This window comes from Triturus cristatus, chromosome 6, assembly GCF_964204655.1.
Source record: "Triturus cristatus chromosome 6, aTriCri1.1, whole genome shotgun sequence".
Lineage (NCBI taxonomy): Eukaryota > Metazoa > Chordata > Amphibia > Caudata > Salamandridae > Triturus > Triturus cristatus.
This window is the reverse complement of record NC_140589.1, coordinates 1190910050-1191031945: the sequence shown is the minus strand read 5'-3', so window position 1 is coordinate 1191031945 and position 121896 is coordinate 1190910050. Positions and strand designations below refer to the sequence as shown.

The 121896-nt window shown below is 43.4% G+C and overlaps 1 long non-coding RNA gene across 1 annotated transcript; it reads right to left on the bottom strand.

The window, feature by feature from the left end:
- Nucleotides 1-10465: 10465 nt before the first annotated feature.
- LOC146821162 (uncharacterized) lies at nt 10466-107210 on the bottom strand. Its single transcript, XR_014962668.1, has 3 exons — nt 107024-107210; nt 105320-105528; nt 10466-10633 (listed from the first exon to the last, which is right to left on the bottom strand). It is a non-coding gene; the product is annotated as an uncharacterized LOC146821162 (long non-coding RNA).
- Nucleotides 107211-121896: the final 14686 nt, after the last annotated feature.

The window sequence follows — 121896 nt, the reverse complement described above, 5'->3', positions numbered from 1 at the left end:
GTGAAGATGCGACATATTGTTGTAAATATGTTGCATCCCTGTGCTTTGAAAGTGACTCAATGCAGTGCAGCCAAATGGCTTGCAGCACGCACTGAGTCACTTTCCTTCTAAATCTGCCCCATTGAGTTTTGATACAGTGTAAAAGCGCTCTTTATTATCTAAACACAAACAGGGCTATTGAAAAAAATAACTATACACCTGGGAGTAATTTACACATCCTTTCCAGACAGGAGGACGGCTGGGGTAGGTGTGTGAGAGACCACACCGGACCAAAACCCACAAGAAGGTGTGTACGCTCGTCCCCTAGTCTATGGAGCATCGTTCTCCCCATACCTAGGCTTATATCCAGGAGCGAACCTCACTCTGACATTACAGAGAGCAGGGCCACTTATACCCTGGACGCCCGGATATATATTGTGGGTACTATCCCCTAGTTCATTTTCACAATTCACTTAACCTTTAGTTGGTCCTGAGGAAGCGCTACGGATCCGTTCTGGACCGCCAGGGCGCGAAACATGTCGACCATTTTGACCAATTTTTATGTTATCTGATGGAACATTATTACCGTTAAGGTAACACCTAATCTACGGGTTTTTTAGTGTCTCAAGGGTGCCATTCCCTTTTTGTCTTATTAAAGCTCATTCTACAAGCAACCCTTAGACATTTTTAATTCACCACGTCACATATTGCATCACTTTTTGCCTTTTATTAGGACCCAATTCACACACCCGCATGCACCAAACGGCGTTTTTCTCTTAAAAGATCTCCGGTAAAGTGACCCTACGGGGGACCCGTAGGGCATTGCAGCGCCAGCCCGACGAGGAGCAAAACGCCCAATGATGAAGCATGACATCCTTTGGGGTGTGTGAGGGCAACAAGAGAAATTAAGCTCTGCTTCCCCCTTTCTCGTAATTGGGCCCAATAATAGCCTAGGACACAGGTTTCCAAACTTTTCATGCTGGTGACACACTTTTTTGACATTCCTGCTTTAGTGACACGGTAATGCGAGCGAGCGTAGCGAGTGAGCCGGAATCACCACAGAGGTGTTCGGGGGGGTTTAAAAAATAGTGGGCAAATGGTGCATTTTCAATCAAATTGGAGAAAGCAAGAAGGTTTAATAAAGCAATTGTGAATCTGTTTTTAACAAAGACAGTGACTGGCAAAACAGGGAGTAAGGTTAGGTTTGTGCCTGAAACAAGAATATAATCATGCACACATCGACACATGCCCCAGTGATTTACAGCACAAAAAGGGCACCCCACAGCATATGGAGTGTTGGTTTTGGCAAACGTTTCTTCCTTCTTAAATACTAAAAAGAAACATGTGAATCAAATTAGAATAATTCCCAGTTAAAAAAAACAAGGCAGTACATTAGATCAACTGTCGGTTGGGTTGTGGAGTTTTTGTTTCGCCACGTTATCAAAAGAAAACCTATTTCCTGTATTGGGCCAAATATTAAGTTGCTGGTGAGCTATTATATAATAATCAACTTTAAGCATGTTGGCCTTGTTTGTCATATTCTGTCCTTTTTTTTTTAGGTCCCGTCTAGGCTGCGCAAATGCTGTCTCGAACAGCATGTTTTCAATCTGTGGGCTTCAGCCCGCCCATTGCCTTACCACTTGTTTGCTCCATCGTGCTCTCATATCCGTCGTTCCCGTTAGTCCATAGCATAAAAGCGTCATGCTTCTTCCTGTGTTTGACCCTCCCCCTGAACATGGACCAAGTGCTTGCGTCCTTCCACTACTCCCATTATAGGAGCTACTATTTTCTTTGTCTTTGAGCACTCCACACGAGTGCTGGTGTTTTCACTCACTCCATCTCCTCCCGCCCGCCCCAACCCTGTTGATTCGTTTTCTTTGTAGATCGGCTTTATTATTCACCTCACTCACCGAGCCAGCAAAATGATAAGTGATGTGTACTTACCCCTTTGAGCTCATCCACTTACGCACAGATCAAGAAAATAAATGGCCTTCCTGCTAGTTAGGAGCTTGGGCCTCAGTTTTCTAAATGCACCTGTTTTAACTAGCATATTAATAATTTCCTAAACACCGCTTCATGGTTCGTTGTAAAGGAAATGTACTATGTACCTATCTACTAACTTACACTGCAAAGATCTCTTGCCCTCGCTTTTCAGTATTAGGGCACACAGGTGAACTTCATCATTACTAAAATGAGCAATAGCTGCTACATAGCGTCAAGAGATGCACATGCATCTCTTGGCACTATGTAGTAGACCGGGCACAAGTTGAGGGTAGACTGAGTCTATCCACTCTTTTCACAGGGTGATCGCAGTCTACCCTGCTATGAGATTGGGCCCCACAGAAATATGGTAAACTTGTCTTGGTGCAATTTTTAGACACCGGGACACATTCAACAGTGCCTGCACATTGTTTGCTTTTGTTCCAAGCAGCAATGTACAGACGGGGAAGGGGCTTATCAGATTCCAGCTGGGCCTATAACAAAGGTCGAAGTTAAGGGGCCATCAGGTCTCCTTTTCTTGGAGTATCCAGGCTGGGAGCTATCAGGAGCCTCACATCTAAATGAAATGGAGGAGAAACAAAGGCACATAGCTTATCACATCACATCACACAAGAGGCAGGCATGCTTTTGACTTTGTTCAGTCCTTTTATATAAGAGATATGCATGTGTGTAGGAATGTCAGATTTGTTAGTCTGTCCCAGTATTTACACAAACAATTTAAATGCCACTATTTTGTTTTGTTTCTTTTACAGCGCTATAGTGCTACTAATCCCATTGTAGTGTCAGAGTGCTTTATACATACACATTATACATTGACAATAAATGATGTGTGTAAATCAAGGGAATGTTACATAAGATGGGGAGAGTTACAAGGTGTAGGAGCCACATGTCCTTCTTGGCTCACTGTGCTATATTAGAAGAATTACAATGTATGAACTGCAAGTAACAAAAGGATCTCTGTGTTCAAAGCGCTAACTCACTTGCCCATTTACATACAATAAAAATCTGTCATCTGCGCGTTACATAATGTGCTTTCCAGGAGACCTATTAACCCTCAATGCTACTTTGATCCAAAACTTGGACTAGACAAAACACAAACCTCTCCAGCAAATAGTTATTTTACCATTATTATTATTCCCTGAGCTTTACTGAGCACACAAAGATCTCTGCCACAGGTGCCTTAACCCCATGATATTTTAAAATACAGACTTTGCAACCAGTTGAGTAGAACAGATTTACTGCCGCATTTCTCCTTGTTGCCAGTTTCTTTGTGGCAGGATTTAAAAAAATAAATACATGTTAAGGCCCTGATTTTGCATCGGGGTTGCATAATTTTTTTGCACAACCCCGAAGCAAAATTTAATTTGTTAAATATTGTAATGAGCTCAAATGTACTTACGATAGACCTGCTAAACAAACATATAACTTTCATGTTTGGTTTCTTGTGCTACTGGCAGTGACTAATATTGATTTTTAGTTTTTGTTTTCAGCGGCAGTCATTAAAGCTGTGAGATAATTGAGAGGATTTGTTAAATAATTGATAGTTGCCCCCCTATTGACCTCTTCCTCGGATTCCCTCACTGCCACACTCCACAAGTGCCCCTGATCTCCCCATAGCCCCTCCCCCTTGTGACCTCCTCCTCGGATTCCCTCACTGTCACCCTCCACCAGTGCCCCTCATCTCTCTGTAGCCCCTCCCCCTCATGACCTCCTCCTCAGACTCCCTCTCTACCACCCTCCACCAGTGCTCCTCGTCTCTCCCTAGCTCCCCCCCTCCACCCCATGACCTCTTCCTCGGATTCCCTCACTGCCGCCCTCCAACAGTGCCCCTCATTGCTCCATAGCCCCTCCCACCACCACCTCCTCCTCAGATTCCCTCGCTGCCACCCTCCAACAGTGCCCCTCATCTTTACGTAGCCCCTCTCTCATATGCATTTCATTTGTTGTACAGCGCTACTCATGTCAGTGTAGTGTGTGTCAGTACTTTACACCACGCACACATTATACAGAGACAATGAGTCATACAAGTATGTAAATCAGTCTACAGGGAATGTCACATAAGCCAATGAGGATTACAAGGTGTATGAATCACGTCATACATACTGGTGGGCAATATATTTTAAGAGGGTTTGGTGTGGGGAAACAACTTTAGGATTTAAAGAGTATTACATGGGGGTCAGCTTTACTGATAAAAATGTATATCTGCCCAAACATACTCATTTCAGCAACATTAGAATAATGAAAGACTGAGGAAGTTCTAACTATATCACAAAACAAAAATAAGCGAAGTTCTAACTACACCATTCATGTTTGTATGCAGCTCTTTGGTGACAGTTCATTGGTCACTGTCCTATGTTAGGATTGTAACTTCTGAACTGCAAGTAGCACAAGGATCTCTGTGACAAAGGCAGTAACCCACTGAGCTTCCACATAAAATACAGTTGATCTGCATTTAAAAACTACGGACAGACAAACGATTGCCCTCCAGCAGGATCATTAATCACCAGCGTTATCTGGGCATGTTGTGTTGTCTTATTTTATCCTGCATCGGTCATGAAAATGATAAAAAAATTGTTTAAATGAAGCACGCACAAAGTATGCGTCCTGCTGGTCCTGTGCACATTTTAAATCGAAAAACAAATAGTGACAAATTCTCCTACCTACTTTATTAGTCAAACTGTGTCACAGCCTGGTGTGATAAACTGCTGCAGGGGTCGGGAAAGGTGACAGGAATAAACAAACTTCTTTTCTCCTGCACTGCATAGAAAAGGAAATATCCACGCAGCAGGACAGTCGGCAAAGGTTACCGGTGACAAACAAAGGATTTGTCCCTTTCACCATGTGGAGATGGAGGGGTGAAAAAAAAAAACAAAGCCTCGTTAATGGTCTTGTAAAGACCTGTGAAGTACCCGGGTGCGGCTGCGATAATCTCAAAGCTGTCTGTGTGTGTGGGAAGCTGTCTCAGCCTGGGCGCGCGCACACACAGACAGCTCTTTGAGCTCAATTCCGTTGCGCCCCTGCCTTCAAGCCCTCACTGCGAGGGCCAAGGCTCCTGTTGCGCGACACACCCACGAAGGTCAGGCGACACAGTAATGTGTCGCGACACATACTTTGGAAAGCTCTGGCCTAGGACTTTATCTCCCTAAAACCCTTTTGGGTTTTTCTTTATTCCCTCCTTTTTTTGGAACAGTGTCTCCCCCTTTTGATTAATATAGTAATTTACACATGCCATTTACTGTTATATTTTTGAATGACTTTGCTACTTTTGGTAATTTACAAGTTTGAGTATAAAATTACTCAAGTGTAGACTTGCACATCTCCACCCCCTGAAAAAATGGATGGGGCCAAATTTACAAGTGTAAGTTACTACTACCATAAATAGAAACTAATAAGTTCCGCACAACACATGGTAAACTGCTGATATTGCAACACTGTTCCATAGAACATAATAGAGGTAACAACTTAAAATAAAACCACATAGGAAATGAGGTTGAAGTAAATTACATCAATTAAAACAGTTAAACAAACAAATAAATATATATTAATTTTAAACAAATCTAACTTACTACATATTTATTAATTAAAATATTTTAATGAACTTTTTGAATTTAAAAACAAATGTGCCTTATTTGTATTAAAATATAATTAAAATACTTTAAATAGTATTAATGCATAATCATTTATTTTTACTTTAGGTGAGAATTCAGTTTTTGTAATGTAACTGCATAAAAATATTTTTATTTAATTTAATATGTTTTTAAATTAAAGTTAATTCAAAATGTACTTAGTGGTGCCATAGCATATTTTATGTTTCCTCTACATTTATGTTTTGTTCTTAACTTCCTGAATGATTAGGAAATGTGTGCAACCACCATGTTACTGTGTGAAAATATAGTACAAACAAAATAGATTTCCAATAGGAAAAGGTGCAAGCCTGAATTTTCTCCACTAGATGGATCATGTGGGTAGTTGGAGAGTAGCAGTCAGAACCTATCTGCTACACAAGGACACACCTGTGTGGCTATGTAGCCCACAAAATCCAAATACCCAGCACTTTGGTCTGTAAAGCAACACCACGGCAGTGAGGGCAGAAAGGGAGTCAGCCCAGTACAGAATCGTCACACAGGCAAATAACAGGAGAACTACAGAAAGGCCACCAGGGGCCAGAGAATGACGAAGGAAGCAGGTGAGGAGACAGAGGACACAGTGCAGCCAATCACTTGATGGAAGGACACACCGTTTTGAATGTCTGTAAGTTCCACATATAGGCTCACCAGCGGCAGCTCCTCCGTTAAGGGGGAGAAGCATCGCCCCACTGCTCTCGCAGCAGTAAAAAGATGAAAAATATAATATTAACACACGTTATCATTTTATTTTTCCTCACTTATGTAAGCCAAGTCTAGAGTGGGGCAGGCCGGGCCATCGTGTTCAACAGCTTCAGCAAGCAATAGGAGAAGTGGCACTGTTGCAAGGGCACATGTCGATTTGGCCAACCGTCTTAGGACGCCCAAACTGATAGGCGCACTTAGATATCTCAACCCAAGCTGTGCTGTACAGCCAGGTGGAGAACAGGCACAGGGTTGTAATCCCTTAGTGAACGCCAAACTATGGTGCTCTGACCAATCCCATTGCTGCTCTTATGCTAGGTAATGCCAGCATGAGAGCAGACTCTGGATTGACGTCGGGGAGCCTGCGGACTGCAAAAGTCAAGAAGCAGAGCCACAGAAGAGCACTAAGGCAGAAGATGGCAGGTACGCACTATTTTTAATATTCGTCTCTCCCGCCCTGCCCTGTGCTGCCTTACCACTTTAATGCCACAGCAAACGCCATTGCGAATCCCTATCTTTTTTCAAGAAAACATACTGCCACTTGTTTAGGTTTCTCTAATATGGAACAGCCAAGAGCAGGTGGTTGAAAAATAATTAATGGAAAAGAGCCAGGATTCTTTTTTAACATGGCAATTACTCCTCTGTTTGTTTTTAAAAAAATCATTCTAAAATGACCCAGCCAGCTCTCAAATATATTACAATTTTTTTGTGTGTTTGCTGTTTTAGGTTTATGTTTCAGAAGGGAGAAAATACTGAATTGTACTGCTTTTCATGTTATTTTTAGCAGCGTGGACTTAAAAAACACAGTTCATGCTAGCAAAAACCAAACTGGTGGCAACCATATCCATAGGAGTCCCACATGGTAGAACACAATGGACTTCAGTCACAAAAGTAATCTTACACTTTTGTGTAAGTTTATGATTGTTTGCTATTCAGTATTTTTGAAGTAGTATCGTTATGACTGCGGAGTATCCATACATAAAAAGATAGGTATTTCCTATCTTTTTATGACTCCACAGTCATGAAGATGCTACTAGCAAAATACCTGTGTAAACAGCAAAAAATCATAAACCTGCACAAAAGGGTAAGATTCCCTTTGAAAATCAAGCTCAAATTTCACAAACAACATTTTCTGTATGTATGTGTGTAACTGGCTAACCTATTAAGCTCTAACCTATCCACAAAACAATATATCACTAAACAAGTTGGGAAAATACATAGAGTGCATGGACAATGATTGTAAGGCAAAAGAGTACGAGGAGCAAAGATCGGAGAGTGCGATGTGGAGGGGGCATTATATAAATTAAACTAGGTGGAAGGGGGGGTTTTAATTTCCATCGGTAGGGTAGAAGATTGGATTTGTTTGGCTGAGGCGGTGCCAAATGAGCAGGGAAAGCTCGATGAACTAGGATGAAGTGAAGGCACTTGCTAAAGGGAATAAGGTTTAATGAAAAAGGTAAAGGTGAGAGGTGGGTTTACCAAGTGGAAAGGTAGAGGATGAGTGTAATTTGGCTGCAGTTGTCTCAAGAGTTAAAGGGAGAAGGTGATGGACAATATGGGTTTACAAGGTGGAAGATAGGGGGTGAGTAGTTTTTCTACATTGGTAACTAGGGTGTGGGTAAGGTTGCAGGCAAAGAGTTGTCATCCAATGTGTTTGTTAGACCTGCCATATTTTGTGTCTTTTTGCTTTCTGATCTCCTGGCTTTGACTCCATTTTTCTGGTTTAGTGTCTCTGCGCACATTCTCACTGCTGTTCAGAGTTAAAGTGCAAGTGCTCCTATTGTAAATTGTATTATGGTTTGGTGTTTCCATGAATGGTGTATTTGGTTTACCAGTAAGTCCCTAGTAAAGTGCACTGAGAGTGCCAGAGCCTGTAAATTAAATGCTGTTAGTGGGACAGTAGCACTGATTGTGCCACCCACAGGAACAGCCTCTCAAAGGGTTCTCAGACCTTCCCCTGCAGTGTCTGCGCTCAGTTGTTACTACCATCACAACTTGGCAAGTGCACCTACCTGCCAAGCCCTTACCTTCCCTTTTATAACATGTGAGTCACCCGTAAGGTAGGGCTAAGTTACCCCTATGGGCAGGGTGCAGAGTCATTGAAAGGTAGGACATGTCCTGGTGTGTGTGACATGTCCTGATAGTGAACTACAGAGTATTTTGTTTTTCACTGTTGAAAGGCCATCTGTCCCATGAGATAGAATGGGAAATACTTGGTAACATTTTACAAGTGTATCTTCCCATTGGGACATGATAGAGGAATGGAGTTGAGTATGCCTGAACTCAGAATGTAGAAATGCATCTTTAAGTAACGATGATTTTTATGTTCTGTTTTTGAAAATATCCCTTTTAGAAAGTAGGCATTTCCTTGAATAGTCATCCTGTGTACCTCTGCTGGGTTGTGGTATTGGCTGTCTGGCTTTGGAGTGACAGGGGCTAGAGATGTGCAAGCTGGTCGAGGTGTATCCTGCCTTTCCTGGATGAGTCAGGGCTGGGCTGAATAGACCTGGGCTGCATTTAGAGTAGTGGGAGGAGATTTTCTTTCACCTGAATGGGCCTGGTCTGCCTTGGACAATGCTGTCCCCACCTCCTGCTGAGAAGCTATGCCAGTGAGGACCAAATTGGTTTGGACTGAACACAGACATTCTCTGCACAAAAGAACAAAGAGAAATTCAGAATAAATATTGGGGCCCAGACCCCAGAGCTTTAGAACTCGCTGGAATGATGGAACCTGCCAAGAAGAAGGGCTGGAAGAACTGCCAGGAGGAGTACTGCCCCTCTCTGTGTTGTTTCTTTGTTGAATTGGCCTGCAGTCACAGCCTCTGCCTTGGACTGGATTGATCTTTGCTGAGTATCTCCAAGGGCTTGAAATAGAGCTTGCCTCCTGTTCACGAAGTCTCAGGGACAGCAAAGACTTCACTTACCTCTGGAACCATGGGTTTTAAGTTGCCACAGAGGAAAAAAGCAGCCAACACCGCTGCTGGCTCCGTGTCCTGAAGGCGCTGCAGAGGGCACAGCCGAACTGCGCACCACAACCCTAGTCTCACCAATGACGACTGCCGCCGCCACTGAGCCGCTGCTTGTACCCCGACCTGTGGGCACTGCACTTCGCAGAGCATCGCTTCACTCCTCCGCCCTGGTCTCACAGACGACACTGCCCCCTGACCTCGACACCTGTGACCGCTCAGGAGTCTCACAACGCACCACCATGTCCCACACCGCAGTCTGGGCCGACCAACACCAGCTACCATGAACTGGCCCTGTTGCTTGCACCATGACCTGTCAGCATTGCAATGAGCATCGCCTCACTCCTCACAGCAGCCCTGATCTCATCGATGCTGCTGGATGATCGTCACCAAGCCACTGCCTGCACCACGACTTGAAGGTACCGCACACCGCTACGCTTCACATCGCAACCACGACGGTTGCCATGACCAGCCTGCACTGATGTGGTCGGCCAGAACCAAAGGTACTGTTTACGAGTCGACTGACACTGATGCTGGCCCGCACCGACACAGTCATCTGGAACTGTTGGAGACTGTTGTTTTCGGCACCGCAGTAGCCCCAGACAGCTACCGGCTTCAAGACACTGCTTTTTTAAGGCATACTTGCAAAGTGGCTATTAGATTTTGTCTTGCTCTTCTCTTACATCTTATGAAGCCTCGCACTGCTGCTGATACCTGTCTTGAATAGTGCTATGATTATCTTGAGCACTAGATATGGGTGGAGTGCTGGAGGTGCCTGCCTTGAAGCTGATGATGCATGAGAGAAGGTAATATGGGATAATAGATGGAATTTGGGAAATTCTTTGAAAATTGAGTTAATACTATTTCATTTCCAAATATTTTTTATGAGACCTGCTGATATTTTAAGATGCTATTCAGTGGTGTTAGTTAAGGTTTGTAATGATGCTGAGAAGGGCAGATGAGACAGAATAGCAGACTGAACAGAGATTCTAAAGTCGGCTTCAAACAGTAAGGATTTTAGTACGGCAGTCCAGCTAATGCCCAACCTCCTTTGTTATTTGCCTGATATGAATCCTAAGGCTGAGGTTCGTATCGATGCAAGAGCTTGGCACTGTCAGCAAGATGGAGTGTAAAAACACAAAGTTTTACCTAGGCAAGCAGTTCCTAACCATGCTTGTTGTTGGTAAGGGGCAGGAATTCTATCTTGATGAGGTTCTTCCAGTGTTAGAACAAGGGTATCCAGGGGTGGATAGTCGCAACATAGTTCTTCTGCTGGTCCAGGTTGCTGGCAGATGAAACCTTCATTTAAAATCAGCTACATCTTAGGGAACATTTGATCTTCGTATCCGTTAAAAAAACCTGACAAGAGAAGAAAGTTTTGGGAGATACCACATTTTAGACGACTGGGAGTAGACTAGGAGAAATTAATCTGGTCTGGAAAAACTCATCTGGACATTAGTTGAACTTTTTTAGACTGGAAAAAGTAATAGGATATGTACCAACTTAAACAGACAGTGTACCACTATTCAGCATTTCTTGTGAAATTACTCGATAGCTGTAATATGTAATTACTCATTTATAAGAACAAAAACATTTCAACAGCATTTCTAAAATACAGCCAACAAGAAAATATATCTCAGCACCATTGTCTTCTCTTGTAAATTGAACAAGAGTAAAATACACTGTGTCATATGGACCTAAAAGTATCTATTTTACAAATGTTTCTGTTTTTCAGACAGATACTTGTAATATTGGTTGCTAAACAATTTCATATTGCTCAGAATTATGCCAAACAAATACAAATCCTTCAATATGCAACCAACATTGAATCAGATCAAACCAAGAAATTAGGCAATCCATGTTGATATTTGCAAATTAAAGGTCCTCCCACTTCAATCTGGCTTTTGGCCTGTGCTCACCATTGAAACTGTTCTTATAGTTTTGACAAATCATCAACCACTCTCGAGTCACAATACTTTCTTCTCTACTGAAGCTCTGACACGAGGAACTACCCTATACCTTTTTCAATCCCCCTTTCTATTGATCCTTCCGGTATGGCACTGTCTGAGTTTTGCATTTATCTTTGGAATCAACCATACTTCTTGGGAGAATTCATCCTGTTCCTCTTACCCACTTCAGTTTAGCCTCCCACAGTCAGAGGAGCCCTAGGGCTTCCCTTTATTTCGTCTACGCTGATGACTCCTCTATTTATCCATTTCTGTTCCTTCAGCGCTGAACTGCATGGCAAGATGTGCAAATGCCTATCTTGCAGCGACTCCTGGATTACTTCCTGTTTCCTATTTCTTAAATTTCAGTCATACAAAAGCAGAATTTTTCTACTTTGCTGCCTATTTTCCCACTGCCATTCACCTCTATGTCCATTGCTCATCTATGTGCTCACAAAGCTCTTCCCTATCCACGTGCCATTTTATTGTCCGATTCACGAAAATTTACAGGAATTCATAAACATTCCTAAGATTATGACTGGGAATATGTTCCAGGTGCAGACTACCAGGTGTAAAGCTGGGAAGGTCATATGATCTTTCTAGCAGGGTGCTATATGAGGTTCTCGATAATTGAGCACTCCGCACAAGGGAAATAAGTTCCCATCTGCTAAAGCGCATTTTTCGACGCATGGAAAACATTTTGTTTCATAGATAAAGCCCTTCCTCCAAACCTCAAGCAAAATATGGGATTGATCCATTCTCATTCCCACCCTAGAAGGATATTTATGCCAGACCTGTGCTGCAGTACATTTCTGAACCTTTCCAGGATTGAAATGAGATGAATCAGACACTGGGAATGGCCACAAATGGAAGAGGCAAGGTGGCGTCTGCTGATGCGGACGTGTGAGCGGGCTGCTCCCAGGTGCTCAAACCCCCACATTAGACGGAGACGAAGGGAAACGAGGAAATAACTCACCTGCACGGTATTCTGATGGTCACGTCCGCAGCAATTTCGGCGAGGCTATGCCGCCTGCATCGTTGCTGCTGGTGGAGTTACGCCCAGAGCTGCCGCTGGTCTTCTACGTCGGTGTCTACATGCTACGGCGGCCACAGAGGGCTGGATAGGGTCGCGCTAGCAATGCCTCCCAACGCAGCGAGAGGGATGACTCGCCCTCATGTGGACAATGCCGGTACTGCACCAAAGAATGCTGCGAGCACAGTGAGCGGCTCTAAAACGCCGAACAAGGATCCTGTGGCAAATGAGGAAAACCGACGGAGAATGCAGGTAAGCGCACCATACCGCTACTATTTTCTTTTTTTTTTAAATTCTTTTTATTATTTTCTCAGTAAATAGTGCACATTTAATAGATAATACATGCAATTAAACATTAGTACAACATAAACCTTTTATACTTTTTATACAAAGTATAATCCAACTAAACAAATCAAAACCGAGTAATGATTTAAATACTACCGACTTACCCTATCCCCTCTCTCCACCTCGCTAACGGCTCCCAAATTCTTTTACCCAGAGCCTTCCCTGCTCTACCCTTTTTTGCGTATATAGGTTTTTCCAGATTAAATGTCGCAATGAGATTTGCTAACCATACTTGCATTGATGGAGGAGTTTTGTCTAACCAAGCCCTAGCTATGATTAATCTGAATACTGCCATTGTCATAAAGACAAACTCCTTAACATCATTACTAATTCCATCATGACCTATTCCAAGCAAAATCCAAGAGGGGGAGAGGGATATCTGTATCCCAAGTGCCCTGTCCAAAAAATCCTCTATATCCCCGAGAAGAGTGTGTAGTTGAGGGCAAGTGGCAAACATATGAACTATATCAGCCTCAGATGTGTTGCAACGAGGGCAGTTTATCCCTGCTCTACCCCCCCATTTGGCGATTCTAGCAGGTGTATGATATAGCGAGAATAAGGTTTTATAATGTTGGGATTGTAGAGGAGCAGAACGTAAGATGTTACAACCCAATTCAAGCGACTCCTGAAAATCCTCAGTTTCTCCTCCAAGTTTCTCAGCCCACTTATGACTGTGTTTGTCCAAATCATCTACTTTAGTTTTAGTTAATAATGCATACGCTGACCTAATAGTATGTAGACCACCATTAATTAATGTCTCCATAAAGTCATTAATCTTATATCCTGCTGTGCCGCCACGCTTATCCCCAAGAAAGCTTCTGACCTGTAAGTATTTAAAAAAATCTTTTCTAGATAAGTCATACTTGTTTACAAGAGCATCGAACTGTACCACCCCCTCAGGGTCTCTTAAATCCCCAATTTGTATAATTCCTTTTTGATTCCATGTGGCCATAACTGAGTCTGAAAAAATTTCAGAGGGAAACAGCTTATTATTATATAATCTGACGTATCTATTAAATCGGCCAAGTCCCATCCGCTTCTGAAAAGCCTTCCAGATATGTATGGCCGCGTTAAGAGTCCTAAACTGCTTCCCTCTTAAATGCCCAAGATCAGTATAATATAAGAAGCAGTTTTCTGTCTCCTGACCTAATAGAATTGCATAGACATCTGTAGATGAGGAAGTACATTTCTGAAGATGTCCCCCTCCTCCGATTAAACCCTGCATATATTGAAGAGCAGATGCTAAATAATATAGTCTGAAATCCGGGGCTCCCCATCCGCCTCTGTCTCTCGGTAGAGTCATAAATCTATAAGCCCTACGAATTTTCCCGTGGCCCCATATAAATTTATTAAAGATGCTTTCCAAAATATTAAACCACTTAGCTTCAAAAATTAACGGAATTGCTCTGAATAGGTAGAGAAACTTTGGTAGAATGCTCATTTTTAGTACGTTGGTACAGCCAACTAGCAAGAGATGTAGGTTATTGATTCTCTCTAAGTCTATTTTTACTTTATCAACCAGAGGGATTATATTTAACTCAACGAGAGTGTCCAAATTTGCAGCTATTACTATACCAAGATATATAGCGGAGAGGGCGACGCTACTATTTTCTGCCGGAAAAGCTAAAGATAAAGGGAAAAATTTGCAATCTCCCCAGGGCATGTCTCCTGCATGCAGGCCCCCTACCTCAGTCCCTTCGGGTGGTGGTCCCAATGCCAACTCAGTGGGTGCCAATGATCCTGGCGTAGCTTTAAAAGGGGATACAAAAGATGACGATACAAGTCTAAAATCCTCATTGTAGGACATAGAATCTGGGTACTATTTCTTGACACTATCGGACCAGTCAAACTTATCAAGTGACGACCTTAAGTCTATACTTATGGCCTCAGCCATGACTGGTGCGCAGGATGACGGAGGTAGTGATTGCAGTAGTATACACCTAGAGGACTCTGGTGATACATTTGATGGTAGTCTGCGAACAGTTAGTAAAAGACAAGATTTGAAAGGTGGTGCTAAACAAACGAACGGTGGCAATGGAAGTAATGTTCTACAGTGGGACTATTCTGGCTCAACTGATTTAAGCACTGAGAATGGCCACAGCCCGGGGACTGCTACTAAATTGGCAACTAATGTATCCGAGGACATATCACTAGCTCTGATCTTTCAAACCATGGTCACCCATAGAGAGGAGGCATGAGTAGAGAATCACAGAGTCCAAGGGTCATGTCATATATTACAGAACTCTGTGAGGAGCATAGCTAAGACCTGTACAGAGTTCACAACGAGATTTAATGAAGCAGAAGAATGAATCTCATGTCTTGAAGACGAATTGGTTGCACAGAAGGCTCTGACTGATTCTCTACGGTCTCTAAAAGATGATATGCAATGGAATCAAGCCGACATAGAAAATCGCACTCGAAGGAACAATCTTAGAGTCTTCCAAGTTCCAGAGGGGGTCGAAGGACAGGACCCTCGTAAATTCATCATTGACTTGTTTACGGAAGCCTTTCCTGAGCTGGGTAAATGGGATTGGGTGAGGGAAGTAGAGCGAGCCCATCGCTTCCCATTCGATCTCCGCCCAAGATCTTGACAAACTGTAGACAGACCCAGAGCGATTTTGATATCCTTTAACAGTTTTCTGGCTCAGGAAGATGTGTATTCGTTGGCACGCCCTGATAAAAAAAGGGCAGGGAAAGGGCTTGAGTTCTTTGTTAGGCCTGACTTTTGTCATCTAACTGTGGAAAGGCGCTGGCATTTACGCCAACTTATCGCACCATTTCAGGCCAAAGTGGCTCAAGACTTTCTATTAAACCCAGCTAAACTCAAAGTTCTTGTTAAAGATCAAACACGATTTTTTTCCTCTGAGGTATTGGACAAAGAGTTTTTACAATCTTTATAAAAGATGTTTAACTTGGGTGGCTGTAGTTAGAATTAATGCCAGGGTCAGAATCAAGATATAGATTTGTAACTGTCGGCTTTCTGTTTTTCTTATGGCTGTTTCTCCTTTTTTCTTCTTTCTATTTATTTTTTGTATTATTTCACCCTATGTGAGATTGGGTAATCTAAATAGGATAATTGGCATTGGCAATATATATATGGTTTAAGAATGTTTTGAATTCTAACTTTTTCTCTATATTGTCATGGAGGGTCCATATGGTGAGGGGTGTTTTGTTCTGTGGGGGTGATCATCTGGGTGGCGGGAGTTTGTCATCACAGGGACCATTGGTCCCAAAGCTTTGTGGAATTGTAGGGGTAGGGTATGGGGGGTGGGTGGGGTTGGGGGGGTCAAAGAGGGTGGGTTGTTAAGGTGGGATATAATAAGGAAAATAACCCACAGTATTGGTAAAATTCTCATTTTAATAGATCTAATGATTTTTTGTAGAGCATTGAGCATTGGTTTGTCCCCTTTTTTTTTTTAATGGCTAGATTTGGACTTCGAATATGCTCCCTAAATGCATGTGGCCTAAATAGCTATAAAAAGAGACAAAGGGTAGCTGCTGAACTTCGAGTGACTCAGTCAGATTTGATTTGTTTACAAGAAACTCATTTACCTTGGGGAAAGCTGAAAATCTTATCAGAAATGGGATTCGTGCAATTAGCGGCCTCTCAACAATCTTCAATGAATCGGGGGGTGGCGGTGTTAGCCATACCCGCTATACAAACTTCGGGACAGGTATTAGCTGATAAGTTGGGGTGATTACTTATTGTGGAATGTATGATAGGGGAGATAAAATTCACGCTTTGTACTGGTTATGGCTCCAATCTTGATGAAGCCATGGTTTTGGAACAACTAAATGGGGAACTTGCACTGTGGCCAACCCCCTTGGTGCTATGTGGGGATTTTAATATTAACTTGATTAATAAGGAACTTCAATCGGGTATACAAAATTACAAGGGAAGGAAACTTAGGGTTTTTATGGCGTTATTTCACTTACTGATGGATCACGGTTTGGTCGATGTATGGGATTATCTCTGCATGCACGATCCTGGCTTTACGTTCTATTCTCAACCCCATCAAAAGCTGGTGCGCCTCGATTATTTTTTTTTTGTATCGCCTGTATTATTTACAGAAGCCAAAATCCGAGTTTTTCCAAGAATTACATCCGATCACGCACCAGTAGTTCTGGACATCCCTGCATTAGGTTTTTGTATAAATCCACAAACCTTTACCTTCAATAGGAAGCTCCTTCTTGATGACACTTTTATAGATCACATCAAGAGCTGGATTAAGGGCTTCCTTCAAAATAATCGGCTTTCAACATCAGTTGGGATTCTGTGGGATACTTTTAAAGCTTGCCTTAGAGGGGAGGTCCTGAGTTACGGATTGTACCAGTAAAAGAAAGCTAAACTCGCAATGCATGAATTGTATGCCAAACTTAAGACTGCGGAAGAAAATCTGGCACAGGGGATTTTGAGTAAGAATAATATTGCTGAATTACAAACTAATGTTGCTAGATGTAAGGCTAACATCAATCTATCCTGGAGCAAGGAAATTGCAGCTAAATATTTGGTATACAAAAAAGAATGTTATGAGTATGGAGAGGCGGTAGGACGCTGCCTGGCCAACAGGCTACGCTCCAATGAAGTTGCTCATAGAATAGCCAGCATGAAGAATGTGTCAGGTGATAAGGTGCTTGATCCTCAAGAAATTCTTAGGGTTTTTTTTATAAATTTTATGAAGATTTATATTTGGATAAAGAGTCAGGGCTGCATATTGGTGACTCTGTGATACAACAGTTAGTGGAACAGAGTGGTCGGGAGGAGGAGGCAGAGATATTTGAGAGCCCTATCACCATAGAGGATTTAGAGCTAGCCATAAACGGTATGGTGAACGGTAAGGCAGCGGGCCTTGATAAGCTCCCTCTGGAGGTTTATAGCGCCTTTTTTCAGGATATTAAAATAGATCTACTGGCCGTCTTGCAAGCAGCCCAAATGGTAAATTCACCACAATCCTGGGACGAGGCCAATATTGTTATCTTTAGGATAAAAGATAAGCCATCGGACCAGCCAGGGTCATATCGCCCAATCTCTTGTCAACTGCAATGGGAAGATCTACGCCAAAATCCTGGCGAATAGGCTGGCAAAAGTAATTTCTCCTTTGGTGTCTCCAAAACAGCATGGATTTATCCCCGGCAGGGGGACCGTGAATCATATTAGCAGAATTGTGACGCTCTTCGATATTGCTCAGGTTGAATCTAGGGACCTAGGGCTGATTTTACTTGATGCCGAGAAGGCGTTCGATCGTGTAGTCTGGGACTTCCTCTGGGGGTTTATGCGGCAGATGGGGTTCGGTCAGGGATTCATCCAGGCTATAAGAGTACTACATCGATTACCCACGGCTAGGATTTGCTCTATGGGTCTTGTATCAGACCCTATAAAAATTGCTCTCCCCTGCTGTTTTCCCTATATATTAATCCTTTTTTAAATAATGTTCGAGAGTAGCACCCAGATCAAACCCTTTCGCATTCTGGAAGATAATTTCCGCGTCTTTGCATATGCTGGCGATATTGCCATCATAACATCGGATCCTGTCACGGCTACTCCTTAAGTAGAACGCTTAGCATGTGAGTTCGGCGCAGTCTCAGGTTATAAGATGAATATATCCAAAACCCAGATCCTGTGTACGAAGCATAATAAGGCTAGCGATCCTAGAGTGGTCAAGGAGGTCACGTATCTGGGAATTAAGATCCGAGAAAGCCTGAAAGATTTGGTTGACATCAATTGGGCAAATATCACTACCAAGGTAAAGCAATCATTAGAAAGATGGGAGTGCTTACAACTGTCCTTGGTGGGCAGAGCCAACATCCTCAAGACGAATATACTCCCTAAGGTGTTGTATTTTTTTAGATCAGTACCCCTGGTGGTATCTCGAGGCCAGCAACAACATCTGCATGCACTTTGTGCTAAATTCTTATGGGCTCCAGGGAAACCTTGGAGGGCTATGCATTTTATGACTCTTACCAGAGAGAGTGGTGGGTGGTCGATTCCTGACTTCACACTCTATTATTATACGTGTTTTTTTATCTAATATGCGGATAATGTTGACTGGAGAAGATGTGAGCAACACTGCCGAGGCTCCCTCAATCTACCAGATGGTGTTAGGTGAAAAAGTCAAGAACTGCCTGTTCAAGAAGTTGGATAGGAGCAATTACAAAAGAAAGTTTTGGGGGCAGCTTTTAAGGTTTGGAGTATGGTACGAAAAAACTTACAAATTCAGGGATTAACTTTTTATACTCCTACCACGGCCCTAGGTATATTACCATCAATACTTCACTATCAAGTGGCAATTAGCTGAGGACGCAATGGTATTACCCAAATCGGGGAATTGTACTAGACTGGGGGGCTCTATGCATCCTTTACAGACCTAGCATATACATTTCTTCTCCATAAGAACCAGTTTTTTAAATTCTTACAAAAACATGATTTTCTGAGTAGACAACCCATAGCGATAGTACCTCTTAAATTAGTGGAAGCTATTAGGTGCCAGGAAAGGATAGGGGTTCTTTATATAATCCTTTTAGCTTCAAGGAGGGATGATCTGGATAAACACAATTGTAAGTGGGCACTAAAAGTGGGAGAACCAAGTGTTTCTATGGAGAAGGCGATTGCTATTGCCGGGGAAATCTGACTGTCAGCAAATCTTAAAGCCCAGTTTTATAAAACCAAATTTAATCTCTATCATACTCCTGTCAAGATGATGAAATGGGGGAGGGGGAATGATGGTAAATGCTTCCGATGTGGTATGGACAACGCTGACAGTCTCCACATTTTCTATGCTTGTGCTAAATTGGTGCCACATATAGAACATATTGAGAAGTTTATGACGGAGATTTAGGGGGTGGCTGTTAAAATATCGGCTTCCATGATGTTGCTAGGGATTGGTGAGGATCTCGAGCAGAGGAGACCCATGTATAAATTACGGTATTTGCTCTTTATTGCCACGGTGGTAGCACAACTGTGTTTAGCGTCTTCTTGGCTTCAGCCCGAAGTGCCGTCTTTTGAAATGTGGCGAGCCCGATTTTATAATATATATTATTTGGAGCATAGCCTGTATTCTGTTAAAGGGTCAAGGAAACGCAAATTAGGTATTTATGTATGGGGTGATGATCGATCATATGAATTGCTGAAGGGGAAAGTGAATGTAATTTAATGTAACGATATTTTGGTATAATTGAATGAAATGAATTGCTTTTATGCCTTGTTATCAGATCTGTATGTATTTATTGATGTTTTGATACTGTGGATAATAATAAATAAAAGAATAAAAAATAGGGAATGGCCACAAATGTACGAATGTGTAGGTGCTCCCAAACTCCCAAAGCAAACATTGCCTTGGAATGCCATGTCTCACCCTTTTACTGATTTTAACGGCTGGAGAGATTTCTGCATTCATGGCAGATATCTCCACATCCGTTGATAGGTTTATGCTTCTCAGGGATTCCATGGTAAATTCCTGGAAAGTGTAAGAAGATTACATTTGATTGTCAATAAATGTTTATGGCCAAATTTAACTTTGCGATTAGGCCCCTTAGTTTCATCTTAAACTGAATCTTTATTTTTCTTAGCACTTGTAGAAAATTGGGTTGGGGTGACCCTGCACAGAGGGCCAGGTCCAACAGCACCTTTCATCTGTTTATGCACCTGGTGGTTTCAGAACTACAATTTCGACCAAATGCTTTCTCATCTTACCATCCAACCACCAAACTTCTTGTTCTTACTCGTGCCTTCCATTTCTTGGACTATTTGTGTTTCTCTATTTATTAGTCTTCCTGCTTGCCCTGTAAAGTAATTTTAAGTATGTTTTTATATACATAGCAAAATTATACCTTGTGATTATTTTGCGAGTAGTAAGTAGTTTATCAATGTAACCTCTGAAGCAGCTGATCCTCAACAGTCGTAAGGTGTGTCTCCTGCAAAAGAATGATATGTACCGCCATGCGTTTCAGAAACATATGTATCTTGTGTCGCCAGGCTGCTGACCCGATGTTCCAAGTAAGCAGCTTAAACTAGTGTGGTACGCAGCCAAAGCCAAATAGTATAAACCGTGGCAGAGCCCCCCTTCCTCTTCTCAAGGGGAGAGGATGTAGCATTACAGCTAGAGATGCCGACTTTGGAGCTGGGGAACCAGGTTTGAGCCTCGGCGTCGGCTCAACATTCTGTGATTCTGGGCAAATCACGTAATCTCCCCGTGCCTGCCAAAAATGAATGTGTCCAAGTGTGACGTAACTAGTGCTCATGTAAAGTGCTCAAATAGCTTCGGGTCTAAATCTGCAAAAGTAGTAAAGTGAATGTACCAGCCCTGGAAACCGAACAAAAGATAAACATATTAAAATCCCATACTCCACAGCAGATCAGCAAAGGCTGGCCACACCAACCAAGGCAGGATATAAAATATCCTAGCCTAGCTGATGAGGGCTGTTAGCCCGAAACCGGTCCCAGGATGCTTGTTTCCAGTCCAGGGAAGACAGTTTGGGCTGGACTGTTCCCATGAGGCACAGGGTCAATACTGATTTGCATATAGCTGTGTCTGAACTGGGGTGGCGAAGTGAGCTAAAGAACAATGATGGATTCAACCCAGATCTGTTACTGGGGGTGAGTGTCTGAAAAGTTTCAGCGCTTCGTCCATCATCTCCTTGTGTTTGCTTAGTTCGACCTAAGTAGGCAGGATATGCCCAGACCTGAGTCCCTTGCTCACTTTGCCACTGGATTCAAGCTAGCCTGGCTGATGAGGGCTGTTAGCACCAAAACTGTCCCAGGATGCTTGTTTCCGGTCCAGGGAAGACATGGCTTGGCAGTTTGGCTGGACTGTTCCCAGTAGGTACAGGGTCAAGACTGATTTGCATATATCTGTGTCTGAATTGGGGTGGCAAAGTGAAATAAAGAACGATGATGGATTCAACCCATATCTGTGACTGGGGGTGAGTGTCTGTAAAGTTTCAGTACTCCGTCCATCATCTCCTTGTGTTTTCTTGGATATAAAATATATGCATTGTGAAACCGTTATCCACTCGTGAGTGCCTAGGGTTGTATGTGGGGGGGCATGTAGACATTTCAGGCAGCGAGCATTAACATTCGCCATGACACAATAACGCCACATCTGAACAGCTGCTACCGCACACATGACTGAAATAGAGTGAGCAGTGCAGAGTCAAACCTCATAGTCACCCGTAGACAACAGTCACAAACCATCCATGGTATGACCAGGTCCCTACAGCAAAACAGTGATAATGCAGAGACGCAGGGGGAAAGCAGCATGCAACAGTAAGGGCCCTCTCATAGCCACATAGCGGAGTCACAAAATCCACTTGGGGTATGGGTACCATGCAAGCCGTTCTACTCCTCCCCCTCCTCTGGTGCCACCTGACTAACATGTGGCTTGAAACTCAAAGTAAGTTCACCGCCATCTGTGGAGTGTCTCGGAGCGTGCTTTGTTCACTGATGGAGGTATCATTGAGGAAGGAAACTGCTAGATGACCCAAGGAACTAGGAGATCATCCATGATGACCCCACTGAGGAAATACGGATTGCAGGAATGGTCGAAGAAGCAACCACACATGACTGGATATCCAGGAAGGAAGCCGACTTTCTGATTAAAAAATCACCCAAAACACCATACTTTTATACCCTCCCTAAAATTAATAAGAATCTAGAATACCCTCCCGGGCGCCCCAGCGTGTCTGGGATCGGCTCCATACTTTAGCCACTCTCAAAATTTGCCAACGCTTTCCTCCGGCCCTTGGTCCAAAAAACGGACACCTATCTAAAAGACAGTAAGGCGGTACTACAACTACTAGAGGATCTTGACTTTGACCCAGACCAACATCTCTTACTGGGGCTCAACGTCGAGAGTCTGTATACTAGCTTACCACATGATGAGACCCTCGAGATCATAGAGGAAGTGCTATACGCCACGACATGGGACTACCAGATACCTTGGATCTTTGGCCTTGACAAAAAAAAAAATCTTTACGCAGGGGTACACTATCTACAGAAACACGGAACCAACATGGGGAGCACCTTTGCCCCCAGCCTGGCTGGTTTATATGTACATCATCTAGAAACCACCAATATATTACATCAAGACAGCCAGTTGCATGACCACATCGTTGTCTGGAAACGGTACATCGATGATGTCCTTGTGATATGGAGAGGCGACACCGACTCTATAGGGACCTTCATGATGTGGCTGAATCAGCAAAACTCTTTCCTGAAATTTACCCATTTACTCATACATCTTCCAGGACCAATCTGGTATTTTTAGATCTAAATATCTATCCTGACAATGCCAGATTGAAAACAACGACCCATTTCAAACCTACTGCAAAAAACTGCCTACTACTGTACAATAGTTTCCACCCACGACACCTGTGGGACAATCTTCCATATAGGCAGTTCCTCCACCTACGAAGGAACTGTTCCGAACTCACAGATTTCAAAAGACAAGCCTCTGATCTAGAGAGGAAACTACTGAAACGTAACGACCCGGAACGAATCGTGCGTAAAGGGCTTAAACGAGCAAGCAACAATAATAGAGATGCCCTTTTGGAGAACCACCCTCCAAGGGAACAAGAAACAAGACCTATCTGTGTAACCACTTTCAATAGCCACTCCAACCAAGTGTCAAAAATAATAAACAAACACTGGAGAATACTGAACTGTGGTAGCCTCAACTTCCCCAAACCGATGTTCTCCCACAGAAGAGGTAGACATTTGAAGGACATCCTGGTCCACACAAAACCGCGACCAACACCAGAGAGAGAGACCCTTCTTTTCTAAATCTCGCACCTTTACAGGACCACCACCCCTGTGGCAACTGCAGCACATGCAACCTTACCAAGAAAAGCAGGAACATCACTTTCACGAATGGAGCGGTCTGGGAGCAAAGAAAGCGTACTAATTGTAACAGCAGAAACGTGGTGTATATCATCACGTGTCCATGCAGACTGGAATATATCGGCATGACATCCAGACCGGTGAAAACCCGCATGGGCGAACATAAGAGCAATATGCGCTGTAAAAAATGTGCTACCAAAATGGCGAGCCTCTATCTGACCATGGCCCACACCATGGATGATTTAAGGTGGACCGTAATTTAACAAATCCACAACGAGAGAGACCTACTAGAAAAAGAACGATGACTGTTCCGTTTGGGGACCAACATTACTGGCCTCAACAATGACATACCATGGGCCCAACTGTCTTGAAAACCTGGAATTAAGTCTCTGCGTTTTCCAACACCTAATGTATACAACCTTATTTAAGGGCGAAAGGGGTTTCTAGATCACTTGAGTTACTGGTACTCGTGATACAAAGTAAACATCATCCCATTACGCATCTATGCCCCTTGAGTGGACACACAGTGATCAATCTGTGACTACTACACCTGCTCATGCCTTGAGGTTGACATACATAACGCACCTTATGGTGTAGTTTCAAGCGATAATTTCTTAAAAAGTGCATCAGACCACACTATGGCCTCTTTTGACAAATTAGGGCAACTGTCACCCAACTATGCATTCTAAGCACCCCCTTCCGCCCGCCCTCTGTGGGAATATCCTCCACACCATTGTATGCAAATATATATTTTTTTTCATAGGCTCAATGCCTTATTTATATGTATTAATTTTCATTACCATTTCATCATTTATAAAACGTTTTTAGCGTTTATTTGCAAGACTCTCATGGACCCAAACGGGACCATGCTACCGCAACTTTTCTATTTCCTTCATTGAGCCTCTTGCCACAATACAGCGCTCTAGTTGCGGGCCCTCTACCGGACTTTGACTCACTTCCACTTTGTATCCAGAATCATCTTGGATACAAATCGTAGCGCTCTAGTGCACGCCCCCGGGACGACAACCAGGAACCAATAGAGGTTCAGTTCCGGTTGAATCGGGGCGTTTCTCCTCACAGGTGCAGTCACTCCATACCAATTAGTGGCAACATAAATAGAGCCTCCCAGCAGTCGCCCTTCACACCACGGAGCCACGGGTTGGTGTCATTTGGAGTGAGGCAGTGTCGGCCCGATACGGAAGTATGGCATAGCCGTTAAGAAACCCCTGTGTTGCAGACGTCTGAAATCAGCCAGCAATTACCAAAACCTTCTTTTTCCCACTTTATATTAACAGAATTCAGTGGGTGACACCCTTCCCTACCCGTTGCAGAGGCTCATGGAACATTATCTCCTACATTAGATAGTATGTATTGACCAGTTTATGAGGACATCATTTACATACAAACCTCTAACAATTACTCCAGTCACAAAAATAGTGTGTGATTTCTGTTCCATGTATGTGCGTCTCGTATGTGCTTTTTTCCCCACAAGTCATTGCACTCATAGATCACGATATTAGTAGTACTAAATACACTACAGTCACCTTGTGGCGCTCTTATTTCTTTCACAGGTTTCGCTTGTTTGCGCATGGGAAGGCGCAATTAATTGTATTTTCTCTTTCAGATTAACATTTTAGAGGTACTATTAGGTATCGTATAAAGTGCCTGATATTCCTGCTTTTTTTCAACCTTTTTTTCACTTTTTTATATAGCACACCTTCAAATCTGATATCAACATAGTGAGTACCGAGGGGATCTTTCAGTCCTGATGAAGAAGCCTTTGCTTCGAAACATGTTGACTTTATAGGAGTATCCGCACATTGTACGCAGGACATCTCTGCATCACCCTTTTAACAGGTCTAGCCTCAATGACCTATTAAAGTTTCTTAAGTCCATGAGGCCAGGTCCTTTTTAAATCACTTTTTATATTCACTCCAGACCCTTCCTCTCACTACCCCTACACCACACATAGTACTGTAAGAACAGTGCTCCCTCGTAGTCGCAGGTCGTAGCATGCCCCGTCCCGCAGCAGGACGGGAAGACCCCTATGATGAAGCATGACACCATGGGACCTTTTGGTGTGTGAGGGGTATTTAAGCAAACACTGTGTGCATCCATTCCAGAATGAGAAACACACTTTCCTAACACAGTAAGACCTTAATTTACAAAAAAAAAAAACTTTACGGTGGATCTCTTTGATTGACTTCACTCCCTAAGTATGTTATTTGAATCAACAACAACCAGCCATGCGCTGGCTGTATTGGACAGCAGACCCCATCTTTAGGGTCATTGCCGGGCAGCAATCTGTGCCCCTATCACTCACTGATGCCCCTTCAAAGTGCCATTTGGGTCTGAGGGAGTGGGCAAACAGAGTCGTAGGCACCCACCAGGCATCAACAGGTTTAAGTCGTCATCCAGGATTAAGGCCCCATATTTTTGGTCTCAGGCCTCCAAGTGCCAAACTGCACCTCAAAAACCACCGGATCTAAGCCCACCTCACTTATAGCAGACAAATGGGGTCCCCTAGGGTGGCCCCAGGTAGGGAGCTGCCTAGACAACACCACCAAAGTCACTTTGGGCCTGTCCCACCTTCCATGTCCAGGCCTTCCCCTAGGCCTCAGACCCAGTAACCTTTACGTCTGCCCTCGGGCACCAAACTGCACCCCAAAAAACATCTGGGGAACGCCCTTCTTCAACAGCCAAAATTGCTCCCCTCCCCAAGGTGCCCAGGGCTAGATAGTCCTCAGGAAACACCATCTGTGGGTCCAATGGCCAAGCTCTCTCTCGAGCCTTTCACCCTGTTCCATGCAGGTGATGACACCGAACGTCCTCCCAAAACCCTTTCATCGTAGGTAGTGCCTCGCCAACCTGGTGTGCTAAACCAAACACCTGAGCACAAGTCAGGGAGCCCAGCTTCTCCAGGGGGCTGCGGGTCACTCCCAAACTGCTGTGTTGCATTTAGCAGCGGCAGCCAGGCCCCAAGCATTCAAGGGCCGGGCACTCAGCGCACAGAGCACCCGGCTCAAGCTTCCTCCTGTAGTTGCCGCTCACCACCACAGCCGATCCTCATTGGCACCTGTTAGTACATTCCACTAAATCAGTTCCTAAAAAGATACTTCCAGTAAGAACTCTTGCTGAGGGGTCGACACTTTCCCTTAGAAAGCATTTTTGTGCTCACCGTTGGTTAGGAAACATGCTTCTAAATCAGTAAAATTTCCACTAATAGCTGTTCAAACCTAGAGAAGGGTAGTCCTACAGGCATTTTGTTATGGCATTTGCCCTCTTTTAACTGCATAAATACTGAGTTTAGCTCGCTAAATTGGTGTACTAATCTAAACATAATATTCTAACATGAGTGTTGGGTTTTGAAAAGAACAGGCCCCACCCTATGTTGTCATTTCTTTCCCTACTATCCATAATTTGCAATTAGCTCCTCAATCATTGGCATCTGGAGATCTGAAATGGCTGTAGGAATTTAAAGTGAGTCATAGTAATATGTACATGGGTCATTGCCAGTGGATCTGTTGTTGAGCCAGGGAGCAGGACGTTTGCCCATAGATTTCACTTGATGAATTGCTACGGTAGAACTGAGCTGGCAGCCAGGTTTGTATCAAGAAAATAGCAGCATTCTTCTGAGGGGTATTTGGAAGGGTTTATCATTTGTCAAAGGTTGACAATATACTGTGCATATAACAGCCACTTTTAATTTGTATTCCAAGATGACCGCACAGATGCATAGCATATAGGTTTTCACCTCATAAACTCATTTAGACAATTAAGTTGACCTAAAGGCAGCTATAGGTGTATGCCAAAGATCATGTAATGAGGAAAATAAATACATCTGGATAAGGGGTTTAGGTCATCTTACTTCAGCCACTGCTTTTCTGAAAGTATGATTTACATGTTGGACCTTTCTAAAGGTCACCATATAATGAGTGGGACACACAGTGAGGCCCTTTCATTCACTGCTTTTTTTTGGATCAGCTCACAGGATCTTATCAATTCTTCAATTCATGTGTTGACTCATCTGTCACTCTTTCATCAATTCATGAAAACACAAAATCATCAAACCATCCTTGACCTCACGCACGTCTCTTGACATGCTTTATTCACCCAATCACCCTTCCGTGCACCCGACCTTTCACCCCTTCATTCATCCATTCAATCGCTCATCCACCCATTTATCCACGTTATGACATATTATCACATTTACCTAGACACCAAATTGCACAACCATACATAAAAATAGCTAATCAGTAAACTTTCTTTTCAAAAAGACAAACCAATCCTACTGGCTTTGCAAAATCCATGTCCAATGCATGGTAAATATATGATGTAAGAATGCATCATCCCATCCTCTAACTTGTTCCCTATCTCAATGCTGGCTACATTGAATGTGGTCAATATCTATGGATGCTCACCAAGATGATGTTATCAATCCTGTGGGGTATTCCCTCAGAATATTGATTACAGATTTGTGTAGTGGCAAAATATTGTGGCGAAAATATTGAAGACAAAAAAAGCATGAGGGTAAGTGTATATTGGAAAGCATAGGTTTACTATTTTTAACACCACAGATATGACCCATGCTTGTATGTATATCTACAGGGTATGTATATGTGGAGTTAAGAATAGTAAACCTATACTTATCTGTATGAACTTACCTTCTCTGTATTTTGGCCCTTGATTTTCAAGCCTCAACATTTTGTCCCCAAGATATTGTTGTCCTCAATATTCTGTTATACAACATGGAGTAACAGGCAAATATTTTTTACAGGTAGAGTTACTGGAGCTTATCCGCAAAAGTAAGCTTTCATGTGAGTAAATCTACTTATGTAACTTTACTCTTACACTTTTGAGTAAATTTCCTCCTTTTGACTTTCACCATTTACAAGTTTAAAGTTACCCAAAAGTATAGAGTTTTGTGTCTATTCTCTGAAAAAGGTGCCAAATTTTGACCATGTACAAGTGTAAAATTACTACAGCCACAAAGGAGCAGTTGCGAGTCGAGCACTACAGAGGGCCGTCTATTGATACTGCAACATCCTCCATTAGAAAATAACGAAGACAGGATCTTGAAATAGGACTCCATAGAAATAATGATAAATAAAAATAATATATTGATGAGTTTTAAAAATTATATATATGAAATAAATTGTAAGATAAAAAAAGTATTTATCATGAAAAAATAAATATGATTTATAGTAAAACATTTTATTAACTTTTTTTTAATGCCAAAAGATATGTCAATGTATTTGAAAAATAAATGAATTAAAAAAAATACTAAACATACATTCTTGTAATTTTTAATACATGAAAGTAAATTCAAACGTTTAACTTTAGGTAGGATTTTTTAAATACATCCTTAAAATAGATGTTTTTTTTTAATGTGATATATTCAAATGAATATTTATTTTAAAAATAAGTCCATAGTTTAAAGTTCCTACTGTAACTCTTGATATGGAGACAGAGGTAGCCGTCACTGGGGTAGAGATCTCTGTACGGTAAATGATTGGGAACAGTTTATTACATTTATTTTAAAAGTAGAGACATATTGTAATGTGAAATATTAAAGTTCAACAATCTTAAATACATTTTTAATTCTAGAACAATATATAACACTATAACATTTTAAACCGATAAAAACGGTATTAGCAATATTAAGGAATTAAAGGTCAAATGTAATTCTTTTGAATATGTTAAACTGAATTAAAATTATTTTTTTCCAGTTTAAATTATAAAAACAACTATTCTCAAATAAAAATCATTAAAAGTGATGTAAAAAAAATAAACAAAGTGATTTGATTAGATTATAACAGAAATTAAGGTTACATTAAGTTTTAAATTAAAAAAACAAAATTAAAATATGTTAAGTTAAAAAACAAATGTGAAAAATAATCATTTTAACATTAAATTAATTTATATTTTTAACTAGTTTAAATGATATTATTTAATTGAACATTATTTAAAATAGGGTCCTACTTCCATTATTTTCTATTTCAGGGTGTTGCCATACCAGTGGTTGTCATGGGTGGTGTTAACTTACTTGAGCTCTCAGCTGGAGTACATTTGCAAATGTTTTGGTTGTTTTTTGCTATGGTAACTTTAAAAGTGCAGCTTGCTAACAGGAATCCTCCCATAACCCCAACCATTTTGGAATTACTATTCCCCATTTTACAGCCACTCGCATCTGTCCCTTCCACATTTAATACTAAAATGTGTACTACTGACCATACTATAAAATGCACTTTGCGAAAATGTCCATACACAGCATCCTCTTCAGCAACAGAAGAGACTACATCCAAAACTCAGTGACTGTCTCTATAGGCCATTTCTTGATCTCCTTACCATAAAAGAAAGACACATCATTAGGAAATTAGATTACAGCATAATATTGACCTTGGAAAACATCTTACATGCAAAACATATTTCAGATAATATTATATCACCCGCATTCTCACAACTTGTTAAGATCATGGCAGTATTACACATCTCAGAACTTATTTCTGAATTCACTAACATTAATGTAATACCTGAAATCTCACCATTTAAGATCATAATAGTAATACACATCTGGATCATTTCAACAGTGGCGGCTGGTAAGTGCAGTGGGGCAGTGAGGCGGGTAGGGTGGGGTTGGTGGAAGCCAACATACGACAGGATAGTAAATACATGAATAAATAAAACCCCTTACCTTGTGCTCGCCATATCGCCAAGTCGGCGGTGGGGTGAGCGCAAGGGAAGTGGTTTTATTTATTTACATTTCATTATCCCGTTGTATGTTCCACCCCCTCCCTGTCTCTCCTCCCCACTGCACTTACCTTTGTGAGCCTCAACTGCATTTCAACATTCTGTTGCAGTAGTGAGAGGAAACTTTTCTGCTGTAGACTCCTCACACGTTTTCTGGAAGTGATGGTTGTGAATTTGAAAGATGTGAAAACAATTATAAAAATTAAGTCATATTTCTATCCCTTAGGTGAATTCCAAATGTGATCGGTGCTGCTGATTGTTCCCACGTAGCCTATGTTAAATCTGAAGACCAGGTAACGCAAAGCTATTTCACTCAAGTCTGTGTGGGATTCACAAATCCACACATGGCTCGATCGTGTTCACATCATCTCACTAAAATTTGTTTTTATCCAATTATTTTAAAGAAAAAAGTGCACACAAGTTTTCACTCATAAAAAGGGTTCCAGAACATAATATATTGGGCAAATAAAAGAAAATTAGCTTTAAACAGTGCTTTACGATGTCTGATCACCGATCTTTTCTTTTTTTGAAAACGACCTACAGTTACATATGAGGGGGTTTGTTGTTCAGTATCCATAAAAAGTAAAGTACTAGTTTAGAGTTGACAAAGTTATAGTTCATAAGCACCAGCTCTATAAATCAATGCATAAAAGGTTGGTAATATTTACAGAAAAATGCAAATACAATGTTATTTATTAAGAAAGTTCATCACAAGGGCAGGCAAGTACAGCGGTTGAATCATGTTGCTCTAAGGGAAAACTAATTAAATTCTCCTCCTAAAATGTATTCAAAAGATGAGAGTACGTTGCATCTTTACTTAAGGAGCACAAGGGCAGATTTATGTCCTAAGTGGAGAACCTCCATGTCTTCCCCTGGGCTGCAGCACCGATATAGTCACAAACGGTTTCTGCTATCTGGGCATCTATGTCACAAGGGACGAAGACGTCTTCCATCAGAGGAATCTCCTGCCTCCCCTGCATCACCTCCGGGCTGACGTGCAGCACTGGAAGACACTGCCTCTTACTCTATTAGGTAGAGCTGCCCTTTTTAAAATGATGGCACGTCCCCATTTCCTCTATGCCCTGCAGAATATGCCATATCCTGTCCTGACCCACTACTTTCAGACAGTTGATTCTGAGGTCCGCTCACTGCTATGGCATGGTGGCATGCCCCAAATTGCCCTGACCAAACTTACACAAAGTTGGTACGACGGGGGTATTGCTCTCCCCGCGATTAAAGCATATTACTGGGCCTCAAAATTAGTGGTCCTCAATCACTGGGCCCACCATCCTCTTACGGATCCAGCATACAGGATGGACAGGCTTAATATGACTGCGGGAATTACTTACGGGCATTGTATGGAGGGCCTAGGCACCTACCCAACTCTATTCCGACCTCTACCACAGTTTCGATCTGGCATGCGGCAAATGCCGCACTGGGTTGGAAGGGTAAAATTACGCAGGCTACTCCTTGGCTGGAATCATGCAAATTGGGTATGCTCTCAGGTCAACCAGGGTTTGAAAAGTGGGATCTGATTGGTCTCTCCACGTCGGGGACCTGTGGACGAAAGGTGCGGTGGTTCCATTTGGTGAGTTACAAGCAAAATACCAACTGCATGAGGGGGAAACATTTCGATATTTTCAGGCACGTAGTGCATTATGTAAGGCAATTCCCAAGGGCTCCAATCTGCCCATCTCATATTCTCTGGAGGATAGACTTCTAGACGAATATCTCCCAGATAAGGCCATCTCTCTGACCTACCGTAAAATACTTAATAATTCACCGGAAACTCTTGACAAACTACGCACAAAATGGTGTGATGACGTGGGGGATTTACCTTGTGGAGATTGGAGAGAGGCCCTGGCTTCTCCCCGGGAGGTGTCTATCCGTTCCCGCTTCATGCTCATACAGCTTAAAATACTTCACAGGGCCTACTATACCAGCACAGCACTTTTTAAAATGGGTCTCTTGGATCCCCCGCTCTGTCCCCAAGGCTGTGGTTCCACGGGCACCTTCTTACACCAGTGGTGGGGCTGTCCTGTCCTTCAACGGTATTGGAGTAAGGTTTTGTCCACCATGTCCCGAATATATGTCATACATCTATAGAATCCTCTCCACGACTTTGCCTCTTAAACATTTGGGACGCCACTGACCTCTCTCGCACTGAACAAAAACATGGGCCTCACTGGTCTGTATAATAGCAAAACGTAATATAGCCAGAACATGGAAGGAGGGAGTCGTGCACAGGGACTGGGCGGCTGACATGGACTGGTGCATGCAGGCCGGAAGAGTGGTGCATGAGAGCAATATATGGGGCTCCTGGAACGAAAGCAGAGGTTTTCTGTGCATCCTCTTTGGTGATGGTTCCCCATTTCAATTTCAAAGCTTTATTTATCGACTTATATTGTCATAAAAGCAACATACATAAACATTACCAATAACATGTACAGATACACAATCCAAATTCCAGGTAATACATACGAAGGTCAAACCACAATGAATTATATCCCAGCTATGCTAAAAACAAAACATACATTATAAATTAATTAAAAAGCCAGATAATATTTTAAAAACAATTCCCAAATACATATTAAAAAGGGGGAATAGATAAAGTTCATAGTGTCTAACCAGGCCAGGTAATGGTATAACCAGCCTGTGTGTGTTACAACTTGCAACCTGATTCCTTATAAGGTACACGTTAAATAGGAATCTACTTATACTAAACACTATAGGTTGCAAAGTATTTGACTTAAATGTGCGTTCTGCCTCTTTAAAGAACCTGAACCCCATATTTTTACATAAGGGTTTAATCCATCGGTCCCTTGGTTTTTTATAAGCTGGGCAGAAAAACAGTAGATGGGCGTCATCTTCTTTTGCTTTTTGGGAACAAAGAGTGCACAATCCTCTAGCATCATTGCCCCTCCAGCTACTAGTATTTACAGAAGTCTGCAGGACCCCGTATCTAAATTGTAAATATAATGTTTTTGCTAGGGGGGGTCTTATCTCGTCCATAAATTGTTCGAGTGCAGGAGTATCCTTAATAATCAAAAATCTCTGCGTCAATGAACCTAATAAGGAACTGGAGAATACTTCATCCATAATATATGTCCAAAAAGCAGATTTCAAAAGTTTTTTAGAAGATGATGACATATTCTGGGGTTCTTCCCAAAAATGGGAGAACCCTAGCCTTATAAACCACTGGGAAATATGTTTTAACCATGTAATATTTTTGTACTCATCAATTCTAATTATTTCCATCAGTCCATTCTTATAGTCACTCAGCTCAGGGGTTGTCCATAATCTAACCCAGTAAAGTAATGGCCTTAGTGTGGCTTGATGATCAGTTCTTTTAAGGTTGATATCCATAAACACTGGAATTATCGGGGTTCTTGTTGGTATTTTAAGCAACCTGCGTATGAAGAGATTTTCTTCCTTCTTAAAAGTATTGTTGCAGGAATGGCCCCATACCTCAGCGCCATATAATGCCGCCGATTGAGCCTTTGCTTTAAATAATTCTAGTGCCGGCGTAATCGCTTTAGATTGACTACTGCCGTGCACCTTCAGAATAGGCAATAAATTTTGTTTCAAAGTTAATTTACTTTTTTCCAACTGTCCCTTCCAAAAAGGCATGCTATCCAGCGTAATGCCCAGATAATTAAAGCTCTCCACATACTCCAGTTTTTGATTATTTAAGGCCAGATTCTTTCTAAAAGATTTCTGAGGGTTTATGGACATATATTTTGTTTTGGATGAGTTTATTTCTAACCCCTTCTCCACACGTAATTATTAAAAGTATTTACTAGGTTTTGTGAGATGAGGAGTGTATCATCAGCAAAAAGTAATGCGGTGATCGCCTCATCTCCTAATTTCGGGGAGTCATGTTTGCAATCTCTTAAGTAGGTGGGTATATCGTTAACATATAAAGAAAAGAGTGTGGGCGCCAACACACAGCCTTGACGTACACCCCGACCCACAGGGATAGCTTTTGAAATTTCTCCTCCCTTACCCCATCTAACTCTAGCATTATTCCCTGTGTGTAGTCTAATTAATTCCTTAAGTAACTCACTAGGAACTGCCATATTTTCAAGAGTGGACCACAGTAGTTTGCGGGGTACAAGGTCAAAAGCGGCCCTCAGATCAATAAATGCTACATACAAACTGCCCTTCCTTATATTAATATATTTCCAGCAAATGCACATAAATCTAAATACCTGGTCAACCGTGCTGGTTTTTAACCTAAATCCTGCTTGGTATTTAGACACAATCTGTGCCCCCTCTATCCATATTAAAAGTCTGTTTAAAATGTGTTTGGCAAAAGTTTTTTGTAAAAGATCTATTAAACTTATAGGGCGGTAATTGGCCGGATCATAATGATCCCCTTTCTTAAAAATTGTTACGATTTCAGCCCCTTTCCAGGATTCGGGAATTGATGTTCCGGCCACTATAGAATTACATAAAAAATTAATATAGGGTCCCCAAACTTCTATATCATGCTTTAGCAAATCGCCAGGGATGTTATCAGTACCAGGGGCTTTGCCCATTTTTATAGCCTGTAGCGCCTCAACAGTTTCTTCTAGACTAAAGTGCAAAAGGGTGTTATCAGTTGATATATTAGTCTCCTGGTCCTCCATAGCCATCCCCTCATTAGTATTACAATATAATTTAGAAAAATGATCACACCAAGTTTTTTCATCGAGGTAGATATCCCTGGATGATCTGCCTTTTTTATTTCCTTTAGAGATTAGATTCCAAAATGTGCCCTGATCTTTCCGATTGGCCGCATTTAAAAGGTCATCCCAAAGGGCATCGTCCCATGCTTTTTTTTGCTTGGGCCAATATTTTATTGTATGCTCGTCTACTATTTTGGATTCCCTGGAGATTCTTTGATTTAACAGCCTGGATCAGATCAGTCTTGGCTACACGACAATCCTTGTTATACCATTGGTTTGCTATCTCTAAGTGATTATCTTTCTGGTTCAAATCCTTTTTATAGATTTTGCTTAAATGAGGAGTGAGTGCATCTACTAATTTATAATGTAGATCTAAAACATCCTGGGTGCCTAAAGCAGGCATTTGGCATGCTTCAAATATATCAGCAAAAGTATTATAAATGTTTACCATCGTTTCTTCTTTAGCCAAGATATAGGGCCACTTTATAGCACGCCTATTGTTTGTAACCTGGAATTCTCCAACGGGGCTATTTAGCATGGCTTCCATGCTTGTATTAGATATAAAAGGCTCTGGATGTAACCATAGTTGGAGGGGGAAATGATCACTCTCTATTCTATGGTCTATTTTAAAATCAATTATTAGAAATCATGGGCTCATGGAAACCAATACAAAATCTATGTGTGACCTGTAATTTCCCCTACCAAATGTTGGAGCCGCTGGTCTATCAGACTGAAAGCGGCCATTACACGCCCTTAATTCATGGTTCACTGACGTTTGTAAAATCTGCATAGCTGCTATAGAATTTTTAACTGTGCCAATGGACTCCAAAGGCAGGACATTATTAGCTATGTCCTGATCATCAAATAGAGTGTCCAAGCCCAGTATTGGTTCATATTGGCAGTTAATGTCTCCTCCGACAATTATCTGTTCATTTGGACTTAGAGTATTTAAAAAAGAATTGATAAGTTTCACCACCTTTGATTCTTTATTAAGAGGGTGCGGTCTGTTATATATATTTAGTAAGTATATGATTTCTTTTCCCCTTGTTACTATTTTTAGACCCATTAAATCAGGGGAAGAAATCGACAGTAGGGTAATATCTAACTCCAAGGTAACCCTTACCCATACCACCAAACCCCAGACGCTCTTCCTCTTACTGACGGGATTGCGCCGCAACTGAATGTTCTATATCCCAGTCTATGCGGTGTTTCTATAGCCCAGGTCTCCTGAAGGAGAACAATATCATACTCCTCAATATAGGAGCACCAAGCTTCATCCTGCAGGTTCCTGGTTAGCCCTGCTATGTTCCATGATATTAGTCTAACAGATAGAGGTTCTACTACGCTATCCGCAGGGCTGCTTAAAGCGTTAGTTCCATCAAATGACGGCTTTGCAGTATTTATCCCCACATTCTCAATATACCTAATGCCACATTGCCCAGCCTCACCCAAACTAGCATTGGTAGTTCCTAGGTTAATTTGGGGCTCAGCAATTGTCATAGGATTAGAAGTCGGGATATCATGGGACAATATAGGGGTCTCCATCCTTGTTTGTTCGAACTCTGCATAAGGTTCCACTGTAGTCAAAATCCTGTCCCCAACCTGAATGGCTATCTTAGTCTCAACATCTAGCTTATTGGCTGGCGTTAGTCAGTCATTCTGATCCAAGGTACTTAATGCCAAATACCTATTACTTGTGTTGATCTGAAATGGTAAGCATTGGTTAAGATTTTGGGACATATTTGGGATATTAGTCTGGGGAGCCCTTTACAAAAAGTATGTTATTGTAGTCCACAATATTTAAGTCCATATGCAGAGAAACCCTATAACAGACTGTATATTTAATTGGATAGCGAGTTCAATTCTAATAGGTGGTAAAATCGGTACATTGGCCAAAATGGCCAATATGGAGATTCCTTAGGGAATGCGTTGAAGCCAGAAAGGATATGGGAGGCCAAAAGCTGGTATGGGGACCTGAAACTATTATGCTATTAACTTTGCTCATTTGTAAGGGCATATATGTGATACCTTGGTGGGAATTCATGATTTATCAATGTGTGGTTCTAACAGAATATCTGCAATTGGGGCTCATGGAGATCTTATTTGAGCAGGGTCCAGTTAAGGTGCTGAATTGGCACAGCGTGAATAGGAGTATTTAGTGGCAAATCTCTGCATGCGGCAACAGGGCTCTTGGTGTGGAGGGGCTGTAATTTCTCTAACAGCCCCTTCCAATGCACAAATACAACCTAGCAATGGGCTAAGTTAATTAACAATCATAATCTTCAATTTCTTATTGAATGTGTCCCCGGTATGTACATTTCTCCCCACGCCTAGTATCTCTAAAGTGCTGTCCTTCAAAGGCATAATTCGATTAATAACTGGTATAGCTTCTTGTTTTTTTTTCTTTTTCCTCTTAGCAAGGGGTCCAAATGCTTGAGCTAATGATGTGATTAGGATGTGTCCAGGACTGCTGCCCTGCTGTGTGCATTCTTGTTCAAGGAGGTGCCCCCCCCACCCCCCCAGGGAGACAAATGTCATGTCCTCTGGAGAGTGCAAGTTTGCGTAAATAGGATCAGTGATGTCAATAGATAGTAATCTTTTGGCCAGAGCAATCTCCTTAGATATGACACCAATAGCATTTTCCAAAAAGACATTCAGGGTGCTACTTCTGGGCTCTGTGCTTCTGGGGAGCTCAGTATTTGGTATTCTGCCTAATTTACGCTTGCCCAAATTATCATACAAAAAAAATAAAGGAACTATATTAGAATACTGGAAGATATTGAGGTTTCTGGTTGGTGGAGTATACACCCTGTGCAAGCAGGAGTCACAATCCTAGTCAGGGTAAGTCAGATACACCCCTCAAATTAACCTGTTCTTACCCTCTGCTAATTTGGGACAGAGCAGTTAAGCTTAATTTAAGAGGCAATGTGTAAAGTATTTTTGCAACACTTAAATTACAGTAACACAGTGAAAACAACACAAAAAGACTCCACACCAGTTTAGCAAAACAGAATATTTATCACAGTAAAACAAGACACTAGAGGAAACCATGCCATGGATGCCAGCTTTAACTTGTGTCCCCCCATTACTGAAGGTGGGGAGAGCTACCCCACCCCTTTGGAGTTCTCTTTACTGAAGCGGAAGAACCTGGAGAGACCATCAGCATTGGAGTGATCTGTGCCAGGATGGTGTTCCACCGTAAAGTCCATTCCCTGTAGGGAGATAGTCCACCTCAACAGTTTGGGATTCTCAATCCTCACCTGCATTAACCATCTGAGCGGCCTGTGGTCTGTCTGAGCCTAGAGGTGAGTGTCAAACAGGTATTGCCTTAGCTTCTTCAGCACCCAGACCACAGCAAAAGCTTTGCTTCCAATTACACTTCACCTTTGTTCCCTGAGAAGTGGCCTCCTACTGATGAGGGCTACAGGCTGATCTAGGCCCTCTTCATTTAGTTGTGAGAGCACAGCCCCAATGCCATGCTCTGAGGTGTCATTCTACACAACAATCTCCTTAGGAGATAACGGGGGCCTTGAGCATGGGTGCTGTGCACACAGCTTCTTTCAGGGTGTCAAAAGCTTTCTGGCACACCTCTGTCTAGATCATCTGAAGTTACAGCTTCTTTGAAGTCAGCTCTGTCAAGGGGAAACAATGGTGCCAAGCCCCTTGATGAATGTTCTGTAATATCCAGTGAGACTTAAGAAGGCTCTCACTGTCTGTATCTTGGAGGGTCCCCAAGCCAGAATGGTGTCAATTTTGGGCTGCAAGGGCTGCACCTTGCCGCCTCCAACTTGGTGTCCCAATGAGACAACAGACACCTGTCCTATCAGGCACTCACTGGCCTTGATAGCCATGCCTGTGCTCTGCTGAGCCTGAAGCACTTTCAGGCTTCCTAGGGGTGTTTTAATTTGTTCAGCCGACTAGAGCTGAAGACCACAATGCCGCCTAGTTAGGCAGCAGTGAAGCACTCCACCTAAGCCAGGACCTGATTGACCAGCCTCTGGAATGTGTCACGGGTGTTCTTCAACCCAAAAGGCATGACCCAGAACTGGACGTGCCCTTTTCATGATGAGAACGCTGACCTCTCTTTGACCCCCTTGGTCAAGGCAAGCTGCCAGTACCCAGACATTAAGTCGAACGTGCTGAGGATCATGGCAGCACCAAGCCAATCAATGAGCTCATCAGCTCTGGAGATAGGGTGTGCATCTGTCTGGGTGACAGCATAGAGCCTAGGGTAGTCCACACAGAACCTAAGTTCAGGTGTGACATCTGAGGGGCAGCCTTGGAAACCAACACCACTGAGCTGGACCATGGGCTGTTTGAGGGCTCAATAACCCCTAACACCAGCATCTTGGAGACCTCCTCCTTGATGATACTCCTCACCTTATCAGATAGCCTGTACATTTAGTTCTTTATAGGTGTACTGTCCCCAGTACCAATATCATGGGCACACCATGCAGTGAGTCCTGGAGGAAGGGAGAACAAAAAGGCAAACTACCCCAGCAACTGGCGGCAGTCTCTTTGTTAATCTGGGGCCAGAGTATGGGAGAGGCTGATCCCTCCACTGACCCATCCTTCTCCTTGAGGAGAGGAGGTAGGGAAGAGGTTCACTCTCCTCTTTCAAACCATCATCAGTAACCAGAAGCATTGTAATCTCAGACCTCTTAAAGTGGGGCTTGAGGCAGTTCATGTGCAGTTCTCTCAAAGGGTTTCTAGAAGTCTTGCGGGTCACCAAGTAGGTGGCATCACTCTTCAAAATCTGACTTCACCATAAGTTGTGATTTTAAATTGTGAGGCTAAAGACATTAACCTTTAAATTTCCATCTGCTTCCAATCTGAAGTTACACTCAAATGGTTTTTAGGGCAATCCCAATGTTAATCTATTGGAGGGATAGGCATTGCAGTAGTGAAAACGAATTCCACTACCAGGACATGTAAATCTTAAAATGTAATGTCCTACATTTTAAATACATTGCACCCTGCCCATGGTGCTGTCTAGGGCCTACATTAGGGATGACTTATATGTAATATAAAGGAAGGTTCGGGCTGGCAAGTAGTCTAACTTGTCAGGTCTAAATGGAAGTTTAAAATTGCACACACTGGTTCTGCGAAGGCAGGTCTGAGCCATGTTTAAAGGGCTACTGAGTGGGTGGCACAATCAGTGCTGCATGCCCACTAGTAGCATTTAATTTATAGGCCATGTGAACATGTAGTGCATTTTACTGGAGACTTATAGCTAAATTAAATATGCCAATTGTGGATAAGCCAATGTTAACATATTTTAAGTAGGGGGCAAATTTACTTTAGCACTTGTTAACAGTGGTAAAGTGCCCAGAGTCCTAAAGCCAACAATAACCAATTCAAAAAAACTGTGAGGAGGGAGGCAACATGTTTGGGAGTGACCCTGCAGAAAGGGCCAGGTCCAACAAGGATAATGGTAAATTTCAGGTTTTCTATCTATCAAGTGTAGCTTTGCCAAAATATAGAGACTTTGACAAATTTGCTGGTAACTAAAAGTGTAAAAAAAAGGCTGATAAGCCTAGTAGGCTTTATCAGCCTATCTTTTGGTACCTAAGATTGAAATGATTCAAGTCAACAGATTTATTTAAAACTGTGCTTGACCCTCTTATGTACTTCCACATTCTAACTTATCTGCTGTAAAAGGGCATAAGGTATTTCTCTAGCTATCATATTACTGCAAATGCTAAGCCTGTATTTTCTATTAACCCCTTCGATTCTCATGACGGAGCGGTTCCGTCATGAGCATCGGTTGGGCTGTGCTCATGACAGAACCGCTCCGTCAAGAGCACAGCCCCTGGGGGAAGCGCTGGCGCTACCCCCCTGGGGCATCGATCTTGGCACCACAGAGGGGGATGGCAGCGGAAGAGTTTCCACTGCCACCCCGACCCCCCCCACGCATCCCCATGACGTCAGCATGCACAGCGCGCGCCGGCGTCATCAGGAAGTGCTGGATGCGCTGGAAACAATTTGTTTCCAGCGCGTCCACGGAGGAGGAGGTAGGTTTTGGTCTCCGGTGGGGTGGGGAGGCCAAATCTGGATGCCTTGAGGCATCGGGGGAGAGGAAACAGTGTTTCCTCTCCCCTGATGTCTCAATGCAGGGCATTCCTGGTGCACGATCGCGCACAGCGTCGCGATGGTGCACCAGGAATGCCCCCACTAGACACCAGGGATGTCATTTTCTGAGCAAAGGAAGCGACCCCTTGGGCAAGGTCGTTTCCTATGGGGGAAATTTAAATTCAGACTTTTCTGCCCCCCCTGGGGACAGATCAGCCAATTTTTGGCCGATACTGGACCCAGGGGGGGGGGCAGAAAAGCCCACTAGAGCCAGGGAATTGTTTTGTTTTTCTAAATCGGAAGCGACCCCTTGGGCAAGGGTCGCTTCCAGGGGCCCAAAATATTTAAGTATATTTTTTTTATTTGGCCTTTCTGGCCCGGGGTAGGGGGGGGGGCAGAAAAGCCCACTATAGCCAGGGAATTTGTTTTTTTTTAAATTGGAAGCGACCCCTTGGGCAAGGGTCGCTTCCTGGGGCCATCTTTTAAAAAAAAGTATATTCTGCCCCCCCTGGGGGCAGATCAGTTTGTTTAATTGGCCTTTCTGCCCCCAGGGGGGGCAGAAAACCCGACTAGACACCAGGGAGGGTTTTACATTTTAAATGGAAGTGACACCTTGGGCAAGGGTCGCTTCCTTATGGGCCTAAATAATGTTTAAGACTTTTCTGCCCTCCCCCGGGGACAGATCACCTATAATTTTGGGCATTTCTAGGGGGCAGAAAAGCCCACTAGAGCCAGGGATTTAAAAATAAATTAATTGGTTGCTTCCAGGGGACATATATTTGTTTGTGTATTCTGCCCCCTCCGGGGGCAGATCAGCCCATTTATTTGGCCTTTCTGCCCCCATTTGGGTAGTGACATAGCGTGTTATCATGTGAATTGTTTTCATTTCTTGTGAATTGTAATTGCAATGCTTAATTTCTCCCTTTTTGTTCTAGTTCAAGGCTTTTGCTCTTTAGACTGTTGCAGGTTGCAGTTTCGTTACTGGTGGTTCTGCTGTTTGTGTAGTTCCATGTGTATGGTCAGAGACTTTTTTGTACAATGTAAATGAGTTTCATTTTTCTGCATGAATGTGGTTTTTGCAAATTGTGTAATAATACCAGTATGTTTGGCTTATGTGTTTTGAGTGTCTAAAACGTTTTGCATTTGTGCTTGATGTGTATTTTGTTGTTTTTTGAGTAATTGGTTTTTGTTTTTCTTTCTAGTGGGTTAGCATTGATTTTTGCTGTGTCTTTGCAGAGTAGGTGCTGGTGAGTGTAGTTGTCTCTTGTAAGTGAATCGTATAATTTTTGAGTATATAGATCTTTGTGATAAAGGCACACATTTTTTTACTTACTTATTTTGCACAGTGTTGGTTGTTGACTTGTTTGTGCAGTCTCCTTTCTTAGTAAGGATAATGGCTAGCCGCAGGATTACTGCTCAGCAGGTTGTTGGTATGCTTTTTGATTCTTCCTCTGACCATGGTCCAGAGACTGACTCTGATTCTGAGGCAGAGATGGGAGGGGAAGATTCAGGCAGTGAGTTTTCTCTCCACATGGCATCATCAGTGCGGATGAAGCTACTCTTAGTGAGGATGAAGTGCCTGTGTTAGAGGAGGACATTGATGTGCCGATAGGGCGGCAAGAGGCATCTGGGCTGAAGCCTGGGGCTGCAAGACTTCCCGTTGGTTTTGTGCGGCAAGAGGCATCTGGGCTGCAGCCTGGGGCTGCAAGGATTCCCATCGAAAGTGCTAACCTCTAGGTTGCCCGAGGCATGGTGCAGCCGACATTGCCAGACTTTACTGGTGTTCCAGGGTGTAGAGTGAATACTGAAAACTTTTTGCCGATACATTTTTTTCAGTTGTTTATGGACGATGTGTTTTTGACAGAGATTGTTGAGCAGATTAATTTGTATGCAGAACAGTTTTTGAGGGACAACAGTGCCAGCCTTAAGCCCCACTCTAGAGCTACCCGGTGGACTCCCACATATCTGGAAGAGATGAAGAAGTTCTTGTGTTTAACTTTTTTGATGGACTTGCTAAGGAAGCCATCAATGTCTTCATATTGGTCTACTAGTTCCTTGATGGCAACTGCTATATTTCCGGCAGTCATTAGTCTTGATAGGTATTTGCTTCTGCTTCGGATGATGCATTTTGTCGATAATGGTTTAGCTTGCCACAAGATCACCCTGATTGTGACTATCTTTTTAAGATTCGGCCTGTCATTGATCACTTTGTTGATCGATTTTCTGAGATCTATGCTCCAGGGAAAGAAATTGCAGTGGATGAGTCTTTGGTGTTGTTCAAGGGCCGCTTGGTTTTTAGGCAATACATTCCTAGTAAGAGGGCACGCTATGGAATTAAGCTGTATATGCTGTGTGACAGTAGGACTGGATATGTCTCTAATTTCAGGGTGCAAAACACACAAGATGATGGACGGAATGTTACACACTGGAATGGCATGGTGAGCAAAAAAAACGATGAATTTAGGCCCAGATCTCTGTACTGGGGTGAATGTATGACATTTTTCTGCATTCTGTCCATCAATAGTTCTTTTTGCATTTGTCACCCCGAGTGGGACAGGTATGCTCAGACGTGGGTACCGTGCTCTCCAGGCTGCTGGAATTAAGCTATCCTGGCTGAAGAGGGATGAAACCCTGAAACCGGTCCTAGGATGCTTGTTTCCAGTCCAGGGAGGACCTGGCTTGGCAGTTCGGGCTGGACTGTTCCCATTGGGCACAGGGCCAAGACTGATTTGCATATGGCTGGGTCCAAACTGGAATGTCATGGTGAGCAAGAAAACAATGGATTTAGACCCAGATCTCTGTAATGGGGTGAATGTATAACATTGTTCTGCATTCTGTCCATCAATAGTTCTTTTTGCATCTAATTTCAGGGTGTGCACCGGTAAGGAATCTGGGATTAACCCCCCCTGGTTGTCCGTCCACTTTTTTGGAGTGACTGAGAAAATTGTGTGGGAACTTGGTAGAGGATTTTCTAACAAAGGCCACCATTTATATGTAGATAATTTCTACACTGGTGTGCAGTTGTTCAGGGAATTGGCCAAAGTGGACACTGTCGCTTGTGGCACAATCTGCTCTAACCATAAAGGTTTCCCAAAATAACTTGTTTGTCAAACACTTGTGTGGGGACAGTGCAGGGCGTGGCGAGGAGCTTCTAGCTGTGAAGTTTTCAGACAGGAGAGATGTCTACATGCTGACTACCATCCATGATGAAAGCACTGCACCTGTGACTGTTTGGGGTCGGTTGCTAAAGCTCGCAAACCTGTGTGCATTTTAGACTATAATAGGCACATGGGTGGTGTTGACAGAGTAGATCAGAGGTTGGAACCTTACGCTGCTCTCGTAAGGCTTACATTTGGTACAAGAAGTTGGCTATCCACCTTTTCCACTTGGCAACCTTTGATGCTTTTGTTGTGTTCCAAGATTCTTGTTTTGAGTCAAAGATGACTTTTGCTAAGTTTCAGGAGTCTGTAATAGGCAGCCTTGTTTTAGTGGATCAGGCAAGTGTTCCTAGAGTTGGAGTGGTGGAGGATGTTGCTAGATTGAAAGATCGCCACTTTCCTGATCACATTCCCCCCACACCCTCAAAAGACTTTCCCAGTAGGAGATGTAGAGTCTGTTGGCGAAGAGGTATGCGGAAGGAGACTTGTATGTACTGCCCCGAGTGTCCTAACACTGGGCTGTGTGTGCCTGCTTGTTTTAGAATGTACCACACGCAAAATAATCTTTTGTTCAGTTTCAAGGTTGGCATTTGTGTAGTGTATTTAGTTTCAGTTTTTGTGTTAGTAGATTTGTATCTATTTGCAATATGTTTGTGTTTTCCTATTTATATAAAAAAATCCTAAATGTGATGGCGGTGTGTGTGGAATGGCGCTTGTCTGGCGGTGTGCGTGGTCTGGCGGTGTGCGTGGTCTGGCACTGTGTTTGGATTGTCTCTTGGCTGGCGGTGTGTTTGTACTGGTGCTTGGTTGGTGGTGTGCGTGGTCTGGCGCTTGGCTAACGGTGTGTTTGTACTGGCGCTTGGCTGACGGTGTGTTTGTACTGGCGCTTGGCTGGCGGTGTGCATGGACTGGGGCTTGGCTGGCGGTGTGGTGTGCGTGGACTGGCACATGGCTGATGGTGTGGGGTGTGTGGGCTGGCACTTGGCTGGTGATGTGCATGGACTGGTGCTTGGCTGGCAGTGTGTTTGTACTGGCGCTTGACTGGCAGTGTGTTTGTACTGGCGCTTGGCTGGTGGTGTGCGTGGACTGGCACTTGGCTGGCGGTGTGGTGTGTGTGGACTGGCGCATGGCTGACGGTGTGGTGTGCGTGGACTGGCACTTGGCTGGCGGTGTGCATGGACTGGCGCTTGGCTGGTGGTGTGCATGGACTGGCGCTTGGCTGGTGGTGTTTGTAGTGGCACTTGGCTGGCAGTGTGTTTGTACTGGCAATTGGCTGGCGGTGTGCGTGGACTGGTGCTTGGCTGGCGGTGTGTTTGTACTGGCACTTGGCTGGTGGTGTGTTTGGACTGGTGCTTGGCTGGCACTGTGCGTGGACTGGTGCTTCGCTGGTGGTGTGTGTGGACTTGGGCTTGGCTGGCGGTGTGGTGTGTGTGGACTGGCTCTTGGCTGGCGGTGTGTGTGTGGACTGGCGCATGTCTGACAGTGTGGTGTGCGTGGACTGATGCTTGGCTGGCGGTGTGCGTGGACTGGCGCTTGGCTGGCGGCGTGCTTGTACTGACTTTTGGCTGGCGGTGTGTTTGAACTGGTACTTGGCTGGTGGTGTGCGTGGATTGGCACTTAGCTGGCGGTGTGGTGTGCGTGGACTGGTGCTTGGCTGGTGGTGTGCATGGACTGGCGCTTGGCTGGCGGCAGGCTTGTACTGACTTTTGGCTGGCGGTGTGTTTGAAGTGGTACTTGGCTGGTGGTGTGCGTGGATTGGCACTTGGCTGGCGGTTTGGTGTGCGTGGACTGGCGCTTGGCTGGCGGTGTGTGAGTAGTGACTAGCTGCTGGTCACTACACACACAGATAGCCAAACGCCACTCAACGCAATCCGTGAGCTGGTGTGATTGCTTTGTCAGGAATGTGGGCGTGTGAAAGTGATGGGGCCTTGAATGGCGCTGTCTGCTGGTGTGAGTGTTGTAATGTGCTGTGCCCGTGGCTGGCGTTGTGAATGGTTTTGTATGTGTCACACATATGAACGGTGTATGAATGGCCTGTAAAGAGGTTGGTGCCTTGTCGTGGATTTACAGCTCACAAGCTGTGATGCAATGGTTCAGTTTCTCGTCCTTTCAGTTAACAGTGCATTTAATTTTTGTGAAATCTCTGGTTAATACAACTGTGTATACTGAACCATCACTCACCCTCGTGCCAAATCCAACCAGTATGTATGTGTGCTTGAGGAATTGGTGGTTGTGCATAAAAATGTCTCGTTTCTGTTTTTATCAAGCAGGGAGTACCATGTCCTTTTTGTGAATGTTGTAATGTGTTGGTTTTGTACCTGTTGGTGTAAATGGTCTTGTGTATATCATGTATGAAAGGTGTGTGAATGGCCGGTTGGTGCCTTGAAGTGGCTTTACAGCTCACGAGCTGCGAGTCACTGGTTCAGTTTTTTGTCCATTCAATTATTGACAGTGCATTTCATTTTTGTGAAATCTCTTGGAAAAACAATTTTATATACTGAACCATCACTCTGCCTCGTACCATATCCAACCAGTATGTGTGTGTGCTTGAGGAATAGATGGCTGTGCAGTAATCTTTGTCTGTTTTGTCTCTCTGCCAAGCTGTACATTTCATTTAAGAATAACCTAACAACTGTAGTTTTTGTCAAACTAAACACCCATGGGAGTGCATGGTGATGTCTCTCTTGTGGATCCCAACAAGTTATCTTACCCACAATGTCCTGCAAACCTCAAAATGTGACTGTGACATTTTTCTTGCAATATTGTGCCCAAATTTTCACACGGCGGAAAGTAACAACAAATTTCCAACACCCCAGCATTTCTCCAAGTATCCCAATAGAAATGGTACCTCATTGGTATGGGTGGGCCAAGTACCCGCGTCAGGGAAGGGCCCAAAACCTATTGATGTGAAATCAAAATTACCTATCACAAACCAACCTGGTTTTGCATGGGGGTCCCATGAGTTTTAGGCCCGGGGCTCGGCAGCCATCTAGGGAAACCTATCTAACCCATACATTTCTGAAAACTAGACACCTGGGGGCTTCCAGGGAGGTATGGCTTGCATGGATCCCCCAACGTTTCCTTACCCAGAATCCCCTGCAAACCTCAATTTTAGCTGAAAAAATCACTTTTTTCACACTTTTTTGTGTGGGAAAGTTGTGACATCACCGGGCTCACACAAATTTCCCACCACCCAGCGTTCCCCCAGGTCTCCCGATAAAAATGGTGTCTCACTTGTGTGGGAGGCCCAAGTACCCGTGACAAATGTATAGTTTTGCTAGGTTTACCTAGGTGCCAGCAGAGCTAGGGTTAAAAAACTACAGCTAGGCACTTTGCCAAAAAAGGGTCATTTTTCACTGCGTAATTGAGGTGTGACCACGTTGCGTTTTGTGCCGTTTCCTGTCGCGGGCACTAGGCCGACCCACACAAGTGAGGTATCATTTTTCTCGTAAGACTTTGGGGAATGCGGGGTGGGTGGAAATTTGTGGATCCACACAGATTCCAGAACTTTCCACCACAGAAATGTGGGAAAATGTTTTTTTTTTTACAATTTTGTGGGTTTGCAAGGGATTCTGGGTAACAGAACCTGGTGGGAGGCAGTCAAGTCACCCCATCCTGGATTCCCCTGGGTGTCTAGTTTTAAATAATGTATAGGATTGCTAGGTTTCCCTAGGTGCCGGTAGAGCTAGTGTTAAAAAACTACAGCTAGACACTTCGCAAAAAAAGGGAACATTTTCATTGTGAAAATGTGGTGTGTTCACGTTTGGTTTTGAGCCATTTCCTGTCGTAGGCACTATGTCTACCCACACAAGTGAGGTACCATTTTTATTGGGAGACGTAGAGTAATTCGGATTTGTAAAGCAACTGTTACCTATTGATTTTTGATGCATTTCTGCCTTCCAAATGAAAGACATTGTGTTAAAAAGAAGTCATTTTGAAAAATGTCTGATAATTCTCATGCTAGTATGAGTATTCCCAATTTCGAAAATGTGCAAACATGTACTGTTTCTAAACTCTATAATTTGTTCCCATTTCAGAAATACATAGGTGTCTTTCATACCGATTTTTCCATGTATACATTTTCCCACAATAATTGCTATATACCCGGCACATAATAAAAACCATTGCAAATTGCTGCTCAGTTTTTGACTCTGGGTTCATCGGGTTCTTGGTGAACCCACAAGTCTTATATATCCCCACAACCAGGATGGTCCAGCGGATGTAACGATATATTGCTTCTAAAGAGCTGTCATAATTAGAAGCAATTACAGTTGAAAAGGCTATTTTTTCCAACTAATTTTCAATTTTTCCTATATTTAATTGTTAATTTCTATAAAGAAACCATGACAGATCTACACAAATGAACCCTTGCTGAATTCAGAATTTTGTCTACTTTTCTCAAATGTATAGCTTCCCAGGATCCATTATTGCTTTCATACCCATTTCCACCATTAACTGGAAGGAGGTTGAAAGCACAAAAAATAGCATAAATAGGCTATGTCCCCAAAAAATGCCAAAACTGTGTAAAAAATGTTGGTTTTTTGACAAAAGTCTGTCATTCCCTAAAAGCTGGGAAAAACAGTGATTTCAGCCCCACAAACCCTTTTTTGATAACATTTGCAGGGAAAAACCCAGACGCTTTCATTTGCAGCCCATTTTTCCCATTTCCCCCCACCAAAAAAAAAATGTTGCTGTATTTTGGCTAATTTCTGGGACCCCTCCAGGGGAATCCACAAACCCTGGGTACCTTTAGAATCCCCATCATGTTGGAAGAAAAGGACGCAAATTTAGCGTGGATACCTTATGTGGTCAAAAAGTTACAGGGGCCTAAGCACGCACCACCCCAAATAGCCAAAAAAAGGCGTAGCACAGGGGGGAAAAAGGCCTAGCAGCGAAGGTGTTAAAATCCACACTACATGTAATTTATAAAATATTCTCTGGCCTACCCTTTAATAAACCGGTTACTTGGGTTCTTAAGAAACAGGCTGATGAAATGCCATGCTGTCCAAGCATCAATCAATTCATTACTCATATTTGGAAAAATTGGCACTACACACTAGGACTCAGCTTTGTTGGTTCTGATTTTGTTAACATTTTCCAACTCAGCTGCTCCGTGGAGTTAGTTTGGTAAGTGTTGGTAATACTAGTGTGGAAATAGGACTTGATGACAGGGGCATGTAATTGAAATTACGTTTAGAAGACATTGCATTTTCCCACATCCAATCTGCACTATTGTATCCATCTTAGAGTACAATTGTGAGGAGTTCAGAATTTGTCCAGAAGTGCTTTACAATTTACCACTTAAGTTTGATTCATTTTTAAATTCCCACCACTGATGTTGCTGCCATGAGCCAATGCAGGCACCGTTGCACCATGGTGCAAGGGTGTCTGCGTTTTTGGCAGGATTGTTTTTGTGCAGGAAGGGTCACCTTCCTAAGAGGTGTTTTTCTTTTTCTATGGAATGAGGAAAAAACGAGGAGGAATTCAATATTTCTCCTAGTTTCGCCACCTCAGGGAGGCATAAGGTTTTGATACATTCCCAGATTCATGCCATGTTGTAAATCCATGGGCGTTGTGTAGGAACACCGACTGCAATGCCCATGGAACGCCCCTTTGAAACACAGTAAGGCAAGGCAGCGACACAAAACTGACGTTCGCAGGTGCATATCTGTCGCAAGGGGCTTGTAATATGCCCCAGAGGGGGCATATTTACAGAGACTCGTCATAGGGCAGCACCACAAGTCTTTTTGCTGGCTTGCTCTATTCCGACTTGAAAGGGCAGGAATGCACTGTATTTACAAGATACGTTGCATTCCTGTCCTTTCTGGTGTGCCGGTGCACTATTTCTAGACTAGCGCCAAAGCCGCCACACCGGTACCGTGGTGCAAGGCAGTGGTGGCTAGCACAGATCGGGGGATGGAGGGGGGGGCAGTGGGGAGAGGAGGTGAAGAAATAAAGTATACTTACCTCCTCACAGCGTGTCTCCACCGTTGTCTCTGCATCTCTCCCGGCACAGGAACAGAGCTCCTAGGAAGCACCCAGGCTTCCCTAAGCAAATTACAATGCTGCAATGCAGCGTTGTGATTGGTCTGAACACCTTGATTTAATGCAGGGACTGGGAGCCTAGGCATGTTCGCCACCCAGATTGTACTTCAGCCTGGGTGGAGAACATGCAAAGTGCGAATGACTATTTGGCCGGCCCAAGACGGATGGACGGACATTCATGCACACTTACAGGGTGCCCACTACTTTTCTCCCTGCTCTGAGAGCTGAGCAGCAAAGCCTACCCGCAAAGAAGCCTCAGCAGGAAAAAAAATATATAATAATAACCAATTATTATAATTTTATTTTTCCTTTATTCACACTGCTGAAAAGCAGTGAGGCAACGCTCCTTCACCTTAGCGGAGGAGATACGACTGGTGCAAGTGTGTCTGTGTGGTTGGCAGGAACACCTTCCTGCACCCAAAAAAATCAAAGGGCATTTTCCTCAGTTCATGTGTGCAGCAGAATGCAGCACATGTGGGAAGAGGAAAAAATCTACCCTAGAGCAGGTTATGTCCTGCTCTAGGGAGGCAAAACGTTTTGGTGCTGCCCCAGGTTTACAAGATATTGTAAATCTGGAGCAGTGTCCATGCTAAAGAGAGAGGGTTTTACCCTTATTATCCTTTGTTATTAAGTGCCAAAGTACTATGTTTCAACCATTGTGGGTGTAAACCGAGAATTTTCCTTGTGGGACTCTTGGTGGAATATCCCTTTTCCCCATCCTACCATCAACGGTGAACAGACCCACACGAAATCCAACCATAGTTGTTGTTCTTTCTGCATTTGGATTGCCCTGCTGTGAATCTGCATAGTGACCAGGCATTCACACAGCCAGGCAGGTTCAGCACAGCAAATGCTTTTGAAGGTACCACATATGTAGAGAAGTCCTCCCTGAAATCCAATGGCCCCTCAGAGCTGAATTTCTACATATCACGAAAATCAAACTAGGAAACTCTAGATTAAAAGAGGTTAACAACTACACATATTTTGGCTTCTACTTTATTAAGAACTTTAACTTTCAGGCACACCAGCAATACATGGTCAGAATTAACAATGCCTTAATACAGCTGAGTATGGGCCATATGTCCACCCACCCTATTTAGAGTGGGCAAACGCATGCCCAGTTTTCACTGTGTCACAGCCAGGTAAAACCTTCCGGTGAAACTGATAAAAATGAACCCCATGAAAGAAATCTCCAAAAGCAAGGGGGGGGGCAAAGTTTTTTCTTATTTCAAAAAAATATCCTGCTCCGGGATTTTCTAGTTGGGGGGGAAAAAAAAGTTGAAAGTTTGAAATACAGCTCCGTCATACTGATGAAGCTGTCCATCAAACGTTCAAAGCATTTACATGAACCGCTGTGATGTTGGTTCCTGTAAATGCGAAAGACGTTCACTGTGCCGTCAGACATCTCTGAATTTGTTGTGCAGAGTACCGTCCCATTAAGGGAGTAAAGCACTCCAGTATGGCGACGATATTTACACCAACTTATGAATTGGCTCTTTCATTAAATTGTTTTATTTATTTCAGTATATTTTTTTTCTGTTATACACCTTGTTCACTAACAAAGTCCAAACGGTTACGTAAAAAGAGCAAATAAACAATTATATTGCGATTTGCATTTATTGTTTCAAATATTAGTCAAAGAGTGATGATTTTAAAAACAAAGATGAACATAGTTTCCGACGTAAACATAGTCAATATTATTTTAATGTCTCTTCTGATGTTGCACGTTTTTGAAAATATTTCTTTGGTGTCATGCGGTCTCCTACTTTTACGCTAAGGATAAAATATGCTTGGGTCTCCGTGGCACGGGACAGGTATAGGTATTACAAAAATAAAAAAAAGGTTCTCTGCCCTGAACTCTCGTCTTTGAGGAAAAAGCGTTAAATTATTTCAGCCTCAGTCACCGTAACAGAATAAAGCTTTGCATTTTGCTTTCAAGTCCCACAAGCAAGAAAATAGGTTTAGCAATATTTATGTTTGCCTTCTTGCTTTCTATGCATCGTACCTGAAAGCTTACACTAAACAAACCCTGCCATTATGCAACAGTTTCTCAATAGCTCGAAGATTATTCCCATGGGAGAACAGTGATCACCTGAGAGTTCATTGTGTTTTTATGAATAGTAACCTTACTTTAGTCCCCACAGCTGTGTTACCCAAACCACTTGGGAGTTCTGAGAGTGAAACCACTGACTCTCGTACACAGCTGGCTCAGTGTGCCAACAGGATTTTGTGTTAAGCCACTGTGCTGGCCTAGGGTTTCTCATTTTGAATGGAATTTTCCATTGCAGCTTTGCTGTTTTGGGCAGGTTCTCAGTACACAAAGTCCGTTTATTTCAGCGGGGACTTGCAGAGCGGATAAGTTAAATGCCAAATGTGTATATACTGTGTCAGCCACAGCCTGTTCCAAAAGGTCTAGGAATTATTTTAAGACATTACAACAAATCCATTTAAATGTGTTCTTAATTTTCCACACAATTATTAAAATGTATTTTAAAATCAATCAAAATAAACACAACATTTGTAACAAAGTAACATGAAATAAAATATGATCTTAAGAAAAAACAACTATTGATATTTTAAAGTGACAAATGGGGTAATCAATAACTATTTTTTATAACTTTCGATTTTCCGTTTGGTATCTAGATAGGGCATCATGCCGTGTTAAATTTGAACATTTGTTATGTATATACCAAGACGAATTCCGTTGAGCTTTTTCAGGATGATGGAAGCATGGAGGCTGCAACGCATCACACACACAAACCCTAAGAGTGCAAACTAAATTGGTATTTTGAATATCTAGAATTGATGGCCTTTTCTGGATGCCAAGTAGGAACATTCAAGGGCTCATTTACGAGTCCTGAGCGCCGCAGGAACGTCACATTTTGTTACGTTCTGGTGGCGCACAGGGCGTAGCCATATCTGCAGGGACATGTAAAGCCACTCTGCGTGACTTATCATGGCCTTCTAGATATGGAGGAGCACACTTACAAGGGGGTTGCGCCACCCGAACGTCCCTTTTTACGATGTTCCGGTGGCCCACTGCCCTGCACTGTATTTACTAAGTGGAGTTAAGCTACTTTGCATGGCTTAACGCCACTTTGTAAATATGGTACCCTTTCACACAGTTTTCTGCGCGAAGGAGGTCTGCAATGGGTGTTGCTGTAGGCGTTCCATCGCAACACCCATTGCTTTTCAAAGCTGCCCCAGATTTACAAGGATCTGTTCATCGGAGTCAGCGCCTAAAACTAACGGCATGCAAAAGCAGGCATTAACGTTGGCGCAGCGAGGAGAAATACTTTTATTTCTCTGTGTTTTTGCTTTTCTAGGTGTGCTGCATCCTGCAGCACAGATAAAATGAGCAAACGCCTTTAATGATTGTTTATATGCAGGAAGGTGTCCCTTACTGCACATACGCAATCAATAATGGGATTGTGTTACTTCTATTTTTGCTGCAGAATGCAGCACACATAGAAGTAGCACATCGCCATTATTGATTGTTTATGTGCAGGAAGGGGCACCTTCCTGCACATAAACAATTATTCCCTGCAATGCAGGCACCCGTGTACTATGTCACAAGGATGTCTTGCTTTGCTGCTAGGGAAAAAAAAACAGAGTATAACCCATAAACCTAGTTGAGATCTGGGTGAGTAGATATGCAATTATGTGACAATATCTCAACCAGATTCATTCAAAGTGACTATGTTTGTATTTACAAGACATTACAATAGGAGAACAAAGTGGAGAGACTCCAAGTTAGTTGCTGAATGTGCTCTTAGGCATCATATATTGAAAGTATACAAAACAGTTATAACAGCACTGTTGAGCATGTATGCAATGGCAACCCAAGAGAAGTGCACATTGTGCTCGTAATAAAAACGTGACGGCGCAAGTGACAATGTGAATAAAAACACAGCGCAAGGGCGCAAGGTGAAGGATAAGGTATAATATGTACAAAATTATTGGTTCACAACATGATTAATTCAAAAAGATAGGCAATGATTTCCAGCGATTTCGAGAACCAAAGTTAAGTGTGCGCCGAAGAATTCTTGCTGATGTGGGAGGGTCAACGGCGTTTCGATCCTTTTAAGTTAGGATCATCATCAGGGCCGGGTGGCCAAGTTGATGAGTGCTGTGTATACAAAGGTAAGTATCAGAGCGGTGGGGGATGGTGGAATCTAAGAACGGAAGGTAGGTGTAGGAGTCTGCCTACCTGTGGCACAAAGAAATCAGAGCGCGCGGGAAGGAGGGCCGATTTAGGAAGCCGGGGAGGCGTCTAGAGACGTCAGCTGTGCAACGCTGATCGTGCGGGTTAAATCTGTAATAAGACATAGGGCGCGATAAGGGTACGAGTAATCAGGGGAGGAGGGGGGAAGAAGATGAGGGCGTGGAAAGGAACTCACCATCAGGTGGAGGAGAAGTGTAAGAGGATATAGAAATTTTGGTGGCAAGGTCGGAGTCACGATCCGCTGCTTAGGATCTTGGAGGAATCCTGTTGGGAGAGGAGAAGGGAACGGTTAAAAAAATGCAACGAACCAGAGTTTGAAATCAAGGGATTCGCAGGAGGAAGCGAGCAGGGCTTACCTCGAAGGGTGGTAGTAGGGTGAATGAATCGATCCAAGGTAGACGAGTATCGCCAGGGACCCAACGAAGTGTGGGGGATAAAGCTGGTGTCTCGGGGGTGATCATGTGACGCTACGTTAAAAAGGGGAAATGCTGCAGAGTACGTGGAGCATGGTGACGTGGGGAGCGCTGAAAGGTCCCTGGAGGGGGGGGAGGAGCGTTGCGAGGGACGTGTGTCTGGGGAAACTGCTGGAACAAGGAAAGGGAAAAGAGACTAGAAAGACAGGATACAGAGTCAGCCGCCAAAGCGGTCGAAGGAAACGAAAGAGAGAAGAATTAAACATCGGGTAACTCAAAAAATGCCAGGATTACAATATGCCATTCAGGTGGTACGAACAGTGTAATACACACATGGAGGCGGTATTTGAAACAGTATAAAGACGTTATACATTGAATGGAAAATAAGTATCACGGCATATTATGAATAAAACCCGATATAATAAAATTGTACACATGACAGATGTGTCAGGGATAGAGGGAGGGGGTGGCCGGGGGAGGGATAACGGAGTCATACAGAGGGAGAAAAGGGGGGAGGCGAAGCTGATAAGAACGGTAGAGTAGTCAAAAAATAACACCTAGACCAATCCTATGTCAAAGGCATTCTCGAAGTTACACAGGGGGGAGAAAGTTGGATACATATGTACATGTGGCATTAAAACAATAGACGCATATAATACAATACAAAAGGTGCAATTGTGTATCATGACAGCTGTAATGAGAGAAACAAAGTAACTGGAATTTGTTATAGAGTCATGGCATAGAAATGGGGTGGCGAAGGAGGGCGTGGGAAAAAGTTTAGGTATGCAGTTGGATGGTACTGTTCCATTCATCAAGAGTGTTCAGGCCTTGATTAACAGAATTGCAGCGTGTAATCCATTTACACTCACTTCTGTTGAGCAGGGATTGTAGGTTGCCGCCTCTGAGTGGAAGTAGAGGTTGATCAATCACTTGCCACTTTATGTCGAGTTCAGTGTGGTTTTTCTCGAGGTAGTGTGCAACCAAGGGGGCTGTCAGAATTTTGCAATGCATCCTGCTTTTATGTTGGATGATTCCTTGTTTGATCATTTGTGTTGTCTGTCCGATGTATATGAGGTCGCATGGGCATTGGATTGCATATATCACATTCTGGGAGCGGCAATTGGTAAATGTCTTCAAAGAGTATGATTTGTTGTTGTATCTGAATTCCTTTGTATTTGAGGTCAGTGTACACACACTACATGTTTTGCATTTGTGGTGGCGAATCACAGGTGGTAAGCCCCAAGTGGCAGTAATGGTGTTGAGTTTCAACGGCATTGTAGGCCAGGTGATGGCATGGACCAGATGGTTGGATAAGTTATTGCCTCTTTGAAAAGAAAAGAGGGATAACTCTTGGAAGGATTTATTGGTTCTTAATATGGAGCCGTTTTGTGAGACGATCTTCTTCACCTGGTTACTGCAGGGGCTGAATTTGGTTACAAGTGTAATCCTAGGGTTAGTCCTCTTGGGTTGTGGTGTGAGTAAAATGTCACGGTGGCAGTACCAAGCTCTTTTGCGTGCACGTGAAATCAATCTTGGCGGATACCCGCTGGAGATAAGTTTTTCACGTAGGACATCTGATTCTTTGAAGTAGTCCTTGCACCACTTGCAGTTTCTGCGGATACGCAGAAATTGGCCGTATGGTAGACCATCCTTCATTCCACGGGGGTGGTAACTGGAATAATGTAATATGGTATTTCGTTCTGTGGGGTTTCTATAAAGCATAGTGCCAATCTTTCCATCTTCGGCGTGGATGGTGAGATCCAGAAAGGGTAAGTCATTGGTTCTGCACTCCGAAGTGAATGTGAGATGAGTTTAAGAATTATTTAACCAGAGGACAAAGGATGTTAAAGATTCAGGGGTACCTTTCCATAAAAGCATGACATCGTCGATGTAGCGTCGCCAAAGGGAAATTTGGGTCCAGAAGGGATTTGCGGGGTCACTATGAGGCTTTTCTCCAGTTTATGGATGACCAAGATCGCAAAATTTGGGGCAAAGCAAGCGCCCATGGAAACGCCTTTGATTTGTAGGTAGAAGCTGTCCTGGTAGAGAAAGTAGTTATTTTCCAGTGCAATACGTAGCAGATCCATAATGAAGTCCGTAGGGATTAAAGTGGGTCTAGGTCTGTCGTCAAGAAGTTCTTTTATGGTCAGTAACCCCTCGTCATGAGGTATGACAGAATGCAGAACAATGTCATACATTCACCCCAGTACAGAGATCTGGTCCAAACTGGGGTGGCATGATGAGCAAAAGAATGATGGATTTAACCCAGATCTCTTGACTGGGGGTGAATGTTTTGATTTGTTCTGCATTCCGTCCATTAAGAGTTCTTTTTGCATTTGTCACCCCGAGTGGGATGGGTATGCTCAGACGTGAGTCCCGTGCTCTCCATGCCACTGGACTCAAGCTATCCTGGCTGAAGAGGGGTGAAACCCCGAAACCGGTCCTAGGATGCTTGTTTCCAGTCCATGGAGGACCTGGCTTGGCAGTTCGGGCTGGACTGTTCCCATGAGGCACAGGGTCAAGACTGATTTGCAGATGGCCAGGTCCAAACTGGGGTGGCATGGTGAGCAAAAGAATGATGAATTTAACCCAGATCTCTTGACTGGGGGTGAATGTTTTGATTTGTTCTGCATTCCGTCCATTAATAGTTCTTTTTGCCTTCCTGCAGAACAACAATCATCCCTACAACACAGACACCCTTGCACCACGGCACAAGGGTGTCTGCATTGGCACTCAGGGGCAAATTGTGCTTCGGCGCAGGCAGAAAGTACAGGAATGCAGCATATCCGATAGATACAGCACAATCCAGCCCATTTATTTTGCTGTATGGCAGCGCAGCAGGAAGGCTTGCGGCACTGCCCTATGGCAAAATATTGTAAATGAGGCCCTCATTTTCCAGAGTTACGGGGAGAGGTTCAGAGTCTGTAGCTCAGCCTGTAAACGCTATGCATCTAACTCAAAAAATGAACAGCTGACTTTACTGATCTACACAAAATGGACATAGTAAGATATATCTATGTAATCACAAAATGCAGAGGGGAGAGCAGGGATCACAGACTCGCTCTGATTGCCTGGAACAATTTGTCTCTAAAGAACACCCATGTCTAGTATGTATATAGATCTCCAAATGCTGCTAATGCTTTACCTGATGTGAAATTGACAATTTATGAATTTTATTCTAACATGGGAAAAGGAAACATATCTGTCAGCACCCGCAGACTTTATAGAAATCTTAGGGGCAGATTTATCAACACTTTTCACTGCCATATTTACTTTCTAGTAGATAGTCAACCTTAAAGTCGCACAAACAGCTCTTTGTGCTACTCTGTGCTTATTAAGTCAACAGGCATTCAATGGATTGTACATGGGTGTTCCCACACAATGGTTTTAGATGCAAAGCCCTAGCTACTAAAATTGCTAGAGAGGGTTTTGCAGGAAAAAATAAAACCCCCTTAAGGCAGGTGCTAAGTAGGAGAAATGTTTCATTTTCTCCGAAATTTCTACACATTGCATGTGTGCTGCACTGCACAACACACATCTAATCTCTGAAAAGTTTTTGAATTTGTCACAGCATAGTATTTTGTCAGGGCATAGTATTTTGTACTGAAAGGGTACCCTTTCAGTGCAAAACCTATGCCATACTGCACACACATAACTTTACACTATCAAGGGAAAAGCTTAACATTACTGTACATGGACCCAGATATTTCGATGGTACAATTAGCCAACTGGCTACCAGGAAGTCATCTCTGCTATTAACTTTTACATGCGCCCGGACCAAAAAGAGAAACGTGAACTCACTGGAAAAATGATCACTGTTATTACTGACCTGAGAAATCTCTATCTCCAACTGCAATTTTGATATCGGGGGAAATTAACATGAATTTTATCCTTAAGCCTGAACCTGATGAGCAGTGGTTGATGCGGGATTTAATATGAAATATACCCACTCAAAGGAAGTGGGATTTAAAGCGACAGGGCGAAACTGGGGAACAATTTATAACAGAAGACAAACAGATAGGGCTGTGGGTCCTAAAAGGTAGGATCCTAGGAGGCGCCCATCCCGAGCATCAACATATTTTACTACTAAGGGGTCGATTACGATGTCGTTTGGAAACCATTCCGACTGAATTGGTTTCAAAATCGTTTCCAACCGAGTCAGGTTCTGCTAGTCCAACCGACCGAATACAACGCTTCCCAAAATCGTTCTGTCGGACTCGCATTGACTTCAATGATTCCATGTTTTGATAGAGAGGAGAAATGTCACAAATTGTACAGATGGACATGTGCAAAAAGGCTAACACGTGTTTCACCACCTGTGGCAAGTGAGCCAGGGGATTTCTCAAGGATGCAAGAAACAATAGGGAGAGGCCAACATTTCTGAGGTTTAACCATTCTATAACACAGGAACCATCCGGTGAGACGACATCTATACCTTAACGTGCACTAACTAAAACTTACTGTCAATAGTGATTTTTTAGTGATAGTGCTGTGGTACATGCAAGGGTCATTAGTCATCTCCTGAGAGGAAGTGTAGATGAATGAAAAGTATTTGTCAAAATGCAGATATTGAGTGCTGGCAAGAAAAAATTGTTATGGTCCATTTTGTATCAATAAATACAAAAAAATCCTAGGGTCTAAGCATATACCAATAGTGTATATAAATCAATAATACTCCTTATAAAAAGAATGTATAAAGATAAACATAACAATTTATGAGATCATCCAAGGGCAGATCCCTTTTTAGGACGTAATCCCTCACTCACCAAAGGTGACATGCTTCATCATAGGGATTCTCCTCCCAAAGGAAATACCTAGTTCCTTTGAGGGCTACAACCCCCTCACTGTGAGGGAGGAGCTCAGGGATGTTTTATTGGAGTGTAAAGGGTATCCTAAACCCACCTATGATGAGCCAAAAGTATGAGTGAGGTCGCAGCGCAAAATAATAGATAATGTGAATTAGAAGTGAGTGAAATCTAAAACTGGCTAGTGGGCATAGAACAGCAATTTTAATGTGGATATGCCTACTATCAGGATTAAAAACGCAGTGCACCAGCGGTATGGATATGAACCGCTAGGGTGTGATGATTCTTGGTCAACATGTTTCAGCCTATAAGATCCATAATCGGATCAGGCTTTCATCAGGACCTTTAACAATAGATGCTGCTGCTGAGATACAGTGAATTCAAACAAGAAAGGATATGAGACCAAGATAAAAACTTTGGTCTGTCAATGACCAGGTGTCATGGTACCTGCAGAAAAAGAAACGTAATGTTTGTCAAATGGTGAAAAAAAAAGCACTATGATTCTAAAGAGTCAAAATTGGATGATCCATATTGAATAAAACACCTTACCCGCTATTGCTGGGTACAAAACCTCACCTATACCTGGCAACCGTTCAGGAAGGGAGCACCGCTCTACAAAAAACAAAAATTGTAGAGTGTAAGTGTCAATAAATACACCAAAAGATTACCTCTATGTCTACCAGTCAAAGTAGCCTTATATATGGACATGAGGCAAACCAGTTCGGTCACAAGGATTCAAAATAGTCCGACAGAAAGCTTCAAAAAACAGAGGGAGGGATAACAAACCGCTCAACAAAATCATTACATAAAAGAGAGAATAAATTAAGAGGGGTTATGTTCTAAAAGGTTTGGCAGAGCCCTGCAAAACCTAACCCTCTCTTGTATTTACATCAAGGAGTCGTGCGTGAAACAATGACTAAATATTAGAGCAGGCACATGGTGCTCCCTGTGACACATTAACAGGGCCAACTGTTCTGAGTATTATGACATTTAAGTCCGTGGATGATGCAACAAATAAGGAGAATAAAGTGGCATTAGTAGAGAGAAACTGAGGGACAGAGAACTATTCCTTACAAGGGAAACTCAACCTTGCCATCATGACCAACATAAACCATATTCCAAATACGTAACCATGAGTCAATATGTAAGCATGTCTCCCGTTTCATAACAACAAACAGTATGAATTGACACTCGCATCGATCATAGAATGAGCAAAAAGAAACAAGATATCAGAAGGGTGCTGTTTGACAAGAGAACGACATCTAGCCAAAAGTTTAAACCCACAGCAACACGTAACAAAACTCACCTATCCGTCGGTACTACTTAGCAGGGAGAGCCTGCTGCCGGAGGTGAGCGAGGTTGTGGGTGTGGTCTTTTTATACCCATCAACCCTTGGTGTCAATTCGAATCATGTGGTGCTCATAAGCTATAATGTACTGATAAACGCGCATGCTCCATCCTGAGTATACTATCCAGTAGCAAAGCGCATGCCTAATGTTGAATCCCTATCTTATGTGCATGCGTATAATGAAATAGTACTCTTTAAGCAGTACCGCAGCAAAATGATGACGTTCATCATAGCCTATTTACAAGAAATATCAAATGTTTAATTCTAGTATCGCATCAAGTTGCATGTTGAAGTTTATGAAACATACTCGTTTGATCCAACACAATCGTGACGGAAACATGTCAAGATTGTAGCGCATGCGCCTAACACGATTGACATGAGGTTCATAACAAAAGGGAAATCCTGCGGAGGTTTGATGACGATTTCTTCCAATTAGATAAAATACTTTTTTAAATATAATTGGAGAAAGTGCAAACGGTGTTTACACTGGTAAGTCGATTCAAAGGTTCTTTGGCGCAATTTGGTTCAAGTAGGGCAGCTCTATTATTGTTGGCTGCACATTTTAATGACTGTTTCACAAGTTTCTTAGGAAAGTTTCTTTTTATCAACTGATTGGCTAGTTCTTTCGCATGCTCTTGATAATTCGTCATCGTTGTACAGTTCCTCTTAATACGTAAGAATTGTCCAAAGGGCAAATTCTGGCGTAGAGCTTTAGGATGGAAACTATCGAACAGTAAAAGTGAGTTCTTAGCCATTGGTTTTCTGTAGAGTTCAGTACTTAATCCTCCGTCTGCCGGGGAAATAAGGATGTCAAGAAATGGTAAGCATACCTTGCTGAACTCATATGTAAATCTCAAGAATGCGTTCTGGTTATTGAGCCAGATCTTAAACTCATTTATGGAAGAAGCTGGGCCTTTCCATACCACCAAAACATCGTCGATATAACGTTCCCAACAACGTATATGATGCCTGTATGGGTTAAGAGTGCTGAAAATATGTTCTTGTTCAAAGCTATGTACATACAGGTTCGCAAAACTGGGGGCAAAAACACTGCCCATTGAAGTTCCGGACACTTGTAAGAACAATTGTTCTTCAAATTTGAAAACATTTTCTTTCATTGCAATCCGGGCGCAATTGATAATAAACGAGACTGGAGTAATAGAATCAGGAACTTTCTCCAACAGCAGAGTCTCAATTTTGGGCAAAGTCTCGTCCTGGGGAATGCATGTGTATACCATTTTGTATCAAGCCTTATCCAATAGAAAGGAAAAGAGGCAGGGAAAAGTACTCAGGTCTCTAGTGAGATAGGGCATAATAGGGCTAGTGTGTGTTAATATGTTAGGTCAAAATTCTTCTTATTAGTTAGTTAGTTAAGTCTTTATTTCGATCATGCTGATCATAAAAGACACAATAAATATGTAATATCACAAAAAAATACACACATTGTCACCAATACTTAACAATAAACAGTTCGTAAAAATGGTGGCAATACATGATAAAAACAGACAACCTAATATTTGATTAAAAGTTTAAACAATTTTAAAAGTTTATAACCAATACTATCCTTTAGCAGTGATTTGTGTTGGTTACCTTTCATTTCGTCTACGTTCTAAGACCATTTAGAACTTAATCACACTGTGTGCTAGAGACCCAATACAAGCAGTGAATTATAAGGTATAACAATGCGACAAGTACAGAACAGATATAAAAAATGATCGCTGTCGCCTACTGACTGCTTGCTTGCGATCTTAAGTCGAATTCTCCATACCCAACCTAAAAATTTTACTAAGGCAATCACAATGATCTCCTGAGTGCTTGTTTTCAATATTCGGAATGCGGTAGCAGTTGACCTGGTGCCCAAGTTGGAGCAAATTGGTTTTAGCGATTTGCTCTGTGGAGAGCTGTTTGCTGGGCATACAAATATAATGAGAGGTAATGTTTCATCCAGGTTTTGACAAAATGAACATTTACTATCTGGGGTATTATGCCAGTTTTTGGTGAGATGTTTGATCGGTAATGTGCCTATCCGGAACTGGAAGAAGTATTTTCTGTCGGTGGACATCGTTATGAAGTCCCAGAAGTATTCATACATTGGTTCCGACTTGTGCCCCAGGAAGATACTGGTCAGTGATGAGGTGTTAATGGAACAAAAATTGCCAGCTTTGATCATAGACCAGTATGTCTCTTTAAAAGCTTTTTTGGTGGGAAACAAATTGTTTGCCGGATCTTCCCACAAGTGGCTCATACCCATGTTTACTAATGAGCTTTTCACCCTCTGCAACCAACTAACCTTATGAGAGGCATCGGCATCTCTAGCATCTTTGAGCGCTTGGGCATAATGAACTAGCTGCGGGGTAGACCATAGTCTTCTCCAGTAGGCTAGTGGTCTAAATCTTGCAACCTCTACCAGTGTGTTGCACCCTAGATCAAAATATAAGGGTGTGAGTGGAGTGCTTTGGGGAAGACCAGTTAAACCTCTCGCAAATCTAATTTGAGCAAGGGCTAGTGGGGACAGGTTCTCGAGACCCCAGAGTTCCGTGCCATAGAGAATAGAAGCCATAACCTTGGCATTATATATCTTAAGTACAGGGCCAACCGGCTTAATCTGGGAGAGCCTGTGTTCTTTCAGAAGTGCTCATGCCAGCTGGGAGTGCTTAAGTGCCATAAGATGTATCTGGGTTTTCCAGTCTAGTTTACGGCCTAGTGTTATTCCAAGGTAAGTAAATATATCCGCTTTTTCCAATGGCTCCTTGTTCATAACAACTCTAGCTTTGATTACTTTGTTTGTGCAGAACCATAAATTTAGTTTTGTCCACATTTACCACTAACTCGTGTGCTTTGCAAAATGCCTCGAAGCGACGTAATGCTCGCTGTAATCCTACTTTGGTTTTTGATAGAATTAGGGTATCATCAGCAAACATAAGTATTGGGACCTTTATGCCTGCAACAGAAGGAGCATCGGTAGAGTTCGATAAAAATAGTGAACCACCCCATTTATAAACAATGAAAATAGGGTGGGAGTCAGAATGCAGCCTTGGCATACCCCTTTCCAGATTGGAAACCTGGGAGTGATGTTTTCCTGTGATCCCCAGCAGACCTGTGTATAGTTAGATTCGTGCAATTTAAATACAAGCTGTAAGAGCTCCAAAGGTAGCCCTAGATCTTTCAGAACAGCCCATAGCTTATTTCTCGGGACCGTGTCGAATGCAGCCTTGAGATCTACAAAGGCAGCATAGATAGTGCCACACACTAGTAATACGACTCACCAGTAGATTGCAATAAAATAAAAGACTTGGTCAATTGTACTTACGAGGGCCCTGAAACCTGCCTGAAATGGGGATAGTATGTTATTCTCTGTAATCCAAATCTGGATTCGATTCAGCACTAGCCGAGCCATGATCTTTTGGGTGGAGTAGATTAAACTGATTGGTCTATAATTGCTAGGTCTGGAACGATCCTCCTTTTTGTAAAGGGTAGTATTTCGACTCCTCTCCAAGAATCGGGAATAGAAGCTCCACTGGCTATCGAATTAGCAAGCAACTGGATATACTGGAGCCAGTTGTCTTTATCATATAAAAACAGGTCCGCCGGGATGCAATCAGGGCAGGGGCCCTGCCCTTTGGCACTAAGTTCATGGCGGCTTCCACTTCGCTTATTGTAAAAATTGCTATTGAATCTATATTGGGCAGTTGAAAGGGGAAAAACATACTCTCCTACTGCAAATTGATCCTCAAAAAAAAGAGACCCACTGATCAGGCGCTATGTGCTTTTGGGGTATCTGGCCTGAGCCTCCTCTGCCCCACTTTACCAGCTGCCAAAATGATTGCATGTTTTTCATTTTGCTAGCCACCGTGATTCATCCTATTCCTTCTTTGCTGCTGTTTGTATGGATTTATACTTTTTTACATGCTGTTTTGATTTTGCCCATGTCTTTGGTTTTGATTGCCCGGGATATTTGCTTATATGCTTCCTTGCATGCCTTGTTGTACCAATGGTCCTGGTTTAGGGGTTTTCTATTGCTTGGTTTATATGGTTTGACAAAGAAACTCCTAATCTTATCAAACATGGCCTCATGGACCTGGGTAATATTAGAGTTAATTTCACCCTGGTTGATAACATTTGTGTAGACCATCTAGGGTGCTTGCCACCACTTCCTTCATTTTCACAAGAGAACTTTAATTTCCAGCTTACTTGGTACCAAAAAAAGTGACAAGCAAACTATTCATTTCTCAGACCATTGCCATATGTGTGGGTTCCAAGGCGGCCCGAGGGTGTTCTACCGTTCACTGTCCTAACTCCCCTCTCTAGACTTAATGCTTTGAGTTGGAGTGCTGCCTCGGTCCATTTCTTGATCGGTGGTATCTCCAATAGGGGAATAGCCCATTGGGCATCTTCATCTGCACTGAGGTTGCTATCCTCGTTATGTAGAGGCTCAACTGTAGTATTGAAGTCGCCTACTATAACTAAATTATGAGAATCCCTCATTGTGTCAAAAAAAACTGTTGAGTTCAGAGATTGTCTTAGATAACCTTCCTCCCACCATGCCCCTGACATACACATTAACAACAAGTAAGTTTGGGGGGTATTTGGGCTGGATGAGTAGTGCCATAATATCAAGATTATCGATCACAATTTCAGCAATCTTATAGCAGGAGCTCTACCTTACCCAAATTGTTAATCCTCCTGAGGGTCTGCCTTTTCATCCGCCAATTGCTGGCTTTGAAAAGTTTAGGTAACCAGGGCGGTAAACTGGATTAAGCGCCCAGGTCTCCTGAAATGCTATTATATCCTGTTTATCTATAAAAGCTAACCAGTCTGGTGAAAAAGTCTTAGAGGACAGCCCACTATGTTCCAGGAAACTAGCGCCATTATAGTGGTGTCCTGAATACTGATAGAATTGCGCGAGCTCTCCTCCATGTCATTTCCCATATTGGGAACCACTGGTACTATAACATAATTACTTGGGGTGGAAGATAGAGCGTCCTGTAGTGTACCTATAGTCCTAAAGGGCTCTTCTACGTTGTCATACCCGCCAGTGCCGTTGTTGGAAATTGTCCCATGCAATGGCTATCAACTACCCCTAGTTGTATAGCTTCCAATGATCGAAGTGAAGGAGATAAGTTCATTAAACATCAATCTATGTTTTGCAGAGACTAGTCCCCAATACAAATTGGCACTGACATATTAAATGTTCGGTTGGTAAATGAATCTGGGGGGTTAAGTTTCATCCTAATATTAGTAGGTGTCAAGTGCGATGTTCTTAAGTCAATAACCACCAGATTCTCCACCAGTACTGAGGAAGTGAGTGTAGACACACATAGTCAGGTTTGTTACCTGTAGATGGATATCTTTTGGCAGAAGAAATTACTTCCCTGATTATGGATCTACACTTATGCACATGTCTCAGCCACTGGGTGCATTTATTGATCAGGATTGCTCATCTTCCTTGATTGAACTAGAGGGTTGTTTGGAACATTTATCAAAAATATTTGACGTTTAGAGGGGTGGGGCAGGGGTTTGTCATAATAGCTAACTCTAGCAGGTGGAATTACTCCATATTGATGGCTAGGATGAGGGTATTTATGGATTTCTTTGCTATTGTCCGCAATGTGTGGACTATAGTCTCTTTGCCCTACCCCTAAATTATTAGTGGCAAGCTCCGGGTATTTGGACCTGTGTGTAATTGCTTGTTAGTTGTTATAAAATACCTTGTAGCGTTATTGTCGCTACTTAATCTACCAGTATTCCCGTTGGGAGGATCACTTGTTTTGGATATATGGGCCCTAGTCTGAGCTTCAGTAACTGGATAGACAGAACTACTGCATGATTTAAGTGCTGTAGAGAGTATGTCAATCATACCTTTGAGTAGACTTACTTCTTCTATAAGTTGTTTGGTCCGGGCCTTTAAGTCAGCTATCTGGCCTGAAACAGGTCAGTACATAGATTCGTACCCCTGCTAATTAAACTATCACGTTTGACGGATTCACCTTCTAACCCTTTGGTACCCAGAAGGTTACAGGATTCCTCAGCGAGTTCCATTAGGGGTAGAAATCTATTTGAACATTTAATGGCAGGCTCGAGAACACTTTTATTGGCTAAGCTGGGACTTACCAAAGGAGGGTTGTTATTCGCTGCGTTCGATAAACTTCCATGAGCAGACGTTTTTTGGCCCTTCAGAGAGGATCTTTTAAACATATCTGGGATTGAAGGAGTAACATTTGAGGGAGTAGTGGCAGTAAGAGGCAGTGCATGAGACACAATTGAAGCGCTGCCATTGAGACCCAATGAAGCAGATAAGATGTCCTCGCATTCATTAACCAAATTGTCAATGCGATCCATGACACAATAGTTTTTATACAACATTTGTTTAGAGGACTCTTTTGCTCTATTGCGTTTCCCCTGTGACCCCCCCACCCCCACAATCTGCACCTTTCCTTTTCCCCATTAAATCAATCAGGGAGATGTCAGACTATGGCAGCAGTGGGCTATAATGACAGCAATAAAATGTAGCTGTCAGTGACCAGAGATTTTGCATATAACCGGGGCGTAAGACAGCAAGCGGGTTTAACACAGGCTACTACTTCGATCAACCGATCAGGACAACAAATGTTAGTAGATATGATTACAGACTTATAAACAATGGCCTGAACAAGACACAGTACCTTGTAAGTCCAAGGGGGCAGTTGAGAAACAAATGTCAGGCAAGCAGCTTCAATATACAAAATGTAAGATTTTCAATAAGGACACACTGTGCTCAGGTCATATGGTGATTAGTGTGTGGAGGTTCTCCATCTTGGAATACATACGCTACTAGTAGAGAAGATTTGATAACAGTCAAATAGTTGTGGTGAATTTGACTAAGCAACTATGATATTTTAGACTAAATTGAATACGAGATGATGAGTCTACGGAGTATTAGACCTTCTTTTCACTAGAATGGACAGAAGGCAAGTTGCTTTAAAGCACCCAGGCCACATGATAACTAATGTGTGGACTGTCGTCATCTTGGAGTGAATACTCTACAAGTGGTGCTGAGTATGTATAAATTAAATGGGTCCCTCTGTCTTAGGACTTAGACAAATCTAGGGGGCTACCCTTTTTCCATATTAGGGGTAGAATAAATAAGAGCCAATAAGCTGTGGTGAATTGGTCTAAGCAGCAGTAACGTATAAGATAAAGTAAGTTGAGGAATCCTCTGTCATTACATGAACAATTAACACTGATTACCCATATAGATTATGGGATGACCAAACAGGACTTATAGTAAATATAGACACAATTTCAGGTAGAGGGTATAGTATTACAAAGTATAAAAGAATGTTTTTCACAATGAGAATACATTAGTGGTTCATTATACACTAGAGTCCTTTCAGCAGTTTCCACATGTTTGGAGGCTGTACAGGTAGCCACTCTTTATTGCTTTAGAGCCAATGATGCCAATCTACTTTTGTGTTGAGGCCATGCTGGACATAGACAAAGTGGATGATCAAGGCATTTTCTTGTCGCTGTTTTAATTGTGTGTGTCCCCCTCATTGGTTCTGTTTCACTTTAAGCAACCCACAATACGAGAAGGTACATTGGTGCTGATTATTTATCAGAAAGTGTTCCACTAATGGGCGCTTGATTTCATCTTTGTGGACATTACGGTAATGATACGGGATTCTTATTTTCAGTGGTCTGGTGGTGCTGCCTATGTAATGTTGCTTGCAAGGACAAGTGATTGGATAGACCACGTTGGTGCTCTCACAGTTAATGAAGTCTTTTATTGTATATGGACTACTATTGATTGTCTATTCCTTAATTTTAGAACCATCAAGTTTCCAGATTGAGCAGTTCCTGCAAGTGTAAATGCCTCTTGGATGTCAGACAAAGGAGGAAGAAGCCTTTTTATCCTCTAGAAAAGATGGAGATAGTTTATCTCTTGGATTAGGTGCACGTTGGTAACTCAGTTGAGGAAATATTGGAATTGTATCTTGTACAGTAGGATATTTAGTGAGGAGAGACCAGTGTTTTCATAGGGTTTTCTGTATATGGTGGTAGCTATTGTTATAAGTGGTGACAAAGTGAATAGTTTGCTTGTTGTCACTTTTTTTGGTACCAAGTAAGATGGAATATAGGTTGGATGCTAGGAATAGGTTGTGTACTACTGCTAGTTTTGTTGCGTCGTATACTCTTGAGCATAGGCATTGGTTATTTCCCTGGCTTGCTGTTCATAATCTGTTTGTCCACTGCAGTTCCATCTAGCTCACCTGTATTCCCTAGTTGGAATATTAGATAAAATGTGTCTTGGGTGTCAGCTAGTGGTGTGAAGTATAGAGTTGCCTGCAGAACATTTTCTAAGGATTGTGGTCTCCAGGGAATTTCCATCGACAAAGTGAGATATAAGAAATCCATTTTCTTGTTTCAGATGTCTTCCTGGGCCCTGCCATATTAAAAGAATGTCATCTATGAAACGGCCACAGAAAATGACATTTTAAGAGAGATGTTTTGAGTTGTTGTTCCATAGCCAGTGCCTTTCCACTCGGGAAGCAAGCATATGGGGGAGCGAATAGGGCCCTAATTGTAGTTCTTTGTTGTTGTAGAAAGTATTCTCCTCTGAACAAGAAAAAGTTGTTTGGTAGGTAAAAATTCAGCACTTCAATAATCACCCGGTTCCATTCCAGAAAATGTGCAGAAATTGTTGTCAGATATTTTCTCACCGCTTCAATTCCATCTTGGTGTTTAATGGAAGTGTAAAGACTTACCATGTCAATTGATCCTAGTAAGTAGTCAGACTTCCAATCTATGCCCTGTTGTTTCTGCAGGATATCTTTAGTTTATCTTACATAGGCTGGCAAGGCTTGCATAAGGGGTTGAAGTTCATCATCAATGAAATTGCCCTGGCGAGAGCACAATGAATCTTTGCCGGCAATGATTGGCCTGCCTTTCGGTGGTGTGCCAGGTTTTTGAATTTTGGGGAGTAAATTTAAGGTAGGTACTACAGGATGTTTGACCTGAAGGTATTGTTTTTTGTCCCATGTGATCAGATCTTTTCAGCACCATTTTGACGAAAATCTTGTAAGTTGCTTTGTACCTCTTTAGTTGGGTTATGTAGAAGTTCTTTGTAATAGCTTGTATCACCAAGTTGTCGGTAGGCTTCATGGAGATAAAAATCCTTGTTTTGAATGACAACGTTGCCATCCTTATCTGCTTCCTCAATTATTGTTTTGTCGCTTGCCATAGCTCCTGAAGTGCCTGTTTTTGTTTATAAGCTGTGTTGGCGGGAAGGTTGTTCCTTTGTAACAGGTAATTTTCATGTTTCTTTGTGGGGGCCCTCATCACTACTGAAAATAACTGGTCAATAGTATTTCCAAGTTGTAGGATGGGTGTGAATTAAGATTTCATAGATAGTTTGGAGGCTTTGAGTATAAAGTATCAATTATAAGTTCAAATGCTGTATCTAATATTGACATGAGCTGGTCGCCTCCATCTTCTTCTGAAAGGTTTGTCAATCAATGGATTGTCTCAAGTTCTTGGACAGTGATGTTGCATGTGTGTGGTTGGTACTGGCAATGTCCTACAGCCTTCCTTGTCTATGGAGAAGGAGTGAAGTTTCCGTTTTCTGGTGAATTTAAATAAATACATCTTTGTCTGTACAAGGTCCCATTGCACCGCGGGGCAGAAGGAAAGCTCTTTATTCAAGATTTGAGTATGTGCCTCATGGAGTATTTTACTTGAAAGGTTTACAACTAGTTGGTTGTCCTGGATTGATTCATGTTCTGTTCTTTGCTCCGGGCTCAAGTCTGTACACCTGCTGTATTTTGTTGCTGGGTTTTTATATTTGAGGGTCTTGTACGATTGTCTTGTATGTTTCCCAAATGCTGTCTTCGTACCTCCTCGTGAAAACTTACTACGGGGCATGTGTTGCTTCCGGTGTCTACTACATCCACATCCACTGACTCTGCTTTTGAGGATGGTATGTTTTCAGATGAGCTACCTTTTGCTGTAGCCGTGGTTGTTGTTTTGTTATCTTTCCATAACTGGTAGTCTTGGGTCCCACTTGAATTTTAAATTTTTCCTCCATATAATGTCTTCCTCATACTCATCAATAACTTTGTTCAAGATTTAGTTGTTCTTCTTTGTAATGTCGCCCCAGTTAACCTCCTCAATTCGTTCTGTCAGGGAATCAACTTTTGCCTTGTATCAATCAAATTCTTCTTCAGCGATTTCAATTAATTGACACATCATATTGTTTGACACCATACGCCTGTGATCCTCCAATTGTTAGCGTCTTTCTGGTGCAATGGTCTCAATTGGTAGGAATATGAGAATTCTGATGCTCCTTCCTTTCCCTGCCTCTATCCCTTTTCCGTTATTGTCTTCGATAAGGCTAGATCCAAAATTGCCCATAAAAGTTTTTTCTTGCCAGCACTCAATACGTGGATCTTTACAAATACTTTTCTTTCATCTACACATCCCCTCAGGAGATAACTAATTGCTATTGAGAATCACTATTGATAGTAAGTTTCAGTTAGTACACATTGAGGTATAGGTGTCCCCTCATCTCATCCTGTGGTAATGGTTACTCTGTTATAAAATGGTTAATCCTGACAATTTTTGGCCATTCTCTTTTGTTTCGTGCAGCCTTGAAAAATCCCCCGGCTCTCTTGCCATAGGGGGCAAAACATGTTGGCTGTTTTGCACATGTTCATCTGTACAATTTGAGACATATCTTCTCTCTATGAGAACATGGAATCACTTTTCTTCAAATAAAGGAACACACATAAGACAAAGAAAAGATGTAATCTTGATTTCCTTTGAAAGGGAATACACCCCTATTTGTGTCTAAATTACCTCACATTTGGAGTAAGAACGGTCCAAGCCCCATTGGAATGTTCATCCACAAGAAAATCTGGGTATTCTAATTGACAGGAAGAGAGTGCTGGACCTTTTACTTTTTCTTTTGTTAACTAAAACTAGAACTGTGATACAGGTGGAAGCCTTGGGAAAATTAGTACAGACAGTAGCTACAATGGATGCAACACATTTCTGGAAAACAATAAACCATCCCATTTTTAAAGATCCTACTTCTGCCAAGATAGAGACCTTAGTGCAACCCACAGATTGGCTGGGCCATTTTGGTGAGATATTTAATCCCAACAATCATAGTCTACTTGTTCATGATAAAAAAAATAGCATTAATAGATTGCCACAACTTTATGCCTCTTAACTTGGAAGGAGTAATGACCACTTTAAAAAAATGCGCTAATGGGAAGGCACCAGGCCCTGATGCAGTACCCATAGATACCTTTAAATTGAATATCTCTTGGTTTTGTGCCTGCAACCTGGACACAAAGTGTTATTGTTCCAATTTTAAAGAAGGCAGATAGGGGTGATCCAAGGTGCTATCGCCCAACATCGCCCCTTATCCATTCTTTTTTTTTTTTTTTGTCCTCAATTGTCAATATGCCGAAACCATCAGGAAAAGAGTCAATTTCTATTAGGGCAAGGGGCACCCTGTCTCTCCGTAAGGAGGAGATGTTTTAAACATCCCGGGCAGCCTAGGGGAAATATCCCCCCTGCCCGGTCAAAAAGGGCTGACTTCACTGACACAGGCAAAGGTTGTAATGCAGACACAGATGTGCAAGAGCCTGTAAAGCATATTATTAATCATAGGACCAGATGATTTTGGAGAAGGGGAAAGAAATAGATAGCGGCGGAAACAAAATAGCCAGAATCAAATACTTAATTCTAAATTCTAACTTAATGGCAGTCATGGATACAGTCTATCTAATTTCTATAGCTTCCTAACCATTTATCCCATAATTCCCAGAATTGGGGGGGAACAGAGCGGCCGACAGGTAGTGCCGGTCGTGAGCTCCGGCTCACCGGGTGAAGGAATGGTCGTAACTTAACCTGTGTCTTTTGTTGCGTAAGTGGCGATCGCGTGCGGGCTGGGGCAGGTTTCTCTCACCTCGACCGGGTGTTTTTCTTTCATCGGTCTATGCCCACTGCCCACTGTTCAGGAGGCTCCCTTTGTCGGTTAGCATCTGCAGCCTAACGCGGCTTTCCGGTCTGGTCTGCGGTGCGTGGGCGGAGGTGAAGGCAAGAAGCATCGAGGACCAAGGGGCTCACAAAGGAGACTCACCGTAGCGGAAACTTGGACCGAGAGACGCATCGTTGTGGAGATTCGGCTGGGGGCATCAGCAGTGGGCTTGGTTAGTTTTGAGCTTAGCCATTCCCCCGCACTTTTGTTTGAATGTGGAAGACGGCGTCTCAGCGCCATAGTGTGTGGGTGCAGGCAGCTAGTCGGCTCGGTTTGGGTCGGCGCGCTGCCGCAAGAATAGTACTTAGAGGTGGGGGAGGCGAGGGGTGTTGTTCACCGGAGTGCAATTTACCCAAGTTTGAAAGATTCAGGTGCCTTTCAGCTGGAGAAACCCAGAGAGATAGGAAAAACAACAATCTTTCTGTGGAATCTAAAATTGTTCTCAGTCTTTACAATGATATAACTGACAGCATAACTGATACCTCTACTGACGGATACACTTTAAGGAGCAGAGAAGTAAAGACTAAAAATCCTGTATCACTGCTGTCTCCTCAAAAAGAGCATAATGAAGGAAGTTTGAGCTGTTCTCAAATAGCCCCCCTTGATAAGGCATTAAAGGACCCCTTGATAACTAGACCGGTACCAAAACTGCGGTTGGAGGTTAAGAAAAGGCGCAATAAGAAAAGTCCAGACTCAAATTGTGCATTTAACCCCCCCTTCCCACCACTATAAAACCTATAATACCTATTATAACATCTGTTTCTGCCTTAGTACCTCCATTTGCACCCTTAGCTGTGTTTCAAAAGTCGGATTGCATAGCACCTGCGCAAATTATGGATGGCACTGATACCACAACCAGCAAAGATATGGAAAATACAATATGTTTGGAAAACAGATTCGGCCCCTTAGTGGCTATAACAGAAAGCAAAATAGGCGCACAAGCTAAAGCACAAGCACAAGGTGAGACAAACCCAGTTGATATCATCAACGGGTCTCCTAAAATAGTTTTTGAAGCCTCCACAGCGATGGAATCACCAGACAAGCTAGAACAGTCCACTCAACCAGGTGAGAAATTAATATCTACTCTATTAATAGAAGTTAGAGAAAAATTTGCCATTTCAGAGACCAACCAACAAAAGATTCAATATACCTGTGAAACACTAGATAATAAGTTAAATAGCGTGATGGTCAGAGTTGGAGTAATTGAGTGTTCTTTGGTAGAACTCTCAGGAAAAGTTGATGAAAACAAGAACGAGATCGCTAAGTTAAAGGAAAATGATAAAGATCTGCGGAACAAGCTGGAGGTCCTTGAAAACAATGCCAGGAGAAATAACATGAACATTTTGAATGTCCCAGAGGGCTTGGAAGGGGAAGATATAAAGGGCTTTACAACCAAACTTCTGAAAGAATTCAACATGGATATCGATGAGCTCGTCCTAGAAGAGGATATCCAGAGAGTCCACCGAGATCCCTACCTTAGGAGACCAGGGAAAAAAAACCCTAGGAAAATTCTGGTTAACTTTAAATCTTATTCCCTGAAAGAGAAAATTCTCTCAGGAGGACTTAAAGCAAACATCTATAAGAAGGGTGAATGGTCTTTCAAGGTGAGATTTGATATTTCCCGTGCAACACAAGATAAACAATGGGAGATGGGGAAGTTTATTCCAGAGCTGAGAGGTCTGGGTGCCTCTGCTAACTTACGATTCCCAGCCACCCTCAAAGTGATGTGGGACAACAAAATGCATATTCCAGGGATCCAACTGAAGTCTGCAAGTTCATCGAACAAATAAAGGCACAACGCAAATAAACACTACACTTTTTCTTTTTACCCGGTGTAATGGATTTCAAATAGGGGGTAATCTTTCTAGATACCTCTAGTAGTAGTAGTAGTAGGGTTTCCTGGGGTGTTTAAGGAGGGGGGGAAAGGAGGGTCACCAGCAAAAAACAAAATATTAAAAAAAAATGTTTTAAGTGCACGTATAAGGTGGGGGGGGGGCATAAGGGTAAAAAAAGAAAAAAACCTCATTAGTCAAAATGACTCAGTCAGAATCTGGCACAATCCAGTCCTTTTAAAGACCTGTAAATATCTGTACTAACCTAAAATTTTTGGAGTCACATGGCCAATTTAGATAGACCAAAGAAACTAACATTTTTATCGTGGAACGTCAACGGTCTTCGAGTAGCCGCAAGGAGGAAAAAGATTTTAGAATTTTTGAAACTTTCGGATAGCGAAGTGTTTATAATACAAGAGTCCCACTTACTGAGAGATGAGTGGTCTGAGATTCTTAAAACACAAAAATGGGTAGACCATTATGTGTGTACCACCCAAACATGCCCGACTAAGGGAGTTGCACTATTTTTAAAAAAATCCAATCAAGTCATTCTGGGAGAATGAAGGGTTGACCCTCTTGGCAGCTGGGCAATAGCCACAGCTAAAATATAGGGGTCTTGGCTGCCTTTTGTGGGGTATTATGGACCCAATACAGATGACTCTGCCCCACTACAATCTCTATTGTTGCATCTGGTAGATGTAAAAACCCCATTATACTTGGTGGTGATTTTAATGTGGTCTTAGACCCAACCTTAGACACTACATCTAAAAGAAGAGCGGCAACCCATGAGATGAGGAGGACCCTAAAACAACTAATGTCTGGCCTAGGCCTCATAGATATATGGAGGTTGATGAGAACCAATGCTCAGACAGGCGGGGGTCCCTTCATCTTTCACAATAAAAAGTATGGTCATCGATCTAGAATCGACTTCTTCCTTGTAGATAACTTCATTAGTGAAATTACAAATAAATTAACTCATGCCCCAGAACACTTCTCTGACCACTCAGCCGTTACCCTAGAGGTTACGCTGAAAACAAGATCAGTCTCTAGTAGGTGGACAGTAAATAGATCCCTGTTATTAGATCAGAGGGTAGTAGAACAATTAAAATATGCCACTAATGAATTATTTTTGTTTAGCATAGACTCAGCTCCACTTGGGATTGTTTGGGATACCTATAAGGCTTATATAAGAGGTATGGTAATGTCCCTATCGTCGGAGCACAACAAAAATATCAAGACTGATATAAATAAATTAGAAAATGCTTTCCAAAGTATACAAGAACAAATTGAACAAAACTTGGGTGACTCCAGCATGGCACAGTGACTATTTTGAGATAATTATAAAGAAAAAATGGGAAGCCAGCAAAGTGTCGAATTATGATTATGGAGAGTGATGTGGTAAATTGTTGGCATGGAAAGCTAAAGCTAACCAGACAAGAAATCAAATAAGAGATCTTAGATGCCAAAACTCAGGTGATATAATCTCAAATGAAGAAGAGATCGAGGACGCATTTGTCTCCTTTTTTCAAGATCTTTACAAGGAAGATGTTAATGTTGAAAAAACGAAAAAAGTGAGGAATACTTTAAAGATATTGACCTTCCATATCTGCAAGAAATGGAAAAAGAGAGACTAAATAGTCCTTTCAGTCTTGAAGAGATTATTCTAATTATCAAGGGCTTAAAAAAGGTGAAAGCTGCAGGACCAGACGCCATCCCTAATGAAATGTATTACTTGCTTAAAGAAGAACTTGCCCCAATTCTATTACGGTTGTTTAACTCTGTCTTTTTGGATAAACAGAGTCTCCCATCGTCCTGGGATATGGCCACAATAACTATACTCTTAAAACCAAACAAAAACCCGAGGGCATGCGAATCTTACAGGCCAATTTCTCTCCTTAATAGTGACTATAAAATCTTCACTCAGGCTCTAACCAAGAGACTGGATAAGGTCTTTCATTCACTCTGACCAAAAAGGTTTTATAAGGGGAGGCAACTTCATGAGTTAACCCATGAACTTATTGCAACCATCGATTTGGCGAAAATGAGTGGGAAACCCCTTACAATAATGACACTGGATGCGGCCAAGACTTTTGACAAAGTGAGTTGGGTCTTCTTGTATAAAACGATAGAACATCTTAACCTTGGATAAAACTTTCTAGCAACAATTAAAGCAGTGTATGAAAATCCAGTTGCAAAGGTGTTGGTAAACGGGAATCTGACTAAACTAATAAAAATCGAAAGAGGGACTAGACAGGGCTGCCCTCTTTCCCCTCTCCTTTTTAACATTTATATTGAGCCTTTAACTTGCAAATTGAGGGCAAATCAAAACATCCACCCCTTTTCTTGTAACTGATGGTCAAAAAAATTGGTCTGTATGCTGACGATTTAATGATCTTTACAGGTGATCTTCCCAATTCTCTTCCAGCTATCTGGGAAACATTAGATCTTTTCACTGGCGTTTCGGGGTACTCTGTAAACCAACAAAAGACAGAATTGATGTAATGGAATACACAACACTGTAGTAGTCTGGTAAGGAAAGAAATAAAATATTTGGGGATACAAATCGTCCACAATCTGGAAAAATTAGCACAGACAAACTTTGATAAGCTAGTTGCATCAGTAAGTAAACAACTGCAGGCTTGAGGTGCGCTGCCATTGTCCTTTCTTGGCAGATCTAACCTTTTAAAGATGTCAGTGCTTCCAAAATGTTCCTTCCTTTTTAACACTATCCCTCTGGAGTTTAATAAAATATTGTTTAAAAAATTCAAGGAGAGTTTACCAGGTTTATTTGGGGAAATAAATGTCTCAGTATTGCCTTTAAAAAACTTAGAAGGAAGAAAGAGCAAGGCGGTATAGCTACTCCTGATCTATATCAATATTATCGAGCTTTTAACCTAAAGAACTTTAGTCAGCTTTTAAATGATAGTTCCTGCCTAGCCTCTTACCTAAAAGCTCTAGTAAAGGACTCCCAAGTTCAACCAGAATACTTTCTTTGTAAATTTGGTCACCCCAAATTTTTCAAAAAAATTAAACTAAAGATTCTTCAGAACGCAACTAAGATTTGGTACTATATAAGACTTACTTTACAAATACCATACTACAGTGATTCTGCCCCTATCTGGGACTCCCCGGGTACGCCAGCTTGTCTTTTGGACTCCCTAGCATTTCCGCGATGAGAGAACGGGATTAAGTTCTGGGGTTAACTTCTGGAAGATTTCAACTTAATTTCATGGCAGAGATTGTCTGAGGCAACCAATAACACTGTTTCTAAATTTAAATACTACCAACATTGCCAGCTGGGCAAACACAATAGAATAAAAGGGTGATCCAAACTCTGAGGCTGAATCAAGAATAAAATTCCGACCCAAGGCACCGAAAGAAATCGCAGAATGGTATTTGCTGTTTATTCAGGAAGAAGAAAGGCCCCAGAAGGTATCGATGGAAAGCTGGATGAGGGAACTGCCGGAAAAAGACCAAAAACTATTATGGCAAGTATCAATGGCTTATTTATGGCGCCATTTGAGATCCGCCCCATTAAGAAAAAATCATCTCTTTACTATCCATAAGGCATACTGGGCATCCTGAAGGCTATCAAAGATGGGAAGTCGGACAGTAAGAAAATGCCTGAAATGCGGTGAAGATAACGCGAATGAAGCACATATGTTCTGGCAGTGTCCCTCGATCCAGTCCTTCTGGGAGAAAGTGGGTAAGATTTTATCAGAGGTTCTAGAGCTGGAGAAACCCATAGAGATAGGAAAAACAACAATCTTTCTGTGGAATCTAAAATTGTTCTCAGTCTTTACAATGATATAACTGACAGCATAACTGATACCTCTACTGACGGATACACTTTAAGGAGCAGAGAAGTAAAGACTAAAAATCCTGTATCACTGCTGTCTCCTCAAAAAGAGCATAATGAAGGAAGTTTGAGCTGTTCTCAAATAGCCCCCCTTGATAAGGCATTAAAGGACCCCTTGATAACTAGACCGGTACCAAAACTGCGGTTGGAGGTTAAGAAAAGGCGCAATAAGAAAAGTCCAGACTCAAATTGTGCATTTAACCCCCCCTTCCCACCACTATAAAACCTATAATACCTATTATAACATCTGTTTCTGCCTTAGTACCTCCATTTGCACCCTTAGCTGTGTTTCAAAAGTCGGATTGCATAGCACCTGCGCAAATTATGGATGGCACTGATACCACAACCAGCAAAGATATGGAAAATACAATATGTTTGGAAAACAGATTCGGCCCCTTAGTGGCTATAACAGAAAGCAAAATAGGCGCACAAGCTAAAGCACAAGCACAAGGTGAGACAAACCCAGTTGATATCATCAACGGGTCTCCTAAAATAGTTTTTGAAGCCTCCACAGCGATGGAATCACCAGACAAGCTAGAACAGTCCACTCAACCAGGTGAGAAATTAATATCTACTCTATTAATAGAAGTTAGAGAAAAATTTGCCATTTCAGAGACCAACCAACAAAAGATTCAATATACCTGTGAAACACTAGATAATAAGTTAAATAGCGTGATGGTCAGAGTTGGAGTAATTGAGTGTTCTTTGGTAGAACTCTCAGGAAAAGTTGATGAAAACAAGAACGAGATCGCTAAGTTAAAGGAAAATGATAAAGATCTGCGGAACAAGCTGGAGGTCCTTGAAAACAATGCCAGGAGAAATAACATGAACATTTTGAATGTCCCAGAGGGCTTGGAAGGGGAAGATATAAAGGGCTTTACAACCAAACTTCTGAAAGAATTCAACATGGATATCGATGAGCTCGTCCTAGAAGAGGATATCCAGAGAGTCCACCGAGATCCCTACCTTAGGAGACCAGGGAAAAAAAACCCTAGGAAAATTCTGGTTAACTTTAAATCTTATTCCCTGAAAGAGAAAATTCTCTCAGGAGGACTTAAAGCAAACATCTATAAGAAGGGTGAATGGTCTTTCAAGGTGAGATTTGATATTTCCCGTGCAACACAAGATAAACAATGGGAGATGGGGAAGTTTATTCCAGAGCTGAGAGGTCTGGGTGCCTCTGCTAACTTACGATTCCCAGCCACCCTCAAAGTGATGTGGGACAACAAAATGCATATTCCAGGGATCCAACTGAAGTCTGCAAGTTCATCGAACAAATAAAGGCACAACGCAAATAAACACTACACTTTTTCTTTTTACCCGGTGTAATGGATTTCAAATAGGGGGTAATCTTTCTAGATACCTCTAGTAGTAGTAGTAGTAGGGTTTCCTGGGGTGTTTAAGGGGGGGGGAAAGGAGGGTCACCAGCAAAAAACAAAATATTAAAAAAAAATGTTTTAAGTGCACGTATAAGGTGGGGGGGGGGCATAAGGGTAAAAAAAGAAAAAAACCTCATTAGTCAAAATGACTCAGTCAGAATCTGGCACAATCCAGTCCTTTTAAAGACCTGTAAATATCTGTACTAACCTAAAATTTTTGGAGTCACATGGCCAATTTAGATAGACCAAAGAAACTAACATTTTTATCGTGGAACGTCAACGGTCTTCGAGTAGCCGCAAGGAGGAAAAAGATTTTAGAATTTTTGAAACTTTCGGATAGCGAAGTGTTTATAATACAAGAGTCCCACTTACTGAGAGATGAGTGGTCTGAGATTCTTAAAACACAAAAATGGGTAGACCATTATGTGTGTACCACCCAAACATGCCCGACTAAGGGAGTTGCACTATTTTTAAAAAAATCCAATCAAGTCATTCTGGGAGAATGAAGGGTTGACCCTCTTGGCAGCTGGGCAATAGCCACAGCTAAAATATAGGGGTCTTGGCTGCCTTTTGTGGGGTATTATGGACCCAATACAGATGACTCTGCCCCACTACAATCTCTATTGTTGCATCTGGTAGATGTAAAAACCCCATTATACTTGGTGGTGATTTTAATGTGGTCTTAGACCCAACCTTAGACACTACATCTAAAAGAAGAGCGGCAACCCATGAGATGAGGAGGACCCTAAAACAACTAATGTCTGGCCTAGGCCTCATAGATATATGGAGGTTGATGAGAACCAATGCTCAGACAGGCGGGGGTCCCTTCATCTTTCACAATAAAAAGTATGGTCATCGATCTAGAATCGACTTCTTCCTTGTAGATAACTTCATTAGTGAAATTACAAATAAATTAACTCATGCCCCAGAACACTTCTCTGACCACTCAGCCGTTACCCTAGAGGTTACGCTGAAAACAAGATCAGTCTCTAGTAGGTGGACAGTAAATAGATCCCTGTTATTAGATCAGAGGGTAGTAGAACAATTAAAATATGCCACTAATGAATTATTTTTGTTTAGCATAGACTCAGCTCCACTTGGGATTGTTTGGGATACCTATAAGGCTTATATAAGAGGTATGGTAATGTCCCTATCGTCGGAGCACAACAAAAATATCAAGACTGATATAAATAAATTAGAAAATGCTTTCCAAAGTATACAAGAACAAATTGAACAAAACTTGGGTGACTCCAGCATGGCACAGTGACTATTTTGAGATAATTATAAAGAAAAAATGGGAAGCCAGCAAAGTGTCGAATTATGATTATGGAGAGTGATGTGGTAAATTGTTGGCATGGAAAGCTAAAGCTAACCAGACAAGAAATCAAATAAGAGATCTTAGATGCCAAAACTCAGGTGATATAATCTCAAATGAAGAAGAGATCGAGGACGCATTTGTCTCCTTTTTTCAAGATCTTTACAAGGAAGATGTTAATGTTGAAAAAACGAAAAAAGTGAGGAATACTTTAAAGATATTGACCTTCCATATCTGCAAGAAATGGAAAAAGAGAGACTAAATAGTCCTTTCAGTCTTGAAGAGATTATTCTAATTATCAAGGGCTTAAAAAAGGTGAAAGCTGCAGGACCAGACGCCATCCCTAATGAAATGTATTACTTGCTTAAAGAAGAACTTGCCCCAATTCTATTACGGTTGTTTAACTCTGTCTTTTTGGATAAACAGAGTCTCCCATCGTCCTGGGATATGGCCACAATAACTATACTCTTAAAACCAAACAAAAACCCGAGGGCATGCGAATCTTACAGGCCAATTTCTCTCCTTAATAGTGACTATAAAATCTTCACTCAGGCTCTAACCAAGAGACTGGATAAGGTCTTTCATTCACTCTGACCAAAAAGGTTTTATAAGGGGAGGCAACTTCATGAGTTAACCCATGAACTTATTGCAACCATCGATTTGGCGAAAATGAGTGGGAAACCCCTTACAATAATGACACTGGATGCGGCCAAGACTTTTGACAAAGTGAGTTGGGTCTTCTTGTATAAAACGATAGAACATCTTAACCTTGGATAAAACTTTCTAGCAACAATTAAAGCAGTGTATGAAAATCCAGTTGCAAAGGTGTTGGTAAACGGGAATCTGACTAAACTAATAAAAATCGAAAGAGGGACTAGACAGGGCTGCCCTCTTTCCCCTCTCCTTTTTAACATTTATATTGAGCCTTTAACTTGCAAATTGAGGGCAAATCAAAACATCCACCCCTTTTCTTGTAACTGATGGTCAAAAAAATTGGTCTGTATGCTGACGATTTAATGATCTTTACAGGTGATCTTCCCAATTCTCTTCCAGCTATCTGGGAAACATTAGATCTTTTCACTGGCGTTTCGGGGTACTCTGTAAACCAACAAAAGACAGAATTGATGTAATGGAATACACAACACTGTAGTAGTCTGGTAAGGAAAGAAATAAAATATTTGGGGATACAAATCGTCCACAATCTGGAAAAATTAGCACAGACAAACTTTGATAAGCTAGTTGCATCAGTAAGTAAACAACTGCAGGCTTGAGGTGCGCTGCCATTGTCCTTTCTTGGCAGATCTAACCTTTTAAAGATGTCAGTGCTTCCAAAATGTTCCTTCCTTTTTAACACTATCCCTCTGGAGTTTAATAAAATATTGTTTAAAAAATTCAAGGAGAGTTTACCAGGTTTATTTGGGGAAATAAATGTCTCAGTATTGCCTTTAAAAAACTTAGAAGGAAGAAAGAGCAAGGCGGTATAGCTACTCCTGATCTATATCAATATTATCGAGCTTTTAACCTAAAGAACTTTAGTCAGCTTTTAAATGATAGTTCCTGCCTAGCCTCTTACCTAAAAGCTCTAGTAAAGGACTCCCAAGTTCAACCAGAATACTTTCTTTGTAAATTTGGTCACCCCAAATTTTTCAAAAAAATTAAACTAAAGATTCTTCAGAACGCAACTAAGATTTGGTACTATATAAGACTTACTTTACAAATACCATACTACAGTGATTCTGCCCCTATCTGGGACTCCCCGGGTACGCCAGCTTGTCTTTTGGACTCCCTAGCATTTCCGCGATGAGAGAACGGGATTAAGTTCTGGGGTTAACTTCTGGAAGATTTCAACTTAATTTCATGGCAGAGATTGTCTGAGGCAACCAATAACACTGTTTCTAAATTTAAATACTACCAACATTGCCAGCTGGGCAAACACAATAGAATAAAAGGGTGATCCAAACTCTGAGGCTGAATCAAGAATAAAATTCCGACCCAAGGCACCGAAAGAAATCGCAGAATGGTATTTGCTGTTTATTCAGGAAGAAGAAAGGCCCCAGAAGGTATCGATGGAAAGCTGGATGAGGGAACTGCCGGAAAAAGACCAAAAACTATTATGGCAAGTATCAATGGCTTATTTATGGCGCCATTTGAGATCCGCCCCATTAAGAAAAAATCATCTCTTTACTATCCATAAGGCATACTGGGCATCCTGAAGGCTATCAAAGATGGGAAGTCGGACAGTAAGAAAATGCCTGAAATGCGGTGAAGATAACGCGAATGAAGCACATATGTTCTGGCAGTGTCCCTCGATCCAGTCCTTCTGGGAGAAAGTGGGTAAGATTTTATCAGAGGTTCTAGAGCAAGAACTAGAGGTGAGCCTAGATATTGTTATCTTTGGGGATTTAACAGGAACGGCAGATAATGGGAACTTTACTAACATTAAAAAATCTATTATTTTTGTCTTACTACTGATGGCAAGAAGGGAATTGTGTATTAAATGGATACTCCCATGCCCCAGGACAGAGGTGGAATGGATGCTTTCAGTACAAAGGGTGGCTAATCTCGATCGAGCGATTAGTCCCAATATGGGTTTTAGGAGAGAAGTAGGGACTATAGCGCAGTGTACAAATCTTATTGTCCATAAATACACCCTTTCTAAAAGTGGTCATCTCCATTTATGTTTTGTAGATTAAACAAGTGCTTCCGACTTAGTTACACAGGCAAAAAAAAGATGTCAGACACTGGATAAAATGGGTACTCCTAAAGGGATAATTATCTATCTATCACAAATATACAAATATTTATCTGCCCGAATGCGCTATAGGATAAAGGTTGAGCGTACATCACGTTTTAGGGTTACATGTAGGATTAGACAAGGCTGTGTCCTTGCTCTGCTTTTTTTCTCCCATGTTAATGGGGTTGATGATGCATTGCAAAAGCTGAATCCTGACGTTCCTAAAGTTGGTATAATGTCCAACCTCTGTATTATTGTATGCAGATGATGTGGTTCTGTTGTACAGAATAAGCTAAATTTTCTACAATCAATAGAGGCCATTTGTAGATTCTCTGCCAAGATGGGAAATAAGCAAAAAGGAGAGATTTTGATCCTCTATAAGAGTGTTTAACAGGTGCTTGCTATGGTGCTGCACTATGTGGAATGACCAATTGTTTTTTATTCCAGACTCAAGAGAATATCTTCCTACAAAGATTATTAGCAGTTCCGAATTAAACTCCTTATTATATAGCAAATAAAGAGCTAGCAGTTCCCTATATTGAGGAGTGTATTTGTGTCAGCCCAGTTATTGGATGGCATGGGAAAAAGAGTGAAATTGAAACCAAATGTATTCAGGAAATTACAGCTGATTGTTTGACCCTTGACCATAGTAAAAAAAAATCCCTTGGCTGGCATATGTTAAAAACCTCCTAAAGGAGCTTGATAAGAATATTGACATTTGTGATCCTACGAAAGTCCTGTGTTATAGTAAAATGTAGTTGAGACAGGAATTATAGGGGCTATATAATTCGTAAGTGAAACTTGTAAATCTGTAAAGACCATAATAAAGATTTACTGTAAAAAGACCAATTGAGCAAGGAACCCAAAGACATCTACTATGGGTACCAAACTTACTACACAGACTTTATTTTACCAGACTACGCATGGTTACTCTCCATTTCATGGTAGCTTTTCCTGATATTGGCAAATGCAACAAGAAACTGCTAAATTGCCCATGTGATGGCAAGTCGCATCAGTAATCTTTACATTATATCCTTTTTTGTATTTTTTATAGGGATATAAGGAAGAACATTTTATGACCCCTTTTTTATAATGAGAAATTACATTTTTATAAAGACGCATTTAACTTTATTTATGAATGAGGGAGTATGTTATGTTGTGGCCTCTTATGTTCAATTAGACATTAAAAGAAGCAAGGCTAATTCACATTTTGAGGTCTTAGTCTAGGAGACAGTTTAAAATGCATATTGCTGGGGTAATTTCTTTTCACTATATTTTAGGCTAAGGTGCCGATTAAAATCTCGTCCTGAAGGCCCTCCTAGACCCTTCTGGAGTCAGACCATCCAACCGACTCGTACTGGGATCCGGTTTTCCCCCCAAAAACATATTGTGATGCCCAAAACCCTTTACTTACCAAACGGCTCAGTTACTCCGAATCTAACTGGATTTTCCTAATGACAAGCCTCCTGAAATGCAGAATGAAGTCATTCAGAGGCACTTCAGAGTCCGAATCTCACTGCCCAAGTATGATGCATACTTCCTATGTGCCGAATCGGTCGGCCCAACCAACACGTCAGAGTAGTCAGAAGGGGAGTATTTCAGCTCCGATTCTCGCTACAACATGATTCCTGCGACCAAGGCTGTGCAGCTATGCATACCATTGCGCATGTCATCCCTCTACTCTACATCTACAATGAATACTACAACCTCAACTGATGCGGTCGTCGCAGACGGTAAGTTAGACACCTACACCTAAACAATAATGCAACTACCCCGCGAAAGACGACATGAGAGAAAGCAGGGGTGAAACTACAGGTACATTTAGGGGGCGAAATTCTTCCAGCAATGTAGAGCCAGTTTGGGGGTTGGTGGGCAAATACTCCATGCGATGTAGAGCCAATTTGGGGAGGGGTAGGGGGCTAATACCCCCAGCAATGTAGAGACAATTTAGGGGGTAGGGAGCTAATAATCCTAGCAATGTAGAGCCAATTTGCGCTTTGGGGGGCAAATACCCTAAGCAATGTAGAGCCAATTTGGGGGTTGGGGGGCTAATACCCCCAGAAATGTAGAGCCAAATTGGGGGGATTGGGGGCAAATACCCCCAGCAATTTAGAGCCAATGTGGGGGTTGGGGGGCTAATAACCCCAGCAATACAGAGCCAATTTGGGGTTTGGGGGGAAAATACCCCCATCAATGTAGAGCCAATTTTGGGGTTGGGGGGCTAACACTTCCAGCAATGTATACCCAATCGGGGGATTTGGTGGGCTAACACTCCCAGCAATGTTGAGCCAATTGGAGGATTTGGGGGGCTAGCACTCCCAGCAATGTTGACCCAATTGTGGGATTTGGTCAGTAACACTCCCTTCAATTTTGAACCAATTAGGGGAGTTGGGGGGCTAACAGTCCCAGCGATATGTACTTGAACAATGTACCTGGTGCTCATGCAAAGTGCCTCAATACCTTCAGTTGGAGTACAAGCTGCAGAAAATTCTCCAAAAATAAAGCCAAAGGTCACTTTGCAGGACATCCATTCTCACACTGTGGCAGTAAAAGTAACTGGCAACTTTAAGGAATGGATAGAGTGGAGATCCTAGTGCTTTAGGGACTGTTGACAAAACAAAGAAAGCCTCATCATCTAGTAAATGGCCCCTTAAAAACCTGTAAAATACTCGGGTGCTGCTGCCCAAAGATGACAGACCAGCCACCCACAGCAGCTCAAGGACTGTATGTGTGTGTGTGTGTAGGAAAGTTGTCTGAGCCTGGGCTGACACATATACGACGGGGGGCTGAAGCCCATAGAGCCCTATGGGTGTTGAATTAGATCAGAAAGTGTTCTGTATAGGCTTGGATTTACTATGCGGGCAATTGGGCATTGGTCGACTGCCGGTGCACCAGGATCACTTGTGGGCCCCAGTTTTGGGGCCTTTGTCAACCACACCAAGACACTGACTCACTTCCCCAGTCCCCACCAGGCCACTACAATGTGGCGGCAGTATGATGTCCGCTCACCAGCTGTGCTGCAAATTGAGGCTGGGGGTTAGCCTTAGGAGCATACTCACCTTGGCACCCTGCCTCGCGTGCCTTGCCTTGAAGCAGTGTCATCTCCCCCATCCACCCATGACTTTCAGGTCATGGCAGGTGCATGGAGGTTGCGTTGTATGTAGGGGCCTCGCAGGGAGGCAAGTCTCATTTTGCCAGTCTAACCTACCTCCAAACCCCTTGATCAGCAGCAGTGTCCTTTTTGAACCTCCCTTCAAAGGTAAAAGCACAGAGGCTACAATGAAAGAGATGATCACTGAATGTGTGCCAATTACTTTCAGGGTACGCGAGCATCCTTGTGATGCCAATCCGACCATGGTTACATAGCATGTTGTGTATGTCCAATGAGGGAATGTCATCATCAGATAGGTACAGTTAGCCTGCTAAATACTAGGAGAAACACACATTTGACGTTGGAACAGGAATGGCCATAACCACATATATTTATGTATCACAAAGTGAATGCATGAGTCCACCAAAACACACACTCAAACATCGCAGGGCAACAGAACTCCAATGTACTCACAAAGTATGACATTGTGATGCCTCTGTGTATAGTAAGGCCCAGAGGGTATTGGTCCAGACAACACACAAGTCCACAGACCCAGCCACTCAATACTGTTTTCAGTGCCTCTCACAACAACAACCTAGAAGTGGTTGTGTCAGTCATCATTGAAATATATATATTTAAAAAAATCTTTTTATTAGTGACAATAGTGCAACATTCGCATGACAGCAATCAAAGGTGTAATGACTTTCCTTCTGTAGCATATACATACATTGATGAAATTGATTGCATCCAACAATAATTGACATTCCAATACTGCATATTCTATACCGTTGGTGAGACAGGATGGGAGGGGATGGAGGGCGGAAACCAAATGTTACCTCTATACTCATTCCATTTGCCCCATATCTGTGACCATTTTTCGGGCTGCCCGTGGCCACGTATACAGTCTTTTCTCTTATCACGCACCAATCCATATCCATTTTCCAGTAAGTAAATAAGCAAGTAAAAGTTTATAAAGCGCTCGATTGCCGAGGCATCTTGGCGCTAAGATAGCGGAGATATAGGAAAGCCCAGGGATAGAAGGTTGTTACTTAGCAGGGACGAGCCAAGTTTTCAGACAAGGCTCAAAAGTGTGTATGGACTGATAAGGATCTGTATGAAGTGGCAACTCGTTGCATAGTTTGGGAGCTAAAGGAGAGAGATTTATGCCAACCCGTTTTGTCTTCTTGACTCTTCGGACCTTAACCAGTGCTTGGTTTGCTGACCTCAGGGAGCGGCCCGGAGTGTACTATTGGAATAATTTGAGCTATTCTGTGGGTCCTCCACCATGTAAGGTTTTATGAACCAAGCAAAGCGCCTTGAATTCAGTTCGCTCCTTGACAGGGAGCCAGCGAAGATTTATAATGGCCCCAGATATATGGCTATATTTAGGAAGGTTTAGTAGAGTACGGGCAGCTGCGTTCTATAAGGATTGCAATTTGTGCAATTGTCTCTTCTCTGCCCCAAGATAAAGAGCATTGCAATAATCAATTTGAGACAGAACGAGTGCTATCTCAACTCCATCGGGAGAAACAGTAAGATCTTCTGCAAAATTCTTAAAGTGAAGTAGCACGTGGAGGTAACCTGATTTATCTGTCCCATAAAGCGGAGCTGGGTGTCAAGCACCATATCCAGGTTTCTCATTTTGGTCACAGTGAGTGGACATGCTCCTGTCTCTGCCGGCCACCAGTCAGGGTACCTGATGAGGGGACCGGAGCCGAACTCCATCACCTCCGACTTCTGAGTATTCAATTTCAAATAATTGGGGTTCATCCATTGAATAATGTGGGACAGACAGTTGTGAAACCTGGCTGAGGGCACATTTCCTAAAGAGGATATGGAAATTATGATTTGTGTATGACACAAGCGAAAAGCCATGGTGCTTAACCAGTTTCGCCAGTGGAGTCACATATATATTAAACAGTGTGGGTGAAAGTGCTGAGCCCTGAGGGACTCCGCACAGAAGGTGGTAATTGTCTGACTTAAGCTTATCCCAGCAGATCTTATGTTCTCTCCCTGTTAGGAAGGAGGTATGAAGGGCCAGAGCGGAATCCCGAAACCCGATCGCCCTCAGCCGCTGCGTGAGAATGGAATGGTTCACCGTATCGAACGCGGCGGATACATCCAACAGGATTAGGACCATCCTGCCACCTCTGTCAATTTGTCATCGAAGTTCCTCTGTGGCCATGACTAGTGCGGACTCAGTTGAGTGGTTGGACTGAAAGCCATGTTGAGTGCTGTCTAGTATGTTATTAGAGTCAAGGTAGTCGTTTAATTCTTTATTTGAGGCTTTCTCAAGAATCTTAGCTGCCAAAGGCAGGCAGGAAATAGGGCGGTGGTTAGTGACGTCATGGGGGTGCAGGGAGGGTTTCTTTATGATAGGCCTAATGCAAGCCTTCTTTCACACCGGCGGAAAGTCACCGGACTTTATGATGGTGTTTAGTAGAGGGGCAAGAGTCAAACTGATTAGGTTTGCGACCCCATGACTAATGTCTGGGGGCATGCATCATCTGGAGAGCCAGACTTTATGATCAGCAAAAGATTATTCGCAGAATCAACCGTAATAGGTGAGAAATTGACCAAATGATTGGAGAGTGCTGGCCCTTGCTCCAGTTCGTCAATGGGTAAGGTTTGGGGGGCAGAACCTGTCTCCTCTAGTACGGTGTAAAAGGATTGAATTTTGGTTTGGAAGAAAGATGCCATATTGTCACATAGGGTTTGATCAGGACTGAACTGATTTTCCAGTTGGAGTTTAGAGACCGTCTTCAAGAGCTCATTAGTGTAGTTCTTAGACATTTCTAATTTATTGGTGTAGAATTCCTTCTTTGCCCTAAAAATAGAAGCTTTGTATTCCGTTAGAGCCTGGTTATAGTGATTTTTACCTTCTACGCTGTAGTCTATCCTCCAAATGTGTTCTAGGCATCTGCACTTAGATTTCAGAGTATTTAACTCTGCAGAATATCAGGGGGCGGTGGCTCTGTGCCTTTTTTGGTTGATCTATCTCATGGGGGCCCCTTGACCTATAGCGGATCGAATCCAATAGTCTTAGCTGGCTGCATCCTCGTTGGGATTGCATGTTAGCAGTGCTACATTGTTGCCTAACAGATTAGCGAGGGTGTCAGAGTTGATATTCCGCCAAGATCGAGCGGAAATTGGTGGTGGACACTCTAGCGGCGAGGATGGAGTCTGTGTAGCAGGTAAAGTGAAGAATATTGCCCTATGTTCTGTCCATGTACATGGTAGAATCTTGTCAATTACAATGGTGGCCTGGTTGGAAAAAATACCATCAAGTGTGTGGAGCGCTTTATGTGTGGGACCTTTGACTATCTGTGACAGGCCAAAACCTTCCAGGTTGTCAAGTAGTGTCCTAGTCGAGGAGTTTGTAAGAAGCTCTAAGTGAAAATTAAAATCGCCTTAAATAGTAAACATGGAAGTGTCTAGGCAGGACTCCAGAAGAGAGAGTAACCCCTGTATGAAAGGGGCCTTAGGACCGGGAAGTCTATAGAGGAGCAGACCGGGGAACGAGAGCTTATATTAATTTTAATAATAAATGACATAGCTTCAGTCCCAGACAAGGGTGCCGAACCAAAAGTAATATTAAATTCAGTTCTGTATATAATAGCAATACCTCCACCCAAAGGTCCTAGTCTGGGCAAGGCCGCCAGTGAATAGCCAGGGAGCAAAGCTGCCAACCAGTCCGGCCTAGAGGTGGGAGTGGCCGAAGTTTCCGTGAGGAAAATCAGGTCAGGACGAGTTCTCTGCAGCAAGCATTCCTGCTCCAGCTTATGCTTAATCACTGATCTGGCATTGAGCAGAATGGCCTTGAGAGTGCCGGATTTAGCCAGTGTCAGGTTCTTGTCATGTAGAATGGTGGGCGATAGTGGGGCCTGGCGATTGTGATCAACAAAATAATAGTTGCATAGTGGACATGTAATGGAGATAGTATTCAGCTCCCAAGTATGCAAATCATGGTTTATACACTTACCCTTGTTTAGATCAATTGGGATCTAGAGTAACTGATTTTTGGTGAACGGGCAGGGGTCCTGGCGCACGGCATACTCCGGGCACCGACGGGCGCAGACGTGCTTGCCTTTAACGTACCCGCTGAGCGCGCCCACTGTGCGGGCACGTCATTGCGTTTTTATCCTCCCCTTTGCATGAGAAAGCATGCTGAACTTGACTGAGGCGGGCCCGATCTTACATACGGGCATCGCAGGTCATTTGATTGACCCAGTGCACTAGCCCCCAATGGCGACTTCAATGCGGATTGCAGGTAGGCAGATTGTAAAAACCTTTAAGAACACAGCATAAACACAGTATAACAATTTAAAAAGCAAGAGGAGCGCAGGCGAGAAGCGCGAGCTGTAACAGTTGCACAGCATGTCAGTTTCCGATATTCTACTGTTCCTGGGTCAACCCAATCTCTATCTTATTTTCCAGGCTTCTACTGATGGTGCCACACTTGCGCCCCACAGTCTGGCAACATTTCGCTTGGTGACCATCAGGCCCAATGTCACCCATGTTCTTTCTTTACTGTTCAGGTCTGTGGGTTCCCAATTATTTAACAGGCATATTTTGACGTCTAGATCTATTCGCACCCCGAGGACTTTCTTCATGCTAAGGTGTATTTCCCTCCAGTATTGCTCGATATGTGTGCACTCCCATAGTATATGTAAAAATGGACCATCTTGACCGCATTGCCGCCTACACCCTGGATCCTCTCTGCTTCCTATCTTGACCAACGTCGGTCCTGTCACATATATATTCTATGGAGAATTTTTGTTTGAACCAGTCTTAGTCTAGCTGAGATCACTACCTCTCTGGCCATTGCCTCCTGCCATTCGTCTTCATACAATTCTGAAATGTCCCCCTCCCAGCACCCACAGAATTTTCCCAAGGGGTCTAGGGCTTGATTGATCAGTTGTTTGTATGTTCGGGATATCGCTATTGTTTGCATGTATCCATCTAGGAGCCTATCTTCCAACGGTGAGGCCTTGGGGGGGGGGGGGGACCCCCCTTCGGTATCTGCATCATCAGGGCGTGTCGTACCTGTTGGTATCTAAAACGTTCTTTATCTGCCATCTTGTATTCTTGTTGTAGGGTTGAAGATGGTATAACCTCTCCCCCCCTCCACAGGTCCCCAACCCTGGAAATCCCAATTATATCCCATTTATCAAATCCCTACGCCTTTCATAAGGTGCCCAGTTTTTATGAATCCCACAAGGGAGTGGCCTGTGTAATTCTCTGCCTCATCTCATACTTCTAGTGGCAGCGTCCCACACTTGCACTGAGTGGCTGGTGGGTCCTGTCAGATGGAATTTTGTGGGTTTGGAATAGAGTGCCATGTTATAGTTCCCACCTGGTAGAAGCCATTTATCGATCCTGTAGCCTGGGTCATCCCAGTGTCGATAGGTGCATTGGTTGATGGCAGGCATGTGGGCCACCCAATAGTATTTTTTAATTTCTGGGAGCCCTATACCCCCATCATACCATCTTCTTACTAATTTTGGAAGTAAGATGCGGGGATTTCCCTCCCAAAGTAATTCTCCCTGCGCACTCTCTAATGCTATAAAGTATACCATCAGGACTGGGTTAGGGAAGTTCTGCAGGCCATAGGGGAAGCGCGGCAGTGACATCATTTTAAATAGGGTGGCTCTTCCCAGTAGCGACAGTGGGAGAGTTGCCTACCTCTGTTTTTAATCGTTGCAACAGGGACTGGAGATTACGTTCATAGCTGGCTCTAGGGTCAGTTGTTATATACATCCCCAAGTATTGAAATCCTTCTTATGCTTCCTTCATTGGGTACTCTCAAAGCAGGGGAGGAAGCCTCCCACTCAGTACATAGAACAACTATTTACTCCAATTAATAGTATAGCCCGAGTCTTTGCCAAAATTGGTGAATATATTAAGAACTCAGTGCAGCGATGCCCTCGGCGAAGCCCAGTACACTAAAAGATCATCCACATAAAGGGAGATGTGGTCTTCCCAGTTTTCTGCCCATCTCAGACCACTAATAATTGGGTCTCAGTGGATCTACGCTGCGAGGGGCTCCAGTGTCAGCGCGAAAAGTAAAGGGGACAGTGGGAAGCCCTGTCTAGTCCCTCTTCTAAGGGAGAAGACCGCAGATTTTTTATTATTGACAAGAACTTGTGCTTGAGGTTCTGAATTTAGAAGTTCAACCCATTTGGTAAAGTTTGGTCCAATCCCATCCTACCCAGGACCGTGAAGAGGTATGGCTATTCTATAGTGTCAAAAGCCATAGTGGCATCCAAGGACACCACTACTGCATCCTCTCTTATAGTTTCCTTGCGTCCCAGCACCCCATCAAGTCTCCTCAAGTTAAGTGCAGTATTTCTGGAGGACATAAACCCCGACTGGTCCAGGTGTACCAGCTGACTGACCACCCAAACCAGGCGAGCGGCCAATAACTTAGCCGGTATATTGGCCTCCGCATTCAATAACGAGAGGTTTAAATGAGGAACACTTATTTTTGGGCTTGCCTACTTTGTGTATGGTTATCAATGTGGCCACCTTCTGATCCTGGGGAAGTCTACTCACGTCACATCTTTCCTCAAACATATCTTTCAGATATGGAGCAATTTTGTCAGGTTTCAGTTTATACAACTTAATTTGGAGGCCATTTGGGCCCATTGCCTTTCTTGATCGTAGGCTTCTTAAGGCTTGTGCAACCTTATCGTTAGTTATGTCACTGTCCAACAGAGTTATGACTACTGCTGATAGTGTTGGGAACTTGGGAATGTCATGTCTGAGAGCAGAGGTTTAGTGTCCTCTCCTTGGTGTGAGATTGATATGGTCTGCGATAATAATTACCAAATTCGTTCACTATCTCCTGCGGGTCTAGTAACATCCCTCCCGTATCCGCAATTAGTCCAGTGACAAGACGGTTTGCAAGCTCTTTTTTATCGAGCCAGGCCAGAAGTTTCCCAGCTTTATCACAAAATTCATACAATCTACCTGCTTTATCCCTACTTAGGGTTTTGGCCATTTCCGTGGCTTTAGCTTTATATTCCTCTCTCTTGAGTTTCAGTGTGTCGAGTCTTTCTGTCTCACCTGTTTCCGCTGTTTCCTCCTCCAGATGTAGAATCTCTCCCTCTAGCCTGACTAGCTCTTTACTCTTTTCTTTGCGCACCCAGTCAATCTGGGAAATTGCCTGTCCCCTCACGACTGTTTTAAAGGCCTCCCCGAGTGTCTTCATCTAGGTTACCGATTCCTTATTCTCCTGAAAATAGTGATCAATTTCTGTGGAAATTTTTCTTTTTGACTATTGGATTGTGGAGGTAAAATGGGTTAATCGGTGCTGTTCTACCTACTCGTTTCTCGTCTAGTGTCACTCTGGCCCATAATGGTGAATGGTCCGAGATACCCGAGCTAAGTGTCGAATTTCCTTTATATTTTCCATCTGAGCCACCGGGGTGAGGAGATAATCAATTCGAGATAGGCTTTTATGCGCCCCTGAGTGAAAGGTGAATTGAGTCTCACTGGGTGATGCACCCGGCATGCATCGACCTGTACCATTGCATCTAGGAAGTCAGGGAGCCATCTTTGTGAGGGGCCTATGTTCTGGCGGGGGGTGACAGTCAATTTTCCCCGACACGTCTGAATTGAAGTCTCCACCTGCCAACAGGCACACCACTGGGCATGTTAGCATGATATTATCTAGGTCTCTAAATGTTTGTACTTACAGCCCCACTGGAACATATATTGTTACTATTGTGAGTGCTGTTCCCTTCCACTGCCCCGATACGGCCGCATATCTGCCCATCATATCTCTCCATGTATGTTCAATTGACATAGGGAAGGAGCGCCTTATCATAATGCCCACGCCCCTGGAGCCCGTAGTGAACCCGAATGTACTACCAGACGGTACCCCCCCTGGTCAAAGCCTTAAAGGTGTTGCCGATGAGGTGTGTTTCTTGGAGCAGTACCACCTCTGGTGTTTGCCTCTCAAACTGTAATACGATACTTCGCTTTAATGTATCCCCTAGACCATTAACATTCCAGGACAGTGGTTTAAGACTTTTCTCGAACGGTGTTCCCATCTTTATGATGGGTGCCATCTGATTCCCTCCCACTGTCTGTATTGCATGTCGTCACACTGTCAATTAACACATGAACCAAAATAATCCAATCCCAACAACCCTCGTCCCTGCTCCCCTGCAATCTGGGCATAGAACTGCCCATAACCCCAACTATGCAGAGTGCCCGTCGCCCCGAAAAGTAGACTAATGGTAGAATACAATGAGGGGTGTTCACTACCCGACGTCTACCCTTTTATGTATTCATTACAGAAGAATCATCAAGGAAGTTCAAAAACATTAGAATGACACGTAGCGTGATCTTTGGTAGTATTGTCTGACAGCGGCGCTGTCTCCTCTAGGCATCGGGGTAGCTGCATTGTTCCTTTGCTCTCATTCACCAAATAATGTGTTGATCACTCGGATAGAACTGTCCGTCCTGTCTGAACTAGTTCCAGTCCTTTTCTGGCATTATGCTATCCGGTCTCCATCCCTCCATCCAATCTGCTGCTGTGTCTTGGTTGTCGAAGAACCAGGCTTTTCCCTCTGCCTCGACTCAGAGCCTGGTGGGGAACAGCATCGCATGTTTAAGACCCTTTTCTCTGAGTTGCTTCTTGATGTCCAGCAAGGATCTTTGCTGTCTCTGTACGTTTATCATAAAGTCTGTGAAGAAGAAGGATATCTCATTGCTTTCATACTTAAGTATAATCGCCGCTCGGGCGGCATGAAGTATGATATCCCTGTATCTTAAGTTCAGGAGCTTTGCCAGCATTGGACGCAGGGCTTTACTGGTTTCGGCCTTCCACCAGCAACTCTGTGCGCCCTTTCGACTGTAAAGAAGTTGAAGAGGCCCTTAGGTTGTAGGTGCTTGACTATTAGGTCTACCACCAATAGATCTCCTGCAGTGCCCTCCGATCTCTCAGGTATTCCAATAATTTGATTCTTGTTTCTTTGCGCTCTTCCTTCATAATCGTCCAGTTTATCCTCCACCAGCTTCCAAAATGCTTGCAGTTATTTAATATCTTGTTGCATTTGCTTGGAGTCTCTAGTAAGGTCCATAGTGACAAGTTCCATGTTTTTGACTTTCTCTCCCATGTTTTGTAGGTCTGCTCTGATCAGAGTGACCTCCATCATGATTGAGTCCATTCTTTGCACTAGTGAGGTGCGCACGCCCAAAATGGCATCCATGATGTCTTTCAGTGTCAGGTCTTGCTCTTCTCGCTCTGGTCCCGTTGTCCCGTTACCTTTGGTGGTGTTTTCACGGTCAGCTGGTTTTTAAGTTGTAAATGTATCCCGCTTTGTCTGCAACGATCCCGTAGGGCCCCTAGTTCCTGACATCTCAACCAGCACTCAGCACTGCACCCAATACTGGCTTCTTCCTTTTGGCCAGATCCTAGTTTATATCGCGTCTCCTGGTCCGCCTGTGTTTTCTGCAAAGGCTAGTGGTGTTTTTTTTTTTATTGGGTTTTCAGGATCGTCTTCTCAGGTCTGTTGTTGTCTGGTAATCGCTGTGCTGGCCGCTATTCGGGTCCAAATTGCTAAACCAGTTGTTTATTGTGCCGCCTCTGTATCACCACTGGCTCAGCACTGCTATTGTGATTCTGGGCTCACCGCCGCCAACCCTCCGCGCATCAACAGGCCCTGGGCCACTCCCAGATATCCCAAGTGCTCTTGCACTCTTTCAATGTGACCTATAGTGCATTTACTTCCCCTTCATGACGCACCTTATGGCTATGGCTACCACTGTGGGACTCACCACCTTCACCACTGCTACTGCAGGCTCACCATGGCTTTATGACCTTTGTATTCTTGGCAGCAATTTTGTCTATCCAGATTGCACCAGTCATTGCTCTATTCCTTTCTGACGCTATTCCAACCAACTGTCTGGGCCGTTACTGATGCACCCGTCTCTCTACTGTGTCATGTAGGGCGAGTGCACCCTGTGTACTCCCTTGCGGCAGCCTCTCTGTCTCCGCAATCAATTAATGGTGCTTGTTTCGCCAAAGTTATTCCTGGCATTCCTACGGCACACATGGCAGTGCCCTTCAATTACTGTTGGGGCCGGGGATCGCAACCATGTGCCTTCTGGGCTCTCGCAAGGTGCTTCCCTTGGTTTTAAATAGAATTGCTTCCTTCTTTGTCTTGGAACCACGATCGTTCAAGACCTGCCGATTCACTTCTCCATCGGTTGCAGCCTCCAAACCCGAGTTTCCAGAGAGCCGGCTCCAATTCGACGCTGCAGTCGGCCCCACTCTCATGCAAGTCCCTGGCTTCTAACCTCCAGTAGGCTGCAACACACAGCGCTTCTTATCTCCACCACCTCAGAATCATTTGATCCCATTTTTGGATCGCTAGTGTCATTGGCTCTTATGTTGATCTTGTTGAGTTTTGAGGCGGATCTGTGTAGTGAATTTTGCGGTAGAGGTCTGGGTGTATCTGAGCTGTTCTGTGTTGCGTCCATTCCGTTCAGCGGTGAAGCCACGCCCCATCATTGAAATATTTGTCGATGAAATCCATCTGGATTTTGAAAGAAGCATGGGCCAACAACAATGTAGGATCAGTCACCATGTGTGGACTGGGGGTGCTGCACACAACACCTAATCTAAATGTGTACAGGGTCATCTTCAGAGAATGTCATTCACAGCATTTCAGCATCTAGCTCCTAATCAGTCTGCCCCTGTGCCTCATGGGCACAGTCCAGTCCGAAATGCCAGCATTTCGGGCTGGACTGTTCCCATGAGGCACAGGGTCAGATTGATTTGCATATGGCCATGTCTGAACTGGGGTGGCAGAGTGGGCTAAAGAACGGTGATGGATTAAACCCAGATCAGTTGACTGGGGGTGAGTGCTTTCAATGTTCAACACTCCGTCCATCATTTCCTTTGGTTTTTGTCTTAATACCTTGGACATTCAAAGTCAGAATGCCATTAATACCCCTGCATGTGTAGTCTACAAGGAAGTGTGGGTATGCGTTTCTGAAGTAATCTGACACCAGGTGGCACAACACACATCCTCGACTTTTCACTTGAGGGGGCTATAGCCCTATAAGCAATGGAATACCATCCAAAGTTCCGGCATCATGACATTTCAATATAAGCAATCACCACCAGGGCAGTATACAAGGGCAAGAATGACCAGTCCGTGACAACTACTACCTACAAAGGGTATCTCGCCAGTTATGCCCACGCACAACTCAGACAAGGCAAGGCTTGGTGAAGACAACTTGTCCTGGGATATCAATAGGTTTTGCAAATGCCAAGGAACTCAAAGCGCCCATTAAAACAATCAGTCATGAACATTCATTGACAGACAGCAAGCTGCAGCAAACACATGCTACATCTTCATATTTCCTCTGGCAACTGTGTTGTCTACTTACATACACATAATCTACACATATGTACATTTCAACATTACCTCATGGCCTGCATGAACTCCACCTGTGCAGGTATGACACCTCTCAAACCCACCTCAAAGTACATGTTCATCTCTCAAAACTATCATACACACACAAGCACGTCATAAGCCCCCTCTGGTGCAGCTAGCAAGAAAAGTATGTCTGCCCCACAAACTCCAGCCCTGTACTCAAACTCCTCCAACCTGATTCTTACAATCTCACACTGGTGCTGCCCTTTTTACATCCACACCTACATTCACAGCACCACTCTTCATCACTATGTACACAACACCTCTCACATACATGACATGTACGCAATGTACTGTACTCATCATCTCATCAGACATCAAAATTAACCTGTCAAATGGACCACTCTCATGACCAGTTGCACCCTCAGTAATGTCTTGGACTGCACTCATATCACAACATGCATCATCACAGCTCACTTTCACATGCACACTTAACACATCACCACATCTCTCAACAAGACACCGACATCGCTCAGTGAATATGTCCTCAGTCATTCGCATGTCAACATACACCCACCCTACTCTGCTTAAGTTCTACAAATTGTCATTTTAAACATCATCTGGACAACGCCTCACATTTCACCATACAGCACCCTAAGTTATACACCTGGTGTATACCTAGGCTGTCCGGAATTCGGTTTAAACCGATTGTGCTCGAAAATACCCTACCGGACGAATATAAGATGACTCGGTTTAAACCGAGTATCACTGAGTTTTCACATTTGCACAACTTGGCCACTTGAGGGAGCCAAAGCAGTACAAAACAGAACTGCACTGGACGCGATCTATGCAAAATATATGGAAATTGCATCGACAAACGGCCTCGTTGTGCGCCCTGAGCAGGAGCCAGGCCCGGCTCAGGTTATAATTGGGGAGCCTTGTGCACCTGCGCCTTTGTCTCTAGGCGGTACACCGACACACTGTAGGAGAAAAGACATGGTAACTCCTCAGCCGACTTCATTTTAGAAGTTCATTTACAATTGTGCAGAACTCTATGGGTCTGGTTTCCAAATTCAGATACATTTCTTAAAGCGTAGCTATATCCAACAATGCAGTTCCTGTTCGAAATATAGATGGAATTATGCTTACTCCAACACGTGTGCAAAAATAAAAACAGGTGTATGAGTGGAAGAAAAGATTGACGTGAGAAAGTATTTAAAAGCGTCTCCGAGAATGAACAACAAAGCCTCTTCCGTGCAGTGTGCAGAAGGTACACAGGTTCTCGCCTTTACTTTTGTCTATAAAACAGACGAGTGACCCTGACTCTGGCGCGATTGACCACCAGCGCCCCCGGGGACAAATTAATGGAGACCTATCAGTTAATTAACAAGCCCTCACCGAAGAAACCGCAATTGTAATCATAGCGTGTGAGCTCCAGCAGCAGTTTACAGGGCTAGCTTAGCACGCACACAAAGCACGCACGCACGTTACAGCCACTGTGTAGACGGCAGATGCACACAGCATTCTCCTGCAACTCACCGGATGTGGTAATTGGCATGGGGGCCGAGGGGATAGAAATACAGTCAGAGTGAAGGAAGAGCTGATAGATCGATAAGTAAATCGATAGATCAATATGTGACACAAACATACATAATCCTACCTATATGCGGGTATAAATAGGCGCGTGAGTAAATCGTGGACTGTCGAGAGTCTGCGTGCGGCTTACAGCTCACAGACCTGGCCTTGGCCGGCCTTTTGTCTCATGCAGGCGGGCAGGGGGAACTGGCCTTTGGGGCTCCTAGTGCAAGCACGAGGACGTGCTTCGCTTACATTCAGCGTGCCATGCCCGCGCAATCTGGCAGCGCCCGAAGGGCTGGGCTAACCACTCTGTTTGGCCGGGTTTTACCAGATTGTGGGCCTGTTTAAGTTCAGGTGGGCCTATTTTCTTTATTGTTTATTACCCTCATATTACCACGAATACTATCTGCAGCAGCATGCACAAACACGTCTCACACACCTTGCACAGCAGGTCTCTACCAATTCACATATTCCTCATTTTTCAAATATGGGCCCTGTTTTCAATGTTTGGTTCGCTAGTGGTGGCCACGTTTTTAGTGTCCGGTGGATTACACGTCTTTCCTGTTAGATTTCAGGAGAGAGAAGAGCGTTTGTGAGTGGCACCTAAGGCGGCCCGATCTCACCTTCAGCATCTACATCACTCGAGTAGCTCCCTGAAGCCAGCATGCCCTAGGTAAACAATGCGCATTGAGTAGCACAGTGCCCGCACCGTCACGGGCACACACAGCCACCCCACCTCCATCCACACCACGCAGCTAGCCCGATTAAACAGCGCACACTGTACAACACGGCTGTCACAGGCATACACAGCCGCCCTCATCACCCACCCACACCAGGCAGCCAGCACGACTTGGGTAAACAGCGCACAATGTACAACACGGCTATCTATAGCCGCCCCACCACCCACACCAGGCAGCCGCAACACTAAGGTAAACAGTGCACACTGTACAACACGGCTGACGCTAAATGTGCGTGTGCCTCGCTTGCACCAGTGTGAATGTCAGAGTTCTGCGTTTTCGGTATATAAAAACCAAAGAAAATAAATGGCAAAACTGGGAGTGCAGCATTATTTGCTGATGTTGGTGCGGCGTTAACTTTGCTCTGGTGATCCGTAGGGTGTTTGCTCTTCGGGATGCAGCCACTCGCTGTATTACCACACCGAGGCATTATTTATTCCAGAAGGCAGCCCCAATGTTAAATGAATATTTCAATGTTTCCCTTGTATCTCTGCAGTGGCTCCGTGGGCTCTTTCCACTGCCCAGGGAGTCTGCATCACAAGCAGGGAAGCAGCTTCTCTGTGGGGTTTTAGACTCAGATCTAATGAGAGAGAAAAGAGCCTGATCTTTAAGGGCTTGATGGAGATGTGCAAAATGGCAGGTACCAGGCTGCACCAGGCCCCAGAAGCTGAACAAAGGGGCGCCATGATACCCCCTGGCCTATGTGGGACTGCAGGGGGCTGACATGCCCCATTTAGAAATAGCTGTATTCTCACTGCTGGAAAAGGGTACAACGCGGTTTTAACCCATCCCGAGCAGACTAAAAATCCGGCATTTCATTCTCCGCACAAATTGACAGGTGAAGTTTGTGGGAGTTTAAAACAAAAATATCACACAATGCTGAGTTTCTTTCTGTAGGGTCCCTGAGAGGGAACGCTTTAAAGAAGGAGAAAGACAGATTCTCTGTACTCAAGGCGGGGCCTGTAGAAAACCTCATCAAGGAAAAGTTAAGGAATGTCTTTCGGATGGCTAAGGATTGTAAAACACATTTGATAGACTTGGCATCAAATTATCATCAAATGATACTGGCACAACTGGACCTTTCTTGAATGAACTCATAGAAAAACAAATCGCAACCACAATTCTAGGATTAAAATGTGTCGGGTTTAAGGAGAATGCCTTGTGCCAAGAGACTGTGGGTTTGGGGGCGCTGTCTTCGTGTTCCGATTATTATGGAAACGTACGGGCATCCAAGCTATGCATCAGTAGAAGCAGGCACGCAAAGCCCATTGGAGTCACAGGGCTTCAGCTCCCCCGTTGTGTGTGACGCCCGGGCTGAGACAGCTTCCTGGGCGAACACACACACACACACACACACACACACAGACAGTTTTTGAGCTGCTGTGGGCTGGCGTCCGTTTTCTTGCAGCCACACCTGAGCACTTCACACGTCTTTAAAAGACCATTCACTTGCTAACGAGCCTTTGTTGTTTTTCACCCCCTCTTAGAGCCCCTGCATCTCCACTCTGCATATTGCTGGAAGAGTCAGTCCCCCTCCATACCCCCCCCTCTCCCTCCGAAATGTGGCTCTAGTTGCGCCTCTGCCTAGATGCCGTTAGTATACAAAATCTAATATCCCAAGAGGCCAGTATATTGTATTTATATAGCGCCTACCACCCCTGATGAGGCATTGAGTTGGTGTTTTCCAGTTCCCAAAACCATCCCCTTCCCAACATTAAGCTACATAAGTGCAGTTGTATGTTTAGGAGTGTAAACCGTAAATGCCATCACTGGGTGGTAACACATTTCTAAATGTAATATGCCTACCATGGTTACAGAAATGCACATTATTGCCTTCATAACCCACTATAATACAAGGCCCAACAGTAGAGACTGTGCTAGACATTAAAGAGCATTCATGATTTTTGCAAAATGTGTTATAATAGCCGAGTATTTAGCATTACAGTCAAAGAATAATTTTGGTAATAAAGCATTGGCAAAATCAAATGTCAGTTACCACAGCGAGTATCAGGCATTTCCAGGTCCCGAGATAAAATTAGATAACCACCCCAAGACTGACGCCTATGTGCTACTTTCTTAACACTTTACATAAAAATGCACTTCAAGGAAATCTCCAATACAAGTTACAGTTAGTATGCAAGGACAGTCTCAAAGAATGATACCATGTGAGTCCCATGTTAGAAAGCTTGCCACGCAAAGAAATGTTGAGGAGCAATTCAGGAAATGTTGTTTTACAATGCATGAGAAATGGCTTGCAATGATGTATAGGAATGTCCCTTCACCAACCCTCCCAGAGGTACTCTGCACAAGTTCTAGATCCCTTCCGTAAAGGGAAATTTTTCAGGACTTTGAAAAGTACTGCTTCATTTTTGACCACTTCAATAACTCTGAGGGCATATGCACCCAGTTCAACGCATATGTTGCAGAACTTGTCCCAGAGAATGTCAACCTTCTGGTGCACCAGTATTGGCATGGAAAGCTATGTCAGTGGCCAGAGTTGGCAAATTGTGTACTGGCTGTTTTGGCGTTGCCAGTCTCAAGTGCCAATGTTGTGAGGGCCTTTTCACAAATAAAAGTTTACATGGGAAGGAAAGAGAGAGCACGAATGACCAAAGACTCATGGAAGAAGTATTGTATGGTGTACTACAATAAGTTCGACTTGTAAGAATGTATTTGGACCTCATATACACTGTACGTACACTGTCTATATACCATGTATCAATGAAGAAAGCAAGCAATAATAAAAGCAAAGCGTTCCATAAACACAGGTAAAACACTGTTTCAGTTGTTTTTTATGGCGCGAAAATGAGTAACCACTGAAAAGCACTGTTTTTTTGAGGTATTGAAATCACTGGAAAACACTGAAAAAACACCACCAGAATTGACCAAAAATAGAAACTGAAAATATTGTCTCACTGTGGCCCTGTCACAACCACATATGACTGCCATGCTCCACACCCCCATTGACTTATGCACATTAACAACTATCCTCACTCATTGGAACTACCCTGGTACAGTCATCTCTCCCCCTATCATATCTACATATTCCTAACATACCTTGCACAGGATTTAACTAGTCTTACAAGCTTGCACACTCTGATTCACACCCCCACATTCAAAACCACTCACATTGGAACAATGTGGATACTTTACGTCTCCTACACAAGAACTGCCTATGAACTTAACTCCTACCTTACACTCTCTGACAATCTCTAAATTTGTCCTGCTCCCATCCACTCCATTTCAAAATTGGAAACACTAGTCTCTCTCACCTCTACCCTTGTTTAAGCTAGCTTAGCACATGCAACATTAACCTTGCAAAACACATCTGCAGCTAGGCCTCATATTCCAAAATCCACCTCCTCCTCTGTGTGGCAACTAAGAGCATGGATGTGACACTGGCATCTGCACAGCAGACGGGCCTACAACACTTTTGTGCAATCACAGTCCACTTGGCTTACCACATGTAGCACAGGGCAATCCAACAGACATAACATCACTCCTAGTTCACCTCTGTGTGATCTCGAACAGCATTACACATAGCTCAAAAGGACCCCATTGTCAGTAATGCACAAATTAAAACCTACACACAAATCAAATTCTCAATTGCGACTGATGTGAGGTTGTAACTATGAAACCCAAGGTTGAACAGACAAAACACACCATCCACATGACGTACCCAAACAAAAGCTAGATGGCATGACTGACATATAAATTAGAATGCACTGGACTATTAAGGTCACAGACACCTTGATGAACAGGAATATCTACAGAAAGTGGAGTTCTTGGGGGCAACAGGCTTGGAAGACTGTGAGAATACTGCTCACATTACACTCACCATGGGCACAGGAAATGTAGCAGATGAGTACACAGCCATAAAGGGGATTTGCCTACAGTGGCATGCCAACTGTGGCAAGGTTGTCATTGCCACTAGTCTACTAGATCTAAATAAGACACATACATGGGTCCACCACTATCAAGTCACATACAAGTATAGTACCATTAATTTGTGAACATGGAGGTGCATGCATATGTTTGCGTGTGCTTGGGTCAGGGAGGGTAGTTAGGACTGTGGATGTGGAAGAAGCAGGAGGGGTGAGGGACAGCTGGAGCTGGGACAATACTGCCATCAGCGTGGAGGCAGCCTGATTGGATCTGTGTAGGGCAGACATGTCCAAGTGAATGCCCTCCAGGAATTATACCATTTGTGTTAAATGATTGGTATGCACCTGGAGGACATTCAGCACTGCTGTCTGCCCCACAGAGATCAGCCTCAGGATGTCAATGGCCTCCACACTCAGTGCAGCAGAGAAGACCAGGGCAGGGGGTGAGGTGCCTGCGTGAAGAAGACGCCTCCCCTTCCACGAGAGTGGCCACGGACACTGGACCCTGGAGCAGCTGAAAGATAGGAGAAGGTAGTTGTAGTGGTGGACTCCAATGTAGAGGATTCAGTACCTGGCTCATCCACCAACACAAGGGAGTAATCACTGTAGTTGAAGTCGGCTTCAGATTCTGCAGATGTTATGTCTGACATGCCCTTAGTGTGCTCCCCTCACCCTCCGTGCCACTTGGTCCCTCCTCCTCAGACACAGCACTGGGCCCACACTGGTTAACTGCAACCCCTTCCTGTGTGGCACTTCCTCCTCTACTAGCCGGGGCTGATGCTGTGAACAAGAAGGAAAAAGAATCACATAAGTCATCTGTATGTACTTGACACATGGGTATCATCACAAATCTTCATGGATCAATCAAATACATTGTTTTGACTAGTGCTATTTTTTGGGGGGGAGTTTTATATAGCACTAACTAGACCCAGAGGTATTAGAGCACTTTACATAAGCACCAGTTACATTACATACAGACGCATTCATTTAATTTGTTAGTCACGGGGAGATTAAGTGATTTGCCCAGAATCACAGAATGTTGAGCATCCCTGCCGAGACTCGAACCCGGTTCCCCAGCTCCGAGGTCGACTGCCCTAGCTGTTAGGCCACATTCTCTCCCCTCATTACCTCTTGATACATTTACATACATGGCACTTGCTAGACTGCCAGTTAACCATTGCTCCCTTACACAAGATGTTATCTGCAACATTGGGTGTATCAACATCAAATGCCACAACCACAATGTCAACTACTTCATTATGTAGCAGATGATGTATTGTCTTTTGCCACTGACGGTCTCGTGTCCTGACATACCTATCTCATCTCCTGCAAGGGAGTTTAAAGCTCACAATGGAAATAGGATTCACGCAATTGAATTGAGACATGGTATCCATTCTGCAATCCCTAGTAATCAAATTGGGAACCATTGGCTGTAATGTTACAGGTCAAATGACTTCCTTGTCAAACTTTAAGCTGACATAGTCATTGTAGGAGTCATATCACATAGACACAGTAATTGTGCTCAGTTGTCCTGTAACTTAGGTTCTCTACTGTCATGTCACACATTTGACTCTTATTGTGGAGACACCAAGGTAGTAAGCATAGCTAGAGTGAGAGGCACGTGGAACACTGTCTTGTGTCATCTATGCACAGTGTCATGATGATGATGAATCAGAATGTTGTGCACATTGTAAACAGCTCACCATTTTCAGAAGTGAACAATGGTCAACACACTTCCAAGTCCGATGACTGCATCTTCACAATGCTTCAGGTGGAGCACCATGCCACTGGCCCGTTTGGGTACATTTGATTACACTGAGCACCATGGCTGAGACCTAACATTGGCATACTGACCAAGCAAATCTCACCATGGTCTCAACATTGATGTCACCTGCTGCCAAGGACACTTGAGTGCTCCAATAACAACATACTTCACAGATTTGTTGAAACCACACTGAGAGCAGGTCATACATTAGTCAATGTGCTGACACATGTCAAGCAATCGCGTTACTCATGAAGGTTATCTCCATGCACGTTTTGTTGTAATTTGTGCTGATCACATGAGCATGGCACTACTGTCACTACCCTGAACATAACTTCCTCTCATGTCCCTGATGAAAGGGGCATAACCTAGCAACTAGTAATCCTTGTGAATATTCATCTTTTAAAACTGAATAGTGGTTTTGTCTGACTTCAGACCTGTAAAAGGGCCAGCAGGCTAAGATACTACAACATACATGTTTAAAGAAAGCTGTGCAACAAAGCACATACTCACCCCCTCCTTGCTGCTGTGTGGCTTTCAACTTCCCATCCAGGTCAGGGAAGACCACCGATAGGATGCGGAGCATGTGGGGTGGTCAGGGTTTGGCGCCCGCCACTCTTGCCTAGAAGTGAAAGGCCCAGCTGGACTTCAGTGATCTTTTTGGTCCAGCCTCGAAGGTCCTGCCACCCTTTGAGGCAACGACGGGCAATGGTCCTCCACAGCTTTGCCTTCTGATGGGAGTTGGCCTGTAAGGATGAGATGGTGACAGACCCTTAGTTCACATGCAACCTGTTTCTGAGACAGCCACTTATACACATAGGTCCTGATCGGACTGTCAACAATGTCTATGGGGTAGGGTAATTGGCATTATGTGCAGTTGTCCTGTGTTCAATGATGACTCCATCCCATGAGTGCAGTGATAAGATGTTTACCACAGTACACACACTTCTACAGCAGTGTACCTGCCCAGAACAGTTATCTACACACTTTTAAACTTACAAAAAACTGTTTACATTCTTCCTTTTGAGATTCCTAATGCTAGTAGTGCATGGTAAGTGCACATGTCCAATGAACATGCAGTGTAATCATCAACTCACCTGCTCCTCTGGTTTTTCACACAGCTGGCTGTACAGTGGCAAGTAGGGTGCCCTGCAGGGCCTTGTTCTCCTCCTTGACAAAAGCTGGGGCCCTGCCAACTATACATACAATAGTAGCTCCCAGAGGATGTGTACTCAGCAGCAAAGAGATGTGGACGTGCAGAAATGATGCAGGTAGTGTAGGCAAGTGAAGTCTCTAAGGAACAGACAGACATATCCAAACAGTAGAGGCGGTCTTAATTCCATGCTGCCAAAGCAATAGGTTCGAGTCGGTCGCATTTTACGAATCAGTCCAATGCATAACATTGCATGCAGATGACATGCCTACCGCAACGTTCAATAACTCAACATTGGGCCAACAGTGACTTTGATACATTGGTGATGAGAGGATACAGAGTTGGTTTCCACGCAATGAGGACATGATCCGAAATGTGCTTCTGTCACCATAACTCGCAGCCAATGGCTGTGTCCGAATCGGTTAGCATGAGACTACCGAATCCTTTGAAAACTCACCCGCTTCTGTCACCATAACTACTTGCATCTGTCACCTATTACAGCTTTCAGCCTATGGCTGTGTCCGAATCAGTTAGGATGCAGCTACCACGTCCTTTGAATACTCACCCGTGTCTGTCACCATAACAACTTGCAGCCTATGGCTGTGTCCGAATCAGTTAGGATGCGGCTACCGCCTCCTTTCAAGAATTGTCGGCAAGGCAGACACTTCTGTAATTGGTGTATTTTTGTGCATTACATGTGTGGAGGCAGATTTTCATGATGTAATGGACCTTTAAATGAATAGCTCACACTCCCATGAGAAGCTAACCTTGAGGCACACATGACACACTGATTTTGAGGCTAATATCAACATGATACAAAACAACTTCATTTACCCTCCTAGGTTTGGTCACAGTGCCAATCACTTTTTGGGGATGTACAAGGCCATTCTTGACATATTTCCTGCATTTGGGGACTGTGTGACCCAGTGTGCAATCTGCGTGATTTCTGACTGCAAAATGTTTGCTGTCTAAGTCATGGATAAAGCATTTTCCTTTGAATGAGTAGACTGTGACATTATGCAGCCACATCAGCTTGTGTTTGTAATGGGATTTACTAGTGTATTTTTGTGTCCCAGACTTCAGTGGATGATGGCATTATATATGCAACTTCTACATTGTTTGTTTTGTGTATGTGATTGTATGTGTATTACAGACATGACATGACAGTGTCCACCCTGTGACAGTAGTGTGCATGATTCACATTGTGAGGCACTGTGTGTATTAGGTGTCCCACATATCTGGCATTACGTGATCTTATTGTGGGTACCTTTTAACCATGTAATTGTTCTCACAAACCTATATCTTGGCTTATTTTGTGGAGAGTTGTTGAGTATGTGATGCCGATCACATGAACGGTGACAAACTATTGATTTTTAAACTTCAGCACTCTGATTGCTGTGTCACCATACATTGGTAACATGTCTGGGAAGGGTACTAATTCTGTGATATATATCTAAGATCAGCCTTTTTCATAAAAATGTGTATTTCCAATGTTCTGTAGTTTTAGTTGTGTTCAGATTTCATGTTCGGTTTGTCTCAATGCATGTTGCTTTGTACATTGTGAACACCAACTGTGTTTACACTCTCTACATAGGTATCGCAGACAACCTCCAGTGTACAGGCCCTTTCCAGACCTACAGACCATGGAAGAACAGGATACCATCAGGAAATACCGTTTCACATGCCAATAATTGAAGAGTTGTCTGAGCAGTTGTCACCTCATTTGCAGCCTGGTCGCACATATCTAACTGCACTGACGCCCAAAGTGAAGGTTATGGCAGCCTTACATTCATTGCCACAAGTTCATTCCAGAACACAGTGGCAACATCTGGTGGAATGTCCCAAACAATATTCAGATATGTCTTTCGGGAAGTGCAGGGAGAATTGCTCTGTTACCTGGACAAGTACATAAAGTTACCAACACCTGGAGAGTTGTCAGACATCAAGGGGGAATTCTATACCTTGGGACCGATACCCCAAGTCTTTGGCTCTATTGATGGCACTCACATTGCATTGATTCCACCACAGGCAAATTAACAAGTTTATCTCAATAGAAAAGGTGAATCCAAACTAAAGCAAGATGGCGGCCGCATTGGAGAACTGTGCAAGGCTCCTATCCTGGCCCCTCCACCTCCCTTCAGAAGAGCTTACTTGTCGGCGGAGTTCTTGTGCCCGATGGCTAGTTGATTTCTTGGAGCCCCCAATGGGTATCCGCGTGGGTGCAGTCTAGGAGCTGTCTCAGCTGGCACGGGCCGCTGCACCGGGGTTCCACACCCCTGCAACTCTGTGAATTGTGGAAAGACTGCTGTGCGGGGCGGAGACCGATCTTTACTTTGGTGCTTGTTGGGAGTTTCTCGCCTTGCCGGTAGTGTTCTTGGTGCCTACGTAGTGGACGCTTTCTACAGCGCCCTCTGGTGCGGCATGTTTGTTGAGCCAGGTGTGATGGAAACGTGGAGAAGGTGCGCCAGAGTGTTGACTGTGTTGGGAGGCTGATCTGACCCCTGAACCGTGTCTTGAGCGGGTGGGCGGGTCTTCCTGCAGGTTATTCCGGATCAGCCTTGATGACAGCGACAACCTCTCCTTGGGGGTTAGCTTTCTTGACACTCTGCACTATGGCTCCCAAGGCTGCCAAACAACATAAGGAGGCGTCTTCATGGACTGCGCTACAGGTGCATGGTCCAAGTCAAGAGTCTCTCCCTGTCCACAATGAGGAGCCCACAAGTAAGCCAAGTGAGTCTCAGGTTGTCAAAAACTTGCTGGAGAGTATGGGGACAAGGAGGAGGAGGAATTTGCCAGACCGCATTCAAGCGTGTTAAAAAAACAGGGAGCGACACAAGTTTCTGAGGAGGGGAGCTCGGGGCCCAGTAAAGACAGTCTTGTTCCATCATTGGCTCACTGCCTTTTTTAGAGTTAAGGACGGAGGTGCGGTCCAGCCAGCTCAGGGAGCACTCCAATAGCTTGACAAGTTGGGCCAGAGTATTGGCCCTGTATCAGATGATCAGTCTAAGATATCATTGGCACAGAGGGAGGAGGTCGAGGTGGCAGGTGAGGCCGTAACCGATGAGGGCTCTTCTTCAGCAGATCTGGGGCTACATTCCTTACAGGACATTGGTGAACAGAGAGAGGCGGTTAGTACCCCCAGAGAGGCGAATCAGGAAGCCCCAGGGAAAGAGCATCCAGCTGCGTATAACTATCAATCTTTGGCTCCCGGTGGTGCTATGAACAAACTGGTCTGTAGTACGGAAACTAACGGTCTGGCTCATGCTGATCTCACATCCGATGGGGATGATGAATTCTTTTCACTCACTGATGGTTCTTGGTCAGAGGACTCTAACTCCAGTCAAAGTGAAGCTGGATACAGCTCTTCAGCATCAGATTCTAGCACTCTTGAAGCACCTGAGACAGCCCTCAAAGCGCCGAAGGTACCGGAGGAGCACTAAGGGCGATACAGACTCACGAAAGAACAGGAAGAAGTCTACCATCAACAGCGGGTTGAAATGGGACTATCCCCATATGAAAATAACAGGAACACCAGAGACAGTGCCCGTCCAGGCAGACTATGAGTGCTTCGCAAGCTGTAGAGGCAGTAACTATGGATCTCTCTCTGGCCCTGATCTTAGAGTCTATCAAGGAGCACCATGCTAAGACCCGTTCAGATGGGAAAAAAGCCAGGCCGGCCACAAAAAAACTGGAAGGCACAGTTCAGAAAGTCGGGAAGGCATGATCTGAGATTCCCGAGCGACATAACAGCATAGCAGACCTCCCAGGATATAGCGGCATGGATTAGCAAATTTAGCGGCACAAATATGGAAATTTAGCGGCACAAATATGGAAATTTAGCGGCAATTTTGCGGCATTTTAGTTTGCAGTTTTTCCTACAACAAACACAGATATCTTAGTTTTTTGAAGTATTTAACAACATGAAGCTATGTATATTTGGTTTATTTACAATGTAGAGACTTTGTTTGGCTTCAAGGCTACATATATGTGATAAAAAAAAAAATTATGCCCCCCAGGGCCCGCCGCGTGCCTCGTGTGCCCAAAAAGAAAGCTACCTACACGCTTGCAAGTGACACGATCCTGCGATCGGATTAAGTTAAAATGGCGTCTTTGTCCAAATTCCATGTCAATCTCTGTATGCGAATAACGAAAGGATGATAGCTTATCAGAAATGTTCAGGAGCTTAGAAACTCAAATTATCAATTCTACATTGTCGTTCTGAGATTCTTTAATCAGCTGAAACGTAATAACAAACCAGCACAAACCACACTAAGGCTCCCCAGCCGGGTCCCGCATAGAAGCACCAGTAGCATAAACAACGGAGGGAAACATCTTATGGGGGCCTATAGGATTTTAATTTCTGAACTGAAAACGGAATGAGATTTTAGAATGCCTGAGTGAAACATCTGAGTGAAATAACCCTACACCATTTGGAATACTGAATCTGTGCATCTGAATGACTTTGTTTGAATAATCTTAAAACCCACATTAGAGTAATGGCAATAACTTTGGCTCTACATAACTGAGGTGCAACAGAGGCATAGTAGCATTGCCTGAAATTGATACCACAGACTTTTACTTCCACACGCCTTATACATGCGATGTGCCTAACTGATGGAAAGGCATCTTGTTACAATCTGAAATGGTGGCTTGCAATCACTGCATCTATCACACTGGGTAAACTGGAGATTAGCAATTAGCGATCAGTGCCCTGCACCCTCAGAGGCAGCGCCCTCGTGCAGTGCAATCATTGCGTAGCATAACAAGTTTACGGGTCTTACAGCGTATAGAGCTGAAGTGCTCCAATCGTACCGTATAGGAACCGCCCTGATATCAGAATAAACTGCTGCTTTCGGGGACAAAGGTATAATTGCTTCCTATGCATTATGCTTTATATAGGCATTCTGCCTAATCTGAATCCAGACTATTCAGTTTTTTTGTCGCACCTCACTTTATGCCTGTATGTTGCACTTACTACCCTTGCTCACGTAGCCCGAAAACTCTCCTGATGCAATCTAAAATGGTGGGCGATAACCACCATGATGAGTAAAATAGCCTGATCATATCAAGCGCAAGGAACATATTGAAATAGAACCAAGGAGCCAAGCACACTAAATGGTATATGCGCTGAGAGCGGGTAAAATCTGTTAGTGATGCAAATATCGCCTAATACTAGTGGTGAAAAGAATTGTCTTGACAAATGCCCTGCCCAAAATCGAGACCACCGGAACCAACTAGCTAACTGGCACTGCTGAAAATTAAATGTTACTGAAAGGTAAGTTGATTGATAGTTGTTGGCAGTGTTGGGAGACAAAGAGTGTTTGGACCAAGATTAAGATCTCCTAGAGTGCTTATTAGTGCAGAGAAATATTTTACCTGATACTGTAAAACTGCATTATCACTTGCAAAAGTGCCGATTTCGCGGGCACTTTAGTAAAAATCGCGGCATTTTTGCAAAAGTGCCGATTTCGCGGCAAACCGCGAAATCGCGATATCCTGGAGGGTCTGCATAGAGGAGAGAACAACCGTTTTGGAAGTGGAGTTGGCTGCTGTCAAAGAACAGACCAAGTCCCATGGTGCCCAAATGACTGATGCCATGTGGAAAATGGAGGATCTGGAAAACCGCCAGAGAAGGAACAATCTTCGCTTTCTGGGGATCGAGAAAGGTTTGGAAGGGGTTGATATTCGATCCATTATGCTGGACCTTCTCAAGGAAGCTTTTCCCGAACTTGTGGGATGGGATTGAGAACAGGAAGTTCAGAGGGTCCACTGGTTCCAGATACTATGCCACAGACCTACAGAGGCCAGCAGTGGTCAGAGGCAGCCAAGGGCCATCTTAGTCTTTTTCAGAAATGTCCTGTTATGCCAAGCCATTTTTGAGAAGGCTCGGCCAGATGCAAGAAGGAAATACATTGAGCCCTCAAGTTATGTGCGCCCTGACTTCTGCCACATAACAGTAGAACATAGGTGGCATCTGCGGCATGTCATTAAGCCTTATCAGGATGCAGGCTTTGAGGCCCTTTTGTAGGCCCCAGCTAGAATGAAGACAAGAGTTAGAGGGGCTATAAAACTTTTTACATCTGAAATACAAGCTAGAGACTATCTCAAGCAGATTTTGGCAGATAGAAGCAATATATAGCTCATGGGCTGTTAGCTTCTGTGAGGCAGGCTAAACATAGCCGGGTCTTTTTGTCAGTATTACTGGTATTGTGTTGTAATTTGTATAGTGGGGGCTTTGGATCTCTCTGGTTGTATCTTTGACGGTTTACAACTTGGTATGCGGGGGTGTGGAGGAGGGGCTAGGGTGGGAGCCTGCGGTGTTCTTTGCCATCTCCATCACACCAACCTGGTTGGTATGGCTGCTTTCACTGGCAGCGGGGAGGCTTGGATGTGAGTTGGGGGAAAGGGGTTTTGAGGAGGTTGGGAAGAAAGGGGTTGGATGAAGTGGCATCTAAATTGCAGCAAGGTACTTTTTGTAGGCTGGTATTTTTGGTTGAACTGAAGGATAGGCCGGGGCGTGAATATAACATTGGGTGGAGGATTATTTCTCGGAATTAGAGAAATTCTATCAACCCTGGGAGCACATCTGGAGGGATGGCTAAGCTCCTTATCGCCACTATTAGTATATGTGGGCTTAATGATAGGTCTAAAAGGAGAAGGCTGCAAGAAGATGTCAAATGTTTAAGAGCAGATATATATAGCCTTCAGGAGACTCATATAGCAAGGGTTGACATTGCTGTGCTGAATTCTTTAGGTCTGAAGGTGTCTGATCCTGATCATATAATTCAAATAAAGGGTTCGAATATGGAACATTTTACTATCCATAATGGTAGTGCCTCTCATGGAATGATCTGGGATGCCTTCAAGGCGGCGGTAGGGGGTGAAACCCTTGGGTTTAGCTTGGCCAAACAAAAGAGAGGGCAGGGAAAATTAAAGAATTATGCCAAAAACATAGTCTCCTAGAATCAGAATTGATTAGTGCTGTGGTAAGTGGGGGGAATCTGAACTCAGTGTTGAATTCAATAGTCATAACCAAGGCATGTTGGAATGACCTCACCGCGGAGAAAACTGCTTGAAGGGACCTAGTCAAGAGTCAAGAATGTTATGAGTACAGTGAATGTTTTGGGCAGCTCCTTGCAGTTAGGTCTAGGCAACAGCAAGCCGCGGGGCACATTAGCCAGATGAGGGGCATGCAAGGTGGAGTAGTAAGGGATCCCGGTGAGATTATGGAGGCGTTTAGGGAATTTTACACCGATCTCTATTAAGCTTCCCCTATGGGCTTCGCTTGGGTCTCAGAGGATTTTGTGCCTAGTGTTTAGGTAGCCCAAGAGGAGAGACTCCAATTGGGGGTGGATGTCTTATTAGAGGAGTTTCAGGTGGCTATCCAAGCTCTTCCCTCAGGTAAAGCTGCACAAACAGATATTATTCCTTTACAGTTTTAGAAGTTTTTTTTATATAGAAATCCATAAGGAAATGCTGAGACTGTTTAATGAAATAAGAGAGAGGGGCACCACCGCAAGGCTCCTGGGGCACGGCTAATATTGTTATTTTCTTAAAGAAAGACAAGGGTCCCGCAGACCTGGGCTCTTATAGGCCAATTACTCTTTTAAACAGCAATGTAAAGCTATATTCAAAGATGTCTGCGAATTGGCTAAGCAATGTAACACAGCGTCTTGTTTCACCTCAGCAGCATTGCTTCATCCAGGGGAGGTTGACAGTGGATCATGTGTGGCAAATAATCTCATTATTTGATGCCACTGAGTTCCTTGCAAAGTCGATGCTGAGAAGGGTTACGACAGGGTTTCATGGAACTATCGCTGGAGAAGCATGGAGGTTAATGGTTTGGGGACATCCTTCAATAAGGAAATATGGGTAATGTATCTTAACCCCACTGCCCGTTTGAGAATCATGGGGGGAGAGTCAGAGCCTTTCTCGATTACAGGGGAGCAAGACAGGGCTGTCCCTCTTCCACCTTGTGATTTGCACTGTACATAGATCCCTTTCTTAGGCGGTTGGAAGCCTCCCTGGACATCCCCCCTGTCAGCCTCCAGGGCTGGGACACTAAGATGTTGGCCTATGCTGACAACGTGGCAATAATTACAGCTGATCCTGACAGGCCTCTGCAATCTGTGGAAATGATAGCTGAAGAATTTGGGAACCAATCAGGGTTCTTGTTGAACAGGGCTAAAACTCAGGTCCTGATAAACAGGTTTACTTCAGCCACTGATAGCAGGATTGTCGACAAAGCGATATACTTAGGAGTAAATATCACAACAAGAGTAGATACTATTGTCCGGAGACCAGTTGTTTGAGATGGCAGGCAGTCGATGCGGAACTGGTCAACATTTTTTCCACCTGCCCTAACCTAGCATCAGTGGGCCAGAAAATAAGAGTTTTTTTGGGCGATGGACTTTTAAAGTTAATATATCTCTGTCACCCCAGCTTATGTGTTTGAAGAAAGTTGAAGCAGATAACAGGGTTAGGGAAGGCCTAACTTTGATTGCTATGTCAGTTTTTAGGTTATGTATAGCCTATATATATCCTCAGTATGGCTTGAACCCATGCCCCCGTCCTTTCAAAATCTACATTCTAGAGACAGCACTCTATGAGCGGAAAGGCAAGAGGGGAATGGCTAAATGGAAAAGGATCTGGGGGCTGTTCTCGACTTGGGTATCCTTGTTCAAATAATCCACAAGATTTTAAGAGTTCTGTAAGTGAATGAATGTGTGCATGTCCACTCGATTTCGATCTTTTGAATATGGTATTTATGGATAACTAATGACATTTGCCATCCGTAATGTATTTATGCAACCTGCTGCTGCTTTTACTTCATCAATAAAACATTTTTAAAAAAAAGAAAACATTACCACTCCATCAATGTCTAGGTGGTATGTTTGGCTGACATGTCCATCTCTCACGTCTGTGCACCTTTCCCTGGCTCGGCACATGATGCATATATCCTGAGGAACAGCGTCATCACCCATTTGATGTCTCCACCGCAACGTGACGTGCCTGTCTTGCTGGTAGGTGATGTGGCATGTGTATGTTGTGGTTTGTGTTGATTGTATGTCAGACAGTGCTCTGTTATCAGACAACTGAATCTTTTGTAGGAAACTCTGGATACCCCTACCAGCCTTGGTTTCTGACACCACCCCGTAACCCAGTCACCCCTGCAGAAGTGCGGAATAATGAGGCCCATGTTAGGACCCGAAGAGTCATGGAACAGACTTTTGGGCTACTGAAGACCAGATTCCGCTGTCTGGATCACACAGGAGGAGCTGCCCAATACGCCCCATTGAAGGTGTGCCCGATCATCGCAGCTTGCTTCATGCTCCACAACCTGGCTGTACAGAAGGAAATACCTCTCAAACAGGAAGACGGAGACAAGCAGCCGCCATCAAGGGAGGATCGAGGACAGGGACATGATGACAGTGGTGATGATGAGGATGGTTTGGATTTCACACAACATCTTATCCACAACTTTTTCACATGACTATAAGTATGCTATGAGAGGAGGTGACTATCCCCAATTGTTTGTTGTTGTGTTGCTGGTGGACAATGTGTATGTATGCTTATGAGTGTGTGAGAATTGTCCTGAGTTTTGTTTCTAAGATGGGTCTTTTAAATGGACAGGTTAACATGTACAGTGTTACCGTGAAGTCTAGCTAGTGTTCACACTGACATTCTTGTGCTTCAGATGACATAGTTTGCAAAATTGAACTACCTTAGTCCTAGGTTCCTGATTCTGTTCTGTTTCTCCTTACCGGGGTACTTTGTCATGTCAACTGCAGAGTTGTAACCTCACCAGACCCATGATGTTGTAACATACTCTAGCCTTGACCGGTTGTAGAAATCCCTGGCACGCACTTCCTCCTGAAGTGATGGTCATTTCTTTTTACTTGTGAGCATTTTGGTACTGTGTGTTGTGGTCTGACTTTGGGTTAAGGCACCAAGTTGTATCTGGAGAATAAACCTGTGCTCCACATTGAGTTGTGCCTTGTCTGTTTTCACACATTCAAAGATTATTTTGAAACAAAACATGTACCATGAGGATCTGATTTGCTGAAAATGATTGTTGATTGTACTTGCAAATGGTGATAGTTTTGTCGACAGTAGACTTAAATTGAATCACTACCATGTACTACGGGTTGTGTGATAATCTGGTTGTGTCCATTTATCATGCTGTGACAAGGTACATTTACTCAGAAGCCATTAGCCATTAGTTGACATTTTGGAAGTGATTTCTTACCAACGATGTTGACACTTTCTTCTTCGTGATTTTGTGCATCATTTCAATCTGTACATTTGGGATTCAAAGTCACAATATGAGCAAGTATTTTGTGAAAACTTATTTATTTTAGTGCATGACAAAGGGAGATCATTCCACACAATGGCGGAGTGCTCAATAACAACAAAAAAAGTGCAGATTGAAGTTGGTAGCGTTTGCAGATGAAGTCTTCAAAAGTAAATCCACAGTTATTTGAGTACAAAGTCCAACTTAGACCCTCAATCCAAAGTGGGACAGTTCAATGACAGTCAACAAAGTGAATGCTTGACACACAATGGAGGATATCAGGGGCAGTTTGTCACTTCCTGGGGGTGATGCATTGCCATTTGTCTCTCAGGGATCCTTCCTCAGACGACCCTTCCTACGTTTTGGAAGGGGACCCTCAGGTACAGGCAGCTGCAGTGCTGGGGACCTTCCACCAGAGTCCACATTCCTCCCTGTGGCTTGTGCAGAGGTTGAGGCCCCGGATGTTGTAGGCACAAAGGGAGGTGTGGACATGTTGTTAGCAATCTGGTGGAGGCATGCGACAACGTCCTGGTGCACCGCAGTCAGGTCATCAATTTTAGATATGAAAGTGTCCAGACGTTAGTTTTGAGCTGCCTGCAGCTGTTCAATGCTCCTGAGGATCCCGACGACCTGGCCAAATTCTCCCTTGCCACCCTCGAAGGTGTTGAGGATCCAGAAGAGGTCTGATTGTTCCTCATCAGCAGCACCAGCTGCATGAAGGCCCAGGTCCCCACAGCCCCTCCCACCACCACTAACCACTTGAGTAGGCCCAGTTAGTAGTGGCACAGTCAACACTGAGCATCCTTCCTCGTTGATAGGGATGCGGTTGTCCACCAACCACAGAGTGACCTGTGTTGCTCTGCTGTTGGTGGTGGCTCGGGCTGCTGTGTCTGTCAAGGTAGGGGTCAGCTGCGAGTTGTCAGCTGAGGTGGGAGTTGTTGCAGAGGATCCTGCTGTAGACACTGCTGGTGCTGTGGGCCAACCCAAACCTAATGAGCCAGGTCGTTCCTCGTCGTCTGAGGATTGTTGAGAGACATCGATGCCAGAGAGCTCCTGATCGACCAGATTCTGGGACTGGTTGTCCTGATTGGTTTTGGGGGTGTTCCCAGCTCGCTCTCTGGGTACATAAAAGACATAATGATGGATGTGAATTTCCACTGCCCCTCAAATCATACCCATTACATAGGCTACTGAACCTAATGATGAGTTAATGTACATATATTGGCCTACTTCATCAATGATGCTGGCCTATGTTTTTGGAGAACAATGTAATTTGGACAAAAATGGGTATGTGCATGAATGGGCATGTTGTGTTTAGTTCACATAACATGTCCAAAGGCATTGACCGGTTTGTGACACCCTGTGAATGACACAGGTGGGTTGGTGTTGTCCACATTTGTACTTTCACGGTGACATACGTACTCTTTATATCCCAATGTTGGTATTTTTGAGGCCTGTGTACTGGGCTTAGTGCATGTCTTTAGCCGTCACTTAGGTGTGGCTGCCTACACACTCACAAAAGACACACAATTGATGGACAGAATGCAGAACCAAAACATTCACCCCCAGTGAAGAGATCTGGGTTAAATCCATCATTCTTTTGCTCACCATGCCACCCCAGTTTATACCTGGCCATATGCAAATCAGTGTTGTTTTTGCATTTGTCACCCAGAGTGGGAGTGTCTTTTGCTTTCTCGCCCTAAGTGCGCCAGGTATGCACAGACGTGGGTCCCGGGCTCACTGTGCCACTGGAGTCAAGCTATCCTGGCTGATGATGGCTGAAAGCCAGAAACCGGTCCTAGGATGCTTGTTTCCAGTCCAGGGAGGACCTGGCCTGGCAGTTCGTGCTGGACTATTCCCATTTGGCAAAGGGTCAAGACTGATTTGCATATGGCTGGGTCCAAACTGCAGTCTGTCCATCAATTGTTCTTTTTGCATTTATCACCCCGAGTGGGACGGGTATGCCCAGACGTGGGTCCCGTGCTCTCTATGCCACTGGAGTCAAGCTATCCTGGCTGATGAGGGCTGAAAGCTCGAAACCGGTCCTTGGATGCTTGGTTCCAGTCCAGGGAGGACCTGGCCTGGCAGTTCCGGCTGGACAGTTCCCATTGGGCACAGGGTCAAGACTAATTTGCATATGGCTGGGTCCAAACTGGAATGGCATGGTGAATGTATGACATTGTTCTGCATTCTGTCCATCAATTGTTCATTTTGCATTTGCCTACACACTCACAGCCTGTTTATTGACCCAGATATTTGTGGGAATGGTGTGAGTGAGGTGCTTCTTGTTCTCATCTCATTATACACATTTGAATTGATGTGAGGAACAAAATGTGTGACTGCTTAGCTTTGTGCCTACACAGATCATGTCAGTTGAGATCACAAACTCTGCTTTCTGCCATTTTGTGGCAAACTACTTTAATGAACTGAGGTTTGAGCTTAGGCTCTATTTGTGAAACTTACACTCCTCCTCTCACCCAGCCCAACCAGTCCACCAGGAAGAGTGCTGTCCAGACAATGCTGGTAAGTGTACATGCAAGATAGTTGTCACTGGTGGGTGATGTTTGTAGCACAAAGGCACATTTGGTAGTTGTGATAGGTTCAGACAGCAGTCCCCAGTGTCAGCCATCTTGCTAGTACACAGCAACTCACAGTCAGGTAGACATAGGCCTGATGAAGTGGTTGTGCTGAGTGTTTGGAGGAATGTTTTCTGTTATTCCGACTCCCATCAGGCCCAGTCCTACATACACATTCGAGCCCAACCACCCAACCTGGAAATATGCTTTTCTACAGTGAGTGGAAATGTACTTGCAAGATGTCTGACACTGGGGACAGGTTTCTGCCTTTAGACCATTGACCATCACTTCCTTCTGTTCCTCACACCACTTCCCAGTGTCAGCCATCTTTGCAGTACATTTTCACTCACTCTCAGGAAAGTGGAGACCCAGGTAAGCTGTTTGGGCTGGGTGGGAATGTGTGTGTGGCCCAGGCATGGTGGTACTTTTATTGACAACATATACTAATCCTCCCACACAGTACTGCTAACTCCTCTGTGCCTATGCATACCTCACAGTGAGAGTGAGTATACTAGCGAGTTAGCTGACACTGCTGCATGGTGTTGAAGTTGAAAGCAACTCCCATCATGGCCTTGTGCTCCAAACACCATGCACTAGTGTCAGAAATGTTGCTGCTACATTTCCACTCACTCTCATTAAAAAAGGATCCCAGGGCTGCTGTTTGAGATTGGTGGGACGAGTGTGTGTATGGCATTTCCTGATGGGATTTGGATTAATGGAAACCACTCCTCCCCCCCCCCCCCACATGGCACATCCACTTCATCTGGGCCTATGGCTAACTTACAGAGAGTGGAGAATGGACTAGCAAGGTGACTGACACTGGGGACTGGTCTTTGGAGCCATGATGGTAGTTGTACGCAATTCAGACACCAGGGATCACTGTGAGCCATCTTGCTAGTGCACATCCCCTCACTGTCAGGTAGCCATAGGCCCAGATGAGCTGTTTAGTTTGTGTGGGAGGAGGAGTGTTTGCACTGACTCCCTATCCCATCAGGCCCTGTTCTACATACACCTTCCGGCCCAGTGCAAACAGACCAACAGGACTTAAGCTTACCTCACAGTGTGCCAGAATGTACCTGCAGGATGCCTGACACTGGGCACTAGTGTCTGACTTTACTCCACTCATGGCCTTGTGCTCCAAACACCAGTCCCCAGTCTCAAGCATTTTGGCAGTACATTTCCACTCACTGTCAGGAAAGCATGGTTCACAGTGGGCCTGTAGGGCTGGATGGGAGGAGGAGTGTTTGCAATGGGAGATCTCCCATTGGGCCTTATACTACACACACTAATTCCACCGTGCAAAAACAGCACCCCTGGAACTATGGTTTCCGGAGAGTGAGTAGATATGTACTGAAAAAGATGG